Here is a 144,179-nt window from a genome sequence, read left to right as displayed (position 1 = left end):
CAATGTAAATTCTAGTAAAATATGAATAAGTTGCTTATGCGACCGCTACTAACGAGGCAGGAAGCTGATGACTGCCCCCGTAATCTCCGCGCTCCCCCGCTCCCCCCTATTGCTGCCTGCAGGATTGTCATATGGAATCTGCACAGTAATGCGAGAGCCCGTCTGAGTGATAATCAACAATAAGCCCACCATACTGAGGATGGGGTCCAAAGCATTTCTTGATCTTCACTTTTTAACCTCCCTACACAGCAATGAATTATATAACCATTACCCCAAAGCAGGTTTATAGATGGACAAAAGACTATAATGCATAGTATCCATGTAGTAGGTGGAAAACGTGGTCAGGGCAGCCAGTGTGCTATCACTATGGTAGACATGGTGAAGGACAGGGCAGGATGCTATCATAATGACAGACGTGATGAAGATCTGGGCAGGTAGAGTACTATCTCAATGGTAGACATGGTGAATAACAGGGCAGGCGGCGTGCTATCACAATGATAGACATGTTGCAGGTCAGGGCAGCCAGAGTACTATTACAATGGTAGACATGGTAAAGGATGGAGCAGGCAGAGTACTATCACAATGATAGACATGGTGTAGGACAGATCATGTAGACTACTATCATAACAATAGACGTGAAGGACAGGGCAGGCAGAGTACTATCCCAATGGTAGAAATAGTGAAGGACAGGGCAGACAGAGTACTATCACAATGATAAACATGGTGAAGGACAGGGCAGTCACAGTACTATCACAATGGTAGACATGGTGAAGGTCAGGGCAGGCAGAATACTATAACAATGGTAGACATGGTGAAGTTCAGGGCAGGCAGAGTACTATCATAATGGTAAACATGGTGAAGGACAGGGCAGGCAGAGTACTATGACAATGGTAGACATGGTGAAGGACAGGCCAGGCAGAGTACTATCGCAATGATACACATGGTCAGGGCAGGTGGAGTACTATCACAACGGTAGACATGGTAAAGGTCAGGGCAGGTGGCATGCTATCACACTGATAGATATGGTAAAGGTCAGGGCAGGCAAAGTACTATCACAATGATAGTCATGGTGAAGGACAGGGCATGCAGAGTACTATCACATGGTAGACATGGTGAAGGACAGAGCAGGCAGAGTACTATCACAATGGTAGACATGGTGAAGGTCAGGGTAGGTAGAGTACTATCATAATTCTACAATTGACATGGTGAAGAACAGGGCAGGCATAATACTATAACAATGGTAGACATGGTGAAGGATAGGGCAGGTAGAGTACTATCACAATGGTAGACATGGTGAAGATTAGGGAAAGCAGAATACTATCTCAATGGTAGACATGGTGAAGGACAGGGCAGGCAGAGTACTATCCCAATGGTACACATGTTGAAGGACAGGGCAGGCAGAGTACTATCACAATGGTAGACATGGTGAAGGTCAGGGCAGGTGGCATGCTATCACACTGATAGATATGGTGCAGGTCAGGGCAGGCAGAGTACTATCACAATGGTAGGCATGGTGAAGAACAGGGCAGGCATAATACTATAACAATGGTAGACATGGTGAAGGACAGGGCAGGCAGAGTACTATCACAATGGTAGACATGGTGAAAGACAGGGCAGGCAGAGTACTATCCCAATGGTAGACATGTTGAAGGACAGGGCAGCCAGAGTACTATCACAATGGTAGACATGGTGAAGGACAGGGCAGGCAGAGTACTATCACAATGGTAGGCATGGTGAAGATTAGGGCAGGCAGAGTACTTGTCGCGGGCGGAGGAGGGGACGCTGCGCTCTCCCACTGCTCGGGTCCGGCCGCTGCTGCTGCGGCTGCTGCTGCTCGGTGGTGGCTCGAGCGGTGGGCCGGATCCCGGGGACTCGAGCGGCGCTCCTCGCCCGTGAGTGAAAAGGGGATATTGATTGTGGGGATTTATTGTCCAAGACGCCACCCACGGTTGTGGTGATATTGGTGACACCACCGCTGCTCTGGACGGGGATCCCGGGAGCGATGACAGGGAGCAGCTTTGTTGTTAGTTTTCCCCTCCGTGGGTAGGGGGTTGGTTGTCCTGGGGCCCCGGAGATGGGGTAGGGATGGATGGCAGGCGGGTTACGGGGCCTGGTGAGGTGCAGGGTCGCGGGGGCAGCGCTGTGCCGCGCGGCACGGTGGTACTCACTCAGCCAATGATGAGGACACAGTTCACGGTAAAACACACGGCTGGATGGATGGGTCCCACAGACGGCTGCGGTGTTGTTTCTCCCGGCAGGTTGATGGTGACTGCCTTTCCCTGCACCTATGTATGGTAGATGGCTCAGATGGGTTCCCACCGGTAACCCGCTCCCCAGCTTGGATATGGGCTGGAGGAGCCCCTTTTGCCCGCAGGCTCTGGCCCTGAGAAACGGTTGCCTTGGCGGTGTCTCCCTCTCTTGGTTGGACGGTTGCCTTCTTTCGGGACTTGATTGCTGGGAAACCCAGGAGGTTCCCTTCGCTAACGGATTTGGCAAATTCACGGCGACTCCTAGCCTTGCCGGGGTCCGCAAGCCCCTGCCAGATGGTGCTGACTTCTCTTCGTGTACCGGTCCGGTACCGCCGGGCCACCGCCCGTCCACGGTCCTTACGGCAAACTCGGCTAGGCCACTCCTGCAGACGGTCACCACCGTCTGCCAACCTTGCTGGTCTGTCCGGGCCACACACCTGGACCAACTTCAGGCTGCTTAACTGCCACTTTCCTCCTTCCACTTTTAACTCTAAACTTAATCTGCCTGCTTTTCCCGCCTCCAGGACTGTGAACTCCTCGGTGGGCGGGGCCAACCGCCTGGCCCACCCCCTGGTGTGATCATCAGTCCCTGGAGGAAGGCAACAAGGGTTTTGTGTCTGATTTCGGTGTGCCTGACCGGGAGTGTGGGGTGTGTTGGTGTTGTTCTCTGTGGCCCCTGGCTTGTCCAGGGCGCCACATACTATCCCAATGGTAGACATTGAAGGACAGGGCATGCAGAGTACTATCACAATGATAGACATGGTCAGGACAGGCGGAGTACTATCACAACAGTAAACATGGTGAAGATCCGGGCAGGCAGAGTACTATCCCAATGGTAGACATGTTGAAGGTCAGGGCAGGTAGAGTACTATCACAATGGTAGACATGGTGAAGGACAGGGCAGGCAGAGTACTATCCCAATGGTAGACATTGAAGGACAGGGCATGCAGAGTACTATCACAATGATAGACATGGTCATGACAGGCGGAGTACTATCACAACAGTAAACATGGTGAAGATCAGGGCAGGCAGAGTACTATCCCAATGGTAGACATGTTGAAGAACAGGGAAGGCAGAGTACTATCACAATGGTAGACATTGAAGGACAGGGCATGCAGAGTACTATCACAATGATAGACATGGTCATGACAGGCGGAGTACTATCACAACAGTAAACATGGTGAAGATCAGGGCAGGCAGAGTACTATCCCAATGGTAGACATGTTGAAGAACAGGGCAGGTAGAGTACTATCACAATGGTAGACATAGTGAAGATTAGGGAAGGCAGAGTACTATCCCAATGGTAGACATGTTGAAGGACAGAGCAGGCAGAGTACTATCCCAAGGGTAGACATGGTAAAGGTCAGTAAAGGCAGAGTATTATCGCATGGTAAATGTGGCACCCTGGACTAACCAGGTCGTCACAGGTACTGCAACATACACCCCTACCCCGAGACAGGCACATCAGCCAGACACAAAATCCTTGTTGACTCCCTCCAGGGGCTGATGTCCACACCAGGTGGGGTGGAGCCAGGCGGTTGGCGCCACCCACTGAGGAGTTCACAGTCCTGGAGGCGGGAAAAGGAAGTTAGTTCAGTGGAGAGTTGAGGACAGAGAGGAGTGTGGAGCAAACTGACCGTGTCCGGGTGTGTGGCCCGGGCACTTAGAGCAAGGTTGGCAGACGGTGGTGGCCGTCTGCAGGAGAGGCAGATCAATGCAGAACCGTAAGACCAGGGACGGGCGGTGGCCCGCCGGTACCGAACCGGGGAGCGAAGTAAAGCCAGCACACACAGGCAGGGCCTACGGACCCCGACCAGGCTTGGAGCCGCCATTAGAGGTCAAATCCGTCAGTGACCGGAACCCCAGGGGTTTCCTAACAGCTAAGACCCGATTGAAGGCAACCGTCCGACCAGTAGAAGGAAATACAGCTACCGCCACAGCTAGAGTTCCAAGGGCCAGAGCCTGCGGGCAAAAGGGCTCCTCCGGCACATATAAACGCTGGGGAGCGGGTTACCGGTGGGAATCCATCGGGACCGAACATACACAGAGGTGCAGGGAAAGGCAGCCACCACCAACTGTCCGGGAGAAGCCACAGCAGCCGGCTGCGGGACCCATCCATCCAGCCGTTTGGTTTACCAGAGACTCTGTCATTGACTGCCTGAGTGAGTACACCAGTGGCATCCGGCACCGCACCGCGCTGCCCCTGAAACACTGCACCCCAGCATCCCGCCTCCCCGTTACACCACCGGGCCCCGGGATCACCGACCCCTACCCACGGAGGGGGAAAACAACATCCCAGCTGCTCCCTACCATCGCTCCCGGGATCCCCGTCACCAGCAGCGGTGGTGCCCATCTTCACCACGACGCGTGGGTGGCGTCACTGACTAAATCCCCTAAACCAACCACCCTTTTCACTCACGGGCGAGGAGCGCTGCTCGAGTCCCCGGATCCAGCCCACCGCTCGAGCCACCGAGCAGCTGCAGCAGCGCCGGACCCGAGTGTTAGCGAGCGCGCGGCAGCGGCATCCTCCCCGCCCGCGACATAGACATGTTGAAAGAGAGAGCAGGTGCAGTGACATCACTATTATAGACTTGGTTAAGGTCAGGGCAGGCAGGGTATTATCACAATGGTTGACATACTGAAGGACAGAGCAGGTATAGTATAATCACATGGTAGACATGTGAGCAGAGCTGACAGAATACTATCACTACAGTATACATCTTGAGCAGGCAGTATATCACTATGGTAGACATGGTGAAAGCCATTGCAGGCAGAGTACTATCACTATGTCTTGCCCCTGAGGCTTCAGTCGCCACAGGGTACTGTACCTCACTTAAGGTGCAGTATTCATCTCTGGTAAGGAGGGGGGTAATCACCAGTGTTTCCACATTTCACCTTACATACAGCTTAGGTACCTTCTCACTGGAGACTGGACTAGGGTAGACTGGGGGGAGGCCATCACGAGGCATGGGACTTTCCCGGTCACTAGGACAGCCACCTGTGGGGCGGGTACCACTTGGGGTAGAAGAGGAGCAACCTTCACATAATCTTCAGTCAAATCAGGACTACAGTTCAGGCAATATGACACCACTTTCTTTCTTCTTTGTTCACGGATCCTAAGGCTTGGAGCAGGAAGCTCAGCCCGGGTTCCTCACTTCTGAAGGGGCATCCCTTGGGAAAGGACATTTTCAAACACCGGTGGCTACCTCTAACCTAACCAGGATTGGCTGAGGCCCATCATGGCGGAAACCGGCACCTCCGGGCAACCCACGGACATTGAGTAAAAACCTGGAACCACAACTGCTGTGTGAGTCCTTCATTGCCATCGCCTCGCGCTTCGGAGCCAATGGCCACTACTACCTACATCATCCTCCCTGGTGCCTAGCTTCACCTGCGGGAAGCTGAACTATCCTAGCTACGACATCACCCGCTCCAGAGGACAGCGACCGCAGTGGCGGCTAATCCCTGGCAGGTGGTGTCACGAGACAACTCCCAATATCCTCATCATCACCCATCCTCATCTCATCACCAATTCCCCTATTGGTGTACACCTCAGGCTGGGGCCACGAAGCTGGGCAGGGCCACCCGTGACATTCGAGACCCAACATCACCGGCTCGGGGACGAGTATTTTTAACCCCTGTCCCATGTGTGCTACATATAAAGGAGACATGTTGAGCAAGCAGAGTACTCTCACTATGGTAGACATGGTGAAGGTCAGGGCTAGCAGAATACTATCAGAATGGTTGCCATGCTGATAGCCAGAGCAGGCAAAGTACTATCACACTGGCAAAATTGATGAAGGTTTAGGCAGACTATGGATGACACAGACAGAAACCAAAAAAAGAGAACACCATGAAATACAGAACTAGTGAAAACCTTTGAACCCCACAGGAACCAGAAGCGCCTATTGGTCCACACTGGTTGATGGGGAGAGTGTCCATAAGAAGTCATGTCAGTTGGAATGTTAGGCTAAGTTCACATTTCCGCTAAAATGTATCAGTCGAAATCCGCTGCTATGGTAAACAACGGAATCCGTTTAGCGGATTCCGTTGTGTCCCATAGACTTGCATTAGTGGCGGATTGCGACTGATGACCCTGCGTTGCATCCGCTGCGTCGCGGTCTGTCGTTTTTTGACTGACCGCCGGGCGGGGAGCAACGCAGAATGTAACATTTTCCGTCGAAAACAACGCCCCACGCAGGAATCCGTCGCCATCCGTCACACTTGCAATGTATGTCTATGGTGCTGGATTCCGTCGTAATCCGTCTTGTGAAAAACACATCAGTTGCATCAGTTGACATCTAAAAAAAAACTGATCCGTTGCTGACGGACCTGACTGATTGAAAACAACGGAAGTGTGGACTTAGCCTTAGGGGCACTTTGCACACTGCGACATCGCAGGTGTGATGTCGGTGGGGTCAAATTGAAAGTGACGCACATCCGGCATCGCATGCAACATCGCAGTGTGTAAAGCCTAGATGATACGATTAACGAGCGCAAAAGCGTCGTAATCGTATCATCGGTGCAGCGTCGGCGTAATTCATAATTACGCTGACGCGACGGTCCGATGTTGTTCCTCGCTCCTGCGGCAGCACACATCGCTGTGTGTGAAGCCGCAGGAGCGAGGAACATCTCCTACCGGCGTCACCGCGGCTTCCGTAGGATATGCGGAAGGAAGGAGGTGGGCAGGATGTTTACATCCTGCTCATCTCCGCCCCTCCGCTCCGATTGGCCGCCTAGCGTGTGACGTCGCAGTGACGCCGCACGACCCGCCCCCTTAACAAGGAGGCGGGTCGCCGGCCACAGGGACGTCGCACGGCAGGTGAGTGTGTGTGTGAAGCTGGCGTAGCGATAGTTTTCGCTACGCCAGCTATCACCACATATCGCTGCTGCGACGGGGGCGGGGACTATCGCACTCGGCATCACAGCATCGGCCTGTGATGTCGCAGTGTGCAAAGTGCCCCTTAGGCTAAGTTCACATTTCCGCTATGTATCAGTCACAATCCGCTGCTCTTGTAAACAACGGAATCCGTTTAGCGTATTCTGTTGCTCCCATAGACTTGTATGAGCAGCGGATTGTGACTGATGATGCTGCGTTGCACCCTCCGCCCGACTGATCAGTCGTGGAACGACTGACCGCCGGGCGGGAGGAACGCAGCATGTAACGTTTTTTGAGCAGTGCGATCCGTCGGATTTCGCTGCGCATCCTCTCTGGCTCCCTGCACACGTCACCAGCTTTGGTTGGTTACCCGATATTTACCCTGGTTACGGTGAAATGAGCCAGCGCTAAGCGGTGTAGGCCCGTAACCAAGGTAAATATCGGGTAACCAAGGTAAACATCGGGTGCTTTGTTGTTACCCGATATTTAGTCTGGTTATGTGTGCAGGGAGGCCGACACTTCCCTGCTCGGCCCCGCCCCCTCCCGCACTCCGCACATGTGTGTACACACACACACACACACACACACACACACACACACACACACACACACCTGTCCCCAGCCATGCAGCCATGCAGACAAGCACTGCCACTGCCACCCTCGTCTGGCCCCGCCCCCCGCTCGGCTCCACCCCCTCCCGCACTCCGCATGTGCGCGCACACACACACACACACACACACACACACTCACTCACTCACACATACACTCACCTGTCCCCAGCCATGCAGACCGCAGCACTGCCACTGACATCCTCAGCGCCTGGCCCCGCCCCCCGCTCGGCTCTGCCCCCTCCCGCATTTAGCATGTGTATACACACTCACACACTCACACACACACACTCACCTGTCCTGCAGTCCCTGCGGCACTGACGTCCTCAGTGCCACGGCCCCGCTCGGCTCCCCCCCCCCGAACTCCGCCCCCCGCACACAACGGAATCCGACAAAGAATTCTGTTTTTTGTCATCCGTTGTACAGCGTTGTACAGCGCATCAGTCAAGCGACGCATGTGACTGATACAAAACAACGGTAATGTGAACTTAACCTTAGATAGACAGCTATGTGAAACAGCGTCCGAGGCTCCACTAGGAGAGCAGCCCATACATATTCACCGGACCAGCACCTGAGCCGGAGCGCTGGGCGCTGGGAGGGTGGGGGGTGATTGTATTATTTTTAACACAAGTATAATGAGTGGTGAAATCTGAAACTTGCAAATTTTCCAACAAGGATCTCAATTACTATTGGTCTTTTTAATATTATTAGTATTTGCATGTGGACAAAATGGATCTTTTGGGGACCTCTGAGCTTCAGGTGTGATGCAACTGCTGCATCCACTCCTGGTTATGATGAATTAGTAAAAACAAATAACGCAGAAACCCCCTTTAAGTTCATTATACAAGAGTACTGAGAAGTGTTTCTGTGAATCCAGTATGAATGGGCAGACAAACATGGAAGATACGATACAGCACTACTGAACATAGTAGCTGTGAATCCAGTACTAGTGTGAAATAAATATTCACTAGAAATCCGATATACAGCAGAACTGAGCAGTGTATCTGTGAATCCAGCGCTGCAGTCAGATATGCATTTACTGAAAGCAGATACAAGTTCTGTATGTGTCTTCCCTCTCCTTTCATGCTACTGGGTGTTGTGTTCAGCAGCTCTACCTCCAAATATATGATTGACCAAAGCTGTGTCACGGGTGATAGACAGTACTGTGGTGTCCAGCAATAGAAGCTCACAGCGTTTGGCTGCGCAAAATGCTCCCTGACGTTCTATTGTTCCTGCTGTCAGTATTCTCATAAGTATCTCCTCTGCTGGGTTGTCATCCTTTTCCCTTTAGGACCCAGCAGAGCTCCTCTTCCCTTCAGCTGCTTATCATCTGTATTCCCCTTTGGGTTTAAATACTCTCATTTTCCCTGGACTTGTGCTGGTGATATTCAGTTCATTCGAGCTCTGGTTGCAAGCAGGTGGCTTCTACTCCTCTGTGGTATCTTTGCTGAAGCTTTGATGAACGTCTACCTGAGTCATCTGTGGATAAGTAATCCATGCATTTCCCCCTGTGTGTGGTCCTTGTTATCTTCTATGGTTGTTTAGTGGGGTTAATGAAGAGCTCATGCTATCCATTCCCTATTTAGGGCCCAGCACTAGAGATACCTAGGGTCAGATATTCGGCTTGGTGCATAGGTGCGGAACCTATCTAGGGTGGCACCACCCCAGGGCCCAGCAGTAGGTTTGGTCAGGGGTCACCATCTCCCCATTTCCTAGACTCAGGGTTTCCCTTCACTTCCCTTTCGCCATTCACTTGGTACTTCTCCGTACCTAATGTGACAAGCTGTCTTCAGAAGGGGCTCATTTCAATTATTAAGACAGTCCCCTTCTCACAGATGTACAGACAGAAAAGGAGGCTGGCTTAGTTATTGAAATAAGCAGTCAACCATCCACCTTCACACACATCACTGATGAAGGACCTGACACAGACCTCAGATGCCTCCATAACCTTCTGGTTGTCTCTGATGCCACCATGGTACTGATTTCCCAATACCAATATTGCTGGCCCCAATGGTGTTTGTCGCATTAGGCCCCTAAAATGTCTTCAGTCTTGGCTCTTTACTAATAAAATAATTAGGGAGCTCATATGGTGGGTACTCGAAGGGTCTGACCTCATTGATGGTCACTGGTGGTGACTTGGTCATTATCAAGGGATGTATTTGGGCCGGTATCTGCTGGATTTTGCCATCAGTTGAGCTTCTCTTTGCTCTAAGTGGGGCAAAAAGTGAATTGAGGGGTCACGTCGGGTTATAGGGTGTTACTTCTCGGCCTGAAGTAACCAGGAGCTGAAAGGTCTGAACGTCCAGGTGTCCCTGAGCGTTGGGAACGCATCTAATGGTGGCCACTGAACAAAGCTTCCCGGAGCCGCTGCTCCACCTGTCCCTTCCTCTTTAGTTGAGGAGCTGTGCTGGAGCCGGCCGCCGCGTTATTAATAGCAGGGTCATCACCATCATCTTCTGAAAGTCACGTCAGCCACTTCTGCCATGTTTAGCATTTGTGCGGAGAGCGCTCGCCGGCACATGGCCTCTTCTTCTGTACAGGAGCTGACATCTTCCCGCCGTGACCTTGCTCTGCCCTGAATGTGATATGATGGCGCAGCCGCCTCATCGCATCAACGTAGACAACCGGCCGAGCGGTCCTCTGCAGCCTGTATGCCAAAACCTCATCCTTAAAGGGAAAGTTGATTAGGTTTTAGTAAATGTATTTAAAGTGCACAGTGCTGTACATTGCTGCCCGAAAGGCATTGTACGGGCCGTGTTCACACTGCCTGGGAGAAAATTCTAGTGTAATTCCTTAACAACCCATGTCATACTATGTCATCATATGTCGTGTCCCTGCCTATGATGCAGGCTCACATGACGAGCCCGCACCATTATCTGCACACGTCACTTTTATAATCAGCCGTCATATGATCACGGGGCGCCAATGAGTTGTGATGACAGCCATGGGTCAGCTGCTGTGTCCTTTACGAGGCTGTGTGCCAGCGTTCATAGGAAGTTATCATTTCTACTGTACAGAGCCGGGCTGATGCTGACGCTGATTCTGATTCTGTTACTGATTCTGATGCTAAATCTGATTCTGACGCTGATTCTGACAATGATTCTGTTGCTGATTCTAATGCTGATTTTGATGCTGATTTTGATGTTGATTCTGATGATGATTCTAATGATGATTTTGGTTCTGATGCTGATTCTGTTGCTGATTCTGACAATTAATCTGATACTGATTCTGATGACGATTCTGATGCTGATTCTGACAATGATTCTGATGCTGATTCTGATGCTGATTCTGACAATGATTTTGTTGCTGATTCTGATGCTGATTCTGACACTGATTCTGATGATGATTCTGTTGCTGACGATGATGTTGATCCTGATTCTGACACTGATTCTGTTTTTGATTCTGATACTGATGAAGATTCTGTTGCTGATTCTGATGAGAATTCTGATGTTGATTCTGATGCTAATTCTGATGTTGATTCTGTTGTTGATTCTCACACTGATTCTGTTGCTGATTCTGATGCTAATTCTGATTATGTTGCCGATTCTGTTGCTGATTCTGTTGCTGATTCTGATGCTGATTCTGTTGCCGATTCTGTTGCTGATTCTGATGATGATTTTGTTGCTGATGATGATACTGATTCTGAGGGTTCTGATTCTGATCCTGAATCTGATTCTGTTACTGATTCTGATGCTGATGTATTACATCATATAATAAAATGAATGGTGTTGTTCAAAAGTGCCACTCATCCCACAAAAAACAAATCCGCAAACGGCTATATCAAAGGATTGGGTTGATCCAGGGAACTGGTCTGATTGCCGTATCTGCAGTCAGGAATCATTTTTCCCCTAATAGTGAGCTTACTGTCTGTTACATGGGGCGTTGCCTTCCTCTGGATCACCATGTGAGGCTATGGGTTCATCTCGATGGACTTCGGTCTACTTTCAACCTTAAACACTATAATACTATATGTTAAGGCTCTTCAAATGAGGAGGAAAAAACAAAAGCGCAAAAATGAAAAATCGCCTGGTTCTTATGGGTTTCATATAGGTGGGTGCTCTGTTCAGAATCCTTATTTCCAAAGTCAATAGTAGTAATAAAAAAGTCATTGTACAAATATGCAATACCTCCTTTCTCCTGCGGGGGTGAACACTTACTGCCAGGTTTTCCACAGATTACAACAAATTGCTGGAGGGTTCAGCACTTAATGGTCTGATTATTGTTAAACTGACACTTCCAGCAGGTATGGATTGTCCAAAGCGGTGACCCCCTTAAAATCTGAGGAAATGAAGAAAGTTCTGGGTGGATGCTGAGATTTGTAAAGAGGAGTCACACAAGGGACAAGGGGGACAGGGGTGTAACCGGCAGAAGCTGCCACTGGGTCCTAGTGCCTTAGCGGCCCCCAGGTCCCTGTGTCATATGGATAATATACATGGTGCATAGTCAGTAGGGGCATCTTTACAGATTAAGCAGGAAATATTAAATAAAATAACTTTGTGCCGACCACGGATCATACCCACAAACTAATAGACGAGTAACGTCCATGTGACCCCAATATCGGCTTCTCCATCACTCCAAGCAGCTTTTGATATTGAAGCACAATATATCTGATAATGTGGACCTTATTCCGTTACATAACGCATCATTGTAGTAAAATCACTTCTTCTCTATTTTGGACACATTCTGCAGCGAATCTGATCACCCAGCAATGATGCGAAGACCTCAATCAGTGGATGTGGACGGATTCCGTGTACTCTGCTGCCATCTGGTGGTTATCTTAGTTATTGCATGTGCCTTTTTTTTTTTTTTTTTTTTTTTTTTTTTTTTTTTTATACATTTTTATTTGGCCCAGATCTTAGGAATGGAATTCATTAGTTTCAGTAAAATGCATTTTTTTTTTGCACAATGTGTGGGACTGTTGCATTCTGAATATTTCTGCCATTAACTAATATATGTGGCACAAATTCCTAAGGTTATTTTTTTTATTTATTATTATTATTTATTTTTTTATTTTTTTATCTACCTACTTATTTACATGGAGTAGCTGCAAATCATGCAAAGTCCTTATACTTCACACAGCAGAGGGTTTGCTACAATTACTTCCAGTCTCTACAATTCGCTGTCGGTTTCTTACGTTTCCCAGACAATGGTAAATTCTGACCGTTTCGCCCATGTAGAAATGTGCAGACTGGATTCAGCTGCGAGGAAACCCTCGGCTGTGAGGTCTGGGTCTTTTACAATATTTGCATTCAGTGAAAGCAAGCAGAGATCTTAAAAATAAAAAAAAGAAAATGGATCAAACAAAAAAAAATAATCAGATTTTCATTCTCTTACAAAATATATTAACATAAAACCGAAAAAGAAACCTTATCCTCATAGGAAAAATGTTAGACATGTGATATATGGATGCAGCTTGTACACTGTGGTTTATTTTCTGCTGTTCGTGCTCATTATTATCATTATTATTCAATTTTGTGTATCTAAATACATAGAAAGGGATTTCATCCTGTGGACTCTGCTGCCACCTGGTGGAGAAATGACAAATTGCAGAAATCTTTTTTTGTCATTTTTTTCGGTGATGTGACGAGTCTTCATGCTAACATTTCTTTTTCATCCAAGTGCAATTGTATTTATAAAGACAAATTATCTCCTATATCAATCAGTAATGATTTGGTTCTGTTTCATGGCTGTGGAGGATACAGTTTAAAAATGAGTAAACCCCATTTTTAAAGGCAAAAAAAGTAAAGTTAATAAGTAATATACTCCTCTAAAGAGCAGGGTGATCATACTGGTTATGACCAAGCCGACCTGAGAAAGATATAGTATCAGTGTAGCGCCCCTGAAGCCATCAGGGAGCTACAAGGTACTGCATCCCCACCAGGATGCAGGACCTACACCCAGCGACCCAGAAGACCGGTGCCGGTAACACCAAATATTCCAGTTAATCCCTGTTTTTCCCCCAAATTCCCCATAGACTGGTACCAGACTAGAATTGGACCTATGGATGGCCACTTAGAGGTGGAGCTGATCCACTCCACTAGATGACCAGGTGGGAGGGGCAGATTGTGGACAGTCAGACAGACAGTAAGAGTGAGTCAGTGACGGAGGGAGCAAGTGGAAGCACTGACAGGAGTGTGACAGTGACCTGAGGGCCCAGGTGGTTGGTTGCCGGTGGAGAACGGTGGAGGACTTCCGGAACTACGCACCAACGGGGTACAGAATCCTAGGTCAGACAGAAGCTCCAGGCAGTCCTGATAAAATCTACAAGGTGGGGGGACCATCCAGGACCTCACTGACCTTGAAGTTCGGGACTCAGTAGCAATGGGAGAACCGGGGACAGGACCAGAGACCCCAACCCCACAGGGTTCACACTACCGTCATACAGACTACCATTAGGAGACTACCAGGGAGGACCCCCAGCCGCTCCAAGGCACGGGGACCCACCAACCAAAAACAGGTCCAGGGGAAAGAAGCCTCCAGGTCACTAAACCGGCACTGGGACTAAAGGGACCTGCAGGTGAAGCCAGCCTGCCACGGGTGACCAGTTTCCATCTTACTGTGAGTAAAGGAACCAGTTACACTACAACCCCATGTGTGGCCTACCTTCTTTCTAACACCCATCCACATCACCTATCCTCTGGGGCCTGGCCCTGCTTGCGGAGGGCCTAACACTCAGGCTGCCATTAACATCAGCCCCAGTAGTGGGAACTGTGCAGCGGCGGCTCCATCCACATAGCCGCAACCTGGAAATGGCGACACGTATAAACTTTTATTTGAAATTCCCTGTAAATATACCCTTTTTAAAAAGCACCCAGGACACGGAACTGGGCAACGGCCACCAAGTGACACCTCCCCAGCAGTACACCACCCGGGACCGAGTACCCCATAACCCTGGGCGACACATCAGCACAGGATAAAAGGCTAGAATAAGACAGATGTCAACGACTCCAAGGCTTTAGACTTTCATGGAGACTTCATGAGGACGTGGAGATGTGCAGGTCACAGAGACTGGAATGAAGGACATTATGGAGTACTGAGCAGTGTGGCCATGAATGCAGCACTGGGTGAGAATAAAGCTTCATGGGAGGTAGTAGCATAGAGGACATTACATAGCAATAGTCAGGGGTGTAGCTGTGAATCCAGCACATTGCATCAACAATTGTGATCAGGACTGAGAGATCATCTTTTTTGGGGTGGACTGGATCATGCATTGTGGTTATACACTTGTACAGTGGGGAAAAAAAGTATTTATTAAGCCCCCAAGTTTGTCACACACTGTTGGTGGTATTTTGGCCCATTCCTCCATGCAGATCTCCTCTAGAGCAGTGATATTTTGGGCCTATCACTGGGCAACATGGACTTTCAACGCCCTCCAAAGGTTTTCTATGGGGTTGAGATCTGGAGACTGGCTAGGCCACTCCAGGACCTTCATATGCTTCTTACGAAACCACGTCTTCCTTGCCCTGGCTGCTTGGGAGCATTATCATGCTGAAAGACCCAGCCACGTTTTATCTTCAGTGCCCTCGCTGATGGAAGGAGGTTTTCACTCAAAATCTTACAATACATGGGCCCATTCATTCTTTCATGTACACGGATCAGTCGTCCTGGTTCCTTTGCAGAGAAACAGCCCCAAAGCATGATTTTGGCACCCCCATGCTTCACAGTAGGTATGGTGTTCTTTGGATGCAGCTCAGCATTCTGTCTCCTCTAAACACGACGAGATGTGTTTCTAATAAACAGTTCTACTTTGGTTTCATTAAACCATATTCAAAACAAGAAGGCCTGCGGAGACACCATCACATGTTTCTCAACGCTGGCAGGAAACTAGCCAGGCCTTTCACCGGGAAGGAACAACCACGGGAAGGGCAGTCTCCGGTCAAGGAGACCACCTATGCCAAACATGGTATCCATCCACAGACAGCTGTTTCGGGGTATTATTATGTTTAGCTCCCTAAGGTCAACCATCCTTGCTTATGTAGTCTTCTACTGGGCATTGCTTTCACTAGCCAGTTTCCTACTCCACACTGATGAGGGGCAAATACCCTGTGGATGGATACCATGTTTGGCATAGGTGATCTTCTTGACCGGAGACTGCCCTTCTAGTGGTTGTTCCTTCCCGGTGAAAGACCTGTCAAGTTTTCTGCCAGCGTTGAGAAACATGTGATGGTGTCTCCGCAGGCTTTCTTAATTTGAATATTTCCCATGGGGCATTGCTCTAGAATCACTGCGTTGAGAAACACGTGATGGTGTATCCACGGTGTTGGATGTTGATCTCCATAAGGTCAACCATCCTTGCTTATGTCATCAGACCGTATGACATTCTCATAATACTCTTCTGGATATGTGGCGCCCCTGACCTGGTCAGGCACCACTGAGTACTGCACCCATGCTGGGGACAGTACAATACAGGTAATCCAGAAGGCTGACAGGGGTGTGGAACACAGGCGCATAGTGACCAGGTCTCACACATGTACCCATGAGAGGACCCCTGGGGATCCCAGGAGGGGGCAAGCCTTCACCTTCACTGGAATAGTGGAGGGGGTAGAGCCTCCATCTCCTCTCAAGGGGTGTGGTAAGAGAATCTGGTTGCTAGGTGGCGTAGGCAAGAACAGGAGAGGAGGGGCAGTGAGTCAGTTAGAGCAGAACTCCATAGGGCTCAGTGAGGAGCAGACCTGTGGGGCTGTTGCTGTCTAACAGCGCCCGCGCAGTGGCTACAGACGGGGGAGAACGGTCAACTAGGAGTGCTGCCTGAAAGCCAGCTTCAGCTAGCGAGTGCAACGGAGTGGGAAGTAAGGAGACTGCTAGAGAGCACCAGGCCCAACCGGGCGGCAGATCCCGAAGCGGGGATAGATTCAACTTTCTTCTGCTAAACCTGCCGGTGTGGGGCTCTTAAAGCCCACACCACAACACTACAAAGCCGCAGCCACGTAACCGCAGTGAGGGCCCATAGGTCATAGGAGGCAAGAGGCTGGAGTGGCCTGGTCCGGGGAACAAGCACACGGCGAACAAGAAGGGGAGAGAGGCTTGGAGCATCTTCCCTGGGTGACCCCCATAGGGACTAAAAGTCGGGGTCACCCCAAACCACCAAGGGCTAAGGAAGGCGAGTCAGTAGTCACCCTCATAAAGTCAGCCTGAAGGATACCTGGTTCCCATCTGGTTCATCCCAGCTACGCCCGGGCTACTCACCCTGCCATCAAATGTGAGTAAAGCCCTTGAAAGACAGCTCTGCCTGTGTGAGTCATTCTGCGACTTGTGGTACTACAAACCTACACAGGGCCCTGGGGCTTGCCTCACTCTCAGGAGGCTACTACATCTAACTGCACACACCATCAGCCCCAGGCGACCCTCAACCTGCAGTGGCGGTCCCTACTGGCCGCAATACTGAGAGTGGCGTCACGATCAAAACCGAAGATTCCCTACCAGTGACGGAGATCCAGCAACGTGGAGTCCCTGAAGGTAATGCACCGACACTGACACTACACCCGTGGGGCTTCACATCTGGCGTCACGAACAGGATAAGGACTAGACCTGTTCAGACAGGTGACCATGTGCCTGGGCGGTCCGCTTGAAAAATTGGAAGCGCCGCCATATTGCCACCATGAAAAGCGCGCTGAAAAACAACAGCAGCCCGCGCTGGAAGAAGTTACCGCCCACGAAGAGGTGTGGCTACCCAGAGATCCCCTGCAGAGGTCTGACCTTGCCAGCTATGAGAGTGGAAGCGTCCAGAGACGGCGGGAAGGAAAGAGAGCCACAAGCCTGCTGCTGGGAGAGGAGCTGCTGAAAGAGGCAGAGCAGAAACTGAACAGCTTGCTACTAGAGGCAACGACGAGTCCACAGCTGGAGAATCGTGCAGAAGACGGCGCAGAAGAAATGGCGTCTGACCGCAGAAACCCAGAACCGGGCTCCGCTGCCTGGTGGTATCGGGAGCTGGCCCAGTTCTGCGACCGACTGGAGACCCGGGTCGTGGAGCAGATCAGGGAGGAACGCATGGAACTTCTGGAGATGGCTGCCGCGGTTCGGACCTACGAGGAGGGAGCCGCGCGACGCCTGCCAGATCGAGCGGCGACGACTCAGATCCCGATGGTGCCACCGATGGGTGAGTCCAGAGTTGCCCCGGCCAGCGCAAGTGCTCCGACCCCTGCTGCTACGACCGTGGTCCCAGAAGAGGCGCCTGGCGCGGCGACGCTGAGCGAGGCCGCAGCCACGCTAGGTGCGGCCCGCCAAATCCAGGCCGCCGCAGCGACACCCCGCCTGGCCCGCAAAGGTCCGACTGCCACGGCGATACTCATCCGTGCCGCAGGTGTGACGCTGACCCAGGCTGCCACCCTGCTGAGCCCAGTCCGCCAAGACCCCACCGCAGCAGCGACGCTCGTCCGAGCCGCAAGTGAGATGCTGAACCAGGCCGCAGCCCCGCCAGGTGCGGCCCGTCAAGCCCCGATCACTGCAGCGATGCCCAGCTCCACCTGCACGGACCCCATCGAGGATGCGACGCCAATTCAGACCGCGGCTGCAATGCCCAGTCCGGCCCGCCAAGAACTGGCCGCAACAGCGACGCAGATCCAGGCCGCCGCCATGCCGGGCGCGGCCCGCCAAGACCAGGCCGCCGCCATGTCAGGCGCGGCCCGCCAAGACCAGGCCGCCGCCATGCCAGGCGCGGCCCGCCAAGACAAGGCTGACGTACCATTTACCCCGGCCCGCAAGGCCAGAGCAGACACCGCTCCCCAGTCCAGAGAGGTCCCTGCTAGGAAGACCCTGATAGGAGAGGACCCCGAATACTGGAAGCTGAAGGCTGACCTAGAGGCCCAGTTCCCACAAGAGATGGTGGATCGGTATCTGCTCCCTCCGCATACCCCCAAGGAGATTCAGGCAACCCCTGCAGCCGCGCCAGAGAGTCCACCGCCCAGACCAGCTGAAGAAAGCCCATCCCCAGCACTGCCACCAAAGGAGTGCCAGGAAGAACTAAGGGGGAGAGGAGGCCAGGAAGCTGAGGAGCTGACTCCGACGCCAACCGCAGCAGACCCCTACCCAGAGCCGGAGATGCTGCCCTATTCCCGCTGGGAGGAGGAAGACTTGACACCGTCAGCAGACGAAGATCAGCCCATAGACCTCACCTGGGAGCCTGCAGGCATGAACCCAGCCCGCAAGACAAGGCGTAGCAGAACAAAGTATCCTCCAACACCACAGTCTCCAGAGCAGAGAGAGGTCACAGCCAGAGACCTGCAGGAGAAAAGGTGCCAAAGAAGGTCCAAAGCCCAGGCTAGAGGACCCCTTTACAGAGGAATAGTAGAGGACTTCAACTTGAAAAGCGGATACGGCTTTATTGTAGTAAAAGGAATAAAAGAGGGCATATTTGTAAATCGGAGAGATGTTCAAGCCCACCTGCCCAGAGGACATTCAGGCAGAAATTTGAAAATTGGGGACTTAGTACAGTTCACCTTACATCAAGGAGAAAGGGGCTACTATGCCTTAGACGTAGCACCATGTCCAAGACAAGAAAGACAAGAAAGACAAGAAAGACAAGAAAGAAAAGACAGAGATAAAGAAACAGATACAGAAAAAGAAACAGACGAAGATCAAGAAAGGAAAGATAAAGATCCTACAGATGAAACAACCACAGACAAAGATCCTACAGATGAAACAACCACGGACGACGACGGAGAGCAAGAAAGTCACAGGTGCCGGTGCCCTACATGCCCACGCCCTAGTGAAAAAGAGGAGTAAGTAAAGAAAGAAATACAGCAAGTTACCAGTTGAAGTTTTGACAAGTTTTGTTTGCAACGTTTAAGAAATGCGCCCACAAAAACTATTGTGAGAAAACCATAAACCTTAAGGCTATGAACTTGCTATAGCCACAAACTCTCGCAGTGTGAATAGTTACACCAGTGGCACCACCACCAGGGCCAGCCTGTTTAGGGGCTTGGCTCGTCTGCGACCAGGGGGGCCCGTCCGTAGAAAAGGGCCTTGGCTCACCTGCGACCAGAGAGCACGCCTGTTTATGGGGCCTTGGCTCACCACCACAAAGAGGGTACCTGGTCAGCACCAACTGTGGAGGCCGCCTCTGAATCCTGCCAGAAGAGGCTGACGGCGCGGATCCACCAGGCCAGGTATACCCTGAAACCACCAGCCCATGAAAGCCGCCTCTACATCCTGCCAGAAGTGGCTGAAGTCGCGGCCAACGGGAGAGGAAGATTGGAGGAAAGGTCTGGGGAAACGGATGGCCCAGACCTGGTTACCAACAGGACCGGTGACCCGCCTCCTGAGAGGGTTTTGGGTGGGTTAACGGACTTGTGGGTGGAGGGTGGTGATGTCTGATACCTGGTGGTTTTAAAAATGTTTTACATGTTTTAATGTTTTATGCATTTTAAAATGTTGTCTTGCAGCCCGAGGACGTGCTGGTGATAACTAAGGGGGAATGTGGCGCCCCTGACCTGGTCAGGCACCACTGAGTACTGCACCCATGCTGGGGACAGTACAATACAGGTAATCCAGAAGGCTGACAGGGGTGTGGAACACAGGCGCATAGTGACCAGGTCTCACACATGTACCCATGAGAGGACCCCTGGGGATCCCAGGAGGGGGCAAGCCTTCACCTTCACTGGAATAGTGGAGGGGGTAGAGCCTCCATCTCCTCTCAAGGGGTGTGGTAAGAGAATCTGGTTGCTAGGTGGCGTAGGCAAGAACAGGAGAGGAGGGGCAGTGAGTCAGTTAGAGCAGAGAACTCCATAGGGCTCAGTGAGGAGCAGACCTGTGGGGCTGTTGCTGTCTAACAGCGCCCGCGCAGTGGCTACAGACGGGGGAGAACGGTCAACTAGGAGTGCTGCCTGAAAGCCAGCTTCAGCTAGCGAGTGCAACGGAGTGGGAAGTAAGGAGACTGCTAGAGAGCACCAGGCCCAACCGGGCGGCAGATCCCGAAGCGGGGATAGATTCAACTTTCTTCTGCTAAACCTGCCGGTGTGGGGCTCTTAAAGCCCACACCACAACACTACAAAGCCGCAGCCACGTAACCGCAGTGAGGGCCCATAGGTCATAGGAGGCAAGAGGCTGGAGTGGCCTGGTCCGGGGAACAAGCACACGGCGAACAAGAAGGGGAGAGAGGCTTGGAGCATCTTCCCTGGGTGACCCCCATAGGGACTAAAAGTCGGGGTCACCCCAAACCACCAAGGGCTAAGGAAGGCGAGTCAGTAGTCACCCTCATAAAGTCAGCCTGAAGGATACCTGGTTCCCATCTGGTTCATCCCAGCTACGCCCGGGCTACTCACCCTGCCATCAAATGTGAGTAAAGCCCTTGAAAGACAGCTCTGCCTGTGTGAGTCATTCTGCGACTTGTGGTACTACAAACCTACACAGGGCCCTGGGGCTTGCCTCACTCTCAGGAGGCTACTACATCTAACTGCACACACCATCAGCCCCAGGCGACCCTCAACCTGCAGTGGCGGTCCCTACTGGCCGCAATACTGAGAGTGGCGTCACGATCAAAACCGAAGATTCCCTACCAGTGACGGAGATCCAGCAACGTGGAGTCCCTGAAGGTAATGCACCGACACTGACACTACACCCGTGGGGCTTCACAGATAATCCAAATACTCTCTAGCAAACTTCAGATGGGTCCGGACATGTACTGGCTTAAGCAGGGGAACACATCTGGCACTGCAGGATCTGAGTCCCTGGGGGCATAGTTTGTTACTGATGATAGCCTTTGTTACGGTGGTCTCAGCTCTATGCAGGTTATTCACTAGGTCCCCCCCATGTGATTTTGGAATTTTTAATCACTGTTCTTGTGCTCATTTTGACCCCACGGGGTGAGATCTTGTGTGGAGCCCCAGATCGAGGGAGATTCTCAATGGTCTTGTATGTCTTCCATTTTTGTATTATTGCTCCCACAGTTGATTTCATCACACCAAGCTGCTTGCCTATTGTAGATTCGGTCTTCTCAGCCTGGTGCAGGGCTACATATTTGTGTCTGGTGTCCTTCGACAACTCTTTGGTCTTCACCATAGTGGAGTTTGGAGTGGGACTGTTTGAGGTTGTGCACAGGTGTCTTTTATACTGATAAGTTCAAACAGGCGCCATTACTACAGGTATTGAGTGGAGGACAGAGGAGCCTCTTACAGAAGAAGTTACAGGTCTGTGAGAGACAGAAATCTTGCATGTTTTTTAGATGACTAAATACTTATTTTCCACCATAATTTGCAAAAAAACCTCTTCCAAATCAGACGCGGTGATTTTCTGGATTTGTTTTCTCATTTTGTCTCTCATAGTTGTGGTCACTTATGATGTCATTTACAGGCAAATCTCATCTTTATAAGGGGGAGAACTCGCACAACTGGTGGCTGACTAATGACTTTTTTCCTCAACAAATTAGCTGGACCAGTTACGGAGCTTTAGAAAAATTCATATGCATAAAACATAACTTTTAATTCATACAAGGAATAAAAGTGAACTGAAATTCACTAGTGAGAATTAAACCAGAGGTGCCAATAGTCCAATCATTCGGACCATATCAGGCTGAGGGCACAGTTAATAGACCCAGAAGTACGGTCTGTCTCAGCTTACTCCAGGCAAGGTGAGTTAGTACTTCTGGGCCTATTAACTGTGCCCTCAGCCTGATATGGTCCGAATGATTGGACTATTGGCACCTCTGGTTTAATTCTCACTAGTGAATTTCAGTTCACTTTTATTCCTTGTATGAATTAAAAGTTATGTTTTATGCATATGAATTTTTCTAAAGCTCCGTAACTGGTCCAGCTAATTTGTTGTGATTACTGTGGACTACCTCTGGTATTTTGCTATATTACTGCTGACTTTTTTCCTCACTGTAGAAGGCTGGATTGACCCGCTCTTGCTGTGCTACTTACTCCTGAAGGCCAGGGGCGTCTTCCCTGTCCACAGCCACGTAGATAATGTCGGTAGAGCAATGACATCACTGCATTGCGAGACCAGATAGAAGAGGAGGCTGAGAAGAATTGTGGATTAGGTGAATATATATAATTTTCCTTATTTTTCAGAGGCTGTGGAGGACCATCATACTATATAAGGGGCTGTATGTGAGACCATTATACTATATAGGGGGCTGGGGGGGGGGTCATCGTAGTATATAGGGGGCTGTTGGTGGGACGATCATAGTACATTGGGGGCTGTTGGATGGGGTGCACCGCACCATAATACTATATAGGGCTGTTGGGGGCACCATCATATTGTGTGGGGACAATCATACTATATAGGGGGCTGTGTGGGGACACTCATACTGTATAGGGAGAGTGTAACGGACCATCATACTGTATGTTGGGCTGTAAAGCTACCATCATACTGAATTTTGGGGCTGTGAAGGCCATCATACTATGTGTAGGTACAGTGCCTACAAGTAGTATTCAGCCCCCTGCAGATTTAGCAGGTTTGATAAGATGCAAATAAGTTAGAGCCTGCAAACTTCAAACAAGAGCAGGATTTATTAACAGATGCATAAATCTTACAAACCAACAAGTTATGTTGCTCAGTTAAATTTTAATAAATTTTCAACATAAAAGTGTGGGTCAATTATTATTCAACCCCTAGGTTTAATATTTTGTGGAATAACCCTTGTTTGCAATTACAGCTAATAATCGTCTTTTATAAGACCTGATCAGGCCGGCACAGGTCTCTGGAGTTATCTTGGCCCACTCCTCCATGCAGATCTTCTCCGAGTTATCTAGGTTCTTTGGGTGTCTCATGTGGACTTTAATCTTGAGCTCCTTACACAAGTTTTCAATTGGGTTAAGGTCAGGAGACTGACTAGGCCACTGCAACACCTTGATTTTTTCCCTCTTGAACCAGGCCTTGGTTTTCTTGGCTGTGTGCTTTGGGTCGTTGTCTTGTTGGAAGATGAAATGACGACCCATCTTAAGATCCTTGATGGAGGAGCGGAGGTTCTTGGCCAAAATCTCCAGGTAGGCCGTGCTATCCATCTTCCCATGGATGCAGACCAGATGGCCAGGCCCCTTGGCTGAGAAACAGCCCCACAGCATGATGCTGCCACCACCATGCTTGACTGTAGGGATGGTATTCTTGGGGTCGTATGCAGTGCCATCCAGTCTCCAAACGTCACGTGTGTGGTTGGCACCAAAGATCTCGATCTTGGTCTCATCAGACCAGAGAACCTTGAACCAGTCTGTTTCAGAGTCCTCCAAGTGATCATGAGCAAACTGTAGACGAGCCTTGACATGACGCTTTGAAAGTAAAGGTACCTTACGGGCTCGTCTGGAACGGAGACCATTGCGGTGGAGTACGTTTCTTATGGTATTGACTGAAACCAATGTCCCCACTGCCATGAGATCTTCCCAGAGCTCCTTCCTTGTTGTCCTTGGGTTAGCCTTGACTCTTTGGACAAGCCTGGCCTCGGCACGGGTGGAAACTTTCAAAGGCTGTCCAGGCCGTGGAAGGCTAACAGTAGTTCCATAAGCCTTCGACTTCCGGATGATGCTCCCAACAGTGGAGACAGGTAGGCCCAACTCCTTGGAAAGGGTTTTGTACCCCTTGCCAGCCTTGTGACCCTCCACGATCTTGTCTCTGATGGCCTTGGAATGCTCCTTTGTCTTTCCCATGTTGACCAAGTATGAGTGCTGTTCACAAGTTTGGGGAGGGTCTTAATTAGTCAGAAAAGGCTGGAAAAAGAGATAATGAATCCAAACATGTGAAGCTCATTGTTCTTTGTGCCTGAAATACTTCTTAATACTTTAGGGGAACCAAACAGAATTCTGGTGGATTGAGGGGTTGAATAATAAATGACCCTCTGAATGAACTTTTCACAATTTAAAAAAAAAAAAAAAAAAAAAAAAAAGAAATAACATTCTTTTTTGCTGCATTTCACACTTCCAGGCTGATCTACAGTCCAAATGTCACAATGCCAAGTTATTCCGAATGTGTAAACCTGCTAAATCTGCAGGGGGTTGAATACTACTTGTAGGCACTATACAGTTAGGTCCAGAAATATTTGGACAGTGACACAAGTTTTGTTATTTTAGCTGTTTACAAAAACATGTTCAGAAATACAATTATATATATAATATGGGCTGAAAGTGCACACTCCCAGCTGCAATATGAGAGTTTTCACATCCAAATCGGAGAAAGGGTTTAGGAATCATAGCTCTGTAATGCATAGCCTCCTCTTTTTCAAGGGACCAAAAGTAATTGGACAAGGGACTCTAAGGGCTGCAATTAACTCTGAAGGTGTCTCCCTCGTTAACCTGTAATCAATGAAGTAGTTAAAAGGTCTGGGGTTGATTACAGGTCTGTGGTTTTGCATTTGGAAGCTGTTGCTGTGACCAGACAACATGCGGTCTAAGGAACTCTCAATTGAGGTGAAGCAGAACATCCTGAGGCTGAAAAAAAAGAAAAAATCCATCAGAGAGATAGCAGACATGCTTGGAGTAGCAAAATCAACAGTCGGGTACATTCTGAGAAAAAAGGAATTGACTGGTGAGCTTGGGAACTCAAAAAGGCCTGGGCATCCACGGATGACAACAGTGGTGGATGATCGCCGCATACTTTCTTTGGTGAAGAAGAACCCGTTCACAACATCAACTGAAGTCCAGAACACTCTCAGTGAAGTAGGTGTATCTGTCTCTAAGTCAACAGTAAAGAGAAGACTCCATGAAAGTAAATACAAAGGGTTCACATCTAGATGCAAACCATTCATCAATTCCAAAAATAGACAGGCCAGAGTTACATTTGCTGAAAAACACCTCATGAAGCCAGCTCAGTTCTGGAAAAGTATTCTATGGACAGATGAGACCAAGATCAACCTGTACCAGAATGATGGGAAGAAAAAAGTTTGGAGAAGAAAGGGAACGGCACATGATCCAAGGCACACCACATCCTCTGTAAAACATGGTGGAGGCAACGTGATGGCATGGGCATGCATGGCTTTCAATGGCACTGGGTCACTTGTGTTTATTGATGACATAACAGCAGACAAGAGTAGCCGGATGAATTCTGAAGTGTACTGGGATATACTTTCAGCCCAGATTCAGCCAAATGCCGCAAAGTTGATCGGACGGCGCTTCATAGTACAGATGGACAATGACCCCAAGCATACAGCCAAAGCTACCCAGGAGTTCATGAGTGCAAAAAAGTGGAACATTCTGCAATGGCCAAGTCAATCACCAGATCTTAACCCAATTGAGCATGCATTTCACTTGCTCAAATCCAGACTTAAGACGGAAAGACCCACAAACAAGCAAGACCTGAAGGCTGCGGCTGTAAAGGCCTGGCAAAGCATTAAGAAGGAGGAAACCCAGCGTTTGGTGATGTCCATGGGTTCCAGACTTAAGGCAGTGATTGCCTCCAAAGGATTCGCAACAAAATATTGAAAATAAAAATATTTTGTTTGGGTTTGGTTTATTTGTCCAATTACTTTTGACCTCCTAAAATGTGGAGTGTTTGTAAAGAAATGTGACAATTCCTACAATTTCTATCAGATATTTTTGCTCAAACCTTCAAATTAAACGTTACAATCTGCACTTGAATTCTGTTGTAGAGGTTTCATTTCAAATCCAATGTGGTGGCATGCAGAGCCCAACTCGCCAAAATTGTGTCACTGGCCAAAGATTTCTGGACCTAACTGTATATGGGGCCAATATATTTTGTTGGAGGCTGTGGTGACAATCATACTTTATGGGGGGGTTGAAGGGGCATTGTGTTGTATGGGAGTCTGAGGTACACATCATACTATATAGGGGGGCTGTGGTGAATACCATACAGTATGGGGGGCTGTGGAGACCATATTACTATGTGGAGGTCTATGGAGCATTATATACTGTGTAGGGTAATCATACTGTGTGGGCGCATCAAACTCTATGGGGGCTATAGAAGGGGTATCATAGTGGACGAGAACACTGAGGGGCTTCAATAGGAGCAAAATTACTGGTAAGTCCTGCAATACACGCCCCTCTCCCTTCAGGAAGAGGATGTTCGCCGCCCACAGCGACGTGGTTAGGCAGGTAAGTGTGACAGGGGGTTAACGACATTGTGCGCCACGGGCAGCGAATTGCCCGTGATGCACAAACGGCGAGGGGGGGAGTCGCTCATGCGATCGCATGATATATCGATACGTGTCACGTCGCCTTTATATCTGTGTGGGCGCCTGGTCAGGTGCATTACTACAATAAAGCGGCACGGAGGTTCATTATTATAAGGAGGCACAATGGCGGATCATTATAGAGGAAGAACAGGAGGCTCATTATTATAAGTCAGCACATTGGAGTTTTTATAATAAGGAGGCACAGGGGAATAATTATAAGGCAGCACAAGGGGACATCCTTACTGTGCGGACCTGTATAACTGTATGGAGGCATATCGGAGCACTATTACTTCGATAAAGTACAAAGGAGGCATTATTACTGTCTAGAGGCACAGAGGGGCCACTGTTAAGCGGGCTTTACCCGCTGCAATGTATCTTACGATGTGTCGGCGGGGTCACGTCGTAAATGACGCACATCCGGCATCGTAAGGTACATTGCAGTGTGTAACAGCTACGTGTGATTGCGAATGAACGGTAAAACGTTCATCACATGCACGTCGTTGAATCCTGACGAATTGCACGTCGGGTTGTTCAATGTTCCCGAGGCAGCACACATCGCAGTGTGGGACACTCCGGGAACGATGAACAGATCTTACCAGCGTCCTGCGGCTCCCGGCTGGTAATGCAGAAGGAAGGAGCTGGGCGGGATGTTTACGTCCCGCTCATCTCCGCCCCTCCGCTTCTATTGGCCGGCTGCCGCGTGACGTCGCTGTGACGCTGAACGTCCCTCCCACTCCAGGAAGTGGATGTTCGCCGCCCACATCGAGGTCGTATGGAAGGTAAATACGTGTGATGGGGGTTAATCGTTTGTGCGGCACGTTCAACAAATTGAACGTGCCGCACATACGATGGGGGCGTGGCAAATCGCATATGATATCGTATGCAAAATTGCAAAGTGTAAAGCAGGCTTTAAGCGTGCTTTACACTCCTGCACTTGTACTCCTGCACTGTGCAGTTCTGGCTGGAATTTTTACAGTGCTGGCCAAAAGTATTGGCACCCCTGCAATTCTGTCAGATAATACTCAGTTTCTTCTTGAAAATGATTGCAATCACAAATTCTTTGGTATTATTATCTTCATTTAATTTGTCTTCAATGAAAAAAAAAAATGTCAAAGCCAAATTGGATATAATTCCACACAAAACATAAAAAAGGGGTGGACAAAAGTATTGGCACTGTTTGAAAAATCCTGTGATGCTTCTGTAATTTGTGTAATTAACAGCCCCTGTAACTTACCTGTGGCACCTAACAGGCGCTGGCAATAATAAATCACACTTGCAGGGGGTGACATGGATTAAAGTTGACGCAACCTCTGTCCTGTGTCCTTGTGTGCACCACATTGAGCATGGAGAAAAGAAAGAGACCAAAGAACTGTCTGAGGACTTGAGAATCCAAATTGTGAGGAAGCATGAGCAATCTCAAGGCTACAAGTCCATCTTCAAAGACCTGAAAGCTCCTGTGTCTACGGTGCGCAGTGTCATCAAGAAGTGTAAAGCCCATGGCACTGTGGCTAACCTTCCTAGATGTGGAGGGAAAAGAAAAATGGACGAGAGATTTCAACGCAAGATTGTGCAGATGGTGGATAAAGAACCTCGACTAACATCCAAACAAGTTCAAGCTGCCCTGCAGTCCGAGGGTACAACAGTGTCAACCCGTACTATCCGTCGGCATCTGAATGAAAAGGGACTGTATGGTAGGATACCCAGGAAGACCCCACTTCTTACCCCGAGACATAAAAAAGCCAGGCTGGAGTTTGCCAAAACTTACCTGAGAGCCTAAAACGTTTTGGAAGAATGTTCTCTGGTCAGATGAGACAAAAGCAGAGCTTTTTGGGAAAAGCCATCAACATAGAGTTTACAGGGGAAAAAAAGAGGCATTCAAAGAAAAGAACACAGTCCCTACAGTCAAACATGGCGGAGGTTCCCTGATGTTTTGGGGTTGCTTTGCTGCCTCTGGCACTGGACTGCTTGACCGTGTGCATGGCATTATGAAGTCTGAAGACTACTAACAAATTTTGCAGCATAATGTAGGGTCCAGTGTGAGAAAGCTGGGTCTTCCTCAGAGGTCATGGATCTTCCAGCAGGACAATGACCCAAAACACACTTCAAAAAACACTAGAAAATGGTTTGTGAGAAAGCACTGGAGACTACTAAAGTGGCCAGCAATGAGTCCAGACCTGAACCCCATAGAACACCTGTGGAGAGATCTCACAATGGCAGTTTGGAGAAGGCCCCTTCAAATCTCAGGGACCTGGAGCAGTTTGCCAAAGAAGAATTGTCTAAAATTCCAGCAGAGCATTGTACGAAACTCATTGATGGTTACCGGAAGCGGTTGTGCGCAGTTGTTTTGGCTAAAGGTTGTGCAACCAAGTATTAGGCTAAGGGTGTCAATACTTTTGTCTGGCCTATTTTTGGAGTTTTGTGTGAAATGATCAATGATTTGATTTTTTTTTTCATTCTCTTTTGTGTTTTTTCATTGCAAGCAAAATAAATGAAGATAATAATACCAAAGAATTTGTGATTGCAATCATTTTCAAGAAGAAACTGAGTATTATCTGACAGAATTGCAGGGGTGCCAATACTTTTGGCCAGCACTGTAAGTATATTTTCTTCAATAAAGAATCAAAGATTTTTTTATGGAATTGGTGTCGAGTTCAAATCCGTTCCTTCCTTACTTCTGCTATACCGGTGTGGATTAGAAATATTTAAAGGAGCAGGGAACAGGTTATTTTTTCACATTTCTTTACACGCAACGACGTCGCTAACGAGATGTCGTTGGGGGTCATGGAATTCAAGACGCACATCCGGCCTCGTTAGCGATGTCGTTGCGTGTGAAATGCAGGAATGACCTGTTAACGATCCAAATTACTTACCTAAACGTTGATCGTTGTTCGGTCGTTCAATTCCCAATTATCATTGCTGTTGCAGAATGCAGGTTGTTCGTCGTTCCTGCGGCAGCACACATCGCTATGTGTGACACCCCGGGAACGAGGAACATCACCGTACCTGCGGCCGCCGGCAATGAGGAAGGAAGGAGGTGGGTGGGATGTTTGTCCCGCTCAGCTCCACCCCTCCGCTTCTATTGGGCGGCCGCTTAGTGACGTCGCTGTGACGCCGAACGAACCGTCCCCTTAGAAAGGAGGCGGTTTGCCGGTCACAGCGACGTCACTAGGCAGGTAAGTATAGTGTGACGGGTCTGAGGGATGTAGTGCGCCACGTGCAGCGATTTGCCTGTGACGCACAACCGACGGGGGCAGGTGCTTTCACTAGCGACATCGCTAGCGATGTCGCTGTGTGTAAAGCCCGCTTTATTGGGTAGGCCACAATACAGTAGAAGGGTACTATTACTGTACAGAGGAGCATTATTCCTGTCTATGGCACTTAATGGTTTGTGTAGAGGTCAGGAACGTGCGGGGCAGGCTGGAAAAGCAGCAAGCCTAAAGCGGGCTTTACACACAGCGACATTGATATCGGTATCGCTGGTGAAAGCACCCTCCCCCGTCGGTTGTGCGTAACGGGCAAATCGCTGCCCGTGGCGCACAACATCACTAGGAGCCGTCACACTACTTACCTGCCTAGCGACGTCGCTGTCGCTGGCGAACCGCCTCCTTTCTAAGGGGGCAGTTCGTTCAGCATCACAGCAACGTCACTAAGCGGGCGCCCAATAGAAGCGGAGGGGCGGTGATGAGCGGGACAAACATTCCACCCACCTCCTTCCTTTCTCATTGGTGGCGGCCGCAGGTACGGTGTACTTCCTCGTTCCTGCGGTGTCACACGTAGCAATGTGTGCTGCCGCAGGAACGGCGAACAACCTACGTCCTGCAACAGCAATGATAATCGGGATAGGAATGACTGGACAACGATCAACGATTTGGTAAGTAATTTTGATCGTTAACAGTCGTTCCTGCGTTTCACACGCAACAACGACGCTAACGAGGCCGGATGTGCGTCACAAATTCAGTGACCCCCAACGAAATCTCGTTAGCAATGTCGTTGCGTGTAACACCCGTTAAAGATGTCTTGCAGGGATGATCATGGATGATAGAAAAGGGGTTGTTGCGGTCCGGGCTAAATGGAACATAAAACAGAAAATGAATGACAACAATCAGCGGGAACGTTACTGGTGAGAATCTGCACTGTGCACACATATATGGTCTGCAGTGCACTGGTATAGAGCTGATATTGGGCGAATATCAGGTTTAGTACAGTGGTTCTGGTTAAATGGGTTGGCCAGGCTTAAAGTTAAAGTCTATAGTCACTCAATGTGAACCTAAGTAGGGAACGGATGGGATGAGCTCTTCGTCAACCCCACTAAAAACTACAGATAACACAAGGAAGACACACGGGGAAAATGTATGAACAACTTATCTACAGATGACTCAGGTAGAAATTCAGCATAATTTTCAGCAATGATACAACAGAGGAGTACAAGCCACCTGCTTGCAACAAAGGCTAGAATGAACTGAAAATATCACCAGAACCAGTCCACGGAAGGAAGGGGTATTTAAAGAGCCATATAATACTGATGATCTGCAGCTGGGTGGAAGGCGAGCTATTTTTGCAAAGTTTATTAAAAACAGTAATTAGTACCGGTGTTACATATAGAGCAGATTTTATTGCAACATGCAATATAATAAAGATTGTGGAACAATGAAAAAGTCCAAGGGGATGCCATGTAAATGTGCGGCAAAGCATCGAAGTCCTGACTAACCATCGCTCATTCTCCCACCTCCGGTCACAGATAATGGAACCTCTGTCATTAGGGAGGAAATAGTAAAATGTTTCCCGAAATGAGTGGAATTTGGTACAACTACAATATATACAGGGGTAAAACCAGCGGGTGGAGGCAAAGCGCACGGTACACGGGCAGAAGAAGCACGCCAGGCCAAAATGCTGCAGAATCTATGGCTGTATTTTTGGCATTTTGCACTTTTGCAAGTTTTTTTAAAAGTAGAACATTCTGGTGTCAATGAGACCTCACCCCAGAAATAAAATCCGGCGGGTGGTAAAAATCAGCAGCAGAGTATGGCGGGTCATATACGGAGCCGGTGATGAAGCTTCTGCCCCCTCTTCCAGTTCTCCACGTCCGCCATGTCTCCAGTCAGCACCGAGGACACTCAGAAGTCGGGGAATTAACTCTACAAATAGGAAAATAATCAAATTACATGAAATCAGAGACGACCCGAGAGAAATGAGTTAAGCACAGACTAGGATCATCTTGTTTTTTTACATATTGCTCCATCAATCTGAGCGAATTATATTATGAATATATCTTTATAGTAGTCAAACCTTTGTTTTTGGGATTCAGAGCTCCAAATCCACTGCATAGATATAGAACAGAGGTAACGTTAAAAAAAAAGTATTGTGCTCCCTGCAGCAACCACTAGAGGGAGCCGAGGAGCTTAGTGCAGACAGTGTACACATAATAATAACTCACGTTGTTCACTCCCAGCTCCCTCTAGTGGCCACTCCCAGATGGCAGAATTTTAAAAGGGAAATGGACTGGGTCTATGTTTGGAAAAAATCGACACTAATTTCAGGACACAAGAATAATAAGGAGAAGACTTAGGCCCCAGCAATAGTGTGAGCTGTTGCTGTGCACGACTATCTTTTTGAGCTTGGTTTGTAGTGGCTGGGGGGGCTCATGATGTTATATATGATACTTAATTATCTTGAACATTCTACACTTACTGTAGCTGCCACGATTACAGCAGCAGTGATTGTCCTAGTTATGGGGAACTGACACTGTTATGAAGGTGTCACGAAATGGGACACGTCTCTGCTAGGATGGTACTGTTACTGCAGCTGTTTAGTGAGGGTACGGTCAGTACAGGACATCAATAAACAAGGACAGCAGGATAATATAGGGGCACTGTGACTCATACTGTGATGGGGGCACTGTTATTGGGGGACTGTAGTTGTCAGAGTGACGAGGGGACCTGTGGATGCCGATGCCCTTTTTATGGGGCCACTGTGGTTATGTCTGGTACAGACGATATTTGGACCCACAACCGCTTCTATTGGCCACCTGCCGTGTGACGTCGCTATGACGCCGCACGACCCGCCCCCTTAGGAAGGAGGCGGGTCGCCGGCCAGAGCGACGTCGCAGGGCAGGTAAGTGCATGTGAAGCTGCCGTAGCGATAATGTTCGTTACGGCAGCTATCACAAGAGATCGCTGCTGCGACGGGGGCGGGGACTATCGCGCTCGGCATTGTAAACATCGGCTTGCGATGTCGTAGTGTGCAAAGTGCCTCTAAGAGATAATGTCTCCTCCTGACCTGTGCCGGGTCCTTGTTGTTCATCTCCATCAGCTCCTGGTCGGGGGGCCGCATGCACTTCTCTTTAATCCTGCAGAATATAAAGGTCATTTATGTGTCAAAGAAACTTGTAAAGTCAGATAAAGGACAGGTCAGGCACATGTTTTGTGCCGGTGACTGCTGAGTCATGCAGCAGCTGTGGATCCAACATACAATATATCACAAAAGTGAGTACACCCCTCACATTTTTGAAAATATTTTATTATATCTTCCATGGGACAACACTGAGGATTTGACCCTGTGATGCAATGTGCAGTGTCAGTGTGCAGCTTGTATAAAAGTGTAAATTTGGTGTCCTGTAAATAACTCAACAGATAGCAATTAATGTCTAAACTACTGGCAACAAAAGTGAGTACACCCCTAAGCGAAAGTGGCCAAATTATGTCCAATTAGTCATTTTCCCTCCCCGGTGTCATGTGACTCAGTGATACAAGGTCTCGGGTGTGAATGGGAGCAGGGGTGTTACATTTGGTGTTCTCTCTCACACACACTCTCATACTGGTCACTGGAAGATCAACATGGCTCCTCATGGCAAAGAATCCTCTGAGAATTTGAGAAAAAGAATTTGAGCTGCAGCACGGTGGGCAAGACCATACAGTGGTATAACAAGACAGGATCCACTCAGAACATGCCGACAACACAAGCTGGGTGCACGACCTCAGCATCATATTCAGAGGTCGTGTGTTCAGAATAGACGTATAAGTGCAGCCAGCATTGCTGCAGAGGTTACAAGGGTGGGGGGTCCACCTGTCAGTGCTCAGACCAAACGCCGCACACTGTAAAGGTTATAAGGGTGGGGGGTCCGCCTGTCAGTGCTCAGACCATACGCCACACACTGTAAAGGTTATAGGGGTGGGAGGGTCCACCTGTCAGTGCTCAGACCATACACCACACACTGCACAGGTTACAGGGGTGGGGGGATCCGCCTGTCAGTGCTCATGTGGTGCCCGTGAGGCTTCCGTCGCCACAGAGACATTGCACCCCAGCCAGAGGTGTGATGTCCCATCCTGGGTAAGGAAAGGAGTAAACGCCGGTTCACAGGCAAATCTGCACTACACCCATTGTTAGGCATACACAGGGACCGGGGATAGTGGCAGCTAACCTCCCATGCTGCGTGCCGGGAGGGGCCGTAAGACCCATCCCTTCTCCCATAGGGTGGAGGCTAGAAACTGGGTGGGTGGGAGGAGCCAGCCGAGAGAAGAGTAGAAGCAGGAATCAGTTTCAGTTTACCTCAGGGAGTGAGAGAGTGAAGACTGTGAGGAGAATGAGGTAGTTACCTCAAGAAAAGTCTGAAGAGAGCTGAGTTCCTGGTGAAGACCCTGAGGCCCAGATAGGCTCAGGTGACACCACAGCAGAACAACAGAAGGGATTCCAGGGCCACTGCAAAGCTTCCAAGCTGGTGGCCTGTTCCACAAAGTCATTAGGTGGAGGGATCAAGCTGCATACAGGGGACGGTCCCTAGAAACTGGAGGAAGAGAAGTCAATTGCAAAGGTAAAACTGAGGCCCAGGGTAGTTGCAAGCGCCCCGGGCCACAGCCCACAGCAGAACCTCTGGAAAGGGGGTAGAATACCCACTAGGCAGGCCCCCGGCCCGGAGGCTGTAGTGGAGGCCGAGCCAGGTTCATCCAGCAAAGGCAAGGCTTAGAAGTCAGCTGAAGAAAGGAACACAATAGAGGGGTGCACCGGCTTTTATTCCCAGATCGACCCGGGATCAGCGGAGGTCCCTGACAGTGGGTTCCAGCAGTCTAAAGGCACCAGTGTGCTTCAACCCAGGAACTGTGAGTAAACAACTTGAAACTGCACCCCCTGGTGTTGCCTCTGTTATTTCGCCTGCACTATATCACCACTGCATAGACTTCCATCATTGCATAGACTTCCATCACTGCATGGACTGTAATAAGCACCAACTGTTGCCCCGGGGCACCGCTCCACCTGTGGGGAGCAGGACCATCCAAGCTGCCATTCCACCAGCCCCGGAGGCCCCATACGGCTTAATAGCCGCAAACCACAGGTGGCGTCACGAATATTATAAACTTTAATCACCCCCAACACTGAAGCCTTATTAATTGACTCCCGCCAGGGTACGGAGTCGGGTCCAGCCACCACTGACGACCCCTGGACTAGTCCGGCCCGGCACCGGGTGTCCCAGAGCCCTGGGGTGGGTGAGTCAACTTTGGCGTCACAAACAGGATTTCGTGCCCGGACACACCGGGTACTGTGCGCCTGAGAAGAACTGTGTTTTACTGAAAAAACTGCCGCCATTAGCCTGGCTGAGCGCGGGAAGAAGAGGGGCGTGCCTGCACAAAGAGCGTGAAAAAAGGCCCCGCCCCCTTGTCTAACGGAGAGCGCGAAGCTAAGCCCGCTATGCAGAGCAGAGATTGAAAAATGGCGCCCTGAAAAGAGAATTGACTGTCGGGTGGTTCAGCTTGCTGCCTAAAGAAAGGAGAAGTCGACTTACCGGCCAGAGAAGGAGAATCACGGAAAGACCCAGGGGGAGCGGACGGAAGATGTCTGCTTTCGACCCTGTCGGCGGCATGGCGGGACTCCGAAGTGGAAGAAGCGGAGTAGCTTTTGATGTGGAGGATCGCGGCCCGAGTGAGCTCCCCGCAGGAACCGCTGCCTGGTTGAAGCGGGAGCTGGGTCGATTCTGTGTCCGGGTGAGAGCACAGACACTGCAGCAGCTGCTCGACTGGAAGGCGGAAGTCCGGAGGATGGTCGCCGTGGTGTGGGCCCAGGAACAGAGGGCTGCCGCAGCAACTGTGTCGCTTGAAGATAAAGCCATGCCGACCCCCATGGCATCCCTCCTCAGCTGGAAGCCAGGACCCGACAGCACCATGACGAGTGAGCCCTGTGTAGCACCACTCCGGGATCAAGAGGTACTGTGTACGCTGCCCCCGTCACCGTTCCCGCTGGAGGTCCAGAGCCTGGGGATGTATTGTGCCTGGAGAGGAAGTCCGGTCTCCCGTACGATGTTGGCACAGTGCGGTCCCCTGTGATGGTAGCTGCATCCGCAAGTTAACCCCTGAAGTTAAAAGTTCAAGTTGAAAGTTTTTTTAAAGGACCCGCTCCAGAAATAATGCCTCCTGCCTTTGTTGAACGTCCCTAAGTTCTCCAGGAGACGCCACCCAGCACAAGAGGTGGAAGGAGGAGGACCTTGTCTCACTTGTTGACCGTCGCTGGGTCGGAGCCCCAGTGGGCGCCATCAAGGGTCGGAGCCCCTGGTGGAGGACAACAAGGAGTTAATGGAGTGAGGACAGTACATAGCCCCTGTATGTCTGCCCATTGTTCTTTTTGAAGATGACACCCTTTTCCTGAATCCTTGGCCCCTGTTCTTTTTGAAGATGACCCACTCCACTGTTTATGTGTTACCGAGCCACTAGACTGGAATGTGGTCCCCTGTTATTTATGTGTGTAGAGTTATAAACGTCCTAATACCAGTGCATTGGACTGTAAAGTGCACACAAAGACTCTAAAGGTATTTAAAGTTTTTGCAACGTTCAAGAAAATGAGCCTCCCATAAAGGGATGTAATGTCCTAAAGTTTTAATGTTTTATGTATAAAAAAAATTTTTTTTGCAGTTTCTTTCCACTGTTTCTTGTTGTTTCAGCCCGCGGACGTGCTGGGATTCGCTGTGGGGGAGTGTGGCGCCCCTGAGGCTTCCGTCGCCACAGAGACATTGCACCCCAGCCAGAGGTGTGATGTCCCATCCTGGGTAAGGAAAGGAGTAAACGCCGGATCACAGCCAAATCTGCACTACACCCATTGTTAGGCATACACAGGGACCGGGGATAGTGGCAGCTACCCTCCCATGCTGCATGCTGGGAGGGGTCGTAAGACCCATTCCTTCTCCCATAGGGTCGAGGCTAGGAACTGGGTGGGTGGGAGGAGCCAGCCGAGAGAAGAGTAGAAGCAGGAATCAGTTTCAGTTTACCTCAGGGAGTGAGAGAGTGAAGACTGTGAGGAAAATGAGGTAGTTAACTCAAGAAAAGTCTGAAGAGAGCTGAGTTCCTGGTGAAGACCCTGAGGCCCAGAATGGCTCAGGTGACACCACAGCAGAACAACAGAAGGGATTCCAGGGCCACTGCAAAGCTTCCAAGCTGGTGGTCTGTTCCACAAAGTCATCAGGTGGAGGGATCAAGCTGCATACAGGGGACGGTCCCTAGAAACTGGAGGAAGAGAAGTCAATTCCAAAGGTAAAAACTGAGGCCCAGGGTAGTTGCAAGCGCCCCGGGCCACAGCCCACAGCAGAACCTCTGGAAAGGGGGTAGAATACCCACTAGGCAGGCCCCCGGCCCGGAGGCTGTAGTGGAGGCCGAGCCAGGTTCATCCAGCAAAGGCAAGGCTTAGAAGTCAGCTGAAGAAAGGAACACAATAGAGGGGTGCACCGGCTTTTATTCCCAGATCGACCCGGGATCAGCGGAGGTCCCTGACAGTGGGTTCCAGCAGTCTAAAGGCACCAGTGTGCTTCAACCCAGGAACTGTGAGTAAACAACTTGAAACTGCACCCCCTGGTGTTGCCTCTGTTATTTCGCCTGCACTATATCACCACTGCATAGACTTCCATCATTGCATAGACTTCCATCACTGCATGGACTGTTATAAGCACCAACTGTTGCCCCGGGGCACAGCTCCACCTGTGGGGAGCAGGACCATCCAAGCTGCCATTCCACCAGCCCCGGAGGCCCCATACAGCAGCGGCGGCTTAATAGCCGCAAACCACAGGTGGCGTCACGAATATTATAAACTTTAATCAACACTGAAGCCTTATTAATTGACTCCCGCCAGGGTACGGAGTCGGGTCCAGCCACCACTGACGACCCCTGGACTAGTCCGGCCCGGCACCGGGTGTCCCAGAGCCCTGGGGTGGGCGAGTCACTCAGACCATACACCACACACTGCAGAGGTTACAGGGGTGAGGGGTCCTCCTGTCAGTGCTCAGACCATACACCACACACACTTTAGAGGTTACAGGGGTGGGGGGTCCTCCTGTCAGTGTTCAGACCATACACCACACACACTTTAGAGGTTACAGGGGTGGGGGGTCCTCCTGTCAGTGCTCAGACCATACACCACACACACTTTAGAGGTTACAGGGGTTGGGGGTCCACCTGTCAGTGTTCAGCCCATACACCGCACACTGCAGAGGTTACAGGGGTGGGGGGTCCACCTGTCAGTGCTCAGCCCATACACCGCACACTGCAGAGGTTACAGGGGTGGGGGGTCCACCTGTCAGTGTTCAGCCCATACACCGCACACTGCAGAGGTTACAGGGTGAGGGGTCCGCCTGTCAGTGCTCAGACCATACACCGCACACTGCAGAGGTTACAGGGGTGGGGAGGTCCACCTGTCAGTGCTCACACCATGCGCCGCACACTACAAAGATTATGGGGTGGGGAGGTCTGCTTGTCAGTGCTCAAACCATATGCTGCACGCTGCATCACATTGCTCTGCATGACTGTTGTCTCAGAAGGAAATCTCTTTTAAAGATGATGCAAAAGAAAACAGTTTGCTGACTAAGAACATGGATTACCAGAACTGTCCTGTGGTCTGATGAGACCAAGGTAAACTTATATGGTTCAGATGGTGTCAGCGTGTGTTGCAGCAACCAGGGGAGGAGGAGAAAGACAAGTGTGTCCTGCCTAAAGTCAGGCATGGTCTTGGAGTGTCATGGTTTGGAGCTGCATGAGAGCTGCTGGCTGTGGGGGGCTACACTTCATTGAGGGAACCATGAATGCCAACCTGTCCTGTGACATACTGAAGCAGAGCAGGATCCCCTCAATTCATATTCCAACATTATAAGAACCTAAAACACCTCCAGGACCACCACTACCTTGTTAAAGAAACTGAGAGTAAAGGTATTGGACCAGCCGAGTGTCTCCAGAACTAAACCCTATGGAGCATCTGTGGGGCATTCTCAAACAGAAGGTGGAGGAGTGCAGGCTGTCTTACATCCAAGAGCTCCGTGATGTCGTTATGGAGTATGGAAGAGGATCCTGTGAATGTTGCACTAGATATGGGGAAATACCAGGCAAATGACAAAAAGAGAGAGGACGAAAGAGGGGAACCTGGTCTCTAGGGAAAGGGAAGATGGTGATAGTGGTGCATGATAACAACGTCCGCTGGCCCCTGGCTCCTCTGACTTCCCTAGAGGCATTCCGCACTTAGGCGCTGAGCAGGATACCTAGACCCTGGCTGACCCTGAAATGGACCACTAGTCAACCACACTAAGTGCTAAAGAACACACAGGGAAAACACACAGGGGAATACAAAATAAAATAATAAAAAAAGTCCTCTAAAATACAACTTGCCTAATAATTCTGCACACTGTGTAGTCCCTGTCCTGTCCGGCATTACAGAGAAGACATGGATTTGCGGTGTGTAATCCTTAACTTCCCCTGTCGGAGGTGCTGCATTAAAACACCTATTCATGCTAGGGCTACACTAAGCTAAGTCAAGAAGAGGGACACCTGGTGACCTGGCGGATGTGATTGACCCTTATGAAAAGTATTAGTTGCCTAAAGATTCCCATTAAGAGTAATGTAAAGTCCCAGTTAAGTGAAGACCAAAAACTTAAAGAATGACACAATGTCACCTACCTCTTCCTACAGTGAAGAGCGATCATACTGGAGACCAAGATCAGTATACAGATGAAAGCCAACCAGAAAATGACCTTGTAGGTGGGAGACTCTCGGTCTGCGAATAGAGAGGAGGAGCGCAGCATTAGCTGGTAATATGGCGGTTAATGTACACAGCCTGGAGGTGGTGATTGAAGAGAAACCACAGGAGTGAGAAATAGTCACGACATCCCATGTACACTTTGTTCATGTCTTAACCTACTTGGACATACTAATATTTGATTTTTATGCAAACTGTAAAAAAAAGTAATAATAAAAACATCTCCAGTTCTATTTTCTTCCATTGTAAGCTCATTACTATGATTATTCATGGCTAAAGGGGGCTTTACACGCTACGACATCGCTAATGCGAACTCGTTGGGGTCACGGAATTGGTGATGCACATCCGGCCGCATTAGCGATGCCGTTGCGTGTGACACCTATGAGCGATTTTGCATCGTTGCAAAAACGTGCAAAATCGCTCATCGGTGACACGGGGGTCCATTCTCAAAAATCGTTACTGCAGCAGTAACGAGGTTGTTCCTCGTTCCTGCAGCAGCACACATCGCTCGGTGTGACAGGAACGAGGAAGCTCACCTTACCTGCCTCCCGGCCGCTATGCGGAAAGAAGGAGGTGGGCGGGATGTTTGTCCCTCTCATCTCCGCCCCTCCGTTTCTATTGGACGGCGGTTCAGTGACGCAGCTGTGACGTCGCTGTGACGCTGAACGAACCGCCCCCTTAGAAAGGAGGCGGTTCGCCGGTCACAGCGTCGTCGCCGGGCAGGTAAGTAGTGTGACGGGTCTGGGCGATGTTGTGCAGCACGGGCAGCGATTTGCCCGTGTCGCACAACCGATGGGGGCGGGTACCCACGCTAGCGATATTGGTACCGATATCGCAGCATGTAAAGCGGCCTTTAGACACATTAGAATGACATTGTCCAAACCATCACGAATGCCAAGTCCAGCCGTCAGGTTAGTATTCCCCGGATGCTGGATGGGAACCTTGTGAACCTTCTCCTGTCTGATGGCATCCGTGGCTCCTCTTTGGATTAGCCAGCCTGATGTGTCATTGTTGTGGCATGATGCACACACAGCGTTGTGTCAGGCAGACTAAGCAAAAGAGAGGGCTGCGGATGACGGCAGGTAGGACAAGGTGCATGGGGCTACTGTCTGGTGACCATGCAGAAAAAGGACATAAGACGTGTTCACTCCGTGCTGCTGCTGAAGAATTTCCAAAGAATCATCTAAGACACATCAGCGAAGATAAGTGGGTTTAATTCAATGCATTTCAAAGCCACTACAAGCTTGTTATTAAGGAAAGGAACCACAGTGAAGAAGAAGCTTGTAATGGCACTGAGTTACTGACGTCACCGTTCGTGAGAAATTCCAGGTCTGGTGCTGACCAGGAGTGACTTATGGAGCTTTGTTTTCTGATCAAGGCTCCATAGGTTGGAGTTTAGATTCGGGCGACACTGTGTGACCACTACACAATGGATTACAACAGATCTTCATGCCTTTTTTTTCCTTAAATAAATCAGTGAAGGGGAGTCCTTATTCAAATAAACTATTTTTTCCTCTGTCTGGGATTTTAAACTTTACATTTACCAGGTTAGTAATGGTTGTGTCTGATAGATGCCTCTCCACTACTAACCCCTGGGTTTGATGTCAGCTGACAATTCACAGCTGACATTAACCCCCAAAATATTACCCCGATTGCCACTGCACCAGAAGAATCATAAAGAGACGGGTACAGCGCCAGAATTAGAGCACATAACGGATGCTCCACTTCTGAGGTGGCTACGGGCTGCTTTTTTTAGGCTAAGAGGGGCCAAATAACGTTGGACCTTCCCAGTTCCCCACTGTCTGCTTTACCTTATTTAATTATTTATTTGGTTAAACAAGGATAAAACAACCCTTTAGTGCTACATAAAAAGCACTAAAGGGAGCAGGTGTACAATCCTGCATATACAGTAGGAAAAATAAGTATTTGATACTCTGACGATAATGCACGTTTTTCACATACAAAGAATGGATAGGTCTGTAATTTGTATCATAGGTAACTGCAACTGTGACAGACAAAATAAAAAAATCCATAAAATCACATTGTATTAGTTTTAAATAATCAATTAGCATATTATTGAATGAAAAAAGTATTTAATCACCGACCAACCAGCAAGAATTCTGTCCTCACAGACCTGTTATTTTTCTGTAAGAAGCTCCTACTCTGCTCTCATTACCTGTATTAATCGCACCTGTTTGAACTTGTTGTTATCTGTATAAAAGATACCTGTCAACACACTCAATCAATCACTCTCCAACCTCTCCACCATGGTCAAGGCAAAGACCTCTCTAAGGACACCAGGGACACAATTGTAGACCTGCAGAAGGCTGGGATGAGCTAAATGACAATAGGCAAGCAGCTTGGTGAGAAGGCAACAACTGTTGGCGCAATTATTAGAAAATGGAAGAAACACAAGATGACTGTCAATCTTACGCAGTCTGGGGCTCTATGCAAGATCTCACCTCGTGTGGTACGAATGATTCTGAGAAAGGTCAGAAATCATCCCAGAATTACACAGGAGGACCTGGTCAATGACCTGAAGAGAGCTAAATCTACAGTATCAAAGATTACCGTTAGTAACACTCTATGCAGTCATGGATTAAAATCCTGTAGGGCACACAAGGTCCCCTTGCTCACACCAGCACATATCCAGGCTCATTTAAAGTTTGCAAATGACCACCTTGAAGATCCAGAGGAGGCATGAGAGAAGGTCTTGTGGTCAGATGAGATCAAAATAGAACTTTTTGGTATCAACTCCACTCGCTGTGTTTGAAGGAAGAAGCGGACGAAGAAGGATGAGTTCAACCACAAGAACACTGTCCCAACCATGAAGCATGGAGGTGGAAACATCATCTTTTTTTGGGGGCAGCTTTTCTGCAAAGGGGACTCGATGATGGCACCATATTGAAGGGAGGATGTATGGGGTTATGTATAGCGAGATTTTGGCAAACAACCTCCTTCCCTCAGTAAGTGCATTGGAGATGGATCATGGCTGGATCTTGCAGCATGACAATGACCAGAAAAACACAGCCAGGGCAACTAAAGAGTGGCTCTGTAAGAAGCATTTCAAGGTCCTGAAGGGGTCTAGCAGCCAGTCTCCAGATCTGATCCGAATAGAACATTTTTGGTGGGATCTCAAAGATCTGGAGAAGATCTGTATGGAGGAGTGACCTGAAAGATCGTGAGAAGATCTGTACGGAGGAGTGTCATGTAAAACTCTTGAAGGGTCCTTACCCCCCCCTTTTCTGCCATCAGCCTCAGATCGTCATGACGATTATCTGATCGGCCTGAAAGTTTAGGTATTTATGACTTTGGGTGATGGTACAACTGCAACCGAAGGATGCAAAGAAAGACATCCCTTTGTTCTGTTGGAGGGAAAACTTCCAAAACAGTTTTTAAGCGCTACGTTAATGCTAGAAAAATGAAAAACATATTGCCAGAATCCCTGTGGAGTGTTGAAGCCAGTGCACAGTTTAACCAGACGGGGAGATCGCCGGTATCACGACAAATTAGTATTGGCCAGTAAAATCATGCTAGATGCATTGTGTTTGGTATCTATGTAAATGTAAAATCGAGATATAAAATATGACGCTAATATCTTTCATCTGTGTGGCCCAGGGGCAAAGATATGTGAATAGCTAGAATTAAGGAACGTTGTGACAATCTCGGCACAGCCCACAAGAGACTGTAAAATGAGGTCACAGAGAGGGGGGTTACCTAATGCATAAGAGAGACTAGCTCCTAGATGGGGTCAGTTAGTACTGGAGGGCATCAGTAAGGGTGATGCTGGCCGAATTCTACCATCTTCTTCTCTTGGAGTCCCTCCACTCTCTAAATTCAGACGTCACTTCTATGGCACGAGTTTAGTAAGTTTCACGTTTATACCTTTTATTTTTATGTAACTGTCTATATTGTAATTTGTATGGTTCCCTTTTGTAAATCCTTGTATATTTTTTAAACACTGCCTATTTTTGGATTAAATATATAAAATTTATTAGTTTCTTTCCTGATGCTTTATATACGAATCCAAAAACCCAAAGGGCCATATGCTATCTGAAACGGGTCCCCAGCTATCCCGAAAAGCTGGGTGGTGGCAGCGTGATTATTATTGCATAGAATTATTGGAGTGCTATCATTAAGGGTACCGAGGTATATATATATATATATATATATATATATATATATATATATATTCCATTAGCGGGAATCGGTGGTATATACATTTATCCTTGCCTTGAGACCTCCAATATTTGGCATTATTAGCTCAGCAGCCTCATTCTGTTCATTGTCCTGCAGTACCAAAAGTGGCCTGCCGGCAAGAGGGGCGCTAGAGAGTAGTCCTGTTTGTGACAAATCAGACTCCCTCGGCTGTTCATGACAAGGAGTGACCTGAAAGATCTGGAGAAGATCTGTATGGAGGAGTGAACTGAAAAATCTGGTGAAGATCTGTATGGAGGAGTGACCTGAAAAATGTGGAGAAGATCTGTATGGAGGAGTGACCTGAAAGATCTGGAGAAGGTTTCTATAGAGGAGTGACCTGAAAGATCTGGAGAAGGTTTCTATAGAGGAGTGACCTGAAAGATCTGGAGAAGATCTGTATTGGGGAGTGAACTGAAAGATCTGGAGAAGCTCTGTATGGAGGAGTCGCTAAAATCCCTGCTGCAGTGTGTGCAAACCTGGTCAAGAACTACAGGAAACATCCAACCTCTGTAACTGCAAACAAAGATTTCTACCAAATATTAAGTTCTGTTTTTCTATTGTCTCAAATACTTATTTTATGTAATAAAATGCAAATTAATTATTTATAAATCATACAATGTGATTTTCTGGATTATTTTTATTCTGTCACAGTTGAAGTTACCTACGACAAAAATTACAGACCTCTCCATTCTTTGTAGGAGGGAAATTTGTAAAATTGTCAGAGGATCAAACACTTACAGTTAGGTCCAGAAATATTTGGACAGTGACACAAGTTTTGTTATTTTAGCTGTTTACAAAAACATGTTCAGAAATACAATTATATATATAATATGGGCTGAAAGTGCACACTCCCAGCTGCAATATGACAGTTTTCACATCCAAATCGGAGAAAGGGTTTAGGAATCATAGCTCTGTAATGCATAGCCTCCTCTTTTTCAAGGGACCAAAAGTAATTGGACAAGGGACTCTAAGGGCTGCAATTAACTCTGAAGGCGTCTCCTTCGTTAACCTGTAATCAATGAAGTAGTTAAAAGGTCTGGGGTTGATTACAGGTGTGTGGTTTTTTCATTTGGAAGCTGTTGCTGTGACCAGACAACATGTGGTCTAAGGAACTCTCAATTGAGGTGAAGCAGAACATCCTGAGGCTGAAAAAAAAGAAAAAATCCATCAGAGAGATAGCAGACATGCTTGGAGTAGCAAAATCAACAGTCGGGTACATTCTGAGAAAAAAGGAATTGACTGGTGAGCTTGGGAACTCAAAAAGGCCTGGGCGTCCACGGATGACAACAGTGGTGGATGATCGCCGCATACTTTCTTTGGTGAAGAAGAACCCGTTCACAACATCAACTGAAGTCTAGAACACTCTCAGTGAAGTAGGTGTATCTGTCTCTAAGTCAACAGTAAAGAGAAGACTCCATGAAAGTAAATACAAAGGGTTCACATCTAGATGCAAACCATTCATCAATTCCAAAAATAGACAGGCCAGAGTTAAATTTGCTGAAAAACACCTCATGAAGCCAGCTCAGTTCTGGAAAAGTATTCTATGGACAGATGAGACAAAGATCAACCTGTACCAGAATGATGGGAAGAAAAAAGTTTGGAGAAGAAAGGGAACGGCACATGATCCAAGGCACACCACATCCTCTGTAAAACATGGTGGAGGCAACGTGATGGCATGGGCATGCATGGCTTTCAATGGCACTGGGTCACTTGTGTTTATTGATGACATAACAGCAGACAAGAGTAGCCGGATGAATTCTGAAGTGTACCGGGATATACTTTCAGCCCAGATTCAGCCAAATGCCGCAAAGTTGATCGGACGGCGCTTCATAGTACAGATGGACAATGACCCCAAGCATACAGCCAAAGCTACCCAGGAGTTCATGAGTGCAAAAAAGTGGAACATTCTGCAATGGCCAAGTCAATCACCAGATCTTAACCCAATTGAGCATGCATTTCACTTGCTCAAATCCAGACTTAAGACGGAAAGACCCACAAACAAGCAAGACAGACCTGAAGGCTGCGGCTGTAAAGGCCTGGCAAAGCATTAAGAAGGAGGAAACCCAGCGTTTGGTGATGTCCATGGGTTCCAGATTTAAGGCAGTGATTGCCTCCAAAGGATTCGCAACAAAATATTGAAAATAAAAATATTTTGTTTGGGTTTGGTTTATTTGTCCAATTACTTTTCACCTCCTAAAATGTGGAGTGTTTGTAAAGAAATGTGTACAATTCCTACAATTTCTATCAGATATTTTTGTTCAAACCTTCAAATTAAACGTTACAATCTGCACTTGAATTCTGTTGTAGAGGTTTCATTTCAAATCCAATGTGGTGGCATGCAGAGCCCAACTCGCGAAAATTGTGTCACTGTCCAAATATTTCTGGACCTAACTGTATTTTCCTCACTGTATGCCTGCTCTAATCTAAGCTGTGCCTTCTACATCATCTCTCCCTGATGACGAGCATCACACCCCCGGGTCTCATATGACTCGATGTGGCTGGCCAGTCACAGTAATGACAGTAGCCAAAATGGCTACAGCATTACTATGCATGGCAGGCAATTCTTGCATGTTTATTAGCTGAAAAACAGCTATGAAACGTGCGTCGGGGACTTTAGCATGGTGCCAGAGTCCCTGCGATACGCTGAGCATGCTCACTCATCACTATTCATTACAGAAGTTATTAAATAGTGAAACCATAAACAAAACAGAAAATGCTAAAACTCGAACTCATGAACAATAAAAAAAATATATGTAAGAAAGTTGAAGAGCCGGCACCTCCAGAAGAATAATGATAAATTATAAAATGGGATTGACTCACTGCAGACCAGATGAAAACATGCAAAAATTAAGAAAAAGCACTAACAGCGAGGATCACCCCAAAAAATGTAACCATTTATTAAATATCCAAGAAAAGAAAAAAAAACTAAAAAAGTCACAATTAACTAGTGTCAACCAAGTGTAGATTGCACAGAGTAGGCAGTTCGGTAGCTCTAGTCAATTGTGACTTTATAGATGCTTTGATTTGTTTTTTTTTCTTGAGATTTTTAATAAATACCTTTTTTTTTTATCACTGAGCCTTGTTGTTGGGCTACTCCTTTTTCTTGCTTTTTTAACAATAATAAATAGCGGTCAATATAAATTATATAAATGGGAGAACAAAGGGAGTGGTAGTCAGAGGTCATACATGAGACCAGCTATTCATGAATAACGTCAGTCACTACTTTTTTGCAAAAATATAACAAATATTTATTAAATTGAATAAATAGCAAAAAAGTGACATAAATAAATAAACAAATACATTACACAAAGATCAGGCTCAAATGGAGATGTCACTGAAGTAACAATATACCAGGGGTCCACTACCCATCAGGGGAGCAGTGTCACAAAATAGTAAAAAGGGGCATGGTCTGATAGAAACTCCGGGCAGTAGATTAAATATAACTCCAGTGTCTCAAAACGTGCACACATATTCCAGTAAGCACTCAAAGAGACAAACTCCATAAGGAGTCTAGTGACCGGAGAGTCAGACCATGAACCATATGTTAATCATATCACGAAAACAGGTAACAATCATTATATGCACGGAGTAAAATTAGTTCCTGTACTGCACTCACCCATGATGATGGAAGTGGAACCCGAGCAAAACGTGCCCCACGTTTTGCTCGGGTTCCACTTCCATCATCATGGGTGAGTGCAGTACAGGAACTAATTTTACTCCGTGCATATAATGATTGTTACCTGTTTTCGTGATATGATTAACATATGGTTCATGGTCTGACTCTCCGGTCACTAGACTCCTTATGGAGTTTGTCTCTTTGAGTGCTTACTGGAATATGTGTGCACGTTTTGAGACACTGGAGTTATATTTAATCTACTGCCCGGAGTTTCTATCAGACCATGCCCCTTTTTACTATTTTGTGACACTGCTCCCCTGATGGGTAGTGGACCCCTGGTATATTGTTACTTCAGTGACATCTCCATTTGAGCCTGATCTTTGTGTAATGTATTTGTTTATTTATTTATGTCACTTTTTTGCTATTTATTCAATTTAATAAATATTTGTTATATTTTTGCAAAAAAGTAGTGACTGACGTTATTCATGAATAGCTGGTCTCATGTATGACCTCTGACTACCACTCCCTTTGTTCTCCCATTTATATACTGATTAATAGGGTGTAGTCTGCATCTAATGCAATATTTTACGTCACATCTTGCCCACATCCTTTAATATAGGTCAATATAAATTGTATCAAGAGTTCATAGTTCTGGCCATTATATTTTGAAAGGAGAATGCAACTGGAAGAAAACTCCCATGATTTCAGAATCTACAGAAAATACAGACAAAGGAACCTGATGCCAACTCTGAGCCATGATGGTGGCAACATTCTGGTCTGTGGCTACATAATCTTCTAGGTGTGTAGTACCTGGTCAGGCTCAGATTACTGGAAGCCCTCAATGATCCTGAGCACAGGTTTCTGAAATGTCCTGGTCTGCAGCTACTTTTTACCATCTAGGTGTATAGCACCCGGTCAGAGTCTGACTGCTGGGTCCCTCATTAATACCGAGAACATGTCTCTGAAATGTCCTGCTCTGTGGCTACTTTTTATTGTCTAGATGTGTAGTACCTGGTCAGGGTCTGACTGCTGGATCCATCATTAATCCCGAGAACAGGTCTCTTAAAAGTCCTGCTCTGTGGCGACTTTTTATCTTCTAGGTGAATAGCACCCGGTCAGGGTCTGACTGCTGAGACCCTCATTAATACCGAGAATAGGTCTCTGAAATGTCCTGCAATACAAGAATGCCGCGGAGACACCATAACATGTTTCTCAACGCTGGCAGGAAACTAGCCAGGCCTTTCACCAGGAAGGAACAACCACGGGAAGGGCAGTCTCCAGTCAAGGAGACCACCTATGCCAAAAATGGTATCCATCTGTTGATGGATACCATGTTTGGCATAGGTGGTCTCCTTGACTGGAGACTGCCCTTCCCGTGGTTGTTCCTTCCCTTTGAAAGACCTGGCTAGTTTCCTGCCAGCGTTGAGAAACATGTGATGATGTCTCCGCGGCATTCTTGTTTTGCATTTTTTCCCAGGGGGCCTTGTTCTAGTGTCACTCCGTTGAGAAACATGTGATGGTGTCTCCGCGGTGTTGGATGTTGATCTCCCCGAGGTCAACCATCCTTACCTATGTAGTCTTCTACTAGGCATTGCTCCCACTAGCCAGTTTCCTACTCCACACTGATGAGGGGCAAATACCCCGAAACAGCTGTCTGTGGATGGATACCATGTTTGGCATAGGTGGTCTCCTTGACTGGAGACTGCCCTTCCCGTGGTTGTTCCTTCCCTTTGAAAGACCTGGCTAGTTTCCTGCCAGCATTGAGAAACATGTGATGGTGTCTCCGCGGCATTCTTGTTTTGCATTTTTTCCCAGGGGGCCTTGTTCTAGTGTCACTGCGTCTCCGCGGTGTTGGATGTTGATCTCCCTGAGGTCAACCATCCTTACCTCTGAAATGTCCTGGTCTGTGGCTAATTTTTATTGTCTAGGTGTGTAGTACCTGGTCAGGGTCTGACTGCTTAGTCCATCATTTATCCCGAGAACAGGTCTCTGAAATGTCCTGGTCTGTGGCTACTTTTTATTGTCTAGGTGTGTGGTACCTGGTCAAGGTCTGACTGCTGGGACCCTCATTGATCCTGAGAACAGGTCTCTGAAATGTCCTGGTCAGTGGCTATTTTTTATCTTCTAGGTGTGTAGCATCCGGTCAGGGTTTGACTTCTGAGACCCTCATTAATACCGAGAACAGGTCTCTGAAATGTCCTGGTCTGTGGCTACTTTTTATTGTCTAGGTGTGTAGCACCCAGTCAGGGTCAGACTTCTGGGACTCTCATAGATCCAGAGCACAGGTCTCTGAAATGTCTTGGTCTCCAGCTACTTTTTATTGTCTAGGTGTGCAGTACCCGGTCAGGACTGACTACTGCGACCTTTATTGATGCCGAGCACAGGTCTCTGAAATGTCCTGGTGTGTGGATTTTTTTCTTCTAGGTGTTTAATATCCGGTCAGGGTCGGACTTTTGGGACCTTCTTAGATCCAGAGCACAGGTCTCTGAAATGTCCTTGAGTGCGGCTAATTGTTATCTTCTAGGTGTGTAGCACCCGGACGGGGTATGACTGCTGTAAGCTCATAGATCCCAAGAACAGGTCTCTGAAATGTCCTGGTGTAATTAAGTTGGTGGATTGTTGTTCATCGGCCGAGTATTGCGTTTGACTTTCTCCAGCACTCCCATAAACAATGAATGATGGAGAACTTCCGAGCCACATTCTCAGAGACAGTTGGGCTCCCAGCTCTCAGACCTCCAGAGATCACAGATATTAAGTCTCCTGTATATAGGTGATAACTTTTAACGATGGGAATAAATCTTAAATTACAAAATCCCAGAGAATAAATTTTGGAAAGAGTTCCCTTCATGTGGAGAACTTAAGTAAAACAACCCACCTGTATTATCGATGTCTATAGATGAACTAACTCTTCCTAATCTATTGTTGGCTGTGCAGATATAACTCCCACAATCCTCTGCTGTAACATCTCGAATCTCCAGCCGCAGATAATTGTACGATGTAGAAGTCCAGTATTTCTGCCCTCGGTCAGCCTGTTGTGTTGCAGAACTCCCCAACAGTAGACGGTCCTTGTAGACCTCGATGGTGGATGGCGGGTGGCTGTCCACACTGCATAAAATGATCACTCGACGTCTTTCATGGGTTTCTAAAAAGGACGAGGTCACCAGATTCTTGGGGCCATCTGAAAGGTAACAAAAAGTATCACATATGTCCAAAAGACATTGCCAAAGCCACCAAAGTGCAGTACCGAGGACTAGGATCTGAGATAATTGACGGCAGCCTCGGTTGGTCAGTTTTGAACACTTGACTCTTTCTTTGGCCTCTTTTTTAACTCATTATATTCTTGAAAACCTAATTAAATTACGGTCTCTTGGGTTCCCATGGAGTCTATTGTACGTTCCGATATAAAGAGAAGTCATGGCAAATGGGAACGAGGATAGGAAAAAAATAAAGAGTTGTGTCTCACATAGTACACTTATTCCAACCAGCGGGGAGACCCTGTTGCCCGTCCAGTGAGTCGCTTGGCACTGGTAGGATCCTGTTTCCGAGCTGGAAACATTGACCAGAACATAGGTCGTCTCCGGACCTTCATGAAGCCACTTGTTATTCTTATACCAAGTAAAAGTTGTATTCTCCATCCAAGGAACCGCACACGTAAGGGTCACAGAACGGCCTTCATATATCTCCTCAGATGGGGCCACAATCATCCGCGCACCTACACACAAAGACAAGAACCAGGCAGTGAGAAACCAGAGGTTAGGTTTTAAGGATAGTTTAGTACATACACTATTAATCTTTAGTGACACTGAAAACAAAGAAAAAGTGTAATTGTATTTAAATTATATATACTTCATTATAGAGTACACTGTAGTGATATTATTGTATATAGAGGCAGTATTATAGTAGTTATATTCTTGTACATAGGGGCAGTATTATAGTAGATATATTCTTGTATATAGGGACAGTATTATAGTGTTATATTCCTATATATAGCGGGCAGTATTATAGTAGTTATATTCTTGTACATAGGAGCAGTATTATAGTAGTTATATTCTTGTATATAGGGGCAGTATTATAGTAGGTATATTCTTGTATATAGAGGCAGTATTATAGTAGTTATATTCTTGTACATAGGGGCAGTATTATAGTAGTTATATTCTTGTACATAGGTGCAGTATTATAGTAGTTATATTCTTGTACATAGGGGCAGTATTATAGTAGTTATATTCTTGTACATAGGAGCAGTATTATAGTAGTTATATTCTTGTACATAGGGGCAGTATTATAGTAGTTATATTCTTGTACATAGGGGCAGTATTATAGTAGTTATATTTCTGTATATAGGGGCAGTATTATAGTAGTTATATTCTTGTACATAGGAGCAGTATTATAGTAGTTATATTCTTGTATATAGGGGCAGTATTATAGTAGTTATATTCTTGTATATAGGGGCAGTATTATAGTAGTTATATTCTTGTATATAGGGGCAGTATTATAGTAGTTATATCCTTGTACATAGGGGCAGTATTATAGTAGTTATATTCTTGTATAGTTAGATCAGTATAATGATAGTAACCTAATAAAAGAGTTAAGACCCTGCTTCACCTTGTAGGTGCTCAGGAGAAAAAAATGAATGGCAGAAAGAGATCTCCGGCACTCTACCCCAAAAGAATATCAAACAAATTTTCTGATTCAAAAGGGTTCTTTATTACATGAAAGATCAAAAACAAAGGAAGTCCAAACAAAAACGTTTCGACCAATATGGTCTTCATCAAAGGACTTTGATGAAGACCATATTGGTCGAAACGGTTTGGTTTGGACTTCCTTTGTTTTTGGACTTTCATGTAATAAAGAACCCTTTTGAATCAGAAAATTTGTTTGATATTCTTTTGGGGTTGAGTGCCGGAGATCTCTTTCTGTAATGATAGTAATCATTTTTACTCACTTTGTGCAATGAATCTCATAGATTTTTCAAAATTTCCATAAGAGTTTTGGGCCTGACAGGTGTACTCTCCTTGGTCCTCAGTGGTGATGTCTTCTATTTCTAGCCTTAGTGCGTTGTGAGTGGACAGCATTTTGAGGCGTCCGGTTTTGTCCTGTAGACTGGAGGCGTTTATTGCTTCGGTTCCCTTGAGCAGATACATCTGTGATGGAGGGCTGCTGTCCACACTGCACAGAATTACTCCTTGCCGTCTGCCCTGAAGTTCTATAAATGAAGTCAGCGACATATTTCTCGGTGGATCTATAGATGGAAAGGAAATACAAATGAATGGTAAAAAAGCCAATGCTGAGGGAGATGACGGATATCTGTATTAAAAATGATCTACAGTGTGTTGGGGCTGTTCGTTCCGATATTGCTTCATTGAAGGTCACTGTCCACTTTTCTTTCCTGTTTTCCATTTTAGAGTGAAGAGACAAATGTTACAATTTTTTGCCATTTTTTTCCCAATGTGGAAAAGTAGACAATCATTCAGGACTAAACTGGTTGTTGGTTTGGATGTCTTTGAATCTTGTATAGCCTTTGTTGGAAAGAACCATGTGAATGGGTGCCAATCTCAATGATTTGTGATGGCAATAGCTTGTAAATGGGGTTTCAGTTCTTTTTTTTATATTCTTAATTTGGCAGATTAGGTGAGATCATCTATTAAGTTTAAGTTATTGTTTATTTAGTGATGTGCATCATCATATTTATGTTACTGTGTTCTGTACTTTAGAGGTTTGCACCTTGGTTGATGGAAACACAACCAAGCATACTACAAAGCTACAGCTAGAGACCCCAGCATGATACATAGGTACAAGAAGAGAACCAAGCTTACTTTATAGATACTGGAACAGAACTGAGCTTACTACATAGATACAGGAACAAGACCAAGCTTAATACATAACTACAGGAATGAGACCACACTTAATACATAGATACAGGAGCAGAAACAAGCTTACGATATAGATACAGGAACAGAACCAAGCTTACTAACACCGATGGAGGAAAAGAACCAAGCTTACAATATAGGTACAGGAACAGAACCAAGCTTACAACACAGATACAGGAACAGAACCAAGCTTACTGCATAGATACAGGAACAGAACCAAGCTTACTATATAGATACTGGAACAGAACTGAGCTGACTACATAGATACAGGAACTGAACCAATCTTACCACATAGCTACAGAAATGGGACTAAGCTTAATACTTAGATACAGGAACAGAACCAAGCTTATTACACAGATAGAGAAACAGAACCAAGCTTACAATATAGATACAGGAACAGAACCAAGCTTACACTATAGCTACAGGAATAGAACCAAGCTTACAATTTAGATACAGGAACAGAACCAAGCTTACAACATAGACGCAGGAACAGAACCAAGCTTACTGCATAGATATACGATCAGAACTAAGCCTAATAAATAGATACATGAAAAGAACCAAGCTTACTACATAGATATTGAAACAGAATGAGCTTACTATGTATATACATTAAGAAATCTGAGCTTACTACAAATATAAAGGAACATAACCCAGCTTAATACATAACAGAACAGAACAGCAAGCTTACTACATTGATACTGGAACAGAATTTAGCTTACCACATAGATACAGAGACAGATCTGAGCTTACTACATAGATATGGGAACAGAACCAAGTTTACTACATATATACAGCAACAGACCCAAGCTTACTACATAGCTACAGGAACAGGAATGAGCTTACTACATCGATACAGGAACAGAACCAGTTTTATTACACAGATACATGAAGAGAAACACTCTTACTACATAGATACAGGAACAGAACCAAGCTGACTGCATAGATATGGGACCAGAATTTAGCTTAATAAATAGATACAGAAACAGAACTGAGCCTACCACATAGATATAGGAACAGAACAATGCTTACAACATAAATACGGGAACAGAACAAAAGTTACTATGTAGCTACAGAAAATGGACCAAGCTTAGTTACTACATAATTACAGAAACAGAATCAAGCTGACTGCAAAGATATGGGATCAGAACTTAGCTTAATACATAGATACAGGAACAGAATTTACTACATACAATAGACCAAAGAACAAAACCAATCTTACTATATTGATATTGGGAGGGGTCTGAGCCAAGTACATAGATACAATTAAAATTTCCGAGCTTACTGAATGAATACAGGAAAACAAATGAGCTTACTGCAGAGATATGGAAACAGAACCAAGCTTGCTACAAAAATATGGAAACAGAACCAAGCTTACTACAGAGATACGGGAACAGAACCGAGCTTACTACATGGATACAGGAAAACAAATGAGCTTACTACAGAGATATGTTAACAGAACTGAGCTTATTACAGAGATACCAAGAAAGTTAAGAAAAGTAGACAGCGTCCAGACGGGTTGTGAAAATACTAAAGAGTGGAGTTTATTACGCCTAATACAGGTAATTTCACCTGACAGCGGTTTTCGTCTGTTCAATTGTTCATTGGATGTTATCAACCACTGAAACATCTTTGTTTGGGCTGGTTTTTAGTATCACAGGAATTTTAAAACGATTAAGACAAATCACAGCTACTCACATAGCACAGATAAGGAGACGGGTGCAGAGGTCTTGGAGGCGCCTTTCGATGTCTGGGCGGCACAGGAGTAGGATCCGGCATCGTGGCTGCTCACTGTTCCGAGCCCGAAGGAGTTGCCTTTAACGTCTTGCAGCCACTTACTGTTCTTGTACCAGGTGTAACTGATTATTTCTTGAAAATCGTTTAAAACTTCACAAGTCAATGTGACCACGTGCCCTTCTCTCAGTTCTGTGGACGGACTGACAAGAACATGGACATCTGCCAAAAATTGCAAAAAAAAATGTATCACAAAATACCATGATCAGAAAGAACTAGAGTTACGGAGGACATGTTGCCGGACCAGAGCCAAGAGAATCTCCTGCTACCTGAGACCTGACCAAAGCCTCTTCTGATAAGTTGGCCAAACACATGATGTACTGGGCATGGCGGCAAGAAGGAGGAAGCTCTGTTGGCTCTGGTCCGCCAGCTATGGATTACTGGTATAGTTACTGGACCAGTGGTGCTGTGAATCATTTTCCTCAACTTTAATAATTAAAAATGTGATGTAATAGTAGAGTAATGTGCAAAGCAATGTTAAATTGTAAAGGGTTAGAAAATAAATAAATATACACATATTTGGTATCACCGAGTTCAGAAATGCCCGATCTATCAAAATATAAAATCAATTAATCTGATTGGTAAACGGCGTAGTGGCAAAAAAATTCCAAATGCCAAAATTACGTTTTTTAATCGCCGCATGTTTTATGCAAAATGCAATAACAGGCGATCAAAACGTAGCATCTGCGTAAAAATGATACCATTAAAAATGTTAGCTTGAGACACAAAAAATAAGCCATCACTGAGCCATAGATCACGGAAATTGAGAACGCTACGTGTTTCGGAAAATGGCGCAAAACGTACGCCACTTTTATTGGACAAACTTGTGAATTTTTTTTAACCCCTTAGATACAAATAAACCTATACATGTTTGGTGTCTACAAACTCGCACCAAACTGAGACATCCCATAGATACATCAGTTTTACCATATATTGAACACGGTAAATAAAACATCTCAAAAACTATTGTGCGATCACACTTTTTTGCAGTTTTTCCACGCTTGGAATTTTTTTGCTGTTTTCCAGTACAATATATGGTAAAAGCTATGGTTTCATTTAAAAGTACAACTCGTTCCGCAAAAATCAAGCCCTTATATGGCAAGATTAATGGAATAATAAAAAAGTTACGGCTCTCGGAAGAAAAAGGAGCAAAAAACAAAAACGCAAAAACGGAAAGTGCCCGGGGGCTGAAGGGGTTAAATCTCTGAGACAACTTTTTGTATCCTTCCCCTGAACAACTATGTTGAATAATCTTTGTTTTCAGATCATTTGAGAGTTGTTTTGAGGAGCCCATGATGCCACTCTTCATGGGAGATTCAAATAGGAGCACAACTTGCAAGTGGCCACCTTAAATACCTTTTCTCATGATTGGATACACCTGCCTATGAAGCTCAAAGCTCAATGAGGTTACAAAACCAATTTAGTGCTTTAGTAAGTCAGTAAAAAGTAGTTAGGAGTGTTCAAATCAAGAAATTGATAAGGGTGTCTATACTTTTGCACTGGTCAAATTTTGTTTAAATGCGGATTGCACATTTTCTGTTAGTACAATAAACCTCATTTCAATCCAGAAAAATTACTCAGTCCATCAGTTATTAGATATATGAAACTGAAATAACTGCTGCAGAAACCCAAATTGTTATAAAGAAAAAAGGTTAACATTAATAGGGGTGCCCAAACTTTTTCATATGACTGTAAATTAATGTCCCGGAAAAAGTGTTTGCATTTGTTATTGGACTTAGGAGCAAAGCTTCCTCTACATGCGGCTGATGTTTCACTTGACACCTAGCTGGCAACTGTGTCTAATAGCCACGGCTAGAGCCGACAGTGACTGACTGCGGCAAGAAGATGGAATATGCATTGGCTCCTCGCAACACAGCCAAAGTTGAAGGCCCTTCTTGTTGTCATCTTAATACTGGTGTGAAACTCAACTATAGACTGAACTCTATAGGACACCCAGATTTTAAGTATATTCTGCAATATTATGATATCACAATATATATAGTATAAGTAGTGGCAGAACTTGAAGCTGAAGAATAGAGATGAGCGAACCCTATGTTTGGTGTTTGGTTTTCGGGTTGAACACCAACTTTAAAAAAACCTCAGCGTTCGGGTTTGAAGTTCGGATGGTTTATGTATGCAAACCCCTACATGAGCATCACTGTTCTCATGTATGCTTGGTGCTCAGCCCGGTGTGAGCCACTTGCAGTGTTTGAACAGCTCGCACTGGGGGTAACAACAGTGGGATCGGATGTAGTGTGCACATTAAAAAAAATAGAAAAACCCCGCCAACCTGTCCCTTGAAGTGGTCTGCTTATAGCTAACTGTATGTGGTGGAGACTCAAACTGCAAATCAGTGACTTCCATTGGGGTTCGGGCCAAGCCCAAATCAGTGGAGTTATGGTTCGGCTACAGCCACCGATCAAACGTCCACGAGTTTGCTCATTGGCCCCAATGCAAAAGCTCCAATGGGGACACAATTATTGCAAGTCTTTTTTAGCATTGGTCTTTTCATATAGGACAAAATGACCTTTTCGCCCCCCTAGGCTCCAGGGCCCAGTTGCAACCTCTGCATCTATTGTACTTAGTATAAGAAATCACATGATCACAGGTTCAAGTCTCCTAAAAGGGATGAATATAAAAGTAGAAATAAAGAAAAAAATCTAAAAATTAAAATCACCCTTAAAAGGTAAAAAAACATATGTGATTTTGTTCAGAAAAATCTGATCTATCAAAGCACATACCCTACTGTAAAGTAGTAGTAGGTTACTAGTGGAAAACCCTGTAAAGGGGAAGCAATATCAATATGCCCGAATTGTGTGAAATTACAAAATATCCAGTAAAAAAAATAAGTAAGAAAAGCATCATAAGTATACAAAACTAGTATCACTAAAAACATCAGGACACTGCGCAAAACATGCGTCCTCTCTCAGGAGCATCGAAAGACAAAGAAAAATGACAACATAAAGTTAAATATTTTTTTTTACCAAGTTCAGAATTTTTTTCATCAATTAAATAGGCCAAGACTCTCGGCACGTTTGGTCTCCCTGCAATCGGAATGACCTGGAAAATCATGTTCCCGGGTCACTTTTACCGTATATCTCAATGGAAGATGATGAGGAAAAAAGGGGGAGGAAAAAACTAAAACACAAATATGAAAAACTCCCTGCTCCTTAACAGGTCAAAGTGGAAATGATAATTTGCTGTTTGCCGGGGGTCCCATCAGTGAGACCCCCACTGATCATGAGAATGGGATTCTGAGGTGTCCTGTTTAAATAGAGCAAGGGCCACTGCTCCAGTCATTGTTGGTGGGACAGTTGTTTGTCTGCCTGTAAGGGGGTGAAAGGGGTGCTTTACACGCTGCGACCCGCCCCCGTTGTTCGTGCGACATTTGGTGATCACTGCCGTAGCGAACATTATCGCTACGGCAGCATCACACGCACATACTTTGTCAGCAACGTCGCTGTGACCGCCGAACAATCCCTCCTTCAAGGGGGAGGTGAGTTCAGCGTCATAGCGACGTCACTGTGGCGTCGCTAAGCGGCCGCCCAATAGCAGAGGAGGGGCGGAGATGAGCGGCCAGAACATGCCGCCCACCTCCTTCCTTCCTCATTGCCAGTGGACGCAGGTAAGGAGATGTTCGTTGTTCCTGTGGTGTCACACATAGCGATGTGTGATGCCGCAGGAACGACGAACAACATCGTACCTGCAGCAGCAACGATATTAAATAAAGGAGCGACGTGTCAACGAGCAACGATTTTTAACGTTTTTGCACTCATTGATCGTCGCTCCTTGGTGTCACACGCTGCGATGCCACTAACGGCGCCGGATGTGCGTCACTAATGATGTGACCCTGACGATATATCGTTAGCGATGTTGCAGAGTGCAAAGCACCCTTAAGACTCGGCCGCCCCAGACCTGAAAATCTATGAAATGCAATGTCTAAAGTTCATATTATAGTGTAATGTGTTTAAATGGCCACCAGTTAGCCACCACGTTTAAGATGCTTCCCTGGTGCTCCTGGGCTAGAGGTGTTTAGTGAAGAGGGGAGGGGCTTAGTTTGAAAAATAATGGTTAAGAAGTCAGTTGGTGGAGAAGAGTCCCTGAGGGAGAGGAGCAGACGGCGTCTGTGAGAAACGTGGTGGAGGAAAAGCCCCAATAACTTTAATTTGGCGTGACCTTCTGGGTCAAATCAGGGTGCCATACATGCAGTGTGGCCCTAGCGGCCTGGTGGCCATTTCCTGGCGGAGACCTATTGAATCCCCTCGATCAGCAGAAGGTCAGTGAAGAATAGGTCCTGACTGACCAGAAAGATGGTTGAGTCTGCCGTGAACAATGAAGCTAAAGGGGAGGATGAGAATCTTAGGGACCCCAATGGGAGCCCGAATACCAGGGAAGCGGTTAGCCAACAAAATGTATGAATTATTTGTTGCTAATGGTAACCCCTTTGTGACAGCATAAGAAAAACTCTGCTTATTACTGTATTGCACTAAATTTGCGGATGGAGTGCGGAGGAAGAACACCGGGCTGTGCTGCAGCCGAACAGCAAGCTCTACCACGACTAACGAGGCCTCCGACCACCCCTTTAACAGGCCATTGCTGTTTCTACAGGTCAATGATCCAGGGAGACAGCTGTCTATTTCAATGACCTAGCACAAAAATGTTCACAAAGAACCAAAAACAAGAACCCAGGTAATTTTGGAAGCAGAGGCAAAGTGTCTCCGCAGGTTACATCTTCTATTGGAGTGGATTTACTTTCATTTGATGCTGAAAGGGATAAGGAATATTTACCTTCTAGCTAAGATTACTCATAGCCTTATTCACAGCTGTAGCATCTGATCATCATACCCTTCCACTATATTTATCCACTCTTGGCTTTACTCCATGCCGGTTATAGATCCTCTATACACTGACTACTTTGAAGGTTGCAGCTGTGTTATTTCCTGCTGGGAAAGCTGTGAAATGCTATGTGTTGTGTCTTTCCCCACCAGTTTATCTTACTTCCCTCATAATGTCTTATTGTAGTATATGAACATAAGACCGGCACTCCAAAACTTGCAGTAATCTTTAGGATTTAATCCATAGAAGCACAGTACAAACAAAAAGAATGCATTTTCGGCTAGACCTTTAGCCTTTGTCAATACCAATACTAAAGGTCTAGCCGAAAACGCATTCTTTTTCTTTGTACTGTGCTTCTAAGGATTAAATCCTAAAGATTACTGCAAGTTTTGGAGTGTCGGTCTTATGTTTATATATTATTTGAGTGTGCCATCCCTTGACCGAGCACCTGCAATTTTGATTGCCGCCTGGATATCACTTCTCATTGTAGTAGTGAGACTAGTGTACCACTGACCTACACACTAGTCAGGGTGAGTTCAGGGTCAACAAGGGCCTAGTCATGTGACTGCGCATGAGGGAAAGGACCTGTCTAGGGACATTAGGGAGCCCTAGGTAAGTTAGGTAGTGACCCCTCTTCCTAGTGCTAGGGCCAACCTTTACATTTTCCCTGGTGTATCCTCATCTTGCGCTCCCTTGCTCCAGCGTGACACAAAACACTTACATGGTAATATAGGGAAAGAGTACATTTGTGTGTTTGTCTCCCCTTCATTATTTTCACTTTGGTTTTAGTTTACCTTCCACATTGAAGCTAACATTGGCTTGGTTCGTTCCGAGGGTATTCTTGGCCACCAGAACATAGTTTCCTTGGTCACTGGCCTTGATGTTTGTGATTTCCAATCTGAACATGTTTTGTGAGAAATAAGCCTGTATCCTCTCGCTGGATCTCCCACCATCAGTAGAAAAAGCGATGAGTTGTCCATCTTTATATAAAAACAGATCTGATGGTGGATTACTGTCGACACTGCCCATAATAATGGCCGCCCGGCTGTGCTCTGTATCCAGAAATGCTTTTATGTATATGTTTTTTGGAGGATCTTCAGAAAAAGTGAAAAACATCATATATCAATGCATTGGCCATGGACGTTACTGTATGAGGTACTTTTATACTTAAAATGTAATCTTGATGACCAGAAAGAGGGGATAGGTTCTTAAAGAATAATAAAAAGGTTGTCAAAGATTTTTTTAAAGGTCAGCAAACAGACTGCAGTAAAAAGCAACTTTGCCATTGGGAAAATCCATTTCCCCTCCAATGCCACCACTCCAGTAGGCTATCCCATCTGTTAGTACATCTGTGGAGATGAAGTGTCAGTCTGGTGACAGCCAGTAATCGACTGTCATGAGTGTGCTGTCTCTGCATTTTACAGCTTGAATTGAAATGCATTTACTTTCATTTGATGTTGAAGGGGTTAAAGACCAATTCCCTTCTGGCTGAGATTACTCATAGCCTTAATCACAGCTGCAGCATCTTATCATCACTTTTTTCCGCTATATCTACCCACTCCTGACTTCACTCAATGCTGGTTATAGATCTTCTATTCTGACCACTTTGAAAGAATGTGTTACTGGAGAAGCTGAGAGTTTTGCTTCTGTTGCAGCTGTGAAGTTTCCTGCTGGAAAAATTGTATTGTGCAATTTGTTTTGTTTTTCCCAACCGATTTGTGTTACCTTCTACATGTTGTTTTATTGAGTAGGGAGACTAGTGTCTCGCTGGCCTACACACTATTCAGGGTGAGTTCAATGACAGCGAGGGCCTAGGCATTTGATGTTGCACGGGAGAAAGACCCGTCTAGGAACATTAGGGAGGACAGGGATCAGACTCAAGTGAGTGTTTGGCGGTGTCCCTGCATTCCATTCACTATTGCCAGAGCCTTCCTTCACTGTTTTTTTCTTTTTGTTTTTCCCTCACCCCGGAGTGCCATCAGCCGCAGTGGTGATGGTCCAACAGTCAGGATCACAATGGCAACCTTTTGGTTTCAGATCTTCCCTTTATGCCAGCTTGAAAAAGCTCTCCCAAACTCTGAAACATTGTTTCTTTCTTTTGGGGGGTTTATGGCTTTAAAGGGAACATGTCAGGTTGGATAATGTTACTATCCTGCACCTCTAATGTTAATTTTCAGGCTAATAGCATTAACAAGGTGCCTAGCTGCTGTGTTGAAAATGCAGAGCTTTCGAGAAAATTAAGGAGCCGCCAACTTTCAGTCATAAAGGTGTGACCATAAGCCTATAGTCATCTCCCAGTAGATAGTAAGTGGTGGCTGTGAGAATGCCCCTGGCACTAAAACGTTGCACAGCCGGCTGTCAGTCAGTACCGGAGCGTAGTTACACCTGCTGGTTTCAGAGCTGTGCACTGTAATTGTATTTGCACCGTCCCCACCTTTATGACTGAAAGTTGGATGCTTCCTGTAAAAGTAGAACTAATTTTGTCCTTTTCAGTGCAGCAGTCAGGAACCTTCATAATGCTACAAATGAACGGTATATCATCTTTACATTTTTGTGTCATTAACCTGTCTTACTAACTAGCACTAGTGTTAATTTGCAGGTTAATAGGATTAAGAAGGTGCCTAGCTCCTGTATTAAAAGTGCAGAGCTTGGGAGAAAATAAGCTTTCAGTCATACAGATGTGTTGACACACCAAGAGTCATCACTCACTGTATACTGATTAAAGTCTGTGAGCATGCCCCCGGCACTGACTGACAGCTGGCATTGCACTGACGCATTGCCAAGCCGGCTTTCAGTCAGTACCGGGGCATACTTACAGTCGCTACTTTCAGAGCTGTGCGCTGTAACTGTAGTTGCACTGTTCCCGCCTTTATGACTGAAAGCTGTAGTCTCCCAGGAGAAGTAAAGTTCATTTTGTCCCGCGTGCTGCACTTTCAGTACAGCAGACAAGAACCTTCCTTTATGGTTTTCACTTACAAATTAACTTTATGTGATCTTTGCATTTTCGTGGTTTGAACTTGTGCCATATTTCTACCTCCAAAAAACTGAATTGTTAGTGGTTAGAAATTGACCCAAACTTCATGGAAGGGTATGGATGGAAAATAACTTCATGATCCTTCTGTCCTCAGCACCATTATCGGGGGCTCTACTGATATTTTCATATCGCTCCTCATGTCAACTATAATACTTACATATGACATTGAGGATAACCGACTGGGAGGTCTTGGTTCCATGTTGACTTTGGATGCAGCAGTGAAATACTCCACTGTCTTCGCTGATCACATGGGGAAACATCAGCGTGTTTCTGGAACTTTCTGAATACATGACTCCATTTTTAGACCAAGCGTAAGTTGCTTCACTTTCATCATCGGTAGCAACGACACAGGTCACGTTCACAGCCTGTCCTTCTTCTACCACCGATGATGGACTGATCACAATTCTCGTGGCTGTAAGACAACAGGACAAGCTGAATGGATAAGAAACATTGCATACAATTTCTGCTACTGACAGCGAGCTAGTCACATACCTAATGGAGCTTAAAATATCTGTACCAATATTAAAAGTTAGAAAACTCTTCAAATATTATTTATGATGAATAATTATAATGTAACATCTGGTGAACACTTAATGAAGCTAAATATTTATGATTCTTCATTCTAATAAAGGAAATTGTTGCTCTGATGGATGTTCTTTGGGCATTTGGTATATCTACACTGGCAGTTGGCATGTTAGACTCTTGGGCAGGTTCATCGGGGTGACGACAGGGACTAATGTCTCATGCACCAATCACTGTCTTGGGGGTGATCAGGGTCATATGTGAAACTTTGAGATGATGTTCGGGAGCACATGGGACTAAGGATGCTATATTGTGTCTTTTTTTGGGTGTAAAGATTAGGACCTCCTATATGGGGTGGTTGTGATATTTCCTGTCTTATCAGCTCTGTTCTTCTGGTGGGACACAGTAGATGTAATACTGAAATAAAAGCTGAAGACTAGTGATCGAGCAGTGACTAGCCTAGATATAGTGCTCTAAGGCTGGTTTGAGTCAAGATCACCAAGGAAGATTGAGAAGGCAAAGTTGAGCAATTTACGAAGATGTAAGCCCAAAATGAAGCTCTTTGATATTGAAAGAGAAGAGAAGACTATTGATAGGGCAGAGACTAGCCTCGATATAATGGTCTAAGGCTGGATAGAATCAAGACCACCAAGGAAGATTGAGAAGGCAATGTTGAGCTATTTACGGAGACGTGAGCCCAAAATGAAGATCTTTGACATTGAAAGGGAAGAGAAGACTACTGATCGGGCAGAGACTAGCTTAGATATAATGCTCTAAGGCTGGATAGAGTCAAGATCACCAAGGAAGATTGAGAAGGCAATGTTGAGCCATTTATGGAAACGTGAGCCCAAAATGAAGTTTTTTGACATTGAAAGAGAAGACTAGAAAGAGGAGAAACTCTCCACTAAGAATGACTCTAGGCTAGAAGTGTAGGCATTACTGATTTTGCCAGCCATTTGCTGGCGTGTGTTGTGTAGTCACCCAAACAAAAGATTGTGATCTTATTTGGTTGCCAGAATCAGTTTGGGAAACCATGGTCTCTTTCCTGGTATTTCGAGTAGGTCACACTGGGCATCGAAATCTGTCTCTTAGGTGACTCCCTGCAAACCTTGGATGTTTGGTGAGAAGTGAGAGCGAGCATGAAACCACCTAGCTTGTTTTCTCTCTGTGAAAAAATTAGTAAACTGTTGTTGCAACTCTATCTCTGTTCCATCACAACCCAATATTATGCTGGTGAACCAAGTCTCGACAGAACTGCTCATCTCTAGCTATGGGAGCTTAGACTGCAGTGGGAGCCTTTCTCTGAATTTCACCATTGTACATGAGCCCTTGGGTAACATGGTGTCTTCATTGGTGAAGTAATTGTAATGGCACTCTCCAGAAATGATTGCAGTGTAGGATTCCTTAAAGGGGTTGTACATTATAAGCATAAGCAAAAAAACATGGAAACCTTAGTAGCATGTCATACTTTGCGCTGTGAAGTTGATCGTTGATCTCGAGTCCCCGATGGAATTGTTTGCTGCACAAAGATATGTTCCTTCATCTTCCAGCCTAACGTCACTGATCTCCATCTTTATCATATTCCGTGAAGAGGATACTTTAATCTTGCCACTCGGGGATCCCTTGGAGTCAGAGGACCATATCATCAAGTCTCTAAAGTACAAAGCCAGGTTGGATGGTGGGTCACTGTCTACAGAGCACTGAATGATGCCAATCTGCCCACGTTGTGCTTCCCAAAAGGAAGAGAGGACTGGGGCTCGTGGGGCATCTGAAAAACAATTGTCGTTGAGAGCTGTGACTCGAGTACATACATTAAACACTCATTAATAATTTCCAAATTGGACTATGAGATATCAGATTCCATTAATTCAGACATTTTGATCACAAAAAGTTGTAAACTGTGTAAGCAGAACCCTTACAAGACACGTGGAGGAAGACTGATGGCGAAACACTGGCGTCCTCGGCTCCCTGTACCACACAGTGATAATATCCAGTGTCGCTGTCCTTCACATTATCAAATACCAGTGAGCTGTCCGGGGTCTTTGTAAGCCATCTGCTGTTCTTGTACCAGATGTGTTCCGTCTCCCCCAACTGTGACTTCATAAAATCACATGTCATGGTCACCTGGGAACCTTCCAGAACATCCGGAGAAGGAGACACCAGGACTCTGGCAGCTAAAATGGAAGAAACAAATGATTCATGAAATATTCATTTAAGGTCCACTATAGCCCCCGAGTATCCCTCCATGTCTTGTAATATTCTATTTATCTGTTTCTAAGTTGCCGATCTTTACAGACCCATAATAATATATTATAATAGTCAAAGGTGATTAGACAATCTTAGTCTATAAATTCACATAAAGGGAGTGAATAAGCACAAAATGTCTGTTCAAGAAAAGAGCCTTCTAGGGGACATAGCCCTAATACAAATGTACGGCTCGTGCTCAAATCTGTAGACTTGTTTTCCAGAAATCCTTTTATAGTCAAATATGTTACCGAAGTGCACCCATGCCATGGCCGAGCAGATCAGTGCACCCATGTTGTGGTTGAGTAGCTAATGGCACCCACCATACCATGGCCAAGCAGTTCAGTACACCCAGGTCATGGCTGAGCAGATCAGTGAACCCATGCTGTTGCTAAGCTGTTCGGTGCACCCAAACCATAGCCAAGCAGATCAGTGCACCCAAGCCTTAGCCGAGCAGATCAGCGCACCTATGTTTTGGTTGAGTAGTTAATGGCACCCATACCATGGCCAAGCAGATCAGTGCACCAAGGCCATAGCCAAGCAGTTCAGTGCACCCAAGCCATAGCTGAGCAGAGCAGTGCACCCAAGCCATTGCTGAGCAGATCAGTGCACCCATGCTGTTGCTGAGCAGTTCAGTGCACCCATGCCATGGCCAAGGAGATCAGTGCACCCATTTAATGGCCGACCAGATCAGTGCACCCATGCTATGGCCAAGCAGATCAGTACACCCATGCCATGTCCAAGTAGATGTACACGGAGCTCATGTGTGATGTGGACGGAGCCCATGTGAGATGTGGATGGAGCCTATGTGTACTGCCCCGCGGGCCGAGCAGATCAGTGCACCCATGTTGTGGTTGAGTAGCTAATGGCACCCACCATACCATGGCCAAGCAGTTCAGTACACCCAGGTCATGGCTGAGCAGATCAGTGAACCCATGCTATGGCTGAGCAGATCAGTGAACCCATGCTGTTGCTAAGCTGTTCAGTACACCCATGCTGTGACTAAGCAGTTCGGTGCACCCAAACCATAGCCAAGCAGATCAGTGCACCCAAGCCTTAGCTGAGCAGATCAGTGCACCCATGTTTTGGTTGAGTAGTTAATGGCACCCATACCATGGCCAAGCAGATCAGTGCACCAAGGCCATAACCAAGCAGTTCAGTGCACCCAAGCCATAGCTGAGCAGAGCAGTGCACCCAAGCCATTGCTGAGCAGATCAGTGCACCCATGCCATGGCCAAGGAGATCAGTGCACCCATGTAATGGCCGAGCAGATCAGTGCACCCATGCTATGGCCAAGCAGATCAGTACACCCATGCCAGGTCCAAGTAGATGTACACGGAGCTCATGTGTGATGTGGACGGAGCCCATGTGAGATGTGGATGGAGCCTATGTGTACTGCCCCGCGGGCTTGGCTGCGCCCGCCGAGCCGCTCAGATCCGTGCTCGTACTGCGGATGGTGGCTCGAGCTTCTCACGGACCCGGGGGTCACGTCGCTCTGCAAAGGAGTTGGCGCTACACGCGGGGATTTGGGGGTGTTTGGATTTGAGGTGATAGTTCGTGACGCCACCCACGGGTTGTGGTGATTCTAGACACCACCACTGCGGTGAAGGTGTAGTGGCCCCCGGGAGCGGTGTAGTGGCGCAGCTAGATGTTGACCCCTCCGTGGGCAGGGGATGTTGGTCCCGGGGTCCGGCGGGCCGAGGCCCGAGTGCAGGGTGTAGTGTTGCGGTGCAGCGCGGCGTGGTGCCTGATGGCACTGGTGTACTCACTCTGACACAAGACAATGGAGTCGCTGGTAAACCAAACGGAGTGATGAACGGGGCCCGCAGCCAGCTGCAGCTTTTCCCAGATTAGGTTGGTAATGTCCGCTTTTCTCCTGCACCTCTGTATGTGAATCTTGACTCCCGTGCCTAAGCACCGGTAGTCCGCTCCCCAGCGTGTATCTGTTGTAGGAGCCCGTTTGCCCGCAGATGCTGGCCCTTTGGATCTCTGGCCCTTGGCGGTGGCACTTATCCGGAATGGTTGGGCTGTTGCCTTCAATCGGGACTTAGCTGGGAATGAACCCCTGAGGTCCAAACCGCAATCAGTTAATTTGACTATGGTGGTGGCTTCTAGCCTAGTTCGGGGTCTGAGTACCCTGCCTGATGCTCCGGTATCCAGTTAGCTCCCCGGTTCGGTTCCGGCGGGCCACTACCCTGTCCCGGTCCCTTACGGTTCCACCGGTCGTCTTCCCGGTCTCCTGCAGGCAGCCACTACTGTCTGCCTCCTTGCCAATGGTGACTGGGCGCCAACCCAGCCACCGGAGTAGTCTTTGGCAGGCCTGAGCACAGGTCTGCTTCTGGACACAACCTCCCTCCTTCACTGTCAAAACCACTCTCTTAACTAACTTGAACTTGACTACTAGGTTCCCGCCTCCAGGCCTGTGAACTCCTCGTTGGGTGGAGCCAACTGCCTGGCTCCACCCCCCTGGTGTGGACATCAAACCTGGAGGGTGGTGACAAGGCTTTTAGTTTTACTGCTGTTACCTAACTGGGAAGGGGGGGGTGTAGTGTTGTTGTGTCTACCTGGGACAACCTGCATAGTCCAGGGCGTCACACCCATGTGAAATGTGGATGGAGCCCATGTGAGATGTAGACGGAGCCCATATGTGATGTGGATGGAGCCCACGTGAGACCTCCAGTATTGGGCACCATCTACCATGGAATGAAGCATTTTACTGAGTGAATGATAATTACATGAAATGTGTGTTGATGTATTGGACACACATAGAGGATATAATATTACACCCTGGGCGGATACATGATGAGCCTTTCTGCAGAATGAAGGACTTACTCTGCACATGGAAATACATTGATTGAGATGTGGATCCGATGCTGTTTCTGGCCGTACAGTTGTACTTCCCTTCATCTTCCAGCTTTAGCTCTTTAATGTTCACCATTAGCTCATTATGGGATGATGTTACCCGGTATCGGTCATTCATGGAGTCAGTGGATTTGCTGGAAGCCACCACTTGGTCTCCTCTATAAAGCCACATCTCAGCTGGTGGAAAACTGTTGACAGTGCAGCGAATGAAGGCGGATTTACCTTCTGCCATGTCCTGGAAGGACAACACCTGGAGATGCCTTGGTGCATCTGTGAAGAGAAGGTGTAATACAACTTTATGTTATTTCAGTAAAGGTTACTTTACACACTGCGATATCTGTCCCGATATCGCTAGTGTGGGTAGCCGCCCCCATCTGTTGCGCGACACGGGCAAATCGCTGCCCGTGCCGCACAACATCGCCCAGACCGGTCACACATACATACCTGTCCGGCGACGTCGCTGTGACGGGCGAACCGCCTCCTTTCTAAGGGGGCGGTTCGTGCGGCGTCACAGCGACGTCACTGAACCGCCGCCCAATAGCAGCGGAGGGGCGGAGCTGAGCGGGACGTAACATCCCGCCCACCTCCTTCCTTCCTCATAGCGGCCGGGAGGCAGGTAAGGAAAGCTTCCTCGTTCCTGCGGCGTCACACGCAGCGATGTATGCTGCCGCAGGAACGAGGAACAACCTCGTTACTGCTGCAGTAACGAGATTTGAGAATGGACCCCCGTGTCGCCGATTAGCGATTTTGCACGTTTTTGCAACGATGCAAAATCGCTTATCGGTGTTACACGCAACGGCATCGCTAATGCGGCCGGATGTGCGTCACGAATTCCGTGACCCCAACGAGTTCGCATTAGCGATGTCGCAGCGTGTAAAGCCCGCTTAATTGTTCCGTGCCGTGTCATTACTATTTAAGTACATGATGAATAATACACATTTGTTCTCCAAGGTGCAAAGTTGGAAAGACATAATTATAGCATCTTAGATTGGGGCTACATTGATACTTTGGCTGTGAGGCATTGCATTGTATTAAAAAAAAAAATAGTTGTCATGAAGTTTGGGGAAAGCTGGGGCCAGGGGCTTCTAGACTGGCCCTCAGACTAGCTATACCTTATCTCAGAGTTACCTCTGAAGTTGAGGATGTCTGAGCCATCTACCTAACACTGCTCCTGACTAGCCTTAATCTTATACACCCTCCCCCCATAACCCAGGGGAGGACTGGGGCAGGAGTGTGATAAAACCAACAGAGACAGACAAATGGGGAAACTATAACACTATCTCACAGCATGCTCACACAAAAGTATAAGACAATAAGCGGTAAGGAGGAAAATAAGAGCAAAGAGCAAACAACAAGATGAGGAGAGAATTCCATAACAACTCCAAGCACCACGCAATATAATCACCAGCAGGACTGAGACACAACAGGACACAGATCAACACAGCAATAAACTATAGTCGGCGTGGGAAGACAGATTCTGCCACCTTAAAAAGAGAGAGAGTAAATGTGATAGGTTTCCAACAACATGTGATCCCTGAGGTAACCAACAGGCTAGCAGAGGTTAACTCTTGCTATCCTAACCATTAATGAGCACACAGCTGGTTGACGCCCGAGCCTGCTTGTGTAGCTCAGAAAACACAGGGAAACCCTAGTGTGGTGTCGGAATCTGTAGTGTGAACAGTGTAAGATGCCGCCATGATACTCCGTGTGTCAATTGTAGTATGATTTCAGCCATCCGATCTGACTTGTACATAAGCTTCCAGAAAAGCTTTTGACATTAATACACATGATCACACAAATGAAAGAGCCGTATCCATACTCACACGCCACGTTCACACTGACCACAGCTGAGCTCTTGCTGCTCTCGTTGTTCCATGCATTGCAATAATAAAATCCAGAATCTGAACTGGAGACTTGCAGAATTTCCAAGTGGGCACTCGATTCTTCCACGAGCCGGACATTGTTCTTGTACCAGCTGTAGGAGTAGTTTCCGTTTTCCACCATAGTCTTGAGGTCACAGGTTAGATTCACTCCGTTTCCTTCTTGAACATTGCCAGACGGAGACACGATTATTTTTGCCGCTACATTTTTTTTGACAAATTTTTGGGAGAAAAAGGGGACACGTATTTTGTTACTGTTTGACCAAACAAAGCAATGGTGAAATGGAACATCAAACCAAGTGGACGTATCTACTAATGATTTTACGCGGAGGTGGTGTAGAACACTACAACCTACTGTATGTCGGGTGAATGGGCTGCCAAAGAAGTCAAAACCCATCAACACGAGGGATATTTCTAGGAGACTTTTCTTTTTCTAATCCCATAAAATGCCATTAAAAGGGAATCTGTCAGGAAATTTATACTGCCCAACCACATGATATGCAGGCAGTCTGATACTCTGAGGCCTTTCAGAGAAAAAGTATGTAAACATTGAGCCGCTCATGGAGAAGAGTCCAAGAATGGTGAGAAGAGACTGTTGGTGGTTCCATTTGGTTTCTCCCCACCTCTCTCAACACATTGGACTGAACTTTCTCTATTTTGTGTATGGACAGAGACCTGTAAGTGGTGAGTCGAGTGGGGAGAAGCCAGAGGGGAAGTCCTGCAGACTCTTCCTCTTCAGACATTTAGAATAAAACATGTTTGGAGGAAAAAGGCTTGGTTGTATAATATATGGTACGGGACGCATGAATGTTGTGACAGGTTCCCTTTCATGGTGTGTCATCACTATAGCCACTTAAGATAGAAAGCTGATTGGTGCAGGTCTGGCCTTAAAGGGAACCTGTCACCGGTTTTTCGGCCCATAGGCTTCGGCCACCACCAGTGAGCTCTTGTATACAGTATTCTAACCTGCTGTATATAAGAGCCCAGGCCACTGTGTAGAATGTAAAAAACACTTTATAATACTTACCTAACGGTTGCGCTGTGGTGGAGTTGGGCCATATGGGCGTCTCCGTTGTCCGATGCCGGCGCCTCCTCTTTTGGCCATCTTCGTCCTCCTTCAGAAGCTTGTGTGCATAACGCATTCTACTTCATACACACTCGCCAGTCCCGCACAGGGGCACTACAATACTTTGATCTGCCCTGCTCAGGGCAGATCAAAGTGCGCCTGCTCAGGACCTCAATGCCGGCGGGTGTGGATGACGTAGGACGCGTCATGCACCCTGGCTACAGAAGAAGGAGGACAAAGGTGGCCGAAAGAGTCGGCGCCTACACTGGACAATGGAGACGCCCATCTGACTCAAATCCACCGCAGCGCCCTTTTAGGTATGTATTATATAGTGTGTTTTACATTCTACACAGCGGTCTGGGCTCCTATATACAGCATATAAAAATGCTGTTTATAAAAGTCCAGTGGTGGTGGCTGCAGCTTATAGGCCAAAAAATCGGTGACAGGTTTCCTTTAACGCCGACCTCATGTCATCTTTTACACTCACATTGTTGGCTTCATCGAGAAACTCTGGTCAATAGTATTTGGATGTATGCAGTGATGTGCCCATTGACTGTAATGATGCAGATGGAGTCACAATATGCTTTTTGGACATAACTTTTAGCCAAAGATGTCTTTTTCAAGTGGATCCCAAATCATGGTCAACTATATCTAGGAGTCCACCTCGAATAGGCATATATGGCCAAAAATGATGTCCCACTGAGACCACTGTAACTACATCTACCTCATTACAGTCAATGACTCTGTCAGTACCTCCATCCAAATCCCATTTTCCATGGCTTCTAACGTAAACCCCAACAGGAATTTACTGACGCGAGGTTAAAACGCAATGTGAACTTATCCTTAGATTTTCTGCAAACAGATGATTTATCCAATAAAAAGTTCAGCCGCCAAACATTTTTCCTGCAGTGGCTCTCTGGGTTAAGAAGTGGGGCTATGCCGTAGTGTCCAGCACTCCCAACGGCTGAGAAAAGTTATGGAGGAAAAACATCGACAATTTGTAGGTTGAAATATTTTTTCTGAGCCACAATTGCCGGGGAGATTCCACATATCTAATACCACTAATCCAAATTAACCAAGAAGAAATTAAAGTGCCACGTCCATACTCACTCTCTGCGGTGAACTCTAATGCACCCGTCATCTGGCCGTACGAGGTGTTCGCTAAGCAGATGTATTCCCCTTCATCCTCCAACACAACGTTCTGGATTTCTAATTGTAAAAAATTTGTTGAAAGGGAAACTTCATGTCTCCTGCTGGTAAGGATTTTTGTGCTGGAAGCCACCAAGGCCCAGTCTCGATAGAGGAACATCTGAGATGGAGGATCACTGTCCACCGTGCACTGGATGACGGCTTGTAAAATACCCTGACTTGATACAAGGGAATTCATTGAGAGGTCTCTGGGTGGAACTGAAATAAAATATCAGAAACAAGATCTCCTCTTCATTATAGGGAAACATCACGTTACATTGATGATGTGCACAATGCCTTCTGTCTTCAAATATAACTCTCTGCAATTTTTGACATTTTTTATAAATCCTTGTCACGTCACACGGGGCTTCAAGTGAGGATTAAGGCTTTGTATTCAATTACTGCCTAATGTTCTCTGGTTTTCAGAAAGTTCTAGACTTGTTAGAGGAGTTCTGTAATGAAACCATCAACTCACAACTGGATTTTCACAGTCCATTTTGTTTAGCAGAAGCAATAGATTAACCAGATCTTCACCCTTTACCACTTTTATAGGCGCCTGTAATTGGCTGTTTGGGCACCAGAATTGCGTCTGCAGAGTACCCACTGACTAATATAGTGAAAAATGGGAAAACCCTAACTAGTTGGGGTCAAAACCAAAGAATCACTCATAAGAATTGATTAAGAATGAGAAGCGAAGTCAGGATTAGCCCTGCCCAAGTCAGAATGAATTACACCTTTGTCTTTCAGGCTCCATATTTCACCATCCACTTCAGCTTTGAGCGTGAGACGACCTTCATTTTATAGACAATTATTTTGGCTATCACATGCATAAATGTGACTTGTGGCTATTTAGCTTATAATTAGTTATGCAGATTCTCGTCTTGTCGCTGGATTGTTACTGTTTTGCTCCTGGTGGTGGAAAAATCTTTTTCTTACTGTATACTTCAAATCACAACCTGTTCTCACATTCCCCAATTGGAAATTACCCAATTCCCCCAAAATAGTTCAATGAGTTATTAGGTTAATAGTGAAAAGGTCACAGGTTCGAATCAAGGAGCAGCCAAGAAGATTTCCCAAGAAAGGAGAAACAGCATAATCTAGCTCATCGATAGCAGTCTCATGGCCAAACTGCATCATAGAATCAAATAAAGAAATTCTGCAGTAAGAACAAAGTATTATAAAAATACCACATTTTTATTAACAAAATATTTTTTATAAAATGACATTTAAAACAGTGAACCACCAGCAGATGGCGCCACAGAAGACACTAAATTACATTGGTATGTTAGAAAGATACCCGACACATGTTTATTAGTCAAACAAGAGTATCATGGATGGGTTTTAAAGCCTACTGTTTGTTTGTAGAGAGTCATACATCTCTCATATAAGTAAAACTTTCCAGAGCAACCCCTACATGCACGTTTCAGCTGTACTTGCCTTCTTCCAGGGGTCTTGGAAGGACAAACCAAAACGTTCATGTAGGGGTCACTCTGGGTACCTCAGCCCACAGAAGGTAACATAATGAGTATATAACTTGTCTAATTGTTATTGCATATAGCACATGGGAGTGGAAATAGGATTATACATACTCACTAGCATTTGATTTGATAGATAGGCTATTTATACTGCATGGAAAGTTTTACTTATATGAGAGATGTATGACCATCAATATACAAACAGTAGAATTTAAAACCCGCTGTGTCTTCCCGTCACTGCCGATGCTGGCAACCTCGCGCCCTTCCGCCATAGGCGACTATGACCACCATCATCCTCCCTGGGGCCTAGCTCTACCTGTGGAGAGCTGCAACACCCGAGCTACGTTGCCATCTGCCCCAGAAGAGAAACCTACCGCTCCGGCGGCTGATAACTGGCCGCACACCACAGGTGGCATCACAAACAACTACCCCCATCATCCTAATCCCAAAGCTTTATTGACACCGACGTCGTTATGGAACTGGGCAAGGCCACCCAACGACCCAGGAGAAGAACTGCGGCCTGGTGACAGGTGACCTCCGACCCTGAGGGCGCGTCACAAGCACCGAGCGACGCATGTTGCACAAGTCTAGAATGGTTACCCAAAAAAGGTGAAGAAGCCTCAGTTTCAATATCATCATAAGAAACGTCGGCTCGAGTTTACAAAAAAATACAAAACGAGGACAATAGAAAATTGGAAACAGGCAATTGGGAGATATGAGAAGAAAGTCAATAGACAGCTCTGATGGCGGAAAATGGGTTGGGAAGAAACAAGGAAAAAAGGGGCGAACTGATCGAGAATTTGAAGGAACTGTCAAGTTTGGTGGAGGAAGCCTGATGATATGTGGATGTTTACTGCTGAGCTATATATGAGTATTCTACAAGATGAATTATTTCATACACTTGAGTACTATGGGTATGAAAAGGACGACATATTGTTCCAGCAGGACAACGACCCGAAGCATATGGCGAGATTGGAGAAGAAATGGTTCAATAACAATGTAGTAGAGGAGCTGGATTGTCCCCACAGTCCCCAGACCTCAACCCAATGAACACTTGGGGGTAGTGATGAAGAAAAAGCTGTATACATCCCCAAGTGAGCCGACCCGTATACACCAACACTGGGAACGTGGAGAAGAGACCTGAGATCAGATTTCAGTGGAGACATGCTTGACTCTGATCAAGAGCCAAGAAGGATTCAGGCAGAGCTGAAAGTCAAAGGTGGTTTCACAAAATGCTAACAAAATAATAAAACTTTAAATTTTTAGGAGCAAAACAGTAACAATGCAGTGACATGACAAGAATCTGCATAATTAATCATATCCTGAATAGCTGCAAGCTGCAATTTATGTATGAGATAGCCAAGATGATTGTGTATAAAATGAAGGTCGTCTCATACTCAGAGCTGTAGAGGATATGGATCTGAAAGTCAAAAGTACAAAACATTGTTACTAGGGATGATCGAATATCACAAATATTCGGCAATATTCGGCTTCGCGAATATTCGACGAATATTTTTCCGCTATGCGAATATTCGATGTGCAATGTAAGTCTATGGGAAGCCTGAATTGCTGCTATTCGGCAACTATTCGGGTTTCTCATAGATTTACATTGCGCATCGAATATTCGCAAATAGTCAAATAGCGGCAACCTATTGGGCGAATATATGGGCGTTGCCGAATATTTGAGGTATTCGATCATCCTTAATTATTACCCTTATTCTTGTCAGTGTAAATCTCTTCCTGACATATGAAGTCCTCTCATGTCCTTTGTCTCATTCCGGTGCATGGTTTGGTCCCCGGTCTTATTCAGCCAATATCCAATTCTATCAGCATCGATACAAGCTCGCACTTAATCCAGAGGGCATTTCAGGTACCAGCTGGCTCCTCATATCATAAGTTGGAATCTAGTGATGGCCCCTTAGGTGCCATGTTGGTTCTACTATGAATCCTCGCCACTCACTGGGCTTTATAGGAAACCATTATTTTCTCTATATACTATAATATTATGGAATTGCAGTAATTAGTGAAAGTGATAGAATAATTGCTCATTCAATTTTAAGGGGAACAAAAAATAAAAAATATTTTTTTAAATAAAATAAAAATATCACATTTTGTGTCACCCTGATTTGGCTATGTAAAAGTAAAGAAATAAAAACATAACCATATTTGGAATCACTGCGTTTAAAACAGCCTGATCAATCAAAGTAAAAAGCTATTGAACCTGGGGGGCAAAGGCTGAAAAAAATAAATTGTATTTACAAAATATAATTACTTTTAGTCTTCATAAATACCCAATAAAAAAGTCAATTAAACTCTGAATGTGCCCCATAATGGTACTGACATAAAGACAGCTTGCTATGGAAAAAAACAAACCCTCACACAGGCGCATTGATGGCAAAATTGAAAATGTTATGGGTTTTGGAAACTGGTGAAACATCAAATTTTTAATTTTACAATTTTTTTTTATCATTTGAATAATATACAACTTTAGTTTAGCTTCCCTTTAAGAAATGGGGAATTTAAATTTCTAAAAATTGATTGCTATGAGTCACGCTTGCTCGGGACGATCTCAGCACATGCGGTGCCCGACATCTCTCCGAGCTCTGACGAGAAGACTAGAATGGCGATAACTGCAAGAAAAAGTAGGTAAAGGGAGGTGGAGATGTACATTTGTTACAGGTTCCCTTAGATCCGCGCCCCCCTCAATGGGATCCCGGAAATCAGTTATATGTAGCAGTGTTTAGTTTCCCAGGAGCACCCCCACAGGAGAAGTGGAGAATCGCAGTCTCCATTCTGATCGGGGGATATATGTATAATGTAGGACAGGACAGGTCACCATTTCGAACAGTTCTCTACTCTGGCCCACAAAAGAGAATCTTAAATTGAGTTCCCCTGTAATAACTCCCTAATAAAATATTGTAAAAGGGGTTTTCTAAACTCAGGATGTTAATTATGTGAAAATGCCAAGTTCTTCCTCAATATAAGTAAGAGAAATGAAACTTACACAGCACGCGCAGGGTCACCGGGGGGGAGGTGCTGCTTCCTTGGGTATTATGAGCTTTGCAGAAATAGGAACCTGCGTCCGTTCTCGACAATCTGTGGAAGACAAGCTCTTTCTCTCTCATCTCTTCTCTTAACCTTTTGTTGTCCTTATACCAGGAATACGTGGTTCCTTTCTCGGAGCTCCGGGTGGCTATACACACCAAGGTGACCTCTTTGCCTTCCTCTGTCTCAGGTGATGGTGTTATAATCACCCGAGCAGCTATAAAACAAACATGAATCAGTGAGAATGATCCTTTTATGATCAATAACATAACAACCATTGAAAAAGGGCATCCTTAGCTCATAATTAACTTCTGGCCTCAAACCCAATGTTTATATGGTCTTTCTACAGTAGGATTCTGCATGGATTTCCTCCCACATTCCAAAAAAAGTTTACTGGACTTTTCTAATAAAAATTGAACCCAAAGTGTTGAGATTTGGAAATTAGGATATTAACCGCCTTTGGTGTAGACCAATGGTTCCCAAACTCCAGTCCTCACGACCCCAAACAGGTCATGTTTTCAGGATTTCCTTAATATAGCACAGGTGATGCTTTGATAATGATTTCATCATCTGTTCAATAGTAAGGAAATCCTCAAAACATAACCTGTTGGGGGCCATGAGGACTGGAGTTTGGGAAACCCTGGTGTAGACAGTATGCAGTCCAATGTAAGAAAACGCACACTTACAAATTGCTATGGCCAGATTATCAGTTGTGGGAGGCAGAAAAATGGGAAAAGACGGTTAAAAAATCCCCTCCCCAATTAAAACTCATGAGGTCTAGGCATTGAACCCAATCAGAAGCTAAAAATGTCACCTGCACTGACAACTCTTGGTACTCAGTAGCCCCCTGCACCATGATCGGAGCCCACCTGAGCACGTTATGCCATCTTTAGCTACTAACTTTCTACTGTGAAGTGAAGACTCGTTGATGAGTTTCCCAATGGATTCTTGGCCTCACAGCTGTACAGCCCTTCATCGGCTAACGTCACGTCTTGGATCTTCAGGCTCAGGGAATTCAGAGTTGAGACGATCTGCACTCTCTCGCTTGGGGTACCATGAGAACTGGAGTTTCCTATTAGATTTCCATCCTTGTACATTATTAGCTCTGAGAAGGGATTGCTCTCCACGGTGCAGTGAATTATTGCCAAGTTGCCTTGTTGAGTCTCTAGGAACGAGGAGAGTGATGGGATTCTTGGAGGGTCTGTGGTCAGAATAAAGGTTACAGTATATATAAACAATTATGACTTTGCACATTCTTGAGATTTCCATTTCTAATTGTGAGTTTCTATTACATTTTGCAATTTATTTGTCACATATAGGGTAGGAGTGACTCACACTTGACATTTATTATGACAGGCGGGGAGGAATCGCTCCCTTTCTCATTTTCCACCTTGCAGTAGTAATAACCGGCAACATTGGTGGATACTAATGGGAAGTTAAGGGATTTCACAGAACTTTCTTTGATCAAGATATTGTTTTTAAACCAGCTGTAATGAATGTCTTCTGGTCTGACACCGGGAACATCACACGTCAGGGTCACAGATTCTCCTTCTTTGATGTCTTCAGAGGGAGATACAATGGTCACAGCAGCTACGAACATGAAATAACAGGAAAATACTAATTAGATTATTTTCGTACAGTTCATGTTAGAGCAAAACATCACTCATTATCCTTATCCAAGATCCCATATCATCACTGTATACACTATAAGTATATGTTGTGCGCACTCACATAAGGTCTAACTACTACACATGACCTGCCCGGTTCTTATACAGGCTAGAGGTCCCTAAAGTTCCCTGCACAGACTAAAACAACCCTAATGGGATGACTTAGATGGCCTCTCAGACCTCTGCTTCCTGAGTAGCGATTAAGGATATCACATACTTCCTTAAGAATCCAGGAGGCGGTACAGAGTAAATATAGGGTAAACCAAAAGTTATAATCATCCGGGAGAAACACTAGGCAAACAGGCTGTAGTTCTAAGGATGGTCCACATCAGAAATATCAACAGCAGGAAATGAAAGCCCGGGTGATAGGGCTGAGTGAATACAGGATTGGAAACACTTGTTTGCAGAAAGGCAATGAACTCACAAAAAAAGTGTTCAGAACCAGGAAAGTGGCAAAACCTGACTGTAGCTCAGTGGAGAGGGAAATGGACCACAGGAGGCTGCCGGATAAAATCCGAGGCATAGCAGTATATTTCACAAGGAATCTATGGGTAGCTATAGATTATAGTACCCTTTAGTACATTTTTGAGGGGTTTTCCCAAACCTGAAAGTCATAGTTTATCCATAGGTTAGGATTTAACTTGCAGATCTGTGGTTGTTTAACGTCTACAACCCTTGAGACTTCAACAATTGGGCTCCAAAACCCTGAGAACAGGGTTCTTCAGGTCTGCATTTTGACTGCAGTGGAATTACACTTACTGGATCTTTGCCTCATTTATTATTCATGGGATTGCCAGAGAAAGTTGAGTGCAAAGCTTGGCTATGTTGAGCAATCCAATTAACATTGAAGGAACCGGAGGCCAAAAATTGTCACCTCAGCTGAGGTTCTGGAACCCAATACCAGGAATCACTGAATCTTCCTATATTTGGATCAACAAGTTATTACAAAAATTTGAAATTTTGGGAAAATCCCTTTAATCAGTATGGAACAATGACATATATGGGTACTTTGCACACTACGACATCGCAAGCCGATGGTAGCGATGCCGAGCACGATAGTCCCCACCCCCGTCGCAGCTGCGATATCTTGTGATAGCTGCCGTAGCGAACATTATCGCTACGGCAGCTTCACATGCACTTACCTGCCCTGCGACGTCGCTCTGGCCAGCGAACCGCCTCCTTGCTAAGGGGGCGGGTCGTGCGGTGTCACAGCGACGTCACACGGCAGGCGGCCAATAGAAGCAGGGGGGGAGATGAGCTGGACATAAACACCCCGCCCACCTCCTTCCTTCTGCATTGCCGGTGGAGGCAGGTAGGAGATGTTCCTCGCTCCTGCGGCTTCACACACAGCGATGTGTGCTGCCCCAGGAACGAGGAACAACATCGTAACATCAGTCCTTCCGAAATTATGGAAATGACCGTCACTACACCGATCATACGATTTAGACGCTTTTGCGCTCGTTAATCGTATCAAAAACGATTTACACACTCCGATGTCGACAGCGACGCCGGATGTGCGTCACTTTCGATTTGACCCCACCGACATTGCAGCTGCGATGTCGTAGTGTGCAAAGTGCCCCTTACAGCCATGTCAAATCTACTAGAAATTTTCGAAAGGTGTAATAGGAAGTCTCAAATGAAAGACAAATCTTCAAGATATCCAGGACAAGCAAAAAAGATTGATACACAATATACTGAGATATGGGAAAAATTTCATTTGAGTTCAGTGGGTCATTCTCTCATTGGTCTACCTCTAGCTGTCAGTCAATGAGTAGGACCGCCCACTAGACTCCTAAGCCAAGAAATAGAAAGTCTCTCATTGCATGCTCAATGTGACAGGTTCCCAAGAATACAGATAATTTGGTATTTTATATTCGGATTTGAACACCATTAAGTAACTTTTTAACTTCATTTTGCCCTAAAAATGACCCCAAATCCTGGAAAAATTGCACCCCAATAGTAACGCCATACAGTGTGCTAATAAGACAGCCACTAAAAGGGGGGAGTTATCGCAGGTTCCTTGTAACAAAGTAACCCCAGTTACTTTAATAGTTAATTTTAGTTATTTTTTTATTATCTTGGGATACTTTTGTGGGAATAAACAGTTTTAAGTTTTCTTGAAATTAGATTTCTCTACAGTTTTGATTTATCACTTCTGCAAATAAAAGAAATGCATAAAGTCAGCAAATACATAGATTTTAGAACTTCTGTTTCGTTTCACAAAATTATGTTCATTAATATGTGAATTTTACATATATTTTTCTGGCTTGTAGAATTATATAATATATTTCACGAAAAATGAAACTTTCACTTGTTGCGCAACATGGGATGTGTCATCAGTGAACTCTGTCCATAGATGTGATGTGTCCATGAGATCTCTGAACTTTGAGGAACCTATAGAGTATTGAAACTGTATCATTATTTTACAGTGAATGCAGCTGATCTCTTCTTATGAGAATTATGGGCTGTAGAAATGTATTGCTTTGAATATTACTAATATATTATGACTTTCCAATGTGTCTATACCAAAAGTAACAAAATCAAGATGGCAAATCTGTGATATAAATGTTATAGACAGCAGCAGAGAAGGGCAAGATGTTGTAAACTACACACATCTCTGAGACACACAGAGCTCACATCCAGCCTGTATTACTGGGAGAGACACACAGACCTCACATCCAGCCTATATTACTGGGAGACACACAGAGCTCACATCCAGCCTATATTACTGGGAGAGACACACAGAGCTCACATCCAGCCTATATTACTGGGAGAGACACACAGAGCTCACATCCAGCCTATATTACTGGGAGAGACACACAGACCTCACATCCAGCCTGTATTACTGGGAGACACACACAGAGCTCACATCCAGCCTATATTACTGGGAGAGACACACAGACCTCACATCCAGCCTATATTACTGGGAGAGACACACACAGCTCACATCCAGCCTATATTACTGGGAGAGACACACAGAGCTCACATCCAGCCTATATTACTGGGAGAGACACACATACCTCACATCCAGCCTATATTACTGGGAGAGACACACAGAGCTCACATCCAGCCTATATTACTGGGAGAGACACATAGACCTCACATCCAGCCTATATTACTGGGAGAGACACACAGAGCTCACATTCAGCCTATATTACTGGGAGAGACACACAGACCTCACATCCAGCCTATATTACTGGGAGAGACACACAGAGCTCACATCCAGCCTATATTACTGGGAGAGACACACAGACCTCACATCCAGCCTATATTACTGGGAGAGACACACAGAGCTCACATCCAGCCTATATTACTGGGAGAGACACACAGACCTCACATCCAGCCTATATTACTGGGAGAGACACACAGAGCTCACATCCAGCCTATATTACTGGGAGAGACACACAGAGCTCACATCCAGCCTATATTACTGGGAGAGACACACAGCACTCATATCCAGCCTATATTACTGGGAGAGACACACAGACCTCACATCCAGCCTATATTACTGGGAGAGACACACAGAGCTCACATCCAGCCTATATTACTGGGAGAGACACATAGACCTCACATCCAGCCTATATTACTGGGAAAGACACAAAGACCTCACATCCAGCCTATATTACTGGGAGAGAGACACAGACCTCACATCCAGCCTATATTACTGGGAGAGACACAAAGACACAAAGATTTGCATGCCATAGTATTTTTGCTATTTAGATTTTTTTTCTGATTACGCTGTTGACCATTTTCATTAGTTGATTTCATATTTTGATAGTTTGTACATTTCTAAACTAAGCAATGCAAAATATGTGAATTTTATGTTTTTTAATTGTTTTACTTTCAATTGGACAAAAGGTGGGTGATTTTAAAGGGAACCTGTCATCAGAAATTTAGCTTGAAACCTAAACGTTTCCCCAGTCTGCAGCTCCTGGGCTGCATTCTAGCAATGTTCCTGTTGTTCTTGTGCCCTCTTTCTGACCAAAATAAAGACTTTATAAAGTGGTACCTTTTTGTATTCAGATCTTGATAATGGTACATGGGGGCGGGCTCTCTGGTGTCCGTTAGTCTGCCTCCAGTCGCTTTTAGGCCGTCCCCCATCTCTCCATTCCATACTTCAGGACGCCGCCCACTGCACCCGAGGTGCCGCGCACGCGAGGACCGTTGGTCACGTGTGTTGCAGGCACGAGACTATGGGCGACGCTGTGATTGCATCGCAAGTGCCCGCCCATCATCTCGTGCCCGCCCTCTCCCCTCTGCCTCCAGCGTTCTGCGCAGAACGTTCCAACGTCGGGTCATCTGGCCAGCGCTTGCGCAGAACGCTGGAGGCAGAGGGGAGAGCGTGGCACGAGATGATGGGCGGGCACTTGCGATGCAATCACAGCGCCGCCCATAACCTCGTGCCTGCGCACACGTCACCAGCGGTCCTCGCATACGCGGCACCTCGGGCGCAGTGGGCGGCGTCCTGAAGTATGTAATGGAGAGATGGGGGATGGCCTAAAGCGAGAGGAGGCAGAATAACGGCCACCAGAGAGCCCGCCCCCATGTACCATTATCAAGATTTCAATGCAAAAAGGTACCACTTTACAAAGTCTTTATTTTGGTCAGAAAGGGGGCACAAGAACAACAGGAACATTGCTAGAATGCAGCCCAGGAGCTGAAGAGGGGGAATCTTTTAGGTTTTAAGCTAAATTTCTGATGACAGGTTCCCTTTAACCCCTTAACGACCTTGGACGTACTGAGTACGTCATGGTGACATGGTGCTAAAGGACCCATGACGTACTCAGTACGTCCTGGCGAAATCGCGGTCCCGGAGCCCCGGGGAGTGAAATTTATTTACTTAAACGGTGGATTCGGGAAGGAGGGGACCTCTGCCTGACGTCAGGAGGGGTGGTGCCTCCTCCCCGAACCTACAGAGGCTGTGATTGGCTGACGAACGCCGCTCAGCCAATTACAGCCACTGTAATGTTCCAGCCATTGAAAATGGCTGGAACATTGAAATCCAGCCCTGATCAGTGCTGCTGTAGCACTGGCCATTGGCTGGAGCTGGGTGATCGATGCTTCACCCGCCCCCAGCTCTGATTGGAGAGACCGGTCTTGTGACCGCTCTCTCCAATCAATGTGGATCTGCGGCCTGTGACCGTCCCTGGAAGCCGAGGAGAGCGGTAAGTTGTTGTCCCCGCCGCCCGCCCCTGTCCCCGATCGCCCCGCCGCCCGCCCCTGTCCCCGCCGCTGCTCCCGCTTCACCGCCGCTGTCTCCGATCGCCCCGCCGCTGCTCCCGCTTCACCGCCGCTGTCTCCGATCGCCCCGCCGCTGCTCCCGCTTCACCGCTGTCCCCGCCGCTGTCTCCGATCGCCCCGCCGCTGCTGCCGCTTCACCGCTGTCCCCGCCGCCATGCTCCCGATGCACCGCTGTCTCCGCCGCCATGCTCCCACTCCACCGCCGTCCCCGCCGCCATGCTCCCGCTGCACCGCTGTCTCCGCCGCCGCTCCCGATCCACCGCCGTCCCCGCCGCCATGCTCCCGCTGCACCGCTGTCTCCGCCGCCGCTCCCGATCCACCGCCGTCCCCGCCGCCATGCTCCCGCTGCACCGCCGTCCCCGCCGCCATGCTCCCGCTGCACCGCCGTCCCCGCCGCCATGCTCCCGCTGCACCGCTGTCTCCGCCGCCGCTCCCGATCCACCGCCGTCCCCGCCGCCATGCTCCCGCTGCACCGCTGTCTCCGCCGCCGCTCCCGATCCACCGACGTCCCCGCCGCCATGCTCCCGCTGCACCGCTGTCTCCGCCGCCGCTCCCGATCCACCGACGTCCCCGCCGCCATGCTCCCGCTGCACCGCTGTCTCCGCCGCCGCTCCCGATCCACCGCCGTCCCCGCCGCCATGCTCCCGCTGCACCGCTGTCTCCGCCGCCGCTCCCGATCCACCGCCGTCCCCGCCGCCATGCTCCCGATCCACCGCCGCCATGCTCCCGATGCACCGCTGTCTCCGCCGCCATGCTCCCGCTCCACCGCCGTCCCCGCCGCCATGCTCCCGCTGCACCGCTGTCTCCGCCGCCGCTCCCGATCCACCGCCGTCCCCGCCGCCATGCTCCCGCTGCACCGCTGTCTCCGCCGCCGCTCCCGATCCACCGCCGTCCCCGCCGCCATGCTCCCGCTGCACCGCCGTCCCCGCCGCCATGCTCCCGCTGCACCGCCGTCCCCGCCGCCATGCTCCCGCTGCACCGCTGTCTCCGCCGCCGCTCCCGATCCACCGCCGTCCCCGCCGCCATGCTCCCGCTGCACCGCTGTCTCCGCCGCCGCTCCCGATCCACCGACGTCCCCGCCGCCATGCTCCCGCTGCACCGCTGTCTCCGCCGCCGCTCCCGATCCACCGACGTCCCCGCCGCCATGCTCCTGCTGCACCGCTGTCTCCGCCGCCGCTCCCGATCCACCGCCGTCCCCGCCGCCATGCTCCCGCTGCACCGCTGTCTCCGCCGCCGCTCCCGATCCACCGCCGTCCCCGCCGCCATGCTCCCGATCCACCGCCGCCATGCTCCCGATCCACCGCCGTCCCCGCCGCCGCTCCCGATCCACCGCCGTCCCCGCCGCCGCTCCCGATCCACCGCCGTCCCCGCCGCCATGCTCGCCACTGTCCCCGCCGCCGTCGCACCCACCTTTTTCAGCCGCTGCTGCCCCCGATCGGCGGCGGCCGCCGCCTCCTTCATCGGCTGCCCCTTCTCCATCGCCACACCACCTATCCCTCCATGTGCTGCAAGCCACCCTCCCCCCACGTGGGGGGAGGGTGGCTGGCTTGCAGCACATGTGGGGGGAGGGTGGCTGGCTTGCAGCACATGTGGGGGGAGGGAGGGGGGCTTGCAGCACATGTGGGGGGAGGGAGGGGGGCTTGCAGCACATGTGGGGGGAGGGAGGGGGGCTTGCAGCACATGTGGGGGGAGGGAGGGGGGCTTGCAGCACATGTAGGGGGAGGGAGGGGGGCTTGCAGCACATGTAGGGGGAGGGAGGGGGGCTTGCAGCACATGTAGGGGGAGGGAGGGGGGCTTGCAGCACATGTGGGGGGAGGGTGGCTGGCTTGCAGCACATGTGGGGGGAGGGTGGCTGGCTTGCAGCACATGTGGGGGGAGGGAGGGGGGCTTGCAGCACATGTAGGGGGAGGGAGGGGGGCTTGCAGCACATGTAGGGGGAGGGAGGGGGGCTTGCAGCACATGTAGGGGGAGGGAGGGGGGGCTTGCAGCACATGTGGGGGGAGGGTGGCTGGCTTGCAGCACATGTGGGGGGAGGGTGGCTGGCTTGCAGCACATATGCTGCAAGCCACCCTCCCCCTACATGTGCTGCAAGCCAGCCACCCTCCCCCTACATGTGCTGCAAGCCCCCCTCCCTCCCCCTACATGTGCTGCAAGCCCCCCTCCCTCCCCCTACATGTGCTGCAAGCCCCCCTCCCTCCCCCTACATGTGCTGCAAGCCCCCCTCCCTCCCCCTACATGTGCTGCAAGCCCCCCTCCCTTCCCCTACATGTGCCATCTCTCTCTCCCATCAGACTCTGCCCCCCTCCCCGATCTGCTGCCTGCTCTCTCCCATTTTCCATCTACTGCCCCCTCTCACCCTCCTCGATCTGTTGCCTCCTTCATCTGCTGCCTCTTCTGTCTGCTGCCTCTTCTGTCTGCTGTGATCCTGCTGCCTAGATCCATCCTGTAAGGTAGGTATCCCCATCTCACCCCCCCCCATCCTCTGCCGCTCCTCCATCCGCTGCGCCATTTCCCATCCATCCGCTGCGCCATTTCCCATCATCCATCCGCTGCGCCCTTTCCCATCCTCTGCCGCTCCTCCATCCGCTGCGCCCTTTCTCATCTGCCGCCCCGCCCTCTCGCATCGCATTATCCAGCGCAGTTGCTCGCTTCCAGACTGCAGTGGATGATGCGATGCGAGACTCGTGCATTGCTCTCACGTTTGGCACTGGTCTTGGCAGGCGCTCATTTTTTTTTTTTTTTTCTACTGATGTCTGTATTTTTTATTTCGCCAAACTAATTTTTTTTGTATGGGGGGGGGTCTAGTTTCCAAAATGGGATCACATGTGGGGGAGCTCCATTGTTTAGGCACCTCAGGGGGTCTCCAAATGAAACATGGCGTCTGCTAATAATTCCAATCAATTTTACTGTGAAATGGCGCTCCTTCTCTTCTGAGCCCGCCGTACGCCCAAACAATTGATTTCCACCACATATGAGGTATCGTCGTACTCAGGAGAAATTGCACAATACATTTTATGGTGCATTTTTTCCTGATACCCTTGTGGAAAAAAAGCTACCTGTTTGAAAAAACAATTTTGTGGTAAAAAAAATAAAATATTTTCACGGCTCAACATTACAAACGTTTGTGAAGCCTCCAGGGGTTCAAAGTGCTCCCTAAACAGCTAGATAAATTCCATGAGGGGTCTAGTTTCCAAAATGGGGTCAATTGTGGGGGAGCTCCATTGTTTAGGCACTTCAGGGGGTCTCCAAACGCAACATAGCGTCCGCTAATAATTCCAACCAATTTTGCTGTGAAATGGCGCTCCTTGCCTTCCGAGTCCTGCCGTGCGCCCAAACATTTGATTTCCACCACATATGGGGTATCTGCGCACTCAGGAGAAAATGCACAATACATTTTATGGTGCATTTTTTCCTGATACCCTTGTGATAAAAAAAGCTACCTGGTTGAAGCAACAGTTTTGTGGTAAAAAAAAACTTTTTTCTTTTCACGGCTCAACGTTATAAACTTCTGTGAAGCCCCCAGGGGTTCAAAGTGCACATAAAACATCTAGAAAAAATATTTGAGGGCTCTAGTTTCCAAAATGGGGTAACTTATGGGGGAGCTCCATTGTTTAGGCACCTCGGGGAGTCTTCAAACCCGACATGGCGTCCGCTAATGAGTGCAGCTAATTTTGCACTCAAAAATTCAAATGGCGCTCCTTGCCTTCCGAGTCCTGCCGTGTGCCCAAACATTTGATTTCCACCACATATGGGGTATCTGCGTACTCAGGAGAAAATGCACAATACATTTTATGGTGCATTTTTTCCTGATACCCTTGTGATAAAAAAAGCTACCTGGTTGAAGCAACAGTTTTGTGGTAAAAAAAAATTTTTTTCTTTTCACGGCTCAACGTTATAAATTTCTGTGAAGCCACCAGGGGTTCAAAGTGCACATCAAACATCTAGAAAAAATATTTGAGGGCTCTAGTTTCCAAAATGGGGTCACTTATGGGGAGCTCCATTGTTTAGGCACCTCGGGGAGTCTTCAAACCCGACATGGCGTCCGCTAATGAGTGCAGCTAATTTTGCACTCAAAAATTCAAATGGCGCTCCTTGCCTTCCGAGTCCTGCTGTGTGCCCAAACATTTGATTTCCACCACATATGGGGTATCTGCGTACTCAGGAGAAAATGCACGATACATTTTATGATGCATTTTTCCTGATACCCTTGTGAAAATACTAATTTTTATGGCTAAAGTAACATTTTTGTGTTAAAAAAGTAAAATTTTCATTTTTTTGTCTACATTGCTTTGGTTGCTGTGAAGCTCCTAAAGGGTTAATAAACTTCTTGGATGTGGTTTTGAGCAGAATGAGGGGTGCAGATTTTAGAATTGGGTCACTTTTGGGTATTTTCTGTCGCCTAGGTTTCTCAAATCACTCCAAATGTGATGTGGTACCTAAAAAATTTTTTTTTGTAAATTTTGTTGGAAAAATGAGAAATTGGTGATGAACTTTGAACCCTTCTAACTTCCTAACGGAATTTTTTTTTTTTTCAAAAATTGCGCTGGTGTAAAGTAGACATGTGGGAAATGTTATTTAGTAACTTTTTTGTATGACATATCTCTCAGATTTATGGGCATAAAATTTCAAATTTTGAAAATTGCAAAATTTTCAAAATTTTCGCCAAATTTCCGAAATTTTCACAAATAAACGCAAAACATATCGGCCTAAATTTACCACTGACATGAAGTACAATATGTCACGAAAAAACAATCTCAGAATCGCCAGGATCCGTTGAAGTGTTCCAGAGTTATAACCTGTCAAAGTGACACTGGTCAAAATTGCAAAAAATGGCCGGGTCTTTAAGGTGAAAACAGGCTGGGGGCTGAAGGGGTTAACTATGTTTTTTAAAAAAATCTTTTTCATATTTTTCATAATTTTTTTTTCTTACATTTGTTGTGTTTAATAGTCTCCTTAGGGGACTTAAAGCTGTGATCATCAAATTGTCTGAGCTATACACAGCAATGTATGAGCACTGCTATACATAGGAGAAATCACAATCTCCTATGAATGCCAGCAATGGGTCGGTGTTCATAGGAGTATTGTAAAGTCAGGCATGGGAGTCTTCAGTAGACCCCAGCTGCCATAACAACTCATTGGTGTCCCCCATTCATGTCACGAGTGCATTGATGGGCAGGAGGAATGGCGTTCCCCACTGCCTGCGCATGTTAAGTCCTGTTGTAGGAGACTGATAGCGGTATTTAACTGGTTAACAGCCACAGGCAGAACTCCAATCCACACACAGCTGTTAAATGCACATGATCGCTGATTAAATCAGCGATCATGTGCGTGGAAAGATGTGGGCTCGATATACGAGCCCGCATGAAAGGCAGGGTTACAACATAGGACGGACATAAAAGCCATATGTCATGAAAGGGTTAAGTGGGAACTGTACTTTCAATTAACTGCATATGTAAATAGTAATAGGTATTGCAATTAGTGGGGTCATTAAAATATAACTTTATTCATTCTAATTAAAATAAATATTTGCCTGATGTTAGTAACCAACATAAAGTGACTACTACACAAAGCTCAGCAAATGCACCTAATAGATCAAATAAATCAATCTAGGTCACACACAGAGCACAAGTATAAGAGTAAGGGCCTCTTTACACGATGCAACATCGTTAGCGATGTTGAGCGAGATAGCACCCGCCCCCGTTGTACGGCCGATATGTGGTGATCACTGCCCTAGCGAACATTATCGCTACGGCAGTGTCACATGCACATACCTGTTCAGCGACATCGCTGTGACTGCCGAACAATCCCTCCCTGAAGGGGGAGGTGCGTTCGGTGTCACCGCGACGTCGCTAAGTGGCCGCCCAATAGAAGCGGAGGGGCGGAGATTAGCGGGACGTAACATCCCGCCCACCTCCTTCATTCCTCATTGCCGGTGGACACAGGTAAGCTGTAGTTCCTCGTTCCTGCAGTGTCACACATAGCGATGTGTGCTGCCGCAGGAACGACAAACAATATCGTACCTGCAGCTGCAATGATAATTGGGATGGACCCCCATGTCACCGATTAGTGATTTTGAACGTTTTTGCAAAGATTCAAAATCGCTCATAGGTGTCACACGCAACGACATCGCTAAAGCGGCCGGATGTGCGTCACAAATTCCATGACCCCAATGAGATCGCTTGAGCGATGTTGTAGCGCGTAAAGCGGCCTTAGCTGTATTGCACCCCGGAGACACCACTTTGTTAATGGCAAAAACAGTAGAACATCATTCTAGAAAATATTACAAGATGATATACAGGTGCCCTTGTGATGCCCTGGACTAGCCAGGTAGTCACAGGTAGACCCCCGCACTGCACCTGTCCCCCAATAAGGTGTCATCAGCCAACCATTAAAACCTAGTCAGCTCCCTCAGTGCTTGATGGACACACCAGGGGGTGGAGCCAGGTGGTTGGCCACGCCCACCGAGGAGTTCAGAGGGCCTGAGGCAGGAAAGCAGTTCAGTGCAGTCTGTTAGTGGAGTGAAGGAGAGTGGAAGCAGGCCTGTGTAGCAGGTCTGCGGCAGTCTGACAGGTGCCAGGGTCGGAGCCCTGGTACCTTGGCTAGGAGGCAAATGGTGGCCTTAGCCTGCAGGAGCCGGGAAGATGGCTCGGTGGAACTGTGGTGGACCGGGATAGGGTAGTGGCCCGCCAGTACCGACCCGGGGAACTGACTCGAAAACTGGAGCACACAGGGGGGTACTCAGACCCTGAAACAAGGTCCAGAATCCACTGGTCTGAGTTAATTAACTGATTGCGGTCTGGACTATAGGTCCTTTCCCACCCAAGTCCCGACTGAAGAGAACAGCCCACCGAGGGGGATAGAAAGCCACCGCACAGGCAGAGAGATCCCACGGGCCAGTGTCTGTGGGCAAAAGGGCTCTCCCGACATTCACAAAGCCGGGGAACGGACTCATGTCCCTGAAGCGCAGGCAGTCTACAGATACACAACACGGTGCAGGAGAAAGGCCAGGACCACCGAACCGGGTGGGGGACCAGACGCAGCCGGATGCGGGCACCAACCACCATCAACTTGGCTTACCAGAGACTCGTGTGTGTCAATAACTGTGAGTACAACAGTGCCATCCGGCCGCGCACCGCCCTGCATCGCCCAGCTATCCCCAACGGGTCCCGGGGCCATAATCCCTACCCACGGAGGGGTTAACATCTTGGTGCACTACCATCTTCCCCGGGGTGCCCAGTAATCGCAGCGGTGGTGTCCAACTTCACTACGACCCGTGGGTGGCATCACGAACTCAAGCGCGGCTCTGGCCGTGCACCTACCAAACCCCGACCAAAAGCGCCAGCGTCCCCCCTTTCGGAGCGAAGTGACCCCGGGTCCGGAGGCGCTCGAGCCACCCACCAACGAGCCCGGATCCGAGCAGCTCGGCTGCAGCCGAGCACAGGGCGGTACACCCTGCCATACCCAAATGTTCCTTAAAGGGAACCTGTCAGGTCCCATATGCATTCTGAGCTATAAGCAGGGTGTTCTGTAGCCCAATACCTCCTTCATTCCCATCCCTGTGTTGTAATATTGTGGAATATGAAAGAAATAAAAACGTTTTATTACTTACATATTCCCTTTGTGAATGAGCAGGGTCTTTAGCCCCATGGGCGTCACATCGCCCTGTGGGCGTTTGCATGTATTCCGTGGTATCACGCCCCTGTGGGCGTGATAGCATGGATTTACATGTGCGACATCACCATCAGCGTCTTCAGAGCCCGTGCATGCGCCGTCATCAAGGTGCTCGCTTCTCTGCTTCAGATGCGCTTTGTGCATCTGTGCAGGAGTCTTCTGCGCATGCGCAGACTTTACACATCCCAAGAAGCACTGTACAAGCGATCATTTTGAAATGCAAGGAGTATCATACCACTGCAGATCTACCAAGACCCGGCCGTCCATCCAAACTTTCATCTCAAACAAGAAGACGACTGATCAGAGATGCAGCCAAGAGGCCCATGATCCCTCTGGATGAACTGCAGAGATCTACAGCTGAGGTGGGAGAGTCTGTCCATAGCACAACAATCAGTCGTACACTGCACAAATCTGGCCTTTTTGAAAGAGTGGCAAGAAGAAAGCCATTTCTCAAAGATATCCATAAAATGTGTTGTTTAAAGTGTGCCACAAGCCACCTGGGAGACACCAAACATGTGGAAGAAGGGGCTCTGGTCAGAAACCAAAATCAAACTATTTGGGCACAATGCCAAACGATATGTTTGGTGTAAAAGGAACACAGCTCATGACCCTGAACACACCATCCCCACTGTCAAACATGGTGGTGGCAGCATCATGGTTTGAGCCTGCTTTTCTTCAGCAGGGATAGGGAAGATGGTTAAAATTGATAAGAAGATGGATGGAGCCAAATACAGGACCATTCTTGAAGAAATCCTGTTGGAGTCTCAAAAGACCTGAGACTGGGATGGAGATTTGTCTTCCAACAAGACAATGATCCCAAACATAAAGCAAAATCTACAATGGAATGGTTCACAAATAAACGTATCCAGGTGTTAGGATGGTCAAGTTACAGTCCAGACCTGAACCCAATCGAGAATCTGTGGAAAGAGCTGAAAACTGCTGTTCACAAACACTCTCCATTCAACCTCACTCAGCTCCAGCTGTTTACAAAGGAAGAATGGGCGAGAATTTCAGCCTCTCCATGTGCAAAACTGATAGACACATACCCCAAGAGACTGCAGCTGTAATCGCAGCAAAAGGTGGCACTACACAGTATTAAGTTAAAGGGGATGAATAATATTGCATGGCCCAATTTTCAGTTTTTTATTTTTTTAAAAGTTTAAAATAAGCAATAAATATCGTTCAACTTCACAATTGTTTCCACTTGTTGTTGATTCTTCACCAGAACATTAACATTTTTATCTTTATGTTTGAAGCCTGAAATGTGGGAAAAGGTTGAAAAAATCAAGGGGGCTGAATACTTTCGCAAGGCACTGTATCATGAATGTACGATCACTAGTGATTCAGCTGATAATACCCCCACCAATCCTGAGAACAAAGGGGCCAAAGTTACTGGGGCGAGAACAGCAGCTGTGAGCATGTGCGGCCGTGCTCCTACAGTGGTCACACATGCTCAGTACAGCTTTATACACACAGGGGACTGTGGGCCACTGTCCAGACCCACTAGTACTCCCGGCCTTCAGTGATCACACATTTATTATCTATCCCGTTAACCATCGCTTAGCTGTTGGTAGAACATTACTCACAGAATATAGCCAGTTGGCCTGGATCTGATGATGCATGACCCATAGGATTTATCACTTCACATCGGTATTCCCCGTGGTCATTTCTGCTTAGGCTGTGGAATGTAATAATCTTTTCTTTGGAGAATTGCTTTCCGTCCTTGTACCAGGTGTAACTGGTAATCGAGGGGTTGCTGCTATTAACCTGGCAGGACAGGGTCGCAGTGTCCCCCTGCTTCAGGTTTCCTTCTGAAGGTTGTAATATCATTTTGACTCCCTTGGGGGAATCTGTGGACAAAATAGAGACAAAAAAATGAGACCAGAAAATTGATATTAAAGGGAACCTGTCATCAGAAATGGAGCTTTGAACCTAAAAGTTTCCCCCTCTGCAGCTCGTGGGCTGCATTCTAGCAATGTTCCTGTTGCTATTGTGCCCCCTTTCTAACCAAAATAAACACTTTATAAAGTTGTACCTTTTTGTTTGCAATTCTTGTAAATTCTCCATGTGGGCGGACCGTCTGTGTCCGTTACTGTCCCTCCTTCTGGTTTACGCCGCCCCCCAACACTTCATTTCATAGATCAGGACGCACCCGAAGTCCCGTGCATGCGAGGACTGCTGGTGACGTGGTCGCAGGCATGAGATTATGGGTGGCATCGATTGCATCGCAAGTGCCCGCCCATAATATCGTGGCCGCGCTCTCCCCTTTGCCTCCTGCGTTCTGCGTAAGCGTCTCCTCATAACCTGTGGTGGCCTGATCCGCTTCTCCCATCTATTTCCTGCTGCAGGGCAAGATGGGAAAGGTGACGTCGGATCATTTGGCCAGCGCTTGCGGAGAACGCAGGAGGCAAAGGAGAGAGCGCGGCCACGGTATTATCGGCGGGCACTTGTGATGCAATCACAGCGCCGCCCATAATATCGTGCCTGCGACCACGTCACCAGCAGTCCTCGCGTGCACGGGACCTCGGGCACTGTGGGCGGCGTCCTGATCTCTGAAATGAAGCAATGGGGGACGGCGTAAACCAGAAGTAGGGACAGTAACGGACACAGACGGTCCGCCCCCATTGAGAATTTACAAGAATTGCGGACAAAATGGTAAAAGTTTATAAAGTGTTTAATTTGGTTTAAAAGGGGGCACAAAAAGTACAGGAACCTGCTAGAATGCAGCCCACGAGCTGCAGAGGGGGAAACCTTTAGGTTTAAAGCTCAATTTCTGATGACAGGTTCCCGTTAAATTTACTGTAAATTGTAAACTCAACCCCTTCCCGACCCAGCAATTTTCCATTTTTTTGCGCCTTCATTTCTTCCTCCTCTTCTTCGAAGAACCATAAAAATGCAATTCTGGTGTTTTTATTTTTCTTCTAATTAAAAGTATTTACTGATCTGTTCCTCCGTTACTGAGAAATTAACTTTAATTGATATGCACATTAGGCTGAAGGATTATGGATTATAAAATAAGAAAACTGATAGTATTTATTAGCAGACAAATATGAACAGGTGCAAACTGAACATGAAGTATATGCTAACAAATAAACAGCTGCACTCTGAAACTCTAAGGTTTGTAAGCACTGAATACAGGAATTTGTTTTATGATGCTCTATGTTTTTCAATTTTTACATTTCTTTTCTTAGCAGCAATGCCTGTCCAAATACCTGTATGCAATGTTTGCATGTCTCAGTGATTCAGAGTGCAGCTATTTATTTGTTAGATTATGTTTCCTGTTTAGTTTGCACCTGTTCACATTTGTCTATTAGGAAGTGCCATCAGTTTTTTCATTTTACCTAAGATTATACTGACAGGTTCTATTCTAGAAACTCTTTTTTTTACGTTTCGAGTAAATCCAGCAGAACATCATTCAACATTCACACTTACGTGTCACATCGAGAGTAATTTCTTTGATTGCTTTTATCTGCCCAATAGAAAGTTCACAGCGAATTTTTTTCTGGTTGTCCATCCAGGAGAAGCTGGTAGTCAGGTTCTTGGTAAAAAGAACAGTTTTTGTGTCCATTTGTACAGTGTAGGAAAGATATGAACTCTCTGAAGAGTGGTCCTTCCATTCTAATGACACCGAACCATCTGGACAAAAGTATGGTGTTGAGCACTGAAAGGTTACCGAAGAGCCTTCAGTTATATTTGGTGGCACCACAACCACAGGAGCGATCGGATCATCTGTAGAAAGATCATGCATCATATACTGTAGGTTAAAGTGTGGAAACGTTCTAGGACAGAATTTGATATTTATCAACCGTCTCCCTCTGAGAGTCCATCAAATATAGTCTCAACATAAAAGGTCTGAGCATCTGTTGGCTTAAAGGGGTTGTATAGTGTAAACAAGTTATCACTAGGGATAATCGAATATCTCAAATATTCGGCTTTGCGAATATTTTCCGAATAGGTTGCCTCTATTCGACTATTCGTGAATATTCGATGCGCAATGTAAGTCTATGAGAAACCCGAATAACAACTATTCGGAACTATTCGGACTTCTAATAGACTTACATTGTGCATCGAATATTCGCATAGTGGCGATCTATTCGCCGGATAGTCGCGAAGCCGAATATTTGAGGTATTCGATGATCTCTAGTTATCACCTATTTGCGGGGCATGTAGTAAACAATGGATTGGGGGATACAATCACTGGGATCTGCATGGATCGGCAAAATGGAAATCTTTTATACCCATTAAAATGGATTTACGTTGTTCATGCCCGACTGCCACTCCATTCATCCTCTATGGTGCTGTCGAGTGCTGTGCTTTTTTTTTTCAGTAGCTCCATAGAGTGCATGAAGTAGTGGTCAATCATGTGTACTACTGGTCCAATATAAATGGGGATAAGGGGTATAAAAGTACCCGGTTCTGCCGATCAGTGCAGGTCCCCAACGGATCTATACATTTTTACCTATTCTACGTTATATTTTCTTCACTAGGCACTCCTTTAAGAAAAACTGCAATATAAATTGTCAAAAACTCAATGAATTCAAAAGAATCGCCATCAGTAAATGTACATGTACTGCTCAGTAAAATATTCATGATCCTATAAGTCAAACATTTGATTTTATAGCAGCATTTACCCTATTAAAAGTAGGAATTAGACACAAAAATAGGGGATTTGGGCTCGCTGTGGTCTCAAAAATATGAAAAATGGTCTAAAAGTTGTCGGACTCATGTCAACCCAGTGTATATATGACTTCTCTGTATTTAATTGCATTTTCATTGAGAAAATTTAGCTCGTTTCAGGAAGAGCCCATTGACATCTGAACTGTACTCCAAGAGCTGCATTCATAATTCTACCAGTTGCCTTCAGAATGCGGCAGTTCTTACAACTCTATCTATCTAATAGTTGAGGGCTTCAGTTATCTCCATCAACTCCACCAAATACAGGAACCATTTGACCTAGCCAGGAGATTCTGTGTCCCCAAGGAAAGAGTTTTTAACCAATGAAATGTGATTGTTACGGATTTTTCTCTTCCCGACAGCAACTCAGACCGTTGAGAGATCCTGAAGATATCAGAGGGATTGGCCTTTGTTAGTTTCATGTGTAAGAGGGTCTTTGGAGTTAGTTACTATGAAGCTATAAATCCCCCAACAGCCACTGCACTTAAATACCAGGAATCTTGAATGCTGCTCTGGGCTTAATGTACCCCCTGACCAGTGCAAGGACGATATATATTACCCAGCTCAACATATTTTCATAGAAAAAACTGTAAAATGTCCAATATTTGCCCCTGCAGGCAATGTACATGTCAGCGGATATCCTATGAGGCTTTCACAGCTCAGGTCGGCAGACCCACAGACAGTCTGTACTTTGCATTCTGTGCTCAGACCAAGTTTCATAGACATCTTCAGGGGCCCTAAAGTAGTTCCACATGAAAATATTTGGGTATGTTCACTCCGAGTTGTGATCACATAGATTTGGCAGTGGCTCTTTTTTAAAATCCACACCCATGAGAATTCAAAGAATATGTGAAACACTGTTTAACACTGATTTTAAAGCAGAACTGTCATGATCCGGGTCGGTATCTGCCACTGTGGTATCTCCCAGCTCCGGCCTGGTCATGTTAGTGGTTAATTTCTCCTTGCCTCGTTCTGGTTTCCGGGATGCTATATCTGAGTGCTCCACCTCTGGTTCAGTGCCAGTGATAGTCTATGTCTCATAGTGTGTGTAGCTGGCTCTGTTGAGGTACCTGATCTGTCCTGCCATGCACCCTCTCCCGCCTAACCTGAGTCTTTGTGTCTGTTCTCCCCCAGCCCCGTCCCACATGTTGTGACAAGAACCACCATAAAATCTAATTCTAAAGAGTGTTTGTGAACATAACCTTAGTTTTTTGGGCAATATTAATACTTATATTTGTACTTTGTTGACTCCAAGGTCTCCCACGATCAGTCATGATTACATTCTGGAGACTCACCTGTAACTTCCAGATCAACACCAATCTTGTCCAACCATTTATTGACATTAATAAGCTCAAATCTGAAAATATATTTCCCGGAGTCCGTTGTCTTAAGGTTTTTGATCAGTATGCTGCAATTTTTTGGCACCGGCTCGCCCACAAATTCTACTCTGTTGAGAAACGCCTCATCTGCTTGGTCAGTAGAATGGTACACGACCTTTCGGTCACTATCATAGCCTTTGTACCAGATTTTGACAATGCCATCCACAGCTTGAATGTCACTAGGAAAGTTGTAAGAGCATGGGAACATGGCACAGGATCCAGAGACGCTCTTCACCATGTTGGGGTAAAACACATTCCAGTCGCACTTAACGCCTAGAAAGACGAATATTCATTATGTCGGTTAGTTCATGTGGGCTTTAATCTATATCAGTGTTTCCCCAACTTTAGTCCTCAGGGCCCCCAACAGATCATGTTGTCAGGATTTCGTTAGTATTGCACAGGTGGGAGGACCTGGGACAATTTCTGATGCCTTGATAATGAATCCATCATTTGTGCAAAGCTAAGGAAATCTTGAAAACATAATCTATTGGGGGCTTTAGGATTGAACTTTGGGAAAAAACGGATGTTATTGCAAAAAGCAAAGCAAAAAAACAAACAAAAAAAACCACACAAAAACAACTAAAAACAAGAACAAAAAAAAAACAACAGCAAAACAATAAAAATAAATGACTAGGGCACAGTGACTCCAGGGTAGCTTCAGGGTCCGTTGGAGTCATTCTCAAAATAAAATCTTGCCTTATCAGGGATTTTATGCTGAAGAAAAGCAGATCTCACCCCGAGGAACCTAGAGATTCTCATTACATTATCATGTAGTTATCAGTTATCAGAAAACTTTCACTTTGTGTTTTACCTCTGGCACTTAAAAGGATCAGAAAATTCCACCTCAGCAGCCACATTTTCCAACTTTAGTGCCTGTAAAAAGATATTGTAAAAAAAATAATATCTTGTTTTTTGAAACATCCTAGAATTTTTTTTAAAAAAACATTTACTTTACTCTTGATAAAACACTACTCATAGCATCATTAAATGTGTTAGTATAATGGTTTTGTAAATAAGCTATCCTTTAGAATGAAGAAAATACTTTTGTTTAGTCCCGCCCCTGAGGTACCGTACAGATAAAAGTTTAACTTTTAGGTTGTATTCACACATTTTTGTGTTGAGATCTAAGGACAGACCATAATGCACAGATTTAGCAGCCTCTTATATGCTTTGGAGGCTGTTGAGGTCCGGGCGGAAAACCAGAACTCAGTCTGGGAATCATGAACCGTAACATACGGATGTGTGAATGTAGTCTTAACCCCTTCACCCCCGGGCGATTTTCCATTTTTGTTTTTTTCCTCCCCTTCTGTCTAGAGCCATAACTTTTTTATTTTTCCGTAAATATTGCCCCATGAGGGTTATGTTTTATGGAACATGTTGTACTTTTGAAAAAAAATATTAGTTTTACCATATAGTGTACTGGAAAATGGGAAAAAATTCAAGTGCGGAAAAATTGCAAAAAGTGTAATTGCACAATAGTTTTTGGAAAATTTTATTCACAGTGTTCATTATATAGTAAAACCGATGGCTCACTGAGATGCCTCAGGTCAGTACGCGTTCATCGACACCAAACATGTGTAGGTTTACTTTTATCTAGTGGGTTAAAAAAAATTCTGAACTTTGTCCAAAAAAAAGAGTAGTGCCTTTGGTGCCATTTTCCTAGACCCATAGCATTCCCATTTTTTGGGACATTTGGCTCAGTGATGCCTTATTTTTGTGTCTTGAGCTGACATTTTTAATGATACCATTTGTGCAGATTCTATGTTTTGATCGCCTGATATTGCATTTTCAAAAATTTTTGCGGCGACCAAAAAAACATAATTTTGTCATTATGAATTTATTCTTGGCATGCCATATGCCAATAAGATTAATTGATTTTATATTTTGATAGATTGCGCATTTCTGAATGTGTTGCTACCAAATATGTATATATTTTTTTATTTTTTTTAATTATTTTATTTTCAAGGGGGGTGAATGGGGGGGGTGATTTGAACTTTTTGGTTTTTCTTATTTTTTTTATATTTTTTAAATTTTTTTTTACTTATTTTATTTTTTTTACTAGTCTCCCTAGGGGAATTTATCATGCTAAAACCTTAACTGCAGCAATGTGTTACTTGCTGGTCTGAATAGTAGTATTTTAATACAATCACTGTTTACGCTGCCACCAGTTCTGTGTTTGCTGAGCCCAGTATACCACCTATACCACTATTGGACACCTTTCTGTGTATAGGCAGACACTATGTATAGGCAGACACTGCGCATAGGCCAAAAGCTTCTAATCAGTGGTGGGAGTGGGGTTACACTAACTATACATCTAGTCATGCATTGATAATCTCCTACTGATAAAACACTAATTTTATTAAACAGCAGCAAATAATAAAAAAAGGCGGGACATCAATGGGATTAGGGTCTCTGCCCCTACATTATGATACTCTAAGATTACATAACGAAAACCTGATGACAGATTCCCTTTTAACAAAGCTTGCAACATGACTAAAGGGTGCTTTACACACTGCGACATCACTAACGCTATATCGTCAAGGTCACATCGGTAGTGACGCACATCCAGTGCCTTTAGCAACATCGCAGCGTGTGACATCTAGGAGCGACGATCAACGAGCGCAAAAACGTGAAAAATCGTTGCTCGTTGACACGTCGTTCATTTCCTTAATATCGTTGCTGCTGCAGGCACGATGTTGTTCGTCGTTCCTGCGGCAGCAAACATCGCTATGTGTGACACCTCCACCGGCAATGCGGAAGGAAGAAGGTGGGCGGCATGTTCCGGCCGCTCATCTCCGCCCTCCTCTGCTATCGGATGGCTGCCGTGTGACGCCGCTGTGACGCCGCACGAACTGCCCCCTTAGAAAGGAGGTGGATCACCGGCCAGAGTGACGCCGCGGACAAGGTAAGTCCGTGTGACGGGTGTAAGCGATGTTGTGCGCCACGGCCAGCGATTTGCCCGTGACGCACAACCTACAGGGGCGGGTACCGATATCGCAGCGTGTAAAGTACCCTTCAGAATATTAGACAAACTGAAGATCGCTATTACATAGTTACATAGTTACATAGTTACTTAGGTTGAAAAAAGACCTAGGTCCATCTAGTTCAACCTTCCTCCACCAGTTCTACATTTAGTCACTAAGTCATTTATAACTAACAATGTTTTGTGTACTGAGGAAATCATCCAGCCCTTTTTTAAAAGCTGTTATAGTATCTGCCATTACTACCTCTTGTGGTAGGGTATTCCACAGTCTGACCGCTCTAACTGTAAAGAACCCTTTCCTATTTAGCTGCTGGAATCGCTTTTCTTCCACTCGCAGTGAGTGCCCCCTGGTCCTTAGTACTGTCTTTGGGAGGAATAAGTCATGTGCCAGTCCTTTATATTGACCACACATGTATTTATACATATAAATGAGATCTCCTCTGAGACGTCTTTTTTCTAAGCTAAACATATCTAACTTTTTCAAGCTGTCATCATATGGGAGGCCTCCATTACTCATCATACGGGCGGCCTCCATTACTCATCATACGGGCGGCCTCCATTACTCATCATACGGGCGGCCTCCATTACTCATCATACGGGCGGCCTCCATTACTCATCATACGGGCGGCCTCCATTACTCATCATACGGGCGGCCTCCATTCCTTTTAGTAGTCTAGTTGCCCGCCTTTGAACTGACTCTAACTTCTGAATGTCCTTTTTAAAATGTGGAGCCCAAAACTGGATCCCGTATTCCAGATGTGGCCTTACAAGTGATTTATAGAGGGGTAACAATACATTGGGATCACGGGATCTAATCTCTCTTTTTATACACCCTAAAATCTTGTTTGCTTTAGCAGCTGTTGCTTGACATTGAGAGCTGCTGCTCAGCTTATTTGTAATGAGAATACCCAAGTCCTTCTCCTGTTCTGTAGTCCCGAGTTTACTTCCATTTAATGTATACGCAGCTATAGGATTACTCCGTCCTAGGTGCATTACTTTACATTTATCAACATTAAATCTCATTTGCCAAGTATCTGCCCATTCTGACATCTTATCCAGATCTTTTTGTAATATTGTACTATCCAGGTGTCACGCTCCCCGGGTCCCCTGCTCTGCTCCCCGGCTCACCTGCCACGCTCCCCGGCTTCCCTGCGTCGCTCCCCAATTCCTCTGTCCGGCGTCCGCCGCTCCCCGGTCTCCAGCCTCCATTGCCTGCGGTCCCCAGGCGTCCTGGTCCCCGCTCCCGGCGCCCGTCGGCTACTCAGCCCCAGCCCGGCTCTCCTGCTTCCTCCTCACCGCTCCCTGCCCTGGCTTCTGGCACCCGGGCCTCGCGCATGCGCGTTAGGGCGCGCGCGCGGTCATTGACCCTTTCTTAAAGGGCCAGCGTCCACTGACAGGAAATTTAGCACACAGGTACAGGGTATAAAAGGGGTTAGTGTCCAAGTGGGCGGGGCCTGTTCTTCGTGTTTCCCAAGCTAGGAGTCAGGTCTCCTTGTGTTCCTGTGATATACTCACCTCTCTCTCTTCTAGAGCCGATCCTGCCTCGCCATCCGGTCCTGCCGAATCCCGAACCCCGAACGCTGACTATCTGCCATCCTGACAGTCCGTTCCATCTCTGATCCCTGTGGTGACCCGTCCTCTCGCTCCATCGGTTCCGGACTCCGCCTGACAACATCTCGGCTTCCGAACCTGAGCTCCGTCACCCGGACTATCATCAGTGACTCCGTGGTCCCAGGGACTTCTCCATTCTACTCTTGTGCACGGTCTGTCCTGCTACCCGTAGAGCTCCAGCTACCGAACCCCTTACCTTCATCAAGGAGTTCGGCCCAGTGGATCCACCTCCTGGGTCTGCCCGTCCACCTGGCCCTAACAGTAAGAACAGGCCATGGATCCCGCCGAAGCACTAGCGGCCTTGCAGGAAGAACTCACACGCCAGCGTGAGACTCAGACCCGCATGCTGAACTTTATGTCTTCTGTGGACGCCCGCCTGAACACGCTACAAGCGTCGGTTACATCTTCATCATCTTGGGCTTCCACTAGACAATCCACGACTCCAGCTCCCGTGGCAGCCTCCTCGGATGCTTCCAGGCTTCGTTTGGCCTCACCACCCCGGTACGCCGGTGATCCCAAGACCTGCAGGGGATTCATAAACCAATGCTCCCTCCATTTCACGCAGCTGCCGCATTTGTTTGCCTCCAACCAAGCCAAGGTCGCCTTCATGATGTCCCATCTAGAGGACGAGGCATTGGCGTGGATGAACCCCTTGTGGGAGAAGGAGGACCCTGTGACCACGAACATCCAGGAGTTCCTGCAGGCATTTCGTGGCACCTTTGACGAGCCCGGACGCGCCTCCGCATCTGCCTCATCTCTTCTCCGGTTACGTCAGGGGACTCTGACGGTGGGTCAATATGCCATCCGTTTTCGCACCTTGGCTTCGGAACTCGGGTGGAACAACGAGGCTCTAACCGCCGCCTTCTGGGAAGGACTCTCGGGTCGAATTAAAGATGAGCTGGCTGGTCGTGACGTACCGTCCACCCTGGATGCCCTGATTACCCTAGCGACTCGAGTGGACATTCGCTTTCAGGAGCGATCCAAAGAGGTGTCCCGTGAGAGACGACCGGTACGGCATTCCTCTCCTCCGCAGAAGCCCGCCGTACTTCAGTCAACGGCATCTGGTGTCTCCGTCCACGAGCCCATGCAGATCGACCGTGTGCGGCAGTCTGAACAACGCCGAGCAGAGCGGCTCGCCAAGGGCCTCTGCTTCTACTGCGGAGAGGGCACACACCTTCTACGCTCCTGTCCAGAGAGGCCGGGAAACTCCAAAGCCTAGGGTTGGTAGGAGAGGCCACCCTAGGTGCTGGGACTCTCTCAGACCCGGTTACGTGGACTGTTCAAGTGACAACGGGAGAGACGCGGTTCACGGCCGAGGCGTACCTCGATTCCGGGGCAGCAGGCAATTTCATCCAGCAGGCCACGGTGGACAAGTACCAGGTGCCTGTTACTCCACTCGACAAACCCCTCGTGATTGCCTCTGTGGATGGGAGACCCCTCTCTGACACCATCTCGTGGATCACCAGGCCGATCGTACTGCGTATCGGTGTCCTGCACACCGAGAACATCGCTCTCTACGTCCTCCCACACATGTCCCATCAAATCCTGCTGGGACTCCCCTGGTTAAGGACACACGAACCGTCAGTCAGCTGGGGCACTGGTGAAATCACCCGATGGGGCTCTTCTTGCCATTAGAACTGTCTGAAGACCATACAACCCATCCGACGACCTCCGGTTCCAGAGTCCCTACCGGGACTGCCCTCGGCCTATTGGTCCTTCGCGGACGTCTTTGACAAAAAATAATCAGAGGTACTTCCGCCACATCGTCCTTACGATTGTGCCATCGACCTGCTCCCGGGAACTACACCACCTCGAGGACGGATATATCCGCTGTCTCCTGCCGAAACAAGGGCCATGTCTACTTACATCACAGAGAGCCTGGCAAGGGGATTCATTCGGAGATCCTCCTCTCCTGCTGGAGCAGGCTTCTTCTTCGTTAAGAAGAAAGAAGGTGACCTACGCCCATGCATAGACTACCGGGGATTGAACCAAATCACCGTGAAAAACAAGTACCCCCTGCCGCTCATCCCCGAATTGTTTGATCGGCTTAGAGGAGCTCGTGTGTTCACCAAGTTGGATCTTCGGGGTGCCTACAACCTGGTCCGCATCCACTCTGGGGACGAATGGAAGACCGCGTTCAATACTCGCGATGGGCACTATGAATACTGTGTGATGCCCTTCGGCCTGTGTAACGCACCAGCAGTCTTTCAGGAATTGGTGAACGACGTGTTCCGAGACCTTCTCTACGTCTGTGTGGTGGTGTATCTTGATGACATCCTGGTCTTTTCTCCAGACCTCCAGACCCACAGAGAGAACGTGCAGCTGGTACTACGACGACTGAGGGAGAATCGTCTGTACGCCAAGTACGAGAAGTGTGTCTTCGAGCAGTCTTCTCTTCCCTTCCTGGGTTACGTCATCTCCGATACCGGACTGCAGATGGATCCAAAGAAGGTCTCTTCCATTCTCAACTGGCCTCCTTCTTCTGGACTAAAGGCAATCCAACGCTTTCTGGGATTCGCCAACTATTACCGCCAGTTCATTCCTCACTTCTCGGCTCTGACTGCTCCTCTCTCCGCCTTGACCAAGAAGGGGGCTAATCCAAAAGGACTGGTCACCTGCGGCCGACGCCACGTTTGGCTCCCTGAAGCGGGCATTTGCCTCCTCTCCTGTGCTCCACCGTCCGGAGTTAAACCGACAGTTCACCTTGGAGGTGGATGCCTCCTCCTCGGGAGCCGGAGCAGTGCTCATGCAGAAGTCCTCCTCCGGGAAGATGGTGACTTGCGGTTTCTTCTCCAAGAGCTTCTCAGCGCCTGAACGCAACTACACCATCGGTGACCGAGAGCTATTGGCAGTCAAACTGGCTCTGGAGGAATGGCGCTACCTTCTGGAAGGAGCAGTGTACCCCGTTATTATTTACACGGACCACAAGAACCTGGAATACCTGCGGTCTGCTCAGCGACTGAACCCACGGCAAGCCAGGTGGTCCTTGTTCTTTGCCAGATTCGATTTCCAGCTCCATTTCCGACCCGCGGACAAGAATGTACGCGCAGATGCCTTGTCCAGGTCATTCATGCCCATGGAGCAGGAGGAGGAGACATCCCAGCCCATCATCTGTCCTAGTAAAATCATTCCGGTGACTCCTGTCACCCTGGCCCAGATACCGCCCGGGAAGACCTATGTCTCTGAGACTGACAGGCAAAAAGTGTTACACTGGGGCCATGCCTCGAAAATAGCCGGTCATGCTGGTCAGAAGAGAACATGGAGTACGATTGTACGTCATTACTGGTGGCCATCCCTTCGGACGGATGTCGCTTCTTTTGTCTCAGCCTGCTCCTCTTGTGCCAGGAACAAAACGCCCAAACACCTGCCATATGGCCGTCTTCTGCCTCTGCCTATACCCTCAGTTCCGTGGCAACACATTGCGATGGACTTTATTACGGACTTGCCACTGTCCTCCGGACACACAGTCATATGGGTCGTGGTGGATCGGTTCTCTAAAATGGCTCATTTCGTCCCTATGGCTGGACTGCCCTCTGCCCAGGAACTCGCTGACGCCTATATACAACACATCTTCCGCTTGCATGGCTTTCCATCACACATTGTGTCCGTCAGAGGAACTCAGTTTACCTCCCGCTTCTGGAGGGCTCTCTGCAATCATCTGGGAGTGACTCTGGACTTTTCTTCAGCCTACCATCCTCAGTCGAACGGCCAAGTGGAACGGGTCAATCAGATCTTGACCTCCTTCTTACGTCACTACGTCAACGCCCATCATGACGACTGGTCCACGCTTCTTCCTTGGGCTGAATTCTCCCATAACCACCACGTCAGTGAGTCCTCCTCCAGCTCTCCCTTCCATGTCGTTTACGGACTTCAGCCTTCCGTCCCATTGCCTGTATCCTCTTCCTCGGATGTCCCTGCTGCTGATGCTGTAGCCCGTGACTTTGCAACGATTTGGGACTCTGTCAAGGCGTCCCTTGGACGTGCTTCCCTGCGGATGAAGAGACACGCAGACAAGAGGCGTCTGGACCCTCCGTGTTTCTCTCCAGGAGATCTCGTCTGGCTTGCTTCCAAGTACGTCCGATTGAAGCTACCATCCTACAAGCTGGGACCTTGCTACATCGGGCCGTTTAAAGTCCTCAGCAAGATCAATGAGGTCTCCTACAAGCTGCAGCTCCCGGCCACCATGTGGATACCCAACTCCTTCCACGTCTCCCTGCTCAAGCCGGTTGTCCTTGGTCCCTTCTCCGCTGCTGCCAGTTCGGCTCCTCCTCCTATTGCCGATGACGACATCTATGCGGTAAGGGATATCGTGGCCATGAAAACCGTACGGGGCCGTCAGTTCTTCCTGGTGGACTGGGCAGGGTATGGTCCTGAGGATAGGTCCTAGGAACCCCGGGAGAACGTGGGTACTCCCCTGATACGTGCCTTCCTGTCCCGGTTGCGGGGAGGAGGGCGTGGGGGGGGGTACTGTCACGCTCCCCGGGTCCCCTGCTCTGCTCCCCGGCTCACCTGCCACGCTCCCCGGCTTCCCTGCGTCGCTCCCCGGTTCCTCTGTCCGGCGTCCGCCGCTCCCCGGTCTCCAGCCTCCATTGCCTGCGGTCCCCAGGCGTCCTGGTCCCCGCTCCCGGCTCCCGTCGGCTACTCAGCCCCAGCCCGGCTCTCCTGCTTCCTCCTCACCGCTCCCTGCCCTGGCTTCTGGCACCCGGGCGTCGCGCATGCGCGTTAGGGCGCGCGCGCGGTCATTGACCCTTTCTTAAAGGGCCAGCATCCACTGACAGGAAATTGAGCACACAGGTACAGGGTATAAAAGGGGTTAGTGTCCAAGTGGGCGGGGCCTGTTCTTCGTGTTTCCCAAGCTAGGAGTCAGGTCTCCTTGTGTTCCTGTGATATACTCACCTCTCTCTCTTCTAGAGCCGATCCTGCCTCGCCATCCGGTCCTGCCGGATCCCGAACCCCGAACGCTGACTATCTGCCATCCTGACAGTCCGTTCCATCTCTGATCCCTGTGGTGACCCGTCCTCTCGCTCCATCGGTTCCGGACTCCGCCTGACAACATCTCGGCTTCCGAACCTGAGCTCCGTCACCTGGACTATCATCAGTGACTCCGTGGTCCCAGGGACTTCTCCATTCTACTCTTGTGCACGGTCTGTCCTGCTACCCGTAGTGCTCCAGCTACCGAACCCCTTACCTTCATCAAGGAGTTCGGCCCAGTGGATCCACCTCCTGGGTCTGCCCGTCCACCTGGCCCTAACACCAGGTCAGTTTTTAATATCCTACATAGTTTGGTGTCATCGGCAAAGACTGACACTGTACTATCAATCCCATCCACAAGGTCATTAATAAAGAGAGTAAAAAGAATCGGTCCAAGCACAGATCCCTGCGGCACCCCTTTGCTGACTATAGCCCATTTAGAGAATGTACCATTTATGACTACTCTTTGTTTCCTATCTTTTAGCCAATTCCTTACCCAGTTGCATACAGTTTCCCCTAGTCCTTGCTTCTGGAGCTTTAGTATAAGGCTATTATGTGGTACAGTATCAAATGCCTTTACAAAGTCCAAATAAATCACATCAGCTGCATTACCAATATCCAGGTTTGCACTTACCCCCTAATAGAACCCCAACAGGTTGGTTAGACACGACTTATCTTTCATGAATCCATGCTGTTTGTCAGTTATCATATTATTTTCTGCAACATATTTTTGCATGTCATCCCGCTATGAATTGAAGAGCTGCCCATTTTTTGGCTAAGATCTGTGATAACATTGTAAGAGTTGATGAACGGCTGGACTTTAAGTGAAGCCTCTACTAGAGAGATACCGGCCACCAGAATTAGACCTTAACAGAACAAACAAAGGATTTCATAAACTTTTGAGATGACGTAACCTGATATTGGAAATGTCAGTCGGTGGGATCAGGGTTCTAGGTGTAGAATATCCTCTTCAGAGAGGAAGAAGAGTTGAACTCTAGTACAACCTATTAAAAGTAGCAATCCTAAAAGTCAATATCAAAGTCAAACCTGACACACCATTTACATATATGCATTTTGGGGTGTTTACTTCTCATCAGTGCAAAGCAGGAGATCTGATTTGGCTAGGTGAGATGTCACTGTCTGGAAGCTTCATTGAGAAGGTTTTGCCTTGTGAAGAATCCCTTCCAGGGTAAGGAGACTATAAGGCCATGCAATGCTCCTCCAGAAATTTTAATATTTAAAGTCAAGGCTTGATAAAGGGCCCATATTGACTTTTATAATTGCTTCCTCCCAATAGGTGGCACTTCAGCTTTTGTCTTATAGTCTATTTACACATTTAAATTTCCAGATGATCGCATGGCCTATAAGTCTCCTTACGCTGCTTTGCCGCTTTCCACAAGAAGAAATGTTCCCTCTTAGGCCCTCAGCAAAGGCTACAGAAGCACTGATATATTTCCTTTTAATACCTTTTTTTTGTTTAGTGAAAAGAAACCTATTAATGAAATGTATGAAAAGATCCTTAAAGGGGTTTTCCCATGAAAAAAGCTGATTTTAAAGCTGTATTTAATCAATAGAAATTGGAATAATATTTTACACAATTGGATGTGTTTAATAAAATGTTCTTATGCTGAGATAATCTCATATATGTGTCCCTGCTGTGTACTGTGTAATGGCCGTGTCTGACCGTACAGGACGTGGTCTGACCACATCACATCTCCTGGATGAGGGAGGAAGCAAAAGAGAATATACAGACATTACAGCTGATTCTTTTTGTGAGATAAAGCATTTCCCTGCCTGTTTTTTAAAAAATATTTTACCTCAAATAATTATTTTCAATTTTCTGCAGTAATGTCTGTATACTTTTTTACGCCTTGCCCCCTCCCAGGAGCTGTGGTGTGATCAGACCATGTCCTGTACTGTCAGACACAACCATTACACAGCAGGGACACATATATAAGATTATCTCAGCACAGGAACATTATTTTTAAACACATCCAATTGTGGAAATTATTATTATTCCAAGATCTATTGATTAAAATCAACTTTGTTTGTGGGAAAAAAGCCTTTAATTCTAATTAAAACAATGAAAACAATTTCTCATTCACTTATTTCTATGCTGAGTTATTTAGGTACCAAATTCTGCAGCAATGTTTCTAACAAAAAAGTTATTTTGTCCTTTTTTTTCCATCTGAATTTGTATTTATTTCAGCATCCTGTCCAAAAAAGCAATAAATATTACAGAGTAATAGTAATGTACATTACCTTTAGAAATATCCACGTTTCCCTCATCTGGCCAGACACCTTCTGATGGACATTCGAGGCTTTTATGTGTTTTCTCAATCTTAAAGTTCCTCTTTTTCACGTTCTTGTCAGCAATTTTTTTCAGATTTTTTTTATCACTTGTTCTTAAATGAGGAAGAAACTAATATCATTGAGGGAGAAAAAAGTTTCCTCATCATATTACTGATTATTATTCCTGACCCAAATTACCATTATATTTCATTGTGATAATAATCCGCCATCGGAAGAGTCAAACGTCACCAGCTAGAAGGCGTCAAGAGTGGAAACTAAAGAGGGTTAAAGGGGGCTTTACACGCTACGATATCGTTAATGTTTTATCGTCGGGGTCACGTTGTTTGTGACGCACATCCGGCGTCATTAACGAGATTTCAGCGTGTGACACTGAGCAGCGACCTTAAGCGACCTTAAAAATGGTGAAAATCGTTCACCATGGAGAGGTCGTCCCAAAACCAAAAATCGGTAATGGTTGATTATCGATGTTGTTCGGCGCTCCTGCGGCAGCGCACATCGCTATGTGCGACACCACAGGAGCGAGGAACATCTCCTTACCTGCCGCCGGCCGCAATGCGGAAGGAAGGTGGTGGGCGGGATGTTACGTCCCACTCATCTCCGCCCTTCTGCTTTGATTGGCCGGCCGCCTAGTGACGTCGCGGTGACGTCGCTGTGATGCCGAACGTTCCTCCCCCTTGAGAGAGGGATTGTTCGGCAGTCACAGCGACGCCGCCGACCAGGTAAGTGCATGTGACGCTGCCGTAGCGATAATGTTCACATGAAATCGCATGCACGACAGGGGTGGGTGCTTTTGCGTACGATATCGCTAGAAATTGCTAGTGATATCGTAGCGTGTAAAGCCCGCTTTAATACTTAAATGTTTTTTATGGAGGAGCTCTGAAAAAATTTTAACAGCTCAAACAAGAGTTTGTTACTAGGGATGAGCCAATGTATTCGCCACTATTCGGTATCTGACGGATAAAACAACATCCGCTCCGATACTTTCAGTTTCCTTTCCAACTTCCTGGCCCCTGTATTCCAGCCAATTGCCTCCAGGTCCGGCATAATCCACAAGAGGGAGAGAGAAAGAGAAAGAGCTCTTTCTGCCTTTTCCTCAGTCCCCATAGGTCACCGTTAGGTCCAACGTGAAATTATTCGGGTTTCCCATAGACTTACATTGCGCATCGAATATTCGCGAATAGTTGATTAGAGGCGACCTATTCGTCGGATATTCGTCAAAGCGGATATTTTAGTATTCTATCATCCCTATTTGTTACCTAATACCAGGTTTTATCAGTTTCTTCAACTCCGGCTCAAGCTAGAGCAAGAAGTGTAGATACAGGATCCTGAGCTGTTGTAGAGCAGAGTCATGGTTTCCTAGTTCTTAAGATTCAAAGTTGAAAGACGTCCATCGAGTCTGACCTACCGTATTATCGGAAATATTTTCAAATCTAAATCCACAAAGGAGATAATATCAGTGTCCGATAAAAAACAATTGTTTAAACAATGGGGATGCGATGGAAGCGATATAGAACAGAAATTTTGAAGTGGATGTAGGAAAAATAGAGAGAGAATCCGGGGAACAATCATTGGACTCAGACGTGTTTTATCCCAGAATGTGGCACAAAGAAGATGTTTATAGGACCCCAAAATATTATGATATTATGGATATTAAGTCAGGGAATGGATGCACAGTGCCTGAGGTGTAATGAAGAAATAGCGGCTCTGAAGCACATATTTTGTTGGTGCGCTGTAAAAACTTTGGAGGTATTTAATAGATTTGATTTGGAGAATATATACCGGAGATCAAAATTAGGGCACAATGTCTGATCACTTTTCAGAAATAATGTCATCTCCATTGATGACCATGCTCTGGTTTTGTGTAAGGGGTACACCATGCCACTAGAACAGAGTAAGGGTCTCACCATGCCACTAGAACAGGGTAAGGGGAGCACCATGCCACTAGAACAGGGAAAGGGGTGCACCATGCCACTAGAACAGAGTAAGGGTCTCACCATGCCACTAGAACAGGGTAAGGAGTGCACCATGCCACTAGAGCAGGGTAAGGGTCTCACCATGCCACTAGAGCAGGGTAAGGAGTGCACCATACAACTAGAACAGAGTAAGGGTCTCACCATGCCACTAGAACAGGGTAAGGAGTGCACCATACCACTAGAACAGAGTAAGGGTCTCACCATGCCACTAGAACAGGGTAAGGGGTGCACCATGCCACTAGAGCAGGGTAAGGGTCTCACCATGCCACTAGAACAGGGTAAGGGATGCACCATGCCACTAGAACAGAGTAAGGGTCGCACCATGCCACTAGAGCAGGGTAAGGGGCGCACCATGCCACTAGAACAGAGTAAGGGTCTCACCATGCCACTAGAACAGGGTAAGGGGAGCACCATGCCACTAGAACAGGGAAAGGGGTGCACCATGCCACTAGAACAGAGTAAGGGTCTCACCATGCCACTAGAACAGGGTAAGTAGTGCACCATGCCACTAAAGCAGGGTAAGGGTCTCACCATGCCACTAGAACAGGGTAAGGAGTGCACCATGCCACTAGAACAGAGTAAGGGTCTCACCATGCCACTAGAACAGGGTAAGGGGTGCACCATGCCACTAGAGCAGGGTAAGGGTCTCACCATGCCACTTGAACAGGGTAAGGGGTGCACCGTGCCACTAGAGCAGGGTAAGGGGTGCACCATGCCACTAGAACAGGGTAAGGGATGCACCATGCCACTAGAACAGAGTAAGGGTCGCACCATGCCACTAGAGCAGGGTAAGGGGCGCACCATGCCACTAGAGCAGGGTAAGGGGCGCACCATGCCACTAGAGAGAGGGGAGCCAGCACGATCTGAAAATGGCATGCATCATATAAAAAGTGCAAATTCACAGATTTATTCCAACTGTACTGTAATATAAATGAGATTTTTAGCAAATAATTGATCAATTCTTTGAGCCACCCCTGCCAACGTCACGGCAAATCTCAATAGGGGGGTCCTACTCTATATTCTGTATTTCATGTGCCATGCGGCCTCCTAGAAAAAGTTAAAAGCAGAACCATAATGGAGCACACATACCTGTATATAACCGCTTCTATGTTGCAAAAGAGACAATTGTGGATAGAGGCCAGCCCAGGTCCCAGCATGTGGAGCAAGCTCTACACCTACCAGGACTATATCAGAACTGACCCTCCCAGTGCCAGAGAGCAACCATTGATAAAGGCGGACCAGATCCAAGTATGGTGCTTAATTAGCAATGCCTGTGGAAAGGGTGAGGCAACTGAATGTATACAGCTACCAACAGGAGGAATATATAACATAAAAATCCAGATATTATAGGCAACAACTCGGAGATACATATTAAACACAAAGCGCAAGAGTCTTTAAATTTACCAAAATATAGAAATACCCCATAGACACCGTGATACAAATGTATAAAACATTTTATTTTATAGTGCACAGGGTATTACAGTACATATAAATTAACAATCATGAAAACCAGATTGAGTAGGTGAAGGAAGAGGGGAGACCCCCACGTGACCCAGGAATTATATCAAAGTTGTGTCGGACCTGCTGAACCAGATGATTACAACACTTAATGTGGCAGCCTGATGACCATAAGGATAATCCTATGTAGGGACAAAACCATCCACTGGGCAGCTAGTACCAGAACCCATGGCCTGGGCCCATGGCCTTAAATCAGGTCATAACTCAAAGGGCCTATATGTGGAGCTGCACAATGGACGGAAAAACCTACTAAGGCACTGTTATCACTCAATACCAATTTACAAAGAAAAAAGGTAAAAAGTGCCCAAGCAGTATCATGTAAGTCAATCAGAAATAAGGCATACAGGCTTACCACAAACAGTTAAAGCGTCCGAGAATCCTGGAGGGCACGTGGGGACCGACGTCCCAACACGTGTTTCGTCACAATACTTCGTCGGGGGACGATGATAAAAAGAGTGCCAGGAATGGGGCTTAAGAAGGGAGCCTAATTGGTAACACGCCTCCATTACACCGCGCGCACCTGAAGTGAATAACCGCTGCAGACCGCGCCGTGGCTCGGTATCGGCGGCCGGAAGTCAACGGAGCGAGAACTTCCGGTGACGTCACTATGCGATACTTCCGGTTCTCCGCCGCAACAGACGTTGCCACGGACGCGAATCAACAAGCGGAACCCACTGCAGTGCTGGGTAAGATGGAGCTGCCCCTATGGAGATAACAATCCCACCCCCATCAATAACAGTGTGGTATATAGTACATGTAAACATTATTAAATCTATACAGAATCACATAATGACATCATCAGTGGAATACATATTATAAAGTACATACATATCAAAAAATTCTTTTGTTTATGTACAGAGAAAAGGAGAAGAATAGATAAAATGAAAAAGCAGACGTCTGCAAAGAAATAGAGAATAAAGAAGAAAATAGACAAATGTATGCATCAATAAATCACCCACAATTCCAAATATTGCATGTCCATGTATATCGCAGTTCCATGGCCTCCCAATTATAGGTACTGCAAACGTATGCGAATCTCCATTTCTTCCAGGCCAGGATTGGTAACAAAACCCGCATAAAGGGGACACTTAGACGGGAAAGGTGGGGGGGAGGGGAGAGAGGGGGAGGAGGGGGGGGGGGGGGGCGGCTAAGGAGGAAAGTTCATGACAAGAAGGTCCCTTAAAGCAAAACAAAGAAAAAGACACACTGTTAAAAGAGTCATAAGACCACCAATATATACAGCATGAAAAGAATGACACTTAAAATCCCAAGAATCATAGAAGACACATAGGGGGCTACGCAGCTATTCACGCCTCTGTTGCTCAGCCAGGGTGGACCCAAAACACCCTGAGGGCGAAAATTCGAGTTTCATTAACTACAACTGGGAGGGATCCAGCCTCCCTCATATTTCCCCCCAGTAGGATTCACCCAAGATATCTAAATGATGGGGATAAGAGTGATGGTTACAAAAAAGGGGCGAATGAAAGACGTTCATTCAGCCCATCAGGTGCCTGAGTACCCAAAACAAAGATCCAACGGCACTCCATCTGTGCAAGCCGTTTTTTGAGGTCCCCGCCCCGAATTCCCAGATGTACCCTATCAATGCCCCGGACCTGGAGGGATGCAGGATCGCAATTGTGAGCCTCCCTAAGATGTCTCGGGATCGTTTTTAGGGATTCAGGGTTGGTGGCCTCTTTGGCCGCCAGAACGTCACGCACATGCTCCCTCGTGCGAATACGGAGCTCACGTGAGGTCAAACCGACATATATCTTATTACAGCCACACGTGGCGTAATATACTACGCCAGATGTGCTGCAAGAGATATATGTCCGAATGGAAAACTCCCTCTTTCCGTCCGCTGAGCAGAAGGTTGTGGCCCGAATGATGTTCTGGCAGCCGCGGCAGCTACCACAAGGGTAGCAGCCGACACGTTGGGGACCACATCCAAACAGGGGAGTACTCTTGGCCACATAGTGACTATGCACCAATGTATCCCTGAGACTCCTCCCCCTTCTTGCCGTCATCAGGGGGCGTTCCGGCAAATAGCCACGGAGAGAGGGCTCAGTAAGGAGAATGGCCCAATGTTTATTTAGTACAGCCCTGATTTGGTCCCACTGTCGGCAATAGGTGGAGATGAATCTTGCCACTGGACTAGATGTGGGTTTTGTAATTGCATTCCCAGCTAGCAGCTGGTCCCGCTGGGAATATTTGGCACGCTGATAGCCTTTTTTGATGGATCTCTGGCTATACCCCCTCATCACGAACCTCTCCCTCATATCCCCTGATTCCGATTCAAATCTCTCATCCGACGAGCACAGCCTGCGTAAACGCAGGAACTGGCCCGTCGGAATGGCATTCACCGTCGACCTGGGGTGACCCGAGTTGGCGTGGAGGAGGGAATTAACTGACGTAGTTTTCCGGAAGATGGTAGTGGCAACAGCCCCGCTAGATTCCACCGAGATTCGAATGTCCAAAAATTCGATCGTCCTTGGTCCGACCTGATGAGTTAAATAGATGTTATAGCTGTTGGAGTTAAGTTGACGCACAAAATCCTCCAGCCCAGAACCGGTTCCCCCCCAGACGACCAATATGTCGTCAATGTAGCGCAGCCAGCACTGCGCATGGGAGCTCGCCGGCACGCCGTCCCCGAAAACCTCCCTCTCCCAAAATCCGAGAAAGAGGTTTGCGTAAGACGGCGCGCAGGCCGCCCCCATCGCTGTGCCGCGCCGCTGGAGGAAGAACCGGTCCCGGAACACAAAGAAATTGCGCGTCAATACAAACTCCAACAGCTCCATAATGAGGGCGGACAAGGACCCATCGAGACTACTCGAATCCAGGTAGAATCGCACAGCGGCCAGACCATCCCGATGACAAATGCTGGAATAAAGGGCCTCCACATCCATCGTTACCAAGATCGCCCCCTCCTCCAAGATAAGACCCTCCAATCTCCTTAGGACGTCCGCAGTGTCCCTGACATGAGAGGGCAGCGTCTCCACCAAGGGGTGCAGGTAGTGTTCGATAAATTTGCATGTGACGTCGCAAAGCCCTCCCATGCCAGAGACAATGGGACGCCCGGGAGGTGTCTTTGGGTTTTTGTGAATCTTGGGGAGGAGGTAAAAAGTTGGAACGACAGGTGTTTTTACTAGGAGGCCCTCATAGATTTTTTTAGGGATAATCCCCTCCTCAAATGCCCTCAGTAGAATCCGCTCCAGGTCACTAGTGAAGCCACGAACGGGGTTATGATGGAGAGGTTCATATGCCTCCCGATCCCTCAACTGTCGCCATGCCTCCCTCTCATACAACTCCACTGGCCAAATTACAACATTCCCGCCCTTGTCGGCGGGTTTAATTACCACCCCATCCAATAGTTCAATCTCCCGTAGTGCTTTTTGTTGTTGTTTAGTAAGATTGTTTCTACCCCCACTACATGGGAGTTGCTGAATATCTTTAGATACTAATTCACAGAAAATCTGGATCGGGGGGCATAGAGACAAGGGCGGAAATGTAGTAGACCTTGGCATGGTGTGACGTGGAAAATTACCTGATTGGTGGCAGGCCGACTCCTCCTCTAGCTCCTCCAGCGCAGCAATAGCCTCCTGTTCCCGAATGGAAATGCTGGGTTCCCCTGTGGCTCTTTTAGAATGCAGTTTATGTAGCACCAGCTTCCGTAGGAACAAATGGAGGTCCTTAATTACTGAAAAGAGATTGAAGTTAGCCTGGGGCACAAATGACAGCCCTAACTTCAAAACCTCCGTCTGTATGGGAGTGAGGACATGCTTGGATAAGTTGATTACCTCCATCTGTCCATCACCTCCTTTTTTCCGAGCCAGAGGAGGGGCCGACCGTCCACCACCCAGCGCCAAGGTCTGTTGATTCCGAGCCTGGACCGATCTAGTGTTCGGTCTGAAATTTCTGGTGATATCAGATGCAGTGTCTTCCTCCAATGAGGACATGGATGAGGCCGACATGGAGACAGACAAGGCCTGATGCTTCTTCTTTTTATTGGGGAAGGACATACCTCGCCAACGGTACACCTGACCATTTTTATAGTCCGTGACGTCCCGTTGGTATTTCTTCGTCTTAGTACTCAGAATCTCCTTTTCCCACTTAGTAAATTCTTTATCAAGTGAATCATTGTATTTAGATAACTCCTCAGAGGTAAGTTCAGAGTCAAGGTTGGCCTGAACGTCTGCTATCTCTTTCTCCAACTCGTTAATGGATTTCTCATTAAGCTCGATAAGGAGCTGCATGAAAATCCTGGAGCAGTTGGACGCGGCCTCCTCCCACTTTGTCTTAACTGTCTCATCCGAGACCACAAACGAAGGGAAGACCCTGACTCGTAATCCCCTGGGGACTAGTCCCCTGTCAAGGTATCTTTTCATGAAGGCCACGTTCCACCACAATCGTGTCTTCCTGTTTAACATGGTTTTGAGACTATTCATGCGGTCCATGGTGGACCTAGAACTCGTAGTTATTAACTCCTCCCCTCCAGCTTCAAATACTCTATCCAGTTGGGTTTCCCACGTTTTTTCGCGGGCTTTATAATCCATAGAGACCTGGAATGAACCTGTGATGAACCACAGAAAAACAGTCATATATAACATAAAAATCCAGATATTATAGGCAACAACTCGGAGATACATATTAAACACAAAGCGCAAGAGTCTTTAAATTTACCAAAATATAGAAATACCCCATAGACACCGTGATACAAATGTATAAAACATTTTATTTTATAGTGCACAGGGTATTACAGTACATATAAATTAACAATCATGAAAACCAGATTGAGTAGGTGAAGGAAGAGGGGAGACCCCCACGTGACCCAGGAATTATATCAAAGTTGTGTCGGACCTGCTGAACCAGATGATTACAACACTTAATGTGGCAACCTGATGACCATAAGGATAATCCTATGTAGGGACAAAACCATCCACTGGGCAGCTAGTACCAGAACCCATGGCCTGGGCCCATGGCCTTAAATCAGGTCATAACTCAAAGGGCCTATATGTGGAGCTGCACAATGGACGGAAAAACCTACTAAGGCACTGTTATCACTCAATACCAATTTACAAAGAAAAAAGGTAAAAAGTGCCCAAGCAGTATCATGTAAGTCAATCAGAAATAAGGCATACAGGCTTACCACAAACAGTTAAAGCGTCCGAGAATCCTGGAGGGCACGTGGGGACCGACGTCCCAACACGTGTTTCGTCACAATACTTCGTCGGGGGACGATGATAAAAGGAGTGCCAGGAATGGGGCTTAAGAAGGGAGCCTAATTGGTAACACGCCTCCATTACACCGCGCGCACCTGAAGTGAATAACCGCTGCAGACCGCGCCGTGGCTCGGTATCGGCGGCCGGAAGTCAACGGAGCGAGAACTTCCGGTGACGTCACTATGCGATACTTCCGGTTCTCCGCCGCAACAGACGTTGCCACGGACGCGAATCAACAAGCGGAACCCACTGCAGTGCTGGGTAAGATGGAGCTGCCCCTATGGAGATAACAATCCCACCCCCATCAATAACAGTGTGGTATATAGTACATGTAAACATTATTAAATCTATACAGAATCACATAATGACATCATCAGTGGAATACATATTATAAAGTACATACATATCAAAAAATTCTTTTGTTTATGTACAGAGAAAAGGAGAAGAATAGATAAAATGAAAAAGCAGACGTCTGCAAAGAAATAGAGAATAAAGAAGAAAATAGACAAATGTATGCATCAATAAATCACCCACAATTCCAAATATTGCATGTCCATGTATATCGCAGTTCCATGGCCTCCCAATTATAGGTACTGCAAACGTATGCGAATCTCCATTTCTTCCAGGCCAGGATTGGTAACAAAACCCGCATAAAGGGGACACTTAGACGGGAAAGGTGGGGGGGAGGGGAGAGAGGGGGAGGAGGGGGGGGGGGGGGGCGGCTAAGGAGGAAGGTTCATGACAACAGGAGGAATATATTGCAAACCAAGATCAGGCGTGCATAGCATGGTGGTGACCAGCCACCAGACATTTGTAGCATAACTACAACCAAACAGCAGAGTCATGGTTTCCTAGTTCTTAAGATTCAAAGTTGACAGAAGTCCATCGAGTCTGACCTATTATCGGAAATATTTTCAAATCTAAATCCACAAAGGAGATAATATCAGTGTCCGATAAAAAACAATTGTTTAAACAATGGGGATGCGATGGAAGCGATATAGAACAGAAATTTTTAAGTGGATGTAGGAAGAATAGAGAGAGAATCCGGGGAACAATCATTGGACTCAGACGTGTTTAATCTCAGAATGTGGCACAAAGAAGATGTTTATAGGACCCCAAAATATTATGATATTATGGATATTAAGTCAGGGAATGGATGCACAGTGCCTGAGGTGTAATGAAGAAATAGCGGCTCTGAAGCACATATTTTGTTGGTGCGCTGTAAAAACTTTGGAGGTATTTAATAGATTTGATTTGGAGAATATATACCGGAGATCAAAATTAGGACACAATGTCTGATCACTTTTCAGAAATAATGTCATCTCCATTGATGACCATGCTCTGGTTTTGTGTAAGGGGTACACCATGCCACTAGAACAGAGTAAGGGTCTCACCATGCCACTAGAACAGGGTAAGGAGTGCACCATGCCACTAGAGCAGGGTAAGGGTCTCACCATGCCACTAGAACAGGGTAAGGAGTGCACCATACCACTAGAACAGAGTAAGGGTCTCACCATGCCACTAGAACAGGGTAAGGGGTGCACCATGCCACTAGAGCAGGGTAAGGGTCTCACCATGCCACTAGAACAGGGTAAGGGATGCACCATGCCACTAGAACAGAGTAAGGGTCGCACCATGCCACTAGAGCAGGGTAAGGGGCGCACCATGCCACTAGAACAGAGTAAGGGTCTCACCATGCCACTAGAACAGGGTAAGGAGTGCACCATGCCACTAGAGCAGGGTAAGGGTCTCACCATGCGACTAGAACAGGGTAAGGAGTGCACCATACCACTAGAACAGAGTAAGGGTCTCACCATGCCACTAGAACAGGGTAAGGGGTGCACCATGCCACTAGAGCAGGGTAAGGGTCTCACCATGCCACTAGAACAGGGTAAGGGATGCACCATGCCACTAGAACAGAGTAAGGGTCGCACCATGCCACTAGAGCAGGGTAAGGGGCGCACCATGCCACTAGAACAGAGTAAGGGTCTCACCATGCCACTAGAACAGGGTAAGGGGAGCACCATGCCACTAGAACAGGGAAAGGGGTGCACCATGCCACTAGAACAGAGTAAGGGTCTCACCATGCCACTAGAACAGGGTAAGTAGTGCACCATGCCACTAGAGCAGGGTAAGGGTCTCACCATGCCACTAGAACAGGGTAAGGAGTGCACCATGCCACTAGAACAGAGTAAGGGTCTCACCATGCCACTAAAACAGGGTAAGGGGTGCACCATGCCACTAGAGCAGGGTAAGGGGTGCACCATGCCACTAGAACAGGGTAAGGGGCGCACCATGCCACTAGAACAGTAAGGGTCGCACCATGCCACTAGAGCAGGGTAAGGGGCGCACCATGCCACTAGAGCAGGGTAAGGGGCGCACCATGCCACTAGAACAGGGTAAGGGGCGCACCATGCCACTTGAACAGGGTAAAGAGTGCACCATGCCACTAGAACAGAGTAAGAGTCGCACCATGCCACTAGAGCAGGGTAAGGGGCGCACCATGCCACTAGAGCAGGGTAAGGGGCGCACCATGCCACTAGAACAGGGTAAGGGGTGCACCATGCCACTAGAACAGGGTAAGGGGTGCACCATGCCACTAGAGCAGAGTTTTACAAAAGATCCAAAGATTATAAAACCTTTATTTTGCCCAAAATGTGATGCTGATAATTAGAGACCAGCAATGACTGTAGCACAGAGAGAGATGATCAGTAAATGTTCTACAGGTAACAACAGTCACAATCAGTAGGACATGTACTGGCCATCGCTGTGAATGACTTCAGCACATCTGCGGCCACAGGACAGCACTAGTCTCTCACAGTGCTCTGGGGGGATTTTGGTCCACTCTTCTTCCAGTCTCACCCACAGTTTTTTGACTATTGTGGGTTTCTTGGCCATAATATGTCACTAAGGATTTTTCAGAGGTTTTCTATTGGGTTTAGATCAGGACCCTGGGCTGTGCCCATTTCATTGTTCTTCAGAATCTGCTTTCCCCGTTTTGCTGTGTGACAGGGGGCATTGTCCTGCATGAAAATTGTTGGCTGATTGACTGATGAACGCAGGTAAGAAGCCATGTGTTTTGAAGAAGGTTCTGATCCCCACTTGCATTCACTCTGCAATGTAGCTGTATGAGAGGTCCAACTCTGGCTGCAGAACACATTCCCCAAACCATGACACTTCCTCCACCGCCTGTCACTGACTTCTTAACAGACTTTGGGTTCAGTCTTTATCCAGTTTGTTGACTAACATAACGTTTCCCATCAGACCCAAATAAATTAACCTTGCTTTCATCACTAAAATGAACTGTGGACACTTCTCCTCTGTCCACACAACATGCTCCTTATTAAAGATGACTCTAGCCTAATGAGAGGTTTGGTCACTGCAGATGGACTTTCAGTCTCAATGCTCTTACACATTGTGACCTTGTATGACGAGAAAGATCCTTACCCTGTTCAATGCTGAACTGGCGACAAATCCAGCTGCAGTGTGGAAACGATTACCCATGGAGAGTCTCTGCATTATCCTGTCCTCTCTATGGAGAGTCTCCATAGTATCCTGTTCTCTCTTGCATTTGTCTTTAGAGAGTGACCAGCCTTCTTGGGGGACTTGAAAGAGTTTGTGATGTTGTAAAGATACACTATTTTCAAAGTCACAGACTTGGAATGACCAACTTCTCTTGCTATGGCTGATAGGGTCACCCCTTTGGCCTTCATCTGGAAAACCTGCTGCCGGAGGGTTTCAGTCACTTTAGAATAGCACTCCAATTTTGCAAAGTCAGTGCAAACTGCAAAGTCAGTGTATGTTAGAAAGGTGCCAAGAAATCTTAGTCAGGCTGTTGGGAATGTTTGGGAATGTACAAGTACGGCGACAAAACAACTGGATAGAACTAAAGTACTTTATCACATCATTGCTTATGGGATATGAAAAAGTAGATATAGTGATCACAAATGCAAATCATGTGTTGTGTAGTACCTGCTCCAAAAACCAATCCAGCATGCCGCTAGAACATCCAATCCATGGGCAAAAAATATGCAACTAGCACAATATATATATATTAAAAATATTAAATTTTACTGATTTTAATCAAGTGAATCACTCTGTAGATGGAGACATCAGAGGGTGATCCAGAATCTTAAAGTTCTGTACAATTGTACGCATCACCATATTTGGGGAAACGTATGTGCTGTAACTATTCACTGAAGAATATAAGCCCTGAGAAAAGTAACTGTCACACAGTGTTCTGCTCTATACTCACCAGGTGTCATGGGGCCTTCTGACTCTATTCACACTGCAGAGTGTGACATGCCACCTGGTGCTCTTCTAGTTGCCCAGTTACTTGTGGCCAGTCTAATACCTGCTGGCCGGTAAATTGCTGCTCTGGTCACGGGTTTCTGGAGGCCCATCACTGCCGTCTCTGCCCTTTACAAGCCTGTTCTTCCATGCCGATAATAGCTTACGCAATTCCGGTCATTGTGCAAGGTGATCCAGCTTCTGGTGTACTTCTGTAGGCAAGTCTGGTGGGTTGTGGAAATACTTTGGTCATTTATTATTTCTTCTCTTTTCTTTATTTACCTCCTGAGCACATTTGGCTATACCTCTGTGAGTGTTTGCTGTTAGTTTGAGTTTTGGTTTCTCCCTGTCTATCTTTGTGAGGGATTAACCACTCCAGTCCCATCCCTCTCAGGGGTTGGGTGTGAGGGGGTATTAGACCAGGGCTAATCAGGAGTTAGGGTTATGCTGGGGTCCAGACCTCACCTCCATCAGCTGTACCTCTGGGATAAGATCCAGAAAGCAATCGAAAGCAATATTCTGAATCCCACGGAAAAAAGATTCCTGCAATTTAAAAATCCAGCAATGGCATTTTTTTATCACCTACCCAAGATTCATAAAGATATTTTGAACCCCCCCGGTAGACCTATAATTGCGGGGATTGACTCTTTAACCTCCAACCTTGCCAACTATATAGATCTACTCCTGCAGCCATATGTTTTAAAACTAAATAGCCACATTAGAGACTCTGCCCATCTTATAGAGAATATCAGTGGTATTGACTGGAAAGAATCCTACATATTCGTGACCATTGACGTGGCCTCTTTATATTCCAACATAGAGCATCATTTAGGCCTGTTCTGTATTTCCCTATTTCTAGAGAATGATAGCAAAATTCCACCAACCCAGAGGAACTTTATTTTAGAAGGTATGAACTTCATTCTCCGCAATAATTATTTTTCCTTTAACAATATACTATACCATCAGCGCCTCGGAACGGCAATGGGGTCAAAAGCTGCATGTGCCTATGCTAACCTTTTCATGGGGATTTTTGAAATGATCCATATAGAGAATGGCCAACATAAAGAGGGTCTAGTCCTCTATAAAAGGTTTATAGATGACCTGTTTATAATTTGGGACAGCAATTGCTCTGACATTAGAACCCTCCTTGATGATTTAAATAGTAACAATTGGGGTCTGAAATTTACATCATCAGTATGTTCTGATAGCATACATTTCTTAGATTTAGTCATTTTTCATCAGGACCATAAGATTCTGACTAAAACCTTCTTTAAAAAGGTGGATGCTAATGGCTACATTCACTTTAATAGTGAACACTATAACAAATGGTTGAAGAATATTCCACTAAATCAATATAAGAGGATTAGGAGAAATTGCACCCAGGATACTGATTTTAATGAGCAGGTGGAAGTATTGAAGCAATGTTTTGAGGAGAAAGGCTCTCCGAATAAGGGGCTTAGGATATAATATCAGGAGTCCTCCAAATTAAAGCAAATAGACCTTATTAAAACACGAATGAACATTCTTCCCTCTGAACAAGAAAAGGAAAAAGGCCCTGATATGCATATCAACGATAATAATACAATTGTAAATAAAAATAAAAATGAATGTATAAAGAAAAGGGCGAAGCAAGATTTCAGCCTTAATCTTATTACCACCTTTAGCAGTGACAACATGTCGATCAAAAATATCCTGTCCAAACACTGGGATATCCTACAGAATGACCCTATTCTTAGTCCTATTCTTCCTCCTACCCCGGGTGTCACGTTCAGGCGGGCCCCTACTATTAAAAATATTCTAGCCCCAAGTAAACTGAGGACAAAGCCCACCCCAATTGTTTTTTTTCCAGCCCCAGTGGGTGTCTTCAGATGCGGTTCCAGGAACTGTTTATGTTGTAAGATTATTCATCATGGCAGAACTACATTCTGTTCATCAAATGGGAACGAATCTTTTAAGATAAAAAATCGCTTGACATGTCAATCAAATTTTGTCATATACCTTGTCGATTGCATATGTGGCAAACAGTATGTAGGCAGAACAAGCCAGGCGCTACATAATAGACTGAATTCGCATCGCTATAATATAAAAACGGGCTTCCTTCTACATGGACTCTCCAAACACTGTGTTCTACAGCATGACAAAAACTCAGACTTTAGGATTACACCAATTGAACAAATTGACCCCATTGCACACAATAGGGCTGAAACCCTTAGCAGGAAAGAGACTTTCTGGATATATAAACTGAATACCCTAAAACCCTTCGGCTTAAATGAAGTCTCTGATTTATTTTATTAATTCGCTTCTATGCTAAATTATTGTTTTATTTATGTTTTTATGCTCATTTTTATCCTTATTTTAATTTTTATATCTGCACTTTACCTCTAGGAATCCTTAGAGGTCGGTTGTTTGTAGTTTTAAGTAATATAATCACAGTGTTTTAAGATAATTTATCATGAGTCTATGTAACCCTGGCCACATGTGCTACCTCAAGGCATTTTTTACTTGATCACCCACTTTTAAAATAATGGTTTGGGAGTCTTCGAAAAAAAACTCCCCCCCTTTTCTTTTTACGTATGTATTATTGGCATACATTCCCTATCTTTTAATATGATTTTAGTATTTCTAGACCTATCCAGCGTGTTTCTATACTCCAGAGATTTGGAGAGTTGTTCTAATTTTAATAATAATTGATAATCCCTTTCCAAAAAAATTATTTTTATTACTATCTAAGCTTTCATATCGAGTATATCTTTGTAAAATACCCCCTATTGGAGTGGTATTAAATATATTTTTTTCCCCTTCCCCCCTCCTTTAGATATTAAATAACCATTCCAACACATTTTTTATTAGTATAATCATTAGTCCCGTCCATTCCTCAATTCTGCACAGCGCACTTTCACATGTGCATATTACTGCACACATAGTTTTTCTCCCACGGTCTGACCCTTTGTTACCTCCGCTGGGTTATACTTGCTCTGTGCGCCTTCGCATTCTTTCATTTTCCCACGGTCTGACCCTTTGTTACCTCCGCTGGGTTATACTTGCTCTGTGCGCCTTCGCATTCTTTCATTTTCCCACGGTCTGACCCTTTGTTACCTCCGCTGGGTTATACTTGCTCTGTGCGCCTTCGCATTCTTTCATTTTCCCACGGTCTGACCCTTTGTTACCTCCGCTGGGTTATACTTGCTCTGTGCGCCTTCGCATTCTTTCATTTTCCCACGGTCTGACCCTTTGTTACCTCCGCTGGGTTATACTTGCTCTGTGCGCCTGCGCATTCTTTCATTTTCCCACGGTCTGACCCTTTGTTACCTCCGCTGGGTTATACTTGCTCTGTGCGCCTGCGCATTCTTTCATTTTCCCACGGTCTGAACCCGTTTCACCCCGACAACCCTGATACTCGCTCCTTTCCTTCACGCATGCGATCTCATCTTACTTTAGATTCCTCTACACCAGCCCTTCACGGTTCAGATAACTGTTCACCTTTTTCTGCACTTCTAAAATCCTAGTTTTACAATCAGACAAGCTCACTATTTTAAATCGGTCATAATATGTCTGCACCAGCACTAATCACGTTGATGTGCCCACACAGATCTCTATATATATTAAATTGTTCCATGGAGCATTATGAAGAATTTTTGCTCATAAATATTGGTCTCTTTAAGTCACAAAATAACATCCCATTCCCATCTCCATCAAGATCATTTGACGGATTTGGAGTAATGGTTTGGTGGTTAACGCCTTTGCACACTAGCACCTTCTTATAAGTTCGCATCTTTCCAATTTCTTTTTATCTCTTTATACCCAAACTATGTCTTTATTTTTTTATATATGCCGGTAATGAACCACAAAAAGATTTTTTTTTACATTTTTATTGTAATTTATGATGTTTGTTCGCGTTCTTGCGATGTTTTTAATGTATCAAAATGTGACCATTTTTTTCCCTTCTTTTTTTCTTTTTTCTTTCTCTCTTTTTTTGTACGTCTCCACGTGTCTATGAGTCATCGCCCTACAACCGGGTGGGTGGATGACGTCATGGCTGTCAACGTGGCAGTTTGCATCCTCTTATAAAGCATTAGGCTGTGGATATGTGTATGATTTCTTTTTTCCCTGAGGAAGGAGACGGTCCTTGTCTCTGAAACGCATTGGAATGCTGAAATAAAAAGAAACTTCTTCATTAATCCTGTATCAGTGGTTTTTAGCGCGGCTATAACCCGTTTTTCTTTTATTATAGATAATAGCTTACACAATTCCGGTCATTGTGCAAGGTGATCCAGCTTCTGGTGTACTTCTGTAGGCAAGTCTGGTGGGTTGTGGAAATACTTTAATCATTTATTATTTCTTCTCTTTTCTCTATTTACCTCCTGAGCACATTTGGCTATACCTCTGTGAGTGCTTGCTGTGAGTTTGAGTTTTGGTTTCTCCCTGTCTGTCTTTGTGAGGGATTAACCACTCCAGTCCCATCCCTCTCAGGGGTTGGGTGTGAGGGGGTACTAGACCAGGGCTAATCAGGAGTTAGGGTTACGCTGGGGTCCAGACCTCACCTCCATCAGCTGTACCTCTGGGATAAGGGACAATTAGGGATTCCCCTAGCCCAAGTCCCAGTTTAGGAGTCCTAAACCCAGTTCTATGTTACCCATAATGACATTATTATTGGTCCATCCAAGATTAACCCATGGATCCTATAGCCTCCCTTGTGAGGCAGTTGCAATCACTGTCTCTCCAGGTAGGGAAATTAAAAGGGGCAATTCAGTCTTCTTCCTTGGTGCAGTCAAGGTTGGTTGCCGGATCATTGGAACCTAAACTGCCTCTTCTGGAGCAGTTTGCTGGGATCGCGCAGTCAGTCTGTCTCCTTCCAGGAAGCATGTAAATTATATTTCCCTCCTGCATCCTCTTTCCTCTGGGAGTGAGAAACTGCGCGTGGGTATTGTGGTCTAACTTCTTAGTGGTGATCCACAATCGTGGGCATTTTGTTTCTTCTGATTCCCCTGTTTTGGGGTTGGTGGACTTTTTTTCTGCACTCAGTTTCATACACCTCCAAAAATGTTAGCAGGAGACTGCAAGGTGGGGTTCTGCCTTTTTTATCTCAGTTCACACACTGGGAGCTGTGGAGGTCATTTGTCCCATCTCCTTTCACAGTGTGCTGATGCTGTGTGGCGGCCATTTTTGTAGTGGTTTTGTGTTAGTGGGGCACTGCGGCCTGTAGTCATGGGGGCTCAGCCTTGTAACATGGGTGTTGTGAGGCACCAGGTCACCTGCCCTGCTGGTGCACTGTCACTGCGGTGGTGGTCGGCGGGCGGTGCCACACCTTTAAGGCTCTGAGGTTTGCCATGACGTGGCAGTGGGCTTCATACAGTCTGATCAGAGTTATGTTCAGGTATATAAAATTTTTTACTAAAGCCTACAAGGAAAAACTCCACATATAAATATATTAAAAAATTATATCTTTATTAGATTCAATGGACAGCGCATAGTTATTTCCACTAGATGGCAGCAAATGGTTAAGTCCAAAGGAAAACTAAGTAAGTGAAGTCCTCACAAGAGATACCTAACTCCGTAAGGGGTATAGACTCAGGGACATAAATTCACATAGGTAATAGCAAGGATAACCCACCAATAATAAGAGACACTAACAGAGCAGTGAAAAGTGGATGTAATAAATAGATAGTTACCGCAGGACCTCCCTTTGACGCGCGTTTCGCCGTCGCTTCCTCAGAAAGGGGTGTAATCGTAAGTGTAAGCGTAACCAGCAGCACTATTTAAACGCATGACGTCTGCGCGCGGCAGACACCCCCCTGATGACGCACCCGGGATACATCACACAGGGATGCACGCCCACCAGCGCACAAACCCAGACACACGCCAGGAAGACATCCATCATATGCAGGCACCGTGGCTTACAGATCAAAGCGCACAATTCTGGTTTGTAACAGGGAGACCACGAGTTTGAGAACAACACCTCAATAATACCATTGATCATCCACATAATATTTACAAGATCAAAGGTACTTTATACAATTACTGATAATAATAAATATTAACACAAGAATTCATATATGTGACACACATAATAAAATTATCATAAATATATACATAAAAAATTACATAAAAATAAGTGATATTACAAAAAGTGACATGTGCATATGATCAATATATTGACCTCAGTACATCAGAAAAAATCAATGACGGTGAGTATATGAATTTTTTTTTATACATATATATATATATATATATATATATAAAAAATAGTGATTAATACAATACTTCATACAACGTGATAAATACCCAACAAAAATCTTTTTGTTCAAAAGACCTGTTATGGTATATTCAAACAAAGAAAAAGTATAAAAATTAGTGCAAAAATGCAAAAAAGTGAAAAAGTAAATATATATATATATATATATATATATATATACAGTGCCTACAGGTAGTATTCAACCCCCTGCAGATTTAGCAGGTTTACACATTCGGAAGTAACTTGGCATTGTGACATTTGGACTGTAGATCAGCCTGGAAGTGTGAAATGCAGCAAAAAAGAATGTTATTTCTTTTTTTATTTTTTTTTTTAAATTGTGAAAAGTTTATTCAGAGGGTCATTTATTATTCAACCCCTCAATCCACCAGAATTCTGTTTGGTTCCCCTAAAGTATTAAAAAATATTTCAGGCACAAAGAACAATGAGCTTCACATGTTTGGATTAATTATCTCTTTTTCCAGCCTTTTCTGACTAATTAAGACCCTCCCCAAACTTGTGAACAGCACTCATACTTGGTCAACATGGGAAAGACAAAGGAGCATTCCAAGGCCATCAGAGACAAGATCGTGGAGGGTCACAAGGCTGGCAAGGGGTACAAAACCCTTTCCAAGGAGTTGGGCCTACCTGTCTCCACTGTTGGGAGCATCATCCGGAAGTGGAAGGCTTATGGAACTACTGTTAGCCTTCCATGGCCTGGACAGCCTTTGAAAGTTTCCACCCGTGCCGAGGCCAGGCTTGTCCAAAGAGTCAAGGCTAACCCAAGGACAACAAGGAAGGAGCTCCGGGAAGATCTCATGGCAGTGGGGACATTGGTTTCAGTCAATACCATAAGTAACGTACTCCCCCGCAATGGTCTCCGTTCCAGACGAGCCCGTAAGGTACCTTTACTTTCAAAGCGTCATGTCAAGGCTCGTCTACAGTTTGCTCATGATCACTTGGAGGACTCTGAGACAGACTGATTCAAGGTTCTCTGGTCTGATGAGACCAAGATCGAGATCTTTGGTGCCAACCACACACGTGACATTTGGAGACTGGATGGCACTGCATACGACCCCAAGAATACCATCCCTACAGTCAAGCATGGTGGTGGCAGCATCATGCTGTGGGGCTGTTTCTCAGCCAAGGGGCCTGGCCATCTGGTCCGCATCCATGGGAAGATGGATAGCACGGCCTACCTGGAGATTTTGGCCAAGAACCTCCGCTCCTCCATCAAGGATCTTAAGATGGGTCGTCATTTCATCTTCCAACAAGACAACGACCCAAAGCACACAGCCAAGAAAACCAAGGCCTGGTTCAAGAGGGAAAAAATCAAGGTGTTGCAGTGGCCTAGTCAGTCTCCTGACCTTAACCCAATTGAAAACTTGTGTAAGGAGCTCAAGATTAAAGTCCACATGAGACACCCAAAGAACCTAGATAACTTGGAGAAGATCTGCATGGAGGAATGGGCCAAGATAACTCCAGAGACCTGTGCCGGCCTGATCAGGTCTTATAAAAGACGATTATTAGCTGTAATTGCAAACAAGGGTTATTCCACAAAATATTAAACCTAGGGGTTGAATAATAATTGACCCACACTTTTATGTTGAAAATTTATTAAAATTTAACTGAGCAACATAACTTGTTGGTTTGTAAGATTTATGCATCTGTTAATAAATCCTGCTCTTGTTTGAAGTTTGCAGGCTCTAACTTATTGGCATCTTATCAAACCTGCTAAATCTGCAGGGGGTTAAATACTACTTGTAGGCACTGTATGTAGTATATATGTATATAGACATATACACCCACGTGTAAAGGCAGCAGATGCAACACATATTGTGTGAAAATGTGAAAAAATATATAATTTATGTGAAAACATTTTTTATATCTTTTTATTAATAAAAATGTGTTAAGTGACTCAGAATATTAAAAAACAGACAAGAAACAAGTATGAAAAACATACAAATATCTCACATACATATTTCCCCCATATATACCATACAAAAAAATTAAAAAATCAGCAATATATACAAAACACTATTTGAGGTAAAAGTACGAAAATTGAAAAAATTCATGGCTCCGGCTCAGACGATCTCTAATGGATAATACAGAGATGCACGGTCAAAATATTACACTAGAATATAAAGAACAGCATTAGAACAAATTAAAAACAGATAAAAACATACATTACAACATACTAAGAGAATGGAGGAAAAAATGTAAACACCTCAAAGAAACGGTGCAAAACTAAGAACTTCGTTTAAACCATGCGGTCGTACAGTATCAAGACGCCATATCCAGTGAGTCTCCATTCTAGACAAACAACTCTTCACATCCCCGCCACATAAATTGGTAACTACTTTATCGATCCCTGATACTTTAAGAAGAGAGGAGTCACAACCATGATAGATTTTGAAGTGTCTGGGTAAGGGCTTCAGGGTAGCAATTTCATCCGACTGTGAGGCATTATGAATATCCAATACATGTTCACGAATCCTTACTTTAAGCTTCCTTGTAGTCAGTCCCACATAAACAAGATTGCAGGGACAGCTAGCATGATAGATTACTGCTTCTGAATCACAGGTGATATGTTTGGTTATCCGAAAATTTCTTTTACCATCACTTGAGGAAAAATTGGTTGCCCTCACCATATTGGGACATGAAATACATTTCCCACAGGGGAAAAATTCCCACATGGGCCCCTTAGAATTAAAAACGTTAGTCACATTGTTCCCAATGAAATGGCTTCTCACTAGTTTATCTCTGAGGTTGTCAGCCCTATGGTAAGTAATGGATGGTCCTTCGGGTACAATCTTCTTGAATACTGGATCAGTCATCAAAACCAGCTAGAATTTCTCCAAAGCTCTCCTCATCTCTCTCCAACCGTTATGATATTGGGAGATGAATCTCAAATTCTGATCATTTTGCTGCTTATCACGAGGTGTCATAAGGTCCCTCCTTGAAGTATTCAGGGCTCGATTATAAGCCTTTTTTAATATCCATTTGCTATTTCCTCTATCTACAAATCGATCTGTCAGTTCTTTCGCTTGTTCCCTAAAGACCGAGTCTTCAGAACAATTTCTCTGTAATCTTAAGAACTGACCAACTGGAATATTTTTGATCAATGATTGTGGATGAGAGGATTGAGCTTAAAGTAGTGAGTTAACAGCAGTTGGTTTTCTGAAAATCCTGGTGTGAAGAGAGTTGTCCATGCTCCTGTAAATGTTCAGATCAAGAAAGTCCATACTGACCTGGCTATGATGACTTGTGAGTTTGATGTTCAACAAATTTGAATTTAAATCATCCACAAACTTCTTAAGATCCCTTTCTGTACCCTGCCAGATTAAAAAAATATCGTCGATAAATCTTGTCCATAGTAGTCAATCTGTTCAGTTGTATCAGTCAGGAACACTTGCCTCTCCCACAGCCCCAGGAACAGATTAGCATAGGAGGGAGCAAAGGCCGCCCCCATGGCTGTTCCCTGGAGCTGTAGGTAGAACATTTCTTTGAACAGGAAAAAATTATGTGATAAAGCAAATTCAAGGGCTTCCACCAGGAAATTATTCATTTTAGATCCCAGAGAACTATTAGTAAGAAAATACTTTGTTGCTTGTAGACCGTCTTCATGTCTTATCGAAGTATAAAGATTTTCCACATCTAATGAAACCATCCACATGTCTTCCTCCATAGTAATCCCCTCAAGCCTCAAAAGAAGATCAGCGGAGTCTCTTAAGAAAGAGGGTAGGGTGGTTACAATCGGTTTCAGGTGCCAATCCAAGACTGCATAAAGGTTCACAAAGGTTCCCATTACCCGACACAATAGGGCGGCCTGGTGGTACCCTTTCATCTTTATGTATTTTTTGTAACAAATACAAGCATGGCACCCTTGGGTTTTCCACCGTCAAAAAGTCTTTTTGGTCCTTGGTAATAGTATTGTCCAAAAGGGCTTCATCCAGAATTAACTGTAAAGAGTTGTTAAAGCTTGTCAGGGCATTAAAAGTTAATCTCTTGTAACACTTTTTGTCCCTCGATTGGCACAAGGCCTCTCTCTCATACATGCTATTTGGTCAAATTACAATATTGCCCCCTTTGTCCGCCGGTTTTATAACTACGCCTTTCATTCTCCTCAGCTCCTCCAAGGCCACCACCTGCTCCTTACTGAGATTGTTGTGTCCAATCCTCTTAGGAATTTTAGAAAATTACTCAGAAACTAATTTCACAAAAATTTTCACATTTGGATATAAGCTCAAGGGTGGACATTTATTTGACTTGGGCTTAAAAGGGTCTCTTTCACTTACCGGTTCTTGTGAATCATCTAATTCAGCTAACTCATTCAAGGTAGCAATGGCCCGTAGTTCCTCCTCATTCCATTTATCGTCATAATGGTACATTTTCTTAAAAATCAATTTTCTAGCATATAAATGAAGGTCCTTTATGGCTGTAAATAAATTAAAAGATGAGGATGGAGAAAACGTTAATCCCAAGCTCAATACTTCAATCTGTGTAGATGTCAAAATTTTATCAGAGAGATTTATCACCTGTAGCTTGGATTCTTGGGCCGTATTGAGAGTTGATTTTTTATTGTTCCTGGTTAAAGGGCCATCCCTGTGGTTTCCCTTACGTTTCTCCTGTTTTCTAGGTTTAAAGTAAAACCCTTCACTGGATTCAAGGTTACTCGTCATAGAGGATAAAGATGATACTGACGATGTATGTGACAAATTTGTCTCCTTTTTAGAAAACCACCTGTATACTCGTTTATTTTGATAATCATTTATGTCTCTCATAAATTTTTTAGACTTAGTATCCTGTACTTCTTTTTCCCATTTCATTAGAGCCTCATCAAGTTCCTTCTTTAAGACATCCATCCCCAGGGTAGTGCATGATTCATTAAGATTTTTATGAGCATCTTCAATTTCCTTATCCAACAAATCAATATTTGTCTTGTTGGCTTCAATCAACATGTCCATCATACTCCTGGATCATTTATTACAAATTTCCTCCCATCTTGACCGCAAGGTATCATCATTAGCCTGAGAGTTGGGTAAAATACGGATCCTCAGACCCCTAGGAATCAGGCCCTTTGTTAAATATTTTTCAAGAGACGTTTTGTCCCACCATAGGCGTAATCTTTTTCTGGTTTTAAATTTCAAATTTTTAAAAAGTTCCTGGTTTTGTCCGTCCTCCAATTCACTTATCTGTGTCACTTCTCCTCTAAAAACACTATTAGTTTGGGTCATCCAAGAGGATTCCCTAGTGCGCATATCCATAATGGGACAATTATCTGTGAAAACCACAGTAATATCAATTAGAAAAAACGATCAAAAAGAATCAGTAAGGGAGTTTAAATAACACTAAAGCCTACAAGGAAAAACTCCACATATAAATATATTAAAAAATTATATCTTTATTAGATTCAATGGATAAAATCAATTAAAAAAGGAGAAATGGACACAAAATACACCTTGGTCCATGCGGTTTACAAAAAGTAAAAAACACAATCAACAATCCACAATATGACATATTAAAGTGCAGTGCATAGTTATTTCCACTAGATGGCAGCAAATGGTTAAGTCCAAAGGAAAACTAAGTAAGTGAAGTCCACACAAGAGATATCTAACTCCGTAAGGGGTATAGACTCAGGGACATAAATTCACATAGGTAATAGCAAGGATAACCCACCAATAATAGGAGACACTAACAGAGCAGTCAAAAGTGGATATAATAAATAGATAGTTACCGCAGGACCTCCCTTTGACGCGCGTTTCGCCGTCGCTTCCTCAGAAAGGGGTGTAATTGTAAGTGTAACTAGCGTCACTATTTAAACGCATGACAGCCAATCAGCTGTCTGCCACTGTGGGCCGTGCCGTCAGAAGTTAGAGTAACCAGGGCGACGCGTCCTGCTGCAGTCAGCGTCCGCGCGCCGGCAGACACCCCCATGATGACGCACCCGGGAAATGTCACACTGGGAGGCACGCCCATCAGCGCACGAACCCAGACACGCGCCAGGAAGACATCCATCATATGCAGGCACCGTGGCTTACAGATCAAAGCGCACAATTCTGGTTTGTAACAGGGAGACCACGAGTTTGAGAACAACACCTCAATAATACCATTGATCATCCACATAATATTTACAAGATCAAAGGTACTTTATAAAATTACTGATAATAACAAATATTAACACAAGAATTCATATGTGTAACACAAATAATAAAATTATCATAAATATATACATAAAAAATTACATAAAAATAAGTGATATTACAAAAAGTGACATGTGCTTATGATCAATATATGACCTCAGTACATCAGAAAAAATCAATGACGGTGAGTATAGGATTTTTTTTTTATATATATAAAATAGTGATTAATAAGATACTTCATAAAACATGTGATAAATACCCAACATAAATCTTTTTGTTCAAAAGACCTGTTATGGTATATTCAAACAAAGAAAAAGTATAAAAATTTGTGCAAAAATGCAAAAAAGTGAAAAAGTAAATATATATATATATATATATATATAAAAGTATATATGTATATAAACATATACACCCACATGTATAGGCAGCAGATGCAACACATATTGTGTGAAAAGTGTGAAAAAAAATATATAATTTATGTGAAAACATTTTTTATATCTTTTTATTAGTAAAAATGTGTTAAGTGACTCAGAATATTAAAAAACAGACAAGAAACATGTATGAAAAACATACAAATATCTCACATACATATTTCCTCCATATATACCATACAAAAAAATTAAAAAATCAGCAATATATACAAAACACTATTAGAGTTATGTGGATGATCAATGGTATTATTGAGGTGTTGTTCTCAAACTCGTGGTCTCCCTGTTACAAACCAGAATTGTGCGCTTTGATCTGTAAGCCACGGTGCCTGCATATGATGGATGTCTTCATGGCGCGTGTCTGGGTTCGTGCGCTGGTGGGCGTGCCTCCCAGTGTGACATTTCCCGGGTGCGTTATCGGGGGGGTGTCTGCCGGTGCGCGGACGCTGACTGTGGCAGGACGCGTCGCCCTGGTTACTCTAACTTCCGACGGCACGGCCCACAGTGGCAGACAGCTGATTGGCTGTCATGCGTTTAAATAGTTACGCCGGTTACATTTACAATTACACCCCTTTCTGAGGAAGCGACGGCGAAACGCGCGTCAAAGGGAGGTCCTGCGGTAACTATCTATTTATTACATCCACTTTTGACTGCTCTGTTAGTGTCTCCTATTATTGGTGGGTTATCCTTGCTATTACCTATGTGAATTTATGTCCCTGAGTCTATACCCCTTATGGAGTTAGGTATCTCTTGTGTGGACTTCACTTACTTAGTTTTCCTTTGGACTTAACCATTTGCTGCCATCTAGTGGAAATAACTATGCACTGCACTTTTATATGTCATATTGTGGATTGTTGATTGTTTTTTACTTTTTGTAAACCGCATGGACCAAGGTGTATTTTGTGTCCATTTCTCCTTTTTTAATTGATGTTTTCCATTGAATCTAATAAAGATATAAGTTTTTAATATATTTATATGTGGAGTTTTTCCTTGTAGGCTTTAGTGTTATTTAAACTCCCTTACTGATTATTTTTGATCGTTTTTTCATATAAAATTTTTTGCCTAGTGACATTAGATCAAAGTATGATTTTTGGATGTGCGGTTTATGTCTTTCTTCAGCTATGATAGTATAAATTCTAGTTTAAGCATGTTGCTGACAGTGGATATGTGTCTGGTCTTGTCTGATATGAACCTGTGTGGGGGATATAGTTTGGTTTTTCCCTGTCTGTCCTTTGTGTGAGATTAACCACTCCAGTCCTGGCCCTCTCCTGGGTTGGGGGTGAGGGGGTAAAACTCAAGGGCTATTCAGGAGTTAGGGCTACACTAGCGGTCCAGACCTCACAACCATCAGGTATACCTCTGGAATAATGGACAGTTAGGGAATCTCCTAGCCTGAGGGCCAGTTTAGGAGTTCCATTTGGAATTCTATGTCACCCATCATGACAGTAAAATGTGTAAATAGATGCACAGAAGATGAAGACGCAGTGGTTACTTGAACCAATTTATTACTTATTTACCACAAATGGTTTAGATGACCGTAAGGAAAATGTCTAAAAGTTTAGTGATTTCCAGAAAAATTAAACAAATTCACAAAACTGAGAGTTATTATTCTTGGTACATAACATATTAGCAGTACCCTTGATTTACAACACAGTTCTGAATCACAACATTAACTGGTTAATATACCTAATTATATTTCTAATAGTAGCTTAGTCCATGGTATGTCAGAGTCCATATGGTGGTTATCACTGTCCTCACCTATACACCTTAGTCTGTCGTGGTAGTCACTGTAACAGGCCTCAACGGGAATCAGCTCTATTTTTCCTTTAGGCAGCAAGTTTATTGCTGCAGTGAACTGACAAATCACTTCATAAATGTAATGTTCGAGCTGCCGCTGTCTCTCAGAGCATGGCTCAAGTTTGTGCCATTATAGAGCCATTATGCATCTTGAATGCACTGTCCCTCAGCTCACCCTCCTTCTTCGCTTACAAGTTCAACACCTCTAGTAACTCAGAAATTTAAATTCCATCAGAGAAACACACAAAAAACCAGTATGGAGGACCCACACCTGGTTGACAGCAGCTCATAAATGCATGATATAAATAGAGAATCTTGAGCAAAACACTGGATAATAATGAATTTTTATTTAGAAAATATTAAGGTGCATAGTGCAAAAAATAACACATGATTAAGAACATATGATAGTGATATAGAAGGAGAACAGGGGACATGATAAAACCATTGCCGGGTACAGACAGAGGAAATGCTATTGTAAGAAACGCACACATAAGAGTCCTGTCTATGATTGTGAAAGATGCCAGGTAAAACACTAAGGGGTACCTTACATGCTGCGACATCGCTAGCAATTGCTAGCACAGTTGCGCGCAATAACACCCGCCCCCGTCGTGTGTACGATATTGTGTGATCGCTGCCGTAGCGAACATTATTGCTACGACAGCGTTACACGCACATACCTTGACAGCGACGTCGCTGTGACCGCCGAACAATCCCTCCTTCAAGGGGGAGGGGCGTTCGGTGTCATAGCGACGTCACTGCCGCGTCACTGAGCGGCCGGCCAATAGAAGCGGAGGGGCGGAGATGAGCTGGACATAACATCCTGCCCATCTCTTTCCTTCCGCATTGCCGGTGGAGGCAGGTAAGGAGATGTTCGTCGCTCCCGTGGTGTCACACATAGCAATGTGTGATGCCGCAGGAACGACGAACAACATCATACCGGTGGCAGCAGCGATATAAAGGAAATGAACGACGTGTCAACGATCACCATTTTGGAACGATTTTGCGATCGTTGATCGTCGCTCCTTAGTGTTACACGCTGCGATGTCGCTACCGGCGCCGGATGTGCGTCACTAACGACTTGACCCCGACGTTATATCGGTGGTGATGTCGCAGTGTGTAAAGTACCCTTAAGAGTCCCAAAACAGAATTAATATGCCTAATGGCAAGAAGTTTCCCTGTGGTAAAGTAAACCGTATGGCATACTGTGAGGGGCCAAAGGGATATACCTGGAATTAAATTGGCAGGAGCGTAGCAAAAAGTGACTAGTGCAGATGGCATTACCAAAGTCCGGTTGTGAAGAGGAGCCCGACGTACTTTTCGCGGTGTCTAGCAGATCACTGGCCGCTTCATCATGGGGGAACGTAGAAGGTGGTGCACACATCCTGTGGTACGGCCTATAAATACATCCACGGTAGTGAATAACCACCGCAAATGGTATTCAGGTGTCCGGAGTCAAAAGAAGCGCATGTACGGGCCCATCACACGCCCCCCATGGTGTAACCCTGGTAGTCAATATGTCAGGCGTATGCGCGGAAGCCCGGGCATAATTGCCTCTAGTAACTCAGCCTATAGGCCTCCTCAGCTCGCACAATCGACTTCTCTAGTAACTCGGCGTCCTGTCTTCCTGAGCTCACACGTTTTACCTTCCTGGTGACTTGACTGTTTAGCCTTCAAAGCTCACACAATCGCCTTTTCAGGGAACTCGGCCTCCTGGCCTCTCAGCTCACACTTTCAACCTTGACAGTAAATTGATAATCCAACAAAAGAAACCGCACAGCAGATATAGTACTCCCTGACAAATGTAATAGTCACATACTGCGCTTCCCAACTCTGGAGCAGGAGTCTTTGCAGTGGCGGCGCTTGCTTACACAGAGGAGGGTAATTCAAGAATCTATCACGCAACTAATATCGGCGACACATGTCCATGGTAAAAAACCTTTTTTTTATTAAAGGGAACTGATCATCAGGATCGACAATCGACCTAGCAGGACCTGTGTGACCTGGTATCAAGTTTGTTGGCTGAGGACCCACCCCTTCTGGTCACATGGGTATGACCTCACAACAGGTCCTGCTAGGTCGATTGTATCATTTTTATGCTAATTCTAATCGAGGGAGGGGATAAGTATGAATACACCCCAGATATTGACTGATCCTCAGGTGCTGTCACTCAAGCAGCTGCCGATTTTATAAACTTTACTTCCTTAGATTTCAAAACCTAAACATCCGAACTGACCACTAAAGGTATGTAAAGAATCAAATGTAATCTCAACCCGATTTTAAAATGTGGAATTTTTATTAATATTCATTAAAATGTACCCACAAACAGACACACAAACATAAATGAGAATGGATCACGATATCCTTGTAAATAACCAAGGAGTTTTATATACATACTCACTTTAGGAAAGGGAAGGGAAACTAATATAGCCCTATAAGGGTAGTGTATCCCTACCTAACAACGGAGGGTATGACACCATAAGTTACCGGGCGCCCCCGTTCCACGTCGGCTCTCCCTCTCCCTGACCCTGATATAGGGATGGGATGGAAAGCCCTATAGTGGTGCGCCCGGTAACTTATGGTGTCATACCCTCCGTTGTTAGGTAGGGATACACTACCCTTATAGGGCTATATTAGTTTCCCTTCCCTTTCCTAAAGTGAGTGTGTATATAAAATTCCTTGGTTATTTACAAGGATATCGTGATCCATTCTCATTTATGTTTGTGTGTCTGTTTGTGGGTACATTTTAATGAATATTAATAAAAATTGCACATTTTAAAATAGGGTTGAGATTACATGTTAGTCCCTTTTTGAGCACTCTACCCATCTATTTAACTCTGTTAGTTCTATGTAAAGAATCAGCCTGATAGTGCCAGTGTAGCATTGCCTTTAGGTTACATATGAGAATCCTGGTGATTGGTTCCCTTTAATCCAATTTAAAATGACAACAGTCACGGAGCAGCCGTGGAGAACAGGGAAGAGAGCAGGACGACGGCCGTTTCGTACCGGTCGGTGCTTCTACATGTCCAATTAGGAACTGACATGTCAGGGCTAATTAAATACCTATCATAGGTTAGCACATACCATTAGTAAATGTAATACACATAATATACACATTTAAAATACTTCAAGTATACATACTTACATATGCCTGGGTGAAATGCCAAAATGATATTCCATTACAGTCTCATCACAGATCTTTTCAGTACACATAATTTTAAAGGAAGACCAACAGGTCCTTTCTGTCATTTAACTCTGACGGGTCCTGTGCATTTGTATTAATTATTCAGCGTGCTTCTTTTTGCAAAAGTGCTTTGTGCCTATCTCCGCCTCTACTAAGAGGTTTAATGTCTTCTAGACCTGTAAACTGTAATACTTTGGCATTACCTGCATGTCTTTCTCTTATATGATTAATTAGCCTGTTAGATCCTTTTCCTGTAGTCATTGAACACATATGCTCCCTAAAATGTATGAACATGGGAGGTATTATTTACCATAAACAAATATATATATAGATTACATATTTTGTTCTGCACGTAATGAAGTGAGGTACAGTACAAAATCATACTTCCCAACCTTTCTGGATTCAGTGGGACTGTCCCAATTTGAGGGCTCCCTCCCGCAGTCCTGCTGTTCACTGCTTTTTTCCCAGCTCCTCCTCTCAGTTCAGTGAATAAATTAACTCAAGAAAAGAAGTGCATAAATTAACTTTAGCCTTTATGTGTTTTCTGAAATATTTGAAAGTGCTTGTTGTAGATGTGAATACGGGTCTGTGACTCCCCTGGACTATCAGGTTGTCACAGGGTATTGTACAATCTGCCCTCCCGTGCAGTATCCACCTCCCTCTTGGTTATGGGTTCCTAAACAAATGGTGTTGCCTACATAAGCTAATCAAATCCTAGATACACCCTGCACCACACCCACCAGACACACCAGTGGACGGCTTGAGTGGAATAGAGTCGCCCATCTGGGGGGTCAGGAAGGGGAAGTGAGGAGTGTAGTCAGTAGTGAGTCTCAAATTAGCCCTCAAGCTGTAAGGCGCCCTGAGGAGGTTGGGAGTGGGGACCTCCATAGGAAAACTGTCTAGGTTGCAGACAGTGTCTTGGCCTATAGGAGTTGACCCTCGGTCGCAGGGGATCGTGGCAAGGGGCTCAGATCTGTCGAGCAAGATAGTCAGCGGCCTTGCACCATCTTCGGGCTGGGACCAAGACACGACAGGGTACGTGGACCCTAGATTGGGGAATAGCTGCATGCAACCTGATAATTTACCCATGGAGAATGGAGCCTTCAAGATTTGCTCTCCACCCACTCCAAAATCTGGGCACTAGCGCACCGAGGGGGATAGGACTTTTCATCCAAAACAGTCCAGAAAATCCCAAGCGTGAGCCCTGAGTGCAAGCTCCCACACTTGGCCACAGTGGGGAGCGGGACCCGGCAAGTTTCACACTACAGGGACCAACAGAGAAGTAAACTTAGTGCCAGGAGTCAGGTCACGGATCATCAGGCAGCATCATTGGGGACGGGACCCGAACTAGCTCCCCTCAGCGTTAGTGGTGTCCAGAGATTTGGTTTATCCAGTTGTCGGTGTTTGCTTAATGGACTGAGTGAGTTTGCAAGTGACCCCTGCACCCCTTGGCCTATGCCCCACACCGAATCCCTGGGCATTCCCCCCTACCCGCGGAGGGTCCCAAAACCTGGCTTCCCCCTGTCATCACCTCGGGTATGTACTCCCCAATGGCAGCGGCGGTATTCACCCCAGTTACAGTGCACCACGGGTGGCGTCACAAACTCTATAATCCCTTGTAAATACCCCCTTCATTTGAGTGGCCGCACAACCCCCGGGTCTGGAGACCCTCGAGCCACTGAGAACCCGGATCCGAGCAGCCCGGCTGCTGCCACGGGGGCGGCACAGGTCCCAATGAACTCTGATGAACCTGTAAAGTCACTGTTATGACACCCGTGGTAGCATGGGTGTCACGGGGGTGTCATCAGGAGGTCATCCGAGTTCATTGGATTCTCTGATGATCTCCTGGACGTCACTGCACACACACTGCTTGCTGGATTCTCACCTGTCTCTGGTGATGCTGTCTCCGGCGCTGCTTCGGCTTCTAGCTCTTCAGTGCAGTGAATATTCATGAGCATAATGAGCGGGCCTGAAAGCAGGAGACAGCAGAGCTGAAGACAGCAGCGCTGGAGACAGGTGAGTATAGAAATTCATTTTATTTCATAGACATATGCTTTCTCTGGTACTTATCACACTGATGTCACATGGATCACATCAGCGTGTGATCCGTGTGACACCCGTGCTGCTGGAGAAAAAACGGACATGTCTTTGTGTGTGCGTGCAGGAAAATGCGGGGCCACATGGTCCGTGTGAAAGCATGCACGTGTGAGTAATACCACAGAATAACATGAGTACGTGTGACATCCGTGTTAAAAATGGATGCCACATGTATCTGAAACACGGACGTCTGAAAGGGCCTTAGGTGTAATAGATGGCTGTAAGGCAATGCTTTCTTAGTGGATTTCGGATGCGCACTATTGAAGTGCAGTAACAACTTTGTCGCAGATTGTTTTCTGAAGATTATAATATGGATGAAGTTATTTTTTTATTTCTATGTTTACTTCCAAGAAATTCAACTGCTGACCACCAAAACCAGAAGTCAATATCAGAATCATTTTATTGATATTATTTAAGTATTGTAGAAAATCATGAAATTCTCCTTCTGAGCCCAACCAGATAATACAAATATCATCTATATAGCGGAGAAAAAGTTGATAAATTTCAATTTTTTTTTTACTCTAAATAGGAAAAAGTCATGGCTACTTCCATGTGCTTCTACTGAGTATAAACACCAACAAACTAAAAAAAATAAATCCCAAAAACACATTTTGGTCTCGACTCATCAGGGAGTGGAACTAGCGACTGCGGGAGGTGGTGAGGTCTCCATCAATGGAAATCTTCAAGCGGAAACTGGATAAACAAATAGCTGGGATGATTTAGGAAAACCTGCACTCCCAGACGGTTGGACCCGATGACCCTTGAGGTTCCTTCCAACTCTACCATTCTACCATTCTATGATTCTATGAACCAATTAGGTGAAATTGACTCTAACAATAGCCATTCCATATAGAGGAGAATCATAAGTCATCATCACTAAATAATATAAAATATATATTTTTTTAGTTATGTATATAAGAAAAATGTACATAAATAACAATAATAATTCCAATTCATAGAAGACAGACCGGTTGACCTCTAGTTTATATGCACTATTCACCATAAATACAGAATAGTCTTGCCCACTAATAGATGAATATATTTCTATGTAATACACCTAGCTAAGCATTAGATGACAGCAGAGTTTTAAGTTACTAAATGTATGTCACAAAATGATTCCTGCTTGATGCAGACACCTGACCACTGGGGGGCAGCAAACTCCAAACAGTAAAGTGCCAGCGCTCTTCCCAGCTGCAGCTCCTCAAGAGCAGATTGTGTGTAATATAATATCACGGAGAGCATACAGGAAAATTATTAAAAAATGAAGAGAGAATTCCATGTTCACACACAAAACAAATACAGTGTAACCCAGTCTCCCGGTACCTACCTGAACGCAACCTCAGATCCTTACAAGATCTCCTTCTCTGCTCCTCTCTTATCTCCTCTTCCCA

At 46.1% G+C, this 144,179-nt stretch overlaps 1 protein-coding gene across 1 annotated transcript; it reads right to left on the bottom strand.

Annotated features, from left to right (window-relative positions):
- Window positions 1-31,380: 31,380 nt before the first annotated feature.
- On the bottom strand, window positions 31,381-109,893 carry SIGLEC1 (sialic acid binding Ig like lectin 1). Its single transcript, XM_075332510.1, has 22 exons — window positions 109,866-109,893; window positions 98,850-98,911; window positions 97,955-98,311; window positions 95,418-95,714; window positions 93,572-93,835; window positions 78,742-78,996; window positions 78,308-78,607; window positions 77,366-77,623; window positions 72,809-73,105; window positions 70,576-70,833; window positions 68,723-69,022; window positions 65,566-65,820; window positions 65,115-65,414; window positions 63,282-63,536; window positions 60,885-61,184; window positions 55,159-55,416; window positions 52,539-52,835; window positions 51,060-51,308; window positions 50,472-50,774; window positions 39,702-39,798; window positions 33,067-33,136; window positions 31,381-31,925 (listed from the first exon to the last, which is right to left on the bottom strand). The coding sequence occupies exons 2-22, from the start codon at window positions 98,893-98,895 to the stop codon at window positions 31,920-31,922; spliced, it is 5,022 nt and encodes a 1,673-aa protein (XP_075188625.1). The 5' UTR covers window positions 98,896-98,911; window positions 109,866-109,893; the 3' UTR covers window positions 31,381-31,919.
- Between the last annotated feature and the right edge of the window lie 34,286 nt (window positions 109,894-144,179).

This window comes from Anomaloglossus baeobatrachus, chromosome 1 (genome assembly GCF_048569485.1).
Source record: "Anomaloglossus baeobatrachus isolate aAnoBae1 chromosome 1, aAnoBae1.hap1, whole genome shotgun sequence".
Classification (NCBI taxonomy): Eukaryota; Metazoa; Chordata; class Amphibia; order Anura; family Aromobatidae; genus Anomaloglossus; species Anomaloglossus baeobatrachus.
This window is presented reverse-complemented; position numbering and strand designations above follow the sequence as displayed.

Coding starts and splice junctions, on each gene's coding strand:
- SIGLEC1 (XM_075332510.1), bottom strand. CDS start 98,895: ATGTGGCTGCTGAGGTGGAATTTTCTGATCCTTTTAAGTGCCAGAG. Junction 77,624..78,307: donor TCTTCACTTCACAGTAGAAA/GTTAGTAGCTAA, acceptor TTTGTTTTATAG/CTGCTCGGGTGATTATAACA. Junction 65,415..65,565: donor AGTCTTCCTCCACGTGTCTT/GTAAGGGTTCTG, acceptor ATTGTTTTTCAG/ATGCCCCACGAGCCCCAGTC.